This window comes from Neolamprologus multifasciatus, chromosome 7, assembly GCF_963576455.1.
Source record: "Neolamprologus multifasciatus chromosome 7, fNeoMul1.2, whole genome shotgun sequence".
Taxonomy (NCBI): domain Eukaryota; kingdom Metazoa; phylum Chordata; class Actinopteri; order Cichliformes; family Cichlidae; genus Neolamprologus; species Neolamprologus multifasciatus.
In genome coordinates this window covers 48,054,215-48,177,131 of record NC_140445.1, presented here as the reverse complement: position 1 = coordinate 48,177,131, position 122,917 = coordinate 48,054,215, and the positions used below count along the sequence as shown (strand labels likewise).

The 122,917-nt window shown below is 39.6% G+C and overlaps 8 protein-coding genes across 27 annotated transcripts; 5 read left to right on the top strand and 3 right to left on the bottom strand.

Moving 5' to 3' along the window:
- Positions 1-4,690: 4,690 nt before the first annotated feature.
- LOC146515178 (alanine and arginine rich domain containing protein) lies at positions 4,691-32,628 on the top strand. 14 transcript variants are annotated; one of them, XR_014875185.1, is made up of 47 exons: positions 4,691-4,808; positions 5,055-6,021; positions 6,326-6,440; positions 6,552-6,725; positions 6,867-6,973; positions 7,078-7,215; positions 7,477-7,634; positions 7,752-7,778; positions 8,305-8,341; positions 8,430-8,499; positions 8,578-8,629; positions 8,984-11,118; positions 11,338-11,518; positions 14,747-14,808; positions 14,892-14,976; positions 15,230-15,334; positions 15,773-15,840; positions 15,926-15,995; positions 16,083-16,127; positions 16,530-16,541; positions 16,763-17,029; positions 17,188-17,286; positions 17,370-17,440; positions 18,850-19,476; positions 20,464-20,639; positions 20,912-21,127; positions 21,755-21,785; positions 21,878-22,019; positions 22,185-22,398; positions 23,681-23,855; positions 24,345-24,491; positions 24,613-25,075; positions 25,358-25,863; positions 25,986-26,138; positions 26,264-26,439; positions 26,607-26,700; positions 26,808-26,834; positions 27,245-27,322; positions 27,483-27,617; positions 27,709-27,821; positions 28,293-28,434; positions 28,583-28,873; positions 29,163-29,398; positions 29,542-29,770; positions 30,166-30,223; positions 31,715-31,760; positions 31,865-31,950. XR_014875185.1 is itself a non-coding variant. In XM_085167183.1 (46 exons), the coding sequence occupies exons 2-46, from the start codon at positions 5,822-5,824 to the stop codon at positions 31,990-31,992; spliced, it is 8,820 nt and encodes a 2,939-aa protein (XP_085023309.1). In that variant the 5' UTR covers positions 4,691-4,808; positions 5,055-5,821; the 3' UTR covers positions 31,993-32,628. The 14 variants fall into 14 exon arrangements, 13 of the variants coding, with proteins under 13 accessions (XP_085023309.1, XP_085023310.1, XP_085023307.1 ...); XM_085167183.1 differs by lacking the exon at positions 30,166-30,223 and having other exon boundaries at positions 8,987-11,118; positions 31,865-32,628; XM_085167184.1 differs by lacking the exon at positions 30,166-30,223 and having other exon boundaries at positions 27,709-27,815; positions 31,865-32,628.
- Positions 32,629-33,173: 545 nt separating this feature from the next.
- On the bottom strand, positions 33,174-42,875 carry LOC146515177 (uncharacterized). 2 transcript variants are annotated; one of them, XM_085167195.1, is made up of 5 exons: positions 41,932-42,875; positions 41,545-41,643; positions 41,327-41,416; positions 40,835-41,071; positions 33,174-37,965 (listed from the first exon to the last, which is right to left on the bottom strand). In XM_085167195.1, the coding sequence occupies exons 1-5, from the start codon at positions 41,990-41,992 to the stop codon at positions 37,694-37,696; spliced, it is 759 nt and encodes a 252-aa protein (XP_085023321.1). In that variant the 5' UTR covers positions 41,993-42,875; the 3' UTR covers positions 33,174-37,693. The 2 variants fall into 2 exon arrangements, with proteins under 2 accessions (XP_085023321.1, XP_085023322.1); XM_085167196.1 differs by lacking the exon at positions 41,545-41,643 and having other exon boundaries at positions 41,932-42,873.
- A 960-nt stretch (positions 42,876-43,835) lies between these two features.
- LOC146515176 (forkhead box protein P2-like) lies at positions 43,836-58,246 on the bottom strand. Its single transcript, XM_085169224.1, has 15 exons — positions 55,411-58,246; positions 53,327-53,431; positions 52,115-52,195; positions 51,579-51,690; positions 51,170-51,347; positions 50,590-50,694; positions 49,797-49,884; positions 48,726-48,857; positions 47,804-47,987; positions 47,643-47,713; positions 46,295-46,396; positions 46,066-46,187; positions 45,409-45,478; positions 45,194-45,324; positions 43,836-45,103 (listed from the first exon to the last, which is right to left on the bottom strand). Exons 1-15 carry the CDS (start codon positions 55,573-55,575, stop codon positions 44,974-44,976), a joined length of 1,776 nt encoding a protein of 591 aa, XP_085025350.1. The 5' UTR covers positions 55,576-58,246; the 3' UTR covers positions 43,836-44,973.
- Positions 58,247-59,685: 1,439 nt separating this feature from the next.
- On the top strand, positions 59,686-65,717 carry ppp1r3ab (protein phosphatase 1, regulatory subunit 3Ab). The gene is made up of 4 exons (XM_085166647.1): positions 59,686-60,713; positions 61,255-61,319; positions 61,428-61,516; positions 62,353-65,717. The coding sequence occupies exons 1-4, from the start codon at positions 59,872-59,874 to the stop codon at positions 65,257-65,259; spliced, it is 3,903 nt and encodes a 1,300-aa protein (XP_085022773.1). The 5' UTR covers positions 59,686-59,871; the 3' UTR covers positions 65,260-65,717.
- Positions 65,718-68,941: 3,224 nt separating this feature from the next.
- Positions 68,942-76,960, top strand: samtor (S-adenosylmethionine sensor upstream of mTORC1). 3 transcript variants are annotated; one of them, XM_085166654.1, is made up of 5 exons: positions 68,942-69,215; positions 72,906-73,047; positions 73,171-73,299; positions 73,640-73,754; positions 74,061-76,960. In XM_085166654.1, exons 1-5 carry the CDS (start codon positions 69,056-69,058, stop codon positions 74,691-74,693), a joined length of 1,179 nt encoding a protein of 392 aa, XP_085022780.1. In that variant the 5' UTR covers positions 68,942-69,055; the 3' UTR covers positions 74,694-76,960. The 3 variants fall into 3 exon arrangements, with proteins under 3 accessions (XP_085022780.1, XP_085022781.1, XP_085022782.1); XM_085166655.1 differs by lacking the exon at positions 68,942-69,215 and adding an exon at positions 69,222-69,928; XM_085166656.1 differs by lacking the exon at positions 68,942-69,215 and adding an exon at positions 70,793-72,781.
- Positions 76,961-77,131: 171 nt separating this feature from the next.
- Positions 77,132-85,229, top strand: tmem168b (transmembrane protein 168b). The gene is made up of 5 exons (XM_085166648.1): positions 77,132-78,875; positions 78,968-80,072; positions 80,174-80,316; positions 80,464-80,738; positions 81,260-85,229. The coding sequence occupies exons 1-5, from the start codon at positions 78,835-78,837 to the stop codon at positions 81,805-81,807; spliced, it is 2,112 nt and encodes a 703-aa protein (XP_085022774.1). The 5' UTR covers positions 77,132-78,834; the 3' UTR covers positions 81,808-85,229.
- Positions 81,900-112,260, bottom strand: ptdss2 (phosphatidylserine synthase 2). 4 transcript variants are annotated; one of them, XM_085166653.1, is made up of 14 exons: positions 111,065-111,236; positions 110,224-110,561; positions 106,437-106,538; positions 103,274-103,356; positions 100,002-100,069; positions 99,213-99,347; positions 97,532-97,582; positions 97,170-97,283; positions 91,688-91,806; positions 91,478-91,592; positions 90,580-90,725; positions 89,441-89,626; positions 86,541-86,704; positions 81,900-85,795 (listed from the first exon to the last, which is right to left on the bottom strand). In XM_085166653.1, exons 2-13 carry the CDS (start codon positions 110,427-110,429, stop codon positions 86,551-86,553), a joined length of 1,479 nt encoding a protein of 492 aa, XP_085022779.1. In that variant the 5' UTR covers positions 110,430-110,561; positions 111,065-111,236; the 3' UTR covers positions 81,900-85,795; positions 86,541-86,550. The 4 variants fall into 4 exon arrangements, with proteins under 4 accessions (XP_085022779.1, XP_085022777.1, XP_085022778.1 ...); XM_085166651.1 differs by lacking the exon at positions 111,065-111,236 and adding an exon at positions 112,159-112,260 and having other exon boundaries at positions 81,900-86,704; XM_085166652.1 differs by lacking the exon at positions 111,065-111,236 and adding an exon at positions 111,413-111,553 and having other exon boundaries at positions 81,900-86,704.
- Positions 112,261-117,767: 5,507 nt separating this feature from the next.
- LOC146515171 (cyclin-dependent kinase inhibitor 1C-like) lies at positions 117,768-120,209 on the top strand. Its single transcript, XM_085166657.1, has 3 exons — positions 117,768-118,534; positions 118,695-118,812; positions 119,346-120,209. The coding sequence occupies exons 1-2, from the start codon at positions 118,021-118,023 to the stop codon at positions 118,808-118,810; spliced, it is 630 nt and encodes a 209-aa protein (XP_085022783.1). The 5' UTR covers positions 117,768-118,020; the 3' UTR covers positions 118,811-118,812; positions 119,346-120,209.
- Positions 120,210-122,917: the final 2,708 nt, after the last annotated feature.

The following is a 122,917-nucleotide window of genomic DNA, read 5'->3' as shown; positions in this document are numbered from 1 at the left end:
TTTTATTTTGTTTTATTTTGCGAGTTGGTTATTAGATGCTGCTCCAGCCAGCCAGTGAATCCCCCGCCACCCCGCCCTCTCCTTCCTGTGCGCAAATGGAGGGCACCCTTACTCCCAGCAAATGGGTGATAGAAAACCGATCGGTGCCTATGCCATTCCCAATATGCGCTGGCATGACGTCTGGGCAGCATGAGTACGAGCAATTTATTTATTTATTTATTTATTTATTTGCCGATGCCTGTGATGCCGCCCCCCACTACGATGCAGCCCCGGGCAACCGCCCGTGTCGCCAGTATCAAAAACCGCTACTGCACATGGGGAAATGTGAACTCATGTAAGTTTTTATAAATATCTTCAGTTTTGACAAAGAATTTTGGTTTCATTCATTTATTTGGGTAATTTTGCTTCCATGTTGGTTATTTGTATGTTGTTGTTTTCGTGACTTTCAGATCCTGTCCATCTGTTCACAACAATGACTCTGACTACAGGGAAGAGGTAAAGCATCTAGCCTTGTGGTGCGCTGACAATAACCCGGTCCTGAATACCAGAAAAACCAAGGAACTCATTGTTGACTTCAGGCGAGAGGAAAGAGACACCCATGTCCCCATCTACATAAATGGCACAGATGTTGAACGGGTTTCCAGATTCAAGTTCTTGGGGACCCACATCGCTGAGATTCTGTCCTGGTCAACTAACATCTTTTTTTTAATTAACTTTTTTTCCTGAGAACACTGAAGAAGAAACACCTGTCTGATGACATACTGGGTAACTTCTACCGCTGTGCGATAGAGAGCACCTTGACCAACTGTGTTACAGTCTGATATGGAATTACTCGGATGAGGTATTGATCAGCTCCTGGTGAGGAAAGAGAAAGTAAAAAGCAGGCCTTGGATTCAGTGTGGTTTTGTTTTGACTGGAAAACACGTGCTTGTTTGTGCTTGAACAGGATGCAACTGTTAATTTTGTGTGCTGTTTCTGTGTAAACACTGACAAATAATTGCAAGTTATTTTCAGTTCTTTCATGGCTGCTGCGTTTAAATTAAGACTTAGACTCACTTAAATGGGGAATTTAAATGAGGACAGATACTTCATTAGGTACACCTTTCTAGTTTTGGGTTGGACCCCTTTTTGCCTTCAGAACTGCCTTAATTATTTGTAGCATAGACTCAAGTTTCTGGAAAAATTCCTCTGAGATTTTGGTTCATATTGGTATGACATCATCACACAGTTGCTACAGATTTGCTAGCTGCACATCCTTGATTTCAATATCCTGTTCCACCACATGCTGGAGGTTCTCTATCAGTGACTGTGGAGGCTCTTTAAGCACAGTAAACTCACTGTTATGTTCAAGAATACAATTTGGGATGATTTGAAATTTGTGACATGGTGATTCTCCCTACTGGAAGCTGCCATGGGATGATGGGTAAACTGTGGTTATAAATGGATGGGCATGATCAGCAATGCCAATGTCAGGTATGCTGTGGTGTTTAAATGATGCTTGGTTGGTACTAAGCCCAAAGTGTGCCATGAAAATATACAATTACACCACCAACAACAGCCCAAAGCGTTGTTAAAAGGCAGGATGGATTCAAATTCTGACCCTGTCATATGAATGTTGCAGCAGAAATCAAGATTCACCAGAACATGCAGTATTTTTACATTCTTCAGTTGTCCAATTCTGGCAAGTCTGTCTAAACTGTAGCTGCAATTTCCTGTTATTAGCTGACAGAAGGAATGATAACCAGTGTGGTCTTCTGCTGCTGTAGCCTAGCTGCTTCAAGGTGTTCTTTTGCATACCAAATATGGTCTGGTGGGAAAATTCCAGCAGGTCAGCAGCCTGTCATTTCTAATATGCCTAAATCTTATTTTTTAATTTCGGATTTTCTAATTCTAATATCACCTATCCATCTAGTTAATACTTAACAGCCTTTGGACAGATTGACGTTAAATTTTGTCCACCAGTCTGTAGAACTGTATGTTTTCATCCTGACAGCAGTGAACAGGAATGAATTCTTCATCAGATATAGGTATATGGCAGGGACCTTTCTGCTTTTTGTGATTGAAATGCTGGTGTTATATATAAATCAAAAGAGCACCAAACTAAAACTTGTTTATATTAACAATTCCATTCATTTTAAATTGTCATTCACAATCAGAATGTTGTGGTTGTGGTTTGCTGCCACTGCAGGTATGACCAGCTATTAAATCCAAAGGCCAGTTGACAAAAAGCTCAAGACAGAGTGTATCTCACAGACACCTTTAATGAAGATAGACCAGAAGCAAAAGTACATCCGTGGGACTGGTGAAATAGCTTTGAAATAAGCACCTTTCTGTTTGAGAGAAACAGGCAGTGATTAAAGATGAGAAGGTAGGTGTGGAAGTGATGCTGGTGCACCTGCAGCAAGAAAAGGAAGTTTTCTTTTCAGGTGGAAGACAAAAGACTCAGAGATGTGAGAACTACGTAAGATGTGGTGGAGACAAAAAGCATGTCGGTGCATGCGTGTGTTCCATCAGGAATGATACCACCGAAGAGTAAGCATCTAGTTTTCATTCTTTCAAGAGATCCACCTGTCACAGTACAAGACGTGTAATTGGTCCAAGCACAGCGAGGAGCAAAAACCCAAGCGGGGTGTGATGCTAACAAAATACCTATTTTCCTAACTGTCATCTTTATTGCCACAAGAATTTGGAGACTCCAGCTCACAATTTAATCAAAACATATAATTTGAAGTGACGTGAAGATGTCAGAGCACAATAAAGCTTGTCGTCTTTTATCCACGCCTGGAAAATTATTGTGTTTATCAGTCCTTTTCTTTCAAATAGTGGCAGTAAAGCTGAGTGAATTGTATTCTGTTGCTTTAAATTTACTCCTCGAAGATAACTATTTAAGCCTAAATGCTATCAGTAGGAAAGGGACTTAAATCTCCATAAATCTGAAATAGCAGGATGACTTATGGACCTGGGTTTTAGTAGAGTATATCTAAGAATGTGAGGTTGTTTTCTCAGTCATAACTAATGGGCAAACATTTGATGTTGCTCTTGCAGAAAAGCAATATGATTTACAGACGGATTTTGGCGGGATTTACTGTAATGGAGAACCCACGCCTGTGACGTCTAAAACAACCTGTTATGACATTTACTAAAAGCTAATACTATAAAAAATAATTCAGCAACTTGTAGTTTTTGTTTGAATTTCAGGACAGTTCTAATAGTCTAAGGTCGCTACGTCTTTTAAAGACACCATAAAACGCACAACATACGATCAAAATAAGCAGTGAAGAACCTGACAGCATATCAGGCAAAACAACTTGTTGGTTTTTTATATGATATATTAATATGCATATGATACAAAATATTCTCTTCGGACATTAATATATAACAAATATATTAAATGCATTTACTTTTTTATTACAATAAATTTCCGATACCATTTGATCATGAAAGGTTCGTTCTTAAATGGAAAAAAAAAACTTAAAATAAGGTTCAGTTATAGATTTTCCCACAGTTTGCAAAGAAATTGTGTTGTCTTTAAAAAGGAAGACTAAAGCAAGAATATTATGTCAAACGACAGTATCCATTTATTTTTCTCTGAAAATGATAAATGACTGCCTTGCACTATAACGTGATGTGAGTGGAACTTTTTCTGATTTGAATAGTCATATTTTATCTGAAGTGTAACCTATAGCATTGCTTTGCTGCCTTGACAAAATAAACCACTGTTTTACATCACTGAGGCATAATGGTTTCCAAATGCTACACTTCCAGCAGTGGTGTCACGGCATCTTCTGCTGGATGTAATAATTTTGAGAAGCTGTGCTTCAGTGGAGGTGAAAGAACTAATGTAAAGATTTTTATGCAAGTGGCCTGTATCGTTTTTTTGTATCATAATTGTTATCCAGCTGTGATATTATCCAATGCCTGAAAAATGGCAGTCATCTGTGGTTCTTTCTAGATAGTCTGCTTTAAATATTGTAAACACATACACTGGTAATTTTATAACTTTATACAGGTGTTCTTGATATAGCACTTACTCACTACAGGATCTAAGAATGTTATTGTATCCTAAATCATAACTGAAAATGCAGAGGCAGTAATGACTTGGGATACATTAAGATCGCCTTACATCTCACAATGAAAGGCATCCTCCGCATGTTTAGGGGTAGGATTTTCTTCCTTCTGCTTTTGAAATTGCTTCCATTGTCTCTTTCAGTATGTTCTTTTAATTTCACAAAGGAGATCAAATTAGCTATGGCCTTCTACTTCTACTTCTAAAAGGATTTTTAGCTCCGAAACGTCTATCCCTCCTTACAACTCGTACTTTTTGGTTTCCCGACTGTTATGGGGGGAAAAAGCAAACTATATAAATGGACCTGCCATAACAGAGACAACGAGGGGGAGGTGTGTGTGTGATTGATTTTAAAACTGTGTCTGCATTTTAGAAATCAGATTGTTTGGTATATGTATTATATATGCTGATTTAGCATGTTGCTGTTTTTTTTGTAATGTAAGTCGTTTTGTTGAGATTAAACTGTGTGCAGCTGAGGTATTTTTGGAATAACTATATAACTTTAGGATTACAGTCAAATGTCTCCAGCAAGTGGTAAAACTCTGCTATTACACTATGTACTGTAATGACTCTCTTTGCTTTGTAAACCAACCTTGTGAACGAAGTTAAGAGGCCTATTGGCCCATTGTTGCACCCAGCTCATTTTTGATTGGTTACCTGAAAACCCCAACAACCAGCAAGGTTTTGTGAGCTGCTTCGCTTTCGTCTAGGTCTGTGATGGTTTGAGTCTGACAATCAACAGGTTAGTGTTTGACTTCGTGTGCTGTAGTTACACGCATGCTCGCATTAAGTAGGGTGTAATATCTTCAGATACATTATTCGTCTTCTTTGCTCTAGTTAACCAATTATCTACATCAGGTTTGATTTTCAGCGTCTTAGCTAATTAGCATTGTGTTAGCCGAGTTAAGGTTGAACCATAGTTTTTGAGTTGTATGCGTGCACAAGTGGGGTGTTTTTAAGCTGAAAATGGTCTTTATGTTTTTTTCAGACGTATAGCGACAATCCATGTTGTGCTCAACTCTACCACACATTCATTTTAAATGTGGCGGTTTGCATCAATGCTGAAGTGACGACGTGGGAGGCGCAGTAACGAGCCAGTTGAAGCTACATGCATATATATTTTTTACAATAACTTATTTTGAAGTGATAATACATGCAGTAATATAGCAGTATTACACAACTGCGCTACAAAAAAATAGGTTTAGGCAATTTTGAACAGTAGTAAATTGGAAAACCTCAGCTACGTATCAATTGTACAGTCAGTTACCATGGCAACAGCTCTTAATCTCAAACGCTAGCTAAACGCATGATAAAAAAAAATCCCGGCGACCTCAGCTAACGCTGTCTACTACAGGTTCTCTGCTTTATCGTAATCTCGTAAAAAGCAGCTTACTCACGATACCTTATCGTTAAAGGAATCCTCTGTGTAAGGTATGACTCAAAGAATGTCGTTAGCATGACAGCTAAGTTCTGCTGTCATCCAACACCGCGATGAAGTACTCGATGTTGCGTATTGCCTTCTGATATATGCACTCGATTATTATAGAGTAAACGTGCGAAAGCCACCTAATTCTGTATATCGGTGGTTGCATTATACCTTATAATAAGCGACGCTGTAGTGCTTAGTACTGTTTCAAGGGCTTCTAATCCGCTTTGAACGTCTTATTTTAGGGATGGGAGTGTCGGCTGTGGTTGACCTCCAGATGAGTGGCAGGTAGCGACAGGTGCTAAAGTAATGTTTTAGTGCCATATACAATGAAGAAGATATTCAGCTTCACTAAAAAGAAAAAACACCCGTCCGACACTCCAGACAGTGCAAGCAGGCTTTCTGTTGGCTATGAAGTGAAAGACAAGGACCTCGGGAAGGTTCACAAGGCTGCCTTAGCGGGTGATTTGGCAAAGCTGAAGCAGTTGGCTAAGAAGAATGATGTCAATCAACTTGACAAGGAGAACAGGTAAGTGGGGATGAAAACACTAATAAATATTTTTGCATTTTCTGGATTTTGGCACTCACTTAAATGTTAGCATAACGCTGCCATACATGACACTGCCTTTTTTTCTTTTCCACTTATGTGTCAAGGTAGGATCTAGTTACCATCTACAATTAGTAGGTGTCAGAAGGAAGTGAGTGAATTGAAAATGAATGTAGTTTGGCCTGAAGAAACAGCTAACCAAAGTTGTAAAACACCTATAATCTTGGTAAGGTCTGTTAGAACAACAGTGCTTGCATATGTAACACTCTTTTTATTACTGTTGCAGAACCGCACTGCATATTGTCTGTGCTAGTGGTCATGTCGAGGTGGTACACTTCCTCGTTGAGAGCAAAGCCAAGCTTAACCTATGTGACAATCAAAATAGATCTGCCTTAATGAAGGTAATCTTGGATGATGGTGCTTCAAGTTGGTGACTCTTAATAAATTGTAAAAATTCATTTTTCCTCACGTCTTGTTTTGGCCCGTTAATGTTAATTCTCATCTAATAACAGGCGGTTCAGGGCCAGCATGACAACTGTGTGAGCATACTGCTGGAAAATCATGCTGACCCTAATCTGATGGACATCAATGGCAATACGGCGCTACATTTAGCGGCAAACATCCCATCCGTCCCCACTGCTGTCCTGCTGCTGCAACATGGGGCTCAAATCAATTCCCAGAACAAGGTGGCTTTTTTTCTTTCTGTCCCCTACTTTGCAGTTTGTCTGCTTTAGGGTGAACATCAGGATACTCTTGAGTGCGTATGGAAAGCACTGTCCAGTGGGCAAGAATTTTAACTGTGATTTTAACTCTAATCTATATTTTAGGAGGGTTTCACGCCTTTGATAGTAGCAGTGCGAGAGAACCATATTGAGATGGCTCAGTTTCTCCTCAAGGAAACTGCTGATGTGAATTCTGTGGATCAAGATCAAAGGTTAAGCCATGACACCTTTGTGATTCACTTTGGATTATGTTAATGTGTGTTACTTATTATTTGGCATGGTTGAACATGTTGCTGCAATTGATTTTTACCTGCAGGTCCCCATTAATGATAGCTGCTGGAAATGGCGAAGTCTGTATGGTAAAGCTGCTCCTGCAGTTTGATGCAGATACCACACTAAAGGATACCAAAGGATGTTCAGCTGATAACTATGCAGGAATAAATGGGCATCACTCGTAAGCACACTTTTTCAAAAGAATATGTCTTTGTGCTTGTATATGGGTATTTCTTCTGTAATTTATACATTTATGTTGGATTTTAATGCAGAAATGAAAGAAACTAAATAGCCGAAGCCCACAAATGGGTTGTAATAAATTATTTTGGATGTTATTTTATTTTAATAATTTATTAATGTTTCTCCTTAACTCTTAGTTTGCTAAAGTTTCTCAGCAGTCATGACGTTATGACATTTTAGGTCTCTCCTCTCTTCTTGTCAGTTGTTCCCACCTAATCATAGAACATGATACCCAGCATTCGGACAGGGCCTCCCTATCACATCAAGACCTGAGCAAGAAGAAGAAAAAAATGCTGAGCGCTCCTTCCCAAGATCTTGAAGCAGGCTTCTCTTTGGGAGGACCAGCCACTGACAGAGATGGTATGCAATTTATTTTATCACATCAAAGCGACTGAAAATCATTATTATCATGTCTATTAATAATTGACTTTGGTCATTTTACTTATTCCTCATGCATTACCTCTTGACTGGCTCTAGAGCATGGAGCAGATGAAGCAGGGAAAGGTATTGCTTTCCTTAGCTAGACTTTGTTAGCAAAATCTGTCTGTTTTTTGTCCCCTTTTTAAAACCATTAACAGCTATGGGGATGATTATTAAATATAGGGAAATTTGTTTTGGAAATGCAATTTTTCCTGCTGCCTCTTAGGCTCGATTAAAAAAATAAAATAGCAATACAGTGACAGCAAATATTTTAATAAATACAGGGACACTAACACTAACTAGGTTAGCCCATAAATTTCACTTTCTCACATCGCAGTTTCATGACTTTTCATGTTAGCTAGTATCAATGAAGAACAAAAACTCACTGGGGCAAATTAGAGGGATAACTGAATGATAATACATCTGCTGACACTGTTATGTGGTGAATAAATATATATATAATTTGTGTGTGTGTGTGTGTGTGTGTGTGTGCCAACATTTAAATCTTCTAAAGATTTCACCATTAAAAAGTTGTTTTATTGAAATATTACTTCAATAATTTGTTTCAGATCAGGCTGAGCTGAAAATATGTTTTCCTGCTTTCTTGCAGATTTTGAAGATAATTCTCAGTCGGAGTCACTAAGTCGGTGAGCTAATTTCTTAATGCTGTCTACAGTTTATACTTACAGCCGACTTCCTTGCTATGACCATTTTCTTCCTCCTCCTCTTCTTTAGTGTTTCAAAAAGGGCTGCAGATGATTGGCCATCATCATCAGATGATGATGAATCTGTTTTAATTGAAAAGGTTGGAACTACTCATTCTTCTTTTATATTGTATTATTGTAATCTTGCCCTGACTTTTATTTAATTTTCTGACTTGCAGAAACCTCTGAAAGTTGACCTCAGCAAAATAATTGCATCTAAAAAGGGAGAAGGTACCAAGAATCTTTCAGCCTTTTTTAATCCATAGTTTGTAGTTTTAGGTAGTAACCTTCTATCCCTCTTTGTCCAGTAGCTTCGGCACGAGCTGACACATCGTTGAGTGGCTCAGACTCTGAGCCAGAAAGTGAAAATAGAGTTCAGAGAATCCCATCCCTCCCAAAGGCTTTGTCATCCAGCAAAAGTCTTCAGCATCCAGTAGATCCCACTCCTATTACCTTCCTTCCCAGTGCATCCCACATGACTTCCACTCCGCTTCCACACTACAGAAAGGTGAAAAATTTCTGTTGAAACTTTGTTACATGCTTGTGTCTGACAGATTTTTGTCTTTTTCCCTAAAATCTTAAAACAAGCTGGCTGTGCAGCTGAACAGGGGAAAAGAAAACACTCTGAACAACCTCTGGGTACTAAATCAAGACCATTGTCTCAAGAAAGAAGTTCAGATGCAGATGACTCTGAAGAGGAGGATGGCGAAGAAGAGGGAGAGGAAGACGATGAAGAGGATGAAGAAGAGGAGTCTAATGAAGAGGAAGAAAATGATGAAGAAAGTGATGAAGGGGAAGAGGAGGAGGACGAGGAAGAAGAAGAAATAGAAGAAGAAGAAGAAGAAGGCTCTGAAGAGGAGGATCAGGAGGATGATAGCAACTGCGTGGCTAGCACTACAGAATTTAAAGCCCCTCAGATCACACATGATACTGGCATCACTTTAAAGAGTGAAACATTTCCTGGAGTTGTACGTGAGAGTGCAGATACCTCAGAGAAAAATTCCAAAACAAAGACTTTAAGCACCAACCTCATGCACCCTGCTGGGACATCGAGCTTTGTTACTCCAGCCACATTACATATAGTGGAGGATTGCGTTGTGTCAGCCATAAGAGTAGAATCTAAGTTTTCAGATGAAGATGACAGCCTCGGAAAGAAATATTTGAGTTCATCGGATCAAAACGTAATTTCAGGCCAGGATTCAACACGATGTTGTCTAGAAACTCATTCATCAGGCGAGGATATGAAGGAATGTGAGAGAGACACAGAAAAGGATGATGAAGACTCATGGGGCAATAAACAGAATCGTGGTGATATGGAGTGGAATGACAGTGATAATGAGGAGGACAAACATTTGCTTGCTAATCAAACAAATGTATTACCTGAAGTTGGCATAAAAAACACAGACAGTACTTCTGATGGTAAAGATGATTGTGGATCGCACAACAAAGTTTCCACAGGAGTGAAACTTAGGTCCTCATGGGGATCTTCATTAGAGGACAGTAATATTGACATATCTGAGGTAAGCAATGAGGTTTTTGATCAGAAAAGCACTGTTCAAGCACCAGAAGCACCATTATTGCATTTAAAAAACACATTGCTCCAGTCAAATGAAGAACATCCAGATAGACCATGGGATCCTTCATCACCAGTTGCATCTCCAAAATGTTTTACACTTAAGGAGGTTATAGACAACCACAAGTCACTGTCTGGTCTAGGTCCACAAACCTCTTCTCAGTCCAGAAACCAAGCAGTTGTAGATGAATCAGAGTGGAATTCCTCTGAAAATAAAGACCAAAATGATTTTGGCACTAACTCTAATTGTGAAGTGGTGTCACCAGTTTCCAAAGCAAATGAGACCGGAGAGATGCAATTAGAGTCTAAGGAAGAAGAGGTCAGAGAAAGTATTGAGAAAGAGTCAGATGACCCCTCACCAGTACTTTCATCGGCACTGGAGGATGAAAACCAACTTTTGGGGAATGATGAAGTTGAAGAAGATGAAAGCTGTTGGGATGATGAAGATGAAAGCAATGGCTCAGAAAAGCAAGAGAAAATTGCGATGAATGACAGTGATGTTTTACACAGTGAGGATATTCTGAAGATACCCGGCTCAACCAAGCTGTTGTCTTCAAAATTGAAGTCCACAGCTACAGTACACAAGAATGTGGCAGAAGACACTAAAAGGGATAATCAGCATGATGAAGATGGTGAATTGGTTCCTCAGTCAGTTATCGGTGAAAATGATATGCTTGCAGAAAATGTTGAACTGGAAGAAGAAAAGCTGGAGGTTGTTAAGAAATACAGTGTCCACAAAGATGATGAGACGAGTGAAGACTCTGACAGCAAGATCCAGAAGCTGCAGTACGATTTTGTCAATGCTACAGTTAAAATGTCCACAGTAGGAGACGATTCTGATAAAACTGTTGATGGAGGCCTTTGTGAAGGTATCGATGCAGATGATGAGCATGAAGCTAGATTAACTGCATACGTTCCATTTAAAAACCAAACTAGAGTGTTGTCAGAGGAGATTAATGAAAAACCAATAAAGGAAAAGACATTTTCATGCCCACCCATCAAACATCAAACCACAGCTTGTCGGCACAGTGATTCAGATGTGAACACATTTTCAGATGAAGCACTACCTCAGACTGACATTGATGACGTTGATGTAGACTCACCTGATGAGGCAGAAAACATATACATGATATGCTCTGGCATTCAGGTAAAACGGGAATATTTTTACTTGTGTTTGTCTCATTTAGTTTGGCTATTAATAGTCTGTCCTCTATAGCTAGGCCAAGACCTTTAAGACAGTTATATTTACGTCCTTGTTCCTAGCTTAGCTTGTATGTATATAAAAGGTGACCTGTGGATGCATACTCACAGAAAATGGGATTTACCATGCACAGTTTTGAATATTTCCATTTTTTCCTGCACACAGAAGGACGATTCCACTGAGGATGAGGAAGAGGATGAGGGTGATGATGACAAAGAGGGGGAACAAGAGGAGGAGGAAGAAGGAGACGAATCAGCTGAGAATGATCAGCTTGAAGAAAGTGGAGAGTCTTGTGACGCCAATTCGCTTGCTCCTGAGGCCGAAGTTTCTAAAGAGAAGAAGAGGGGTAAGGAGGAGTTACTTTCTACAGAACCAGCAAATGCTCATACAGGAGTTAACAATACTAAAAACCATTGTGCAGAAGTGCTTATTGTAAGTGACTGTTGGATCGGTCGTAGGGTAGCACTGTAATTGCTATTAGTGTCTAATGTGAGTGTGGCTGTACTGTGCCTAGAACTCCGCCATGGCAATAAAACACCAGTCTACCAAAGATCAAAGACCTTATAGAAGCAAATCTGTAGTATAATCAGTCAGATCTGATTAAACTCCTCAAAACTGACACAATCTTTATTGTTGCAGGATTCTCCGATAGATTTCAATTCAGGATTCTTTTAGTGCCAGTCTCTCTCATGCCTGGGAAACTACTAGTGACTTCAAAGGCCATAGCATATGACTCACAAAATTTTCATACTTATTAGTATTACTGCTGAATTTGCACAATTTACAGAAATGTTACAAAGCAAGACTATATAGATATTATATATAAATACAGCTACGTTTTTAAAGAAAGATTAGGGAGTAAACTTTTTTCCTTTTCTTTTTTCTTTTCAATCCAACAAATACAATAAAAATAAGACAAAACACGATTTGATATTATATTATTGATAATTGTCCCCTCCCATGTGAGGGGACAATTTATAAATACTTCGTCATAGTTTAGATGCCATCATTCATAAACTTCGCTCTCTCTTTTTTAAAAGCTTTTCAAAGCATCATATTCTAGTGACCCATAGATATAGAGGGACCCCACGACGTAACGGTTCTACCATATCTCCTCACTAAATATATAAAGGCTAATTTACGCTATAGAGTCCTGCTCTTAAGAACTGACAGAGGTGTAACACTGCCTGTGAAGCTGAATTTATGAAATAAGTGCTTAAAATTAAAGTTTTTAAAACATGTTGTATTGTACATATTGTATCAGTTCAGAATGGTACATCACTGGGTTGTTTGGTTGGTTGTGGTCAATAGACATATTAGTTTGTGTTAGCTAACTAGTAACAGAACCAGTAACCCAGGGGAGTATAAGGAGACTAAAACTAAAAATCAGTTTAAGGGGATCACCTTTGTGCTGCCTCTGGCTCCAACAATGAGTTTTATGTTAAAGTCAAGGATACTGTTCACTTTCACTGTCTGCCTTTTTAAGCAGGAGGTGGTTCCTTGTTGCTTGGCTAGCTGCATTGAAACGGGATGATCCACCTCTTAACCTAATGATGCTTTGTATCAAGCAATAAAAATCCTTGAAGTTTTCACCGTAAAATCCCGTACAAAATAAAAATGAGAGACTTAATCCATGACCTCTACATGTCTTTGCTTTAAAGCACATTATTAACAACTATCTGGACATTACAAAGTTTGCTCAATGAAAATGTCACCTCTCACAAAATACCTAATGAATAGAAAAAAATAGACAGTGTTTATATTGGCAACCTATTTTAAATACTTCAATTAAAAAAATTTCATTTATTTAAAAATGCTTTGCATTTTAGCTGTAGTGCGGTACAATTGAATGTTGCAGTCCAGTAATGTAGCACTGTCCACCAGCTATAACTCAAAAGTGAGATGCAGAGCTGCAAAGCTGTCACTCTTGCCAGACATGGTGTGTAAGAGACAGGCACCCCAGGGGGTTTGCCACTTTGAGCACAAAGAGGATGTAACATAGGCCAGCAGGTGAGCACTAATCACTGTTAGCCTAGTTCACAAGCAGGCCTTCTATAATTACTGGACATTAGTAGACGGATGTAAGCTAAACAGGTAAAAGAGTTTTAAGTCATGACCTTTACTTATTTCTTTGTTTCTTTTTTAGACACTATTTTGGCATCTTTTTCAGTCTAAAGTATGTATGGTTAATGGGAACTGTAATAGGATTAGAAGGATTCAGTAGATGCAGTAGCTAACTTGTCAGTAATTTGTCACAATTATTAATTGATTTTATTAACAGACACACCTTTTATTGCACTTTCATGTAAATGTAACTCTGCTTTCACATCCTTGTGCTAAATTCCTGCTAATGTACAAATCTTTGCATCAAAATTCACTGTTTTTCTTAGAAGAAAAAAAAAATCTTAAAACAGTTAAATCAAACAGTTAAATCAACAGGGTTTCACTTTTACATTATGCTACATTCCTTTTAGTTACAACTTAATGAAATGAAGGTGTTGAAATAGCGTCTCCTAAATACCATCACTTAGAAGCCAATACAGACTTTTTCTCTAGTCACTGTAGAGCAAATGGCACACATGGCAAATGTGAATGAAACTTGTTACAAAGTACATGACAGGTGTGAGATTCATACAATACAGGTATTTTCAATTTGAAAAAATAACCCTGTGTAGGGACAACATCTTTTGTCCAGTAAGCTGAATATTTCCCAGAACCTTCATTACTCACTGTCTGTACTGGACAAATGTTTGGTGTTTGCGTTGGTGATTTTGGTGCGCCTTTGTGATCTGGACGAATATGCGGACGTGTTGCACAGGCTCACTTTGTTGACGACCTCTGAGTTGGTGTTGGGAGATTCACGTCAGCAGCCATTGCATTCTTTTCCTTGGCCTTCATGTATTAGTCATGCTAGAGTTAGTGGTGCGTGTTCAGGTGGCTGAATGAGTTAATTCTGTTGCTTTGCAGCACAGACACAAGTGAGCACTCTTTGCGTATGATTTCATCTTGGTTATAATCTTGTGCTAAATTCAATGTGTTTCTAAACAACAGGTGATGATCTTCAGCTTCTACTGTGGCAGACATTAGAAATTTGCAGTGTTTTAACATACTGTTCCTTGTTGAAGAAACCTCAGGCTGTGCGGCGCAGCAAAAAGCTGTAATTGACAAATGGTCAGGTGTTAATTTAAGGTGTACTTGATTTGCTTTACTTTGGTACAGCACGCATTTCCAGTATTGTCTGATGAGATTCATGTTATTATGAGAGGCTAAAAATCTTGTATCTCATTCCTGGCTGAATAAAGGATGCATGGAAAAACAAAAACCCTTCCACATTGCAGTTTTAAAGAACATTTTTGCCATCATTTAGTGAGTTATTTGTTTAGCAATGCTCCACTTCTTCATAAAGTTTACCTTAAATAATCAGCCTAGCAAATTTGTTTTGTATAATTTTGTGGACAAACAAAACAACACTTAAACTATAGCTGTAATTACTAGACCCAGGATATGAAATAAGCTGTACTTAAAAGACTTTTTTCGTCCTGTTGCTAACCATCACTCTTAATGTTCTAAACAGATTTCCTGTCTGAGCTGGGTCTAGAGGGGGGTGAGGATGACCAGAGTTCATGGAGCTCTGAGGTACAGTAAAGATAAAGTTTTAAATGACATGCAGGATCCAATGTTTGCCAACCTGATTCTCACAGACCAGCCTCATTTTTCAGTCCCACTCAGAAAACCTGAATGTTGACGAGCAGAAACGAGGATTAAATAGTCAGAATGAAGGAGAGAGAGAAGAGATTAAAAAGAGTAAGTCTACTTTGTAAATTCCTTTATTTGTTTTGGATTTTTTTTTTTCATATCATTCCAAGCACCATTTCATGCTGCAGAAACAGTGAGACTTTATTTGATCGTAAGTATAGAAAAGTGTGCTTTACTTTGTACATTTTCTTTGTCAGTTCTGGTTCAAGCTTTAATATGATGTGGAATGTGCAGTGCAAAATATAACTTGTGTCAATCAAAAAGCCTCCAACATTTTTTTTTTTTTACATTTCTTTTGTAGACTTGTTATATGTTCCCTCATTTGTAAGAGGGGATAGAGGCAATAAGATGGCAGTGCTAGAGCCTCGGAGGAGTGTAGGCAGGCCAAGAGTCAGCCAGGGAGGGGGTATGAATATCTTGATTTATAGGTCAGAGGATCAGCATGCAAACCATACCAGAGGCCTGAACTTCACCTCATGATCACAATAATAGAATGCATGCAGTATACTGTACTTCATCCTGCCTGCTGCCCATAAACCCTATTTTGCCAGAATAAGTGGCCCCCAGGGTTGCACTGAGCTTGCTTGTTTTCCACAAGATTTTGGCTTAAATGTTATTCATATTGGCTGATGCTGAACTTGTTACCCAATGAAACTGTGCTGGGAGTTGAAATGCTTTTCTAAAGGCTAAGCATGTATGTTCATACTAATTAACAATGAGCTCATTTGCATGGGAATGCTTTTTACAGAGTTCTGGCAAACTCATCCAGCTTCATCAATGTTGTTCGATTTTTCATAGATGTTGTGTTTTGGCAAATGTAAGTAAGTCATCTTGCCTCTTACAGTTGCCAGCAGCAGTAATGACGATCTTGAAGGTGAACCTGCCGATCAGTACAATAAAGTACAGAAAGAGGTAGGTTAAGCATTTTATTTTATAAAAAAATAATATTATCTGTAATTCAGTTAAGTAAAATAATAATATTTTCCCTTTGTACTAGACCGAGAGGGCAAAATGGGCACCACCTAAGGTTTTGAGGAAGCCTGAAGGCGATGTCAGCCGAAAGACAGGTGAATTTATTTAAAATCAAATGAAATAATTTGTTACTGTGAAAACCTTTTTGATTTTTAACACCATGCTTTGCTCCGCTTTTCTAGATGTAATGGAAGAGCTTGGTCTGGGTGATGTTGATGATCTGGAAGGTAGGCTGTAACAAGGCTTTTTAGATATACATTGTAGAGTTTGCTGAAAACAAAATAGTGTAATATGGAAAGCAAAGCTTCCATGGATTATAAAAGCAATAACTGGACTCAAGTTACAGTAACACATTTTCAGAACATTCTTGCATCAATTCCTAAGATTTTGCTTCCTTTTCTCACTCCAGGCTCTCTCCTTTTTCTCCCATCTCTATCTAAGAGAACCATATAACTCAAGCATAGCATCAAAAACCTTGTCCCACCAAATTTGTAACCATTTGCATCATTACATATATGCTGCCTGCAGTTGTGCTGCACACCATCAGAAACTTCTTTTTTTTTTTTTTTTAGGCTTGTGTTTAATACTGAGTTTTCTATCTTTTATTTTTCTCATTAAACCTTTTGAAGCTCAAAAAGCAGGTCAGTAAAGATAAATTAAGAAACTAAATAGCCATAAAAACAGTTTTGTAGCTGTGATTTCTTCCCTGAGACCCCAGTAGTAGTTTGGTAGTGCAACAGCCCACCGCTGATCTTTTCCATTGCTGTGCATCAGTGTTCTCCCAGTGTAAACTCTAGTCTTCAGCAACAGATTAGGCTCATTTGGTTGAACTGATATAAAGCTTCCTGCATTAATTTGACAGATGCATCGGACTGGGATTCAGCCAGTACTGCCAGTATGGGAGCCCTGTGTGGTCACAAGGTTGCGTCCCCTGTAGTTGAGAAAATTCCAGAGTGCTCCAGTTCATCTGATAAGGACCAGGACAAAGATGATGTTGCCACAGCAACACTGACGCATCAGAAGAGCATCAGCCCAGACAAGAGACTGCCCAGCACACCCTCTCAAGCTGTTCCTCAGCCCCAACCTCGTACGCGGAAGACGGTCCCTCAGAAACTAGAGAGTGAAGAAGGTAACGCATAGCAAGAACTTCTTAAACATTGACTTGTTGTTATTATTATGATGATTATTATTGTCATCTTTATTATTCACATGAATAATAATGATTAAAAAAAGATATATTCCTAACCTATTCTTGGCGGTTTGCCTCTTTTATTCGTTCTGATTCAGAATCTGATTGGGAAACCGAAAACATAACATCTCGCAAAACAGCTGAAAATGACAATCCACTACAAAATATGGCTGAGCCTCAAGCAACGGTTAAACCAAGTAAGGTTCTTTGGTCTTTTTAGCCTTGCCTTTTTATGAACTTGTGCCCTTTGCTTTGTCTGATGTCACTGTTTCTTTATTAGGGTCTGCTGACCCCTCACTGATGGAGAAAGACAGTGAAATTATCACAGAATTTGAGGAGCAGCAACAAAAGGTGAGAAATAGTGGTAAAATGGCCATCCCTACTAAGTATTTCTCTTGATTTATTTTTGTTTCAGACATGGAAAATAAAACGTACCAAGGCATTCCTAATCAAAGGAATAAACAGCACGAAATGATATGTTCTGGTAAATTTGTTCACACATATTTATGACATTGCTTCATCATTAGATCATTTGTAATTCTGGTAGACTAAATATGTTAACACCATTGGGCTGGCCTCAAATTAACCTCAAAATTACATCATGATATTTCAAGAAAAATCTAAATATTTTTTAAACCAAAATTAATGTTTTATTGATGTTTGCAGCATTTATAAGTGTAAGTCAATAAAGAGCATTTTCCATTCTTTTTATTTTATTTTATTTTTTATTTATTTTTTAACTGTGGATAACACTGTGGATCTGCTGAATGAAGTTGCCAGCCGTAACAGCATTATAGTGCATTAGCAGTGACACAGTATCATATCCAGTGACACAGCGTAAATGTAATGTACAAAAGTAGTCTAGGTAGTGTTTTCCCTGGACATGTTGGGTAAAAGTACAAAAAAACTTGTATTACCTTATAACTCATCAGGAGCTGCTCAGTATTGTCACATTTTGGGTCAAATTTTTTAAGCAGCTGCTTAAAGCCCTCAATTTCCTCCATGTAACCACATCTGGCATTTCAATCATTTTGCTTCTTGCCACATGGAGTGCATCTACTGAGTTCTCCATCAATACTTGGTGGAGTCTTTGTTTACACTCCATCAGCTGCTGGTATCTATTCCTTGTGGTGCGTTTTTGCCTCATGTTGAAAAACAAGTTGTTTCTACATTTAGCAGCAGCAGTTTAAAAAAGTATAAGTGCTATGTTTTGTCAGAGGTTGTTGAAGTATCTCCCACATGCAGCTGTTTCTCTATAGCTACACTAGGGAACATAAATGTATGATGCTATTGCAATGATTTGCAAAATGACATTTTTATATCTCATAAAAACATACTGGAATTATCATGGACAAATAAAATGACACAACCCCAACAATGGAATTTATCCTATACTCTAAAGAAAGACCACTGCCTCTTTCAGGCTTGCAGGTGGCACACACATTATTATGTCTGACATCCTGATTTGAGCTGCTGATTCTATTTGACTGCATATGGTTTCCTGACAGCTTTACTATGTTCACTACTGGCATGTTTACCATGCCAAAAATCACTTATTTCAGTTTTAGAGTCTAAAAAGAAAAGAGTCAGTCAAGATATCAAGTATGTTATTTAATAATCCTGTAAACATGAGTATTTTCTATAAAGAAGAATAAGAATGCACTGTTGCCTGAATATTTTCTCGAATATTTTATCAAGTCTCGGTTTTTGCATTTTTGTCTTGTCTGTTCTTTGTTTTATGTCCACTCATGCCATCAAAGGAGAAAGATGATGCAGTAGATAGAAGTGAGTTAGATCTAAATAAATCTGACAATAGAAAAAAGGATAACGAGTTTAGAGATCAGTGCAGTGCTGGAGAAAGCGGTGGCGTGCCATGGGAAAAACGTTATGAGAAGCTCTGGGTAGAGGTGGAGAAAAGAGAGGTAAAGTCCACCTTCAAGAGTGTCGCTGGTGAATTAAAAGAAAAGTTTGGAGAACTGTTTAAATCAAGACATGACATCAGAGAAGAACAGGCCACAGCTGGATCCGCCTCTGCAGAAGAAGATTCAAGTGATGAAGAAGATGGGGAAGTCATTGAGCGTCCTACTGCGAGAGCAAGAAGCACTGCCCTTATCACCATACCTGAGCAGAGAGAGTCTGGACCAGAGGACTCTGCAGCTGAATCGAATGTAAACTCCTTATGCGAGGACAGGATGAAGGAGCAACCAGCTTGTGATGGCACCGTCACAAGCCGTGCTGATTTACGTCAAACTGAGGAGAATACTGCAAGTTCAGAAGACGATCTCAACGAATTTGGTATAAGTCAGCCTCCCTTCAGACGTTCAGCACCTGTTCCCAGTGTTTCTGGTGAAAAGTTGGAAGAGGACATGGAAAAGTTTAAACTTGAGGTAGGGATGCTGAAGGTTGTCTTCCTCAATATGGAGAAAGAAAAAGCCCAACTTCAGAAAGAGGTAGAGGATGGCCGCCCCATCCATAATTCCTTTTGTCCGCCTCGCTTTCTCTTTTTCTCATGTCATTCATATACTTCATTTTCTTCTTTTACTCACCTGTTTCCAAGGGCTCAAAGTGGCCGTTCATCGTAGGTGTGTGTGCATATGTGTTTGGGGGGCCTGTAAGATTTTCCATGTCATATATGTTGTCTGTAGATCTCATTTCAAGTAGACGTGAGGTTGCATGTTTCTCAATGAATATTGGTGTCTTTAACACACCTTAAAAAAGGTAGAATTGAAGATTTGTTTGAAATTCATTTTCAGTACACCCACCCATCTGGTACCATTTTGTCGATTGTCCTTCTTGATTGCACTTTGACATTACACAAAGAGCAGTCTTGTGTTTTCTTTTGTTATGTCTAGCTTTCTGCTTTGCATGAGTTTTGCATGTTACATCGGTGTTGTATGAATTCTCTGTTTTTAGGTTTTGTATGAGGTTTGAATAAATAGAGGCCTTCTTGGCTCTAAAAAGAATCACCATAGTGATGATATAAATGTGTTGTTGTTTATTGTCTTTTTATGCATGCAATGCTTCAGTTTTTCTTTGTGCTTGTCTTTATTAAGAGGTATGAGGATTGTATTTTGGTCAGCCTTTTGAGTTATTTGCTGTTTTTCTGTGGAAACTGATACGAACTTTAACTCTTTATTTAAAGTTGATGACATTTTCTAATTTTAGTTTCCAAGCATTGCAGTGCATGGAAAATATGTCCTTGTAATTACATTAAAGGTGTTAGGTCTCCAAAGGGAAGGGTGGCACTAAATTATGTATGACAAAGTGAACAAGTACCAACTCCAAAATGCGTCTTAAAAGGCTGGACCAAACCTGTTACAGTTAGAGTAAATGTCTAAAGGCCAGCTATCAAATATTTACTGTTTTTTCCTCAGATTGGAGAAGGGAGAACAGAAATCGAGGTTGAGGTACAAAAATCAAGTACTTCCCAGGTTACTAGTGGAATAGCATTGGAGGAAACTGGTATGGGGAAACCTGAGACCAGCTTAGGATGCATGTCAAATCAAGCTGAAGCACTTGACCAGGACCAGCAGCCCGAGGCCGCCATGAGGTATGTGCAGTTTTGCTTTGTAGATTCACAGTTATCGTCAGTAGATGTTAACGATTGCTCCCTTTATTTCAAAGCAACACGTGCACAATCCTCTAATCAGATGTTGGGCTTTTGATTTTTTTTTTTCTTTTAACAGAGAGAGTCCAGTTTTATGTTTTTGTTTTGTGATGTCTCAAAGTTTTTTTTTTCTTTTCTTTTCCATTAAAAATTTATACGTTGTTGCATTTAAAAAGCCACATGTTGCTGATTATCAGATTTATTGCTCTCTGTAGCACCAACAGGGCTCCAGTGCAATTGCATCTCCCAGTCCAGCTAACCTGCATTAGCCACAAACAAGAGAAGCAAGCTGTAGTGGAGACTTTACAGTCAGAGTTGGTCCGAGGGGCCCGGGGCAGCAGAGCCCCTCAGACCAACACACATATTAATGGAGATCCTCTCTGTGTGTTTGACGATGGCACTTTAAGTGAAGTGTCGGATGATGAAGGAAGGTATATATACAGTATGCCCTCATATGTATCAGTTCTACCTCTCTGTCACTAACCCGTAAGGTATGTTCAGACTGAACGCAAAATAAATTATACACGCAGCACAAATCTGCCGTGTGCTGCGTTGAATAGGTGTGATATGTCAAATATTCAGTCTAGGTGCAGAAACTGAAGGTTTTTTGGATAGTTTTTGTAAAACTTGCACTACTTAATATAATAAACCTTGTATATTTGTACATTTTATACAAGAAACATCAAAATAAAAAGGAGGGGCACGTTATTATTGACACGTTATAAGATCATGTTTCAGCATTAATGATTTGTTAGAAATAAACCCAGATAATTTTGTATCACTGAAGCGGTAAAATTTGCTTGAATAAAAAAACCCATGTGACAAACATTTTGCCTTAAGTCTGAGCAAAGCTTTACAATGTTGGATCTTGCTGATGATTAGCATGCATTTGTTCTTTATTCTTTTCACTCTTTAAACTAACTGCTACCTTCCTATAACTGGATCGTGTACTGCATTATACCACATACACTTCCAATAACTTGTCTCAGAATTAAGGAACATCCACATTATTTTTCTGAATGACATGATTTTCTTCTTCTTTGCGTTTCTTCGCTCAGTTTGGCAGCCAGTGGACCAAAGAAAGATAAGGTAAGACACCAGTTCATACCTTGAAATGAAAGTTTGAACACAGTGAACAGAAAATGAGTAATGTTAATGTTACTTATTGTTTTGATATTCAGGACCGTGAAGAGGTGGAAATGGCAGAAGATTTTGATGAACTCACTCAGTCCTCAGACACAGCCACAGATGATGCTGATTCACCCGCTACAGGCTACAGTCACGCCTCCCTCCTCATTAAGAAACTGGACTCAGCAACTTTGGGTACTGATTCACCTTTTTCCACACATAAGTTAACTAATAAGTCTTGCTTTTTAGGAGTTTGTGACACAAGTTGTTTATATGTAACCTACCTTTGAAAGCAAGACCTTCTGTGTGCCGTGAACATAATGAAACTCCCATCCAGCCTCCATCTGCTGTGTGTCACAGACTCAACATGTGTAGTGAAGCTGCAGAACATTTTCCATGAATATGAGCGCTCCATCAAGAAGGGAAAGGATCGGCATAAGTACTTGACTGATAAAGTGGTCCTGCTGGAAACTGAGAGACGAGACTTGAAGAGCTCTTTGGAGGACATTAAAGATGCCAAGTCTGCCATGGAGCGGGTGCAGTTGGAATTACAGACTGAAGTTACAAATCTCAAGTAATAAATAAGTCCATTTATTTTATTTTATTTATTTTCAAAAAACTGGAGCACTCTGTAGCCATTGCTTTACAGCTTCCTATCTACTGTTTTGCCCCTTTTTTCAGAATAAATTTAGACTCAATTAATTGGTCAGTGCTAGGGGTGGGTTTTGATAATCGATTTTCTGATTTAAAATCGATTTTAGCTTAAATAACGCGATATCAATTCATTAAATCTGAATCTTTTTTAAATATAAATGTATTTTCCCTGACACTCAGACTCTCAGGTTAAACCTCACAAAACTATGTCAACAACCACCAAACAGCTGAAACAGTAAATGAGAGCAGGAATCTGCAAAAAGATGTAAATACAAAGCGCGCACCCAACGCATCAAAACCAGTGAGATGTCAGCTTTCTCACCTGACGGGACGCCCCGTACACATACATGCCGTTGGTGCTGGACGCCAACATCTGACAGATTCTGATGCTGCAGGTTTTGTCGCTCTCCGACTAAAATTCACTGAACCAGCAGCAAAAGAAGATCAAAACTACGCTTCACATTTCGCTTCACGTAAACATCATCGTCAATTACTTTTGCTGTTTTGGCACAACTCTTTCTCTCTCTGTGTAATTTAAGAACAGTTTACCATCTCAAATTTTTGTTTTCTGCATTATTCGCTTGCTTTTTGCCCACCAGTCTACTGTTGTTTACAGCGCTGTCAGCCGCAGTTTTTTTTTTTTTTAATTTATTTATTTAAATGACTTCTGATAAGACTGTCTGAGGCAAAGTTGAATCGAATCGTGGACTGAATCGGGACCTTGTGAATCAGAATCGAATCAATTCTAGAAATCAGTAACGATACCCAGTCCTAGTCAGTGCCATCTCAGCTCATGGGGTTGCTGACAGGGAAACAACCCCCCACACACACACACTTTTTTCCATCCAGATAATCACCTACAGAAAAATATAAATCACCTTCATTGGCATGTAAAGAAGCATTTTAATAAACTTTCATAAACGTCCAATGTAAAGTAAATAAAAACAAACAAACAAGCACAATAAGAAAACAAAAACAAAACTGGTGTTGAGGCAATATTGTACCACAATTGAATTGTATAAGGCACACAAGGCAGGCGAGGTTCAAAGTCAGGATCAGATTGTATACTACATGCTAAGGGTGAACTTCAGCAGGTAGTCTTGACCATAGAACAACATGAACAGCTTTGTCGATCTTTTTAATGTTCTTACTGTTTATTTTGATAATACTGACTTGAACTTTATGACTGACACATTGTGCAGATTTCAGCTGAAACAAGAACAAGAGAATCACCGCCACACCACCATGAAGTACAGTACCGCTGCCGATAAGATGAGGAGGATGGATGAGGAACATCAGAAAGAAATTCAGGAAATGCAGAAGGTGCACATGAACCTCGAGCTAGAGATTAAAAGACTCGTTAACAACATGAAACAGGTACATTTCTTAAATTCCGTTTTTTTGTGTGAAAGTGAAACTGTGAAAATGTGTTTTTTATTTTATTATAATTATTGTATTTACTACCGTTGTCATTGTATTAACTGTTTAAGCCATAATTCAATCATGTGAAAAAAAAAAAGTACACACTGTTTCAGGTTTGACATATCAGGATATAGCAAACATGAATTTGTCCTTACAAGGTTTTAAAATTAGTATTAAATATCTAATTAAAAAACAACACATGACATATTGCACCATATTATTATTTATTTAGGCAGTAAATTGTGAGCGGTAGTTCTTAGTATTTCTTTTGTTTTAGTTTTGTTTCAGATCTACTTTTATTTTCACATGATTATGTAATTGGCATGGTATTATTTTTAATACTAATTAATAACATTTTTTTAAATTAATGTTGATGTAATAATGACTTTCAGTATTTTACGTTATTGGTGCATTTATTTATTGTCTGACACGTCATCTGTCTAGCTTGAACAGGCCCACAATGAGACGCAGAGACTGCTGGCTCAGGAGCGCAGTGCACGCACCCTTCAGGAGAATCTTCTGAGCAGCCATCTGAGGAAGAACCAAGAGATAGAGGAGGAAAACAAAAGAAACATGATCAAAAGCAGTGAAGTAATCATCATTTTAGAACTTTTTTTTTGTTGCCTTTAGGTTTTGAAAATTTAGTTTAAATGTCTTAAGGATTTTAAAAAAATTCAATTTTTAATACATTTGGAAATCCTGACGTCCACAGGTCTTATCTCAGCTCACTGAAGCCAGTGACAGGGAGCGAGAGTTACTGCAGCAGACCGCTTCCTTACATGAGCAGCTCACCCTCCTGAAGACAGACTTTGAGCGTTTGCAGACTCAAAGCCGTCTGAACGAGAGCCACCTTACAGAGGCGAGGGAGATACTGAAAGAAGAGCTTGAAGAGGTACGACGGGAATCCCAGCTTAACAATGAAACCATGGCCCAAGTTGTGTTCAACTGCAAAAACCAGGTTACAACCCTTAAATCTGAACTGGCAATAACAACGTCCCGTCTGGAAAACGAACGTCAGATTCGCGAAAAACTGGAGGAGGAGGTTGAATTGAGTCGTGCTCGTCTGGCTGCAGCTGTAAAGGATGCCGAGCTTTGTCTCGCATCTAAGTCAGAAACTGAGAAGGCTCTGCTCCGGGAGAAAGAGGAACTTCAGCGTCTCAAAGACAGATTCACTGGTTAGTTGGACCATCAATATCACCAAGCAACAGAATTTTATGAATCAGATTTTTTTTTTTTAAAACACACACTTAGTCAACTAGGCAAGTATTTTATGCTTTCTGTCAGACTCATTCTGTTCCTGGAACCATGTGAACCACTCTTATGGCACACCCGTTTGCAATAGCAGAATATGAATATGTCAGGTTTTATTTAGAGACAGCTGTTTCAATTAATCTACACCAGTTAGAGGATTCGCTCACTAGATATTTTGAATTTGTCTCTTGCATTTATTCCTAAAGGTGAATCAGCCAGTCAGCGTGAGGAAGTCAGTAGCCTGTCCCAGAAGTTGGCCACAGCAGAGTCCCACGCAAACAGCATGGAAAATGAAGTTCATCGTAACACCATGCAGCTGACGGAGAAGGGCGTACTGCTGGAAGTGCTACAGCGGGAAAAGGACCAGGCAGTCGCTCGTGTCAAGGAGCTAGAAAAGGCTCTGCAGACTCACAGGGAGGAGGTCAGCTGTAACAAAGCACGTCAAGAGGCTACACAAGAGCGGCTAGTTCAAGCGCAGAGTGAAGCCATGTTACTAAGACAACAGCTAGAAGAGGCCCAAAACAAAGGTGCTGCAAAGGAGCGTGCTGTGACAGATGCCCAAGAGCGCTTCAGTGACATTTTGTCCAAGCTGCGCTCTGACTGTGAAGAGAGGGTACAGTTACTGGAGGACAGAAATAAGGAGCTCGCCAGTAAGGCGGTGGATCTCCGTGATCAGGTCTACAAGTTGGAGGAAGACAAGAATGAAAGAGAGGTAAGACTGAGAATAAGAAAGATTACCTTACTGCTTCTCCAGAACCACTTTTAGCCTTTCTTCCACATATCAATTAAAGCATCCCTTCAAAACCTCCCTTTCTCTGAATTCTGTGTGCACAGACTAGTCTGAGGCAGCTGCAGCAGGAACTCGCCGACTCACTCAAAAAGTTGTCAATGAGTGAAGCCTCTCTGGAGGTCAACACACGCTATCGCAATGACCTGGAGGAAGAGAAGACTCGGCTGCTCAAAGACCTGGACAGACTCAAAGGAAAGGTATTAGTGGGAAATGAGACCAACTCAACTTTGACTTAAATTAGATGGTTTATTATCTATATTTTTAGGGTATAGGGCAATGGTGTGGTGAAGCTGATGATGTGGATGCGGTTTCTGTCATGCAGCTAGAGGAAAGTGAGGATGAGTATGTACAGGCAGAGAGACGTATTAACAGCCTGAAGAGCAGTTTGGAAGAAAGGGAAAAGGAACTCTCCACTGCTGCTCAGAAACTCCAGGAGGCGCTGTCTACCTCAGCTGCTTCTGACACCACGATCAAACAGCTGGAGGATGCTGTGCAGAGGTACCTACCAACACATGTTATCCAGATATACATTTGAGTTTTTAGTAGATACCACATATACAAACATTAAATATAACATAGTTGGTATTATAGAACAAGCCAACCTTATCACACATAAATAAATATATATTATAATTTAATCAGCCATATCTTTTATGTCCTGTCAGGCTGGAGATTGAGAATGCCAGACTAGAAGCTGCTGCGAAGCAACAGTCCAACAAAATTGATGCACTGCAGAAAGGAGCTCAGGAAGCTGCCGCGGTGAGTAGTCAAAGTCCTGACACACACAGGGTGTTCATAATTTGCCATATCTACTAGTTTTTGCAGTGGATCATTATTGTATTTTAAGGTTTGCAATCTTTTTCCAGCTATCTGGCTGCTCACCTGGAGGAGGGGTTGGTATTGTGGATGTAGACTTAGCTTTTCCTGTGTGGGATTACATTTTATAGTTTCCAAAATAATATAAGTAATGAAATCAGACTGTATTTGGATGAAGTTTTTTGGTGCTTACTGAGGATTCCTGCTACACTAGGAATTCAAAAATAAGCAAATAGAGAAGAAATATCTTTGGTTTTGTTGAGTTCTTCTTGTTGTCTGAAAAACAAATGCTAATGCAAAATGTTCTCACTTTACTCTGATCTCGGTGTGTGGGGTTTTCCACTCTGTGTATTCTTGGGTTGCATGGTGCATGTTACTTCCTTTAGTTTTCTCCTTTCCAAAATAATGAAGAAAAGTGTAACAGCGTCACTAAAAAACCAAAATCCATCGTTAGTGTCCATTTAAGAAGCTTTTCTCATTTCTGTAGGTTCGAAGTCACTTGGAGGACATGGTTACGAACCTCCAAAGCAGTAAGATGACCTTGGAAGACCAACTGAATAGAGAGGTTGGTGGCATATTCTGTTTCCTCACTATTAAAACAGTTGCTTTCAATTTCTTACTCTATTCCCCTTTTAAAGCCTTTATGTACGTACGTACAGGAGCTCCCATCTAAAAATTTCCTGTTTAATAGATATATATATTTTTTGTCTTTTTTACTTCTTCAGGTCCAGAAGCAGAGCTTGCTCTCTCACACAGCCCAGGACTCTCGGGCCTTGTGGGAGGAGGAGCTAAAGGGCCGCTCTAAGTTGGGAGTACGATTGGCAGAACTTGAAAAGGAAAAAGGAGAACTGAACAGCCTGGTCAGCAAGCTTACACCTCTGTACACAGCCTAATGTTATGAAAACTGAGATCTAGGACTCGTGAGTTATCTGGCTGTTGTTTGTGTTGCAGATGGAGATCGAAAAGAAGAAAGCCAAGAAAATAGCAGAGCAGAAGAAAGCTGTTGATACTCGTCTGGATCAGGAGATAAAGAGAAACACGGAGCTTCAAAAAGAAATGTACAGGTGACCCCTAACTTTCTCCTCATGCCTTCCTTACCTTTGGCAGTGCCTTGTTGTGCTGTTTAGGTACACCTAGGATCCAGTAGATTGCAGCCTTTCCTTGCTTTTGTGACTGTGGTGCACCAGTGTCTGTATCCGGAGTAAGGATGTGCTTTTTTTTTTTAAATTCCCAGACAAAATTTTTGTTTATAACAAGACTTTCTCTTTAACTGATGATTTATGATTTGTATTTGAGTTTGTATTAAACATCTCTGTTTTTTGTGGGATACAGTTACCTTAACTTTGTTGTATGATAACTGGCCTAATTTTAAAAAGGAAAATCACAACTTAAATGACTTACTAATGAAGTTTATGCTTTAATTGATGTTTGTAGTCATTTTCAGTTTTAGGTCAGATCATTGGATTGGTTTGTTTTGATAAATGCTTTGTCTTTATTTCTCTATGTGAAATTGACTTTGTGTTTATGGATTTAAGGCTGCGAACCTTATTGAAGACTGCAAAAAAGAAAGTGCGAGATCAAGACGCTGGTGGTGCTGAGTTTGGCTCTCCTATGAGCAGCATGCGGATGGATCTGGGCAGACACACTGAGGGGCACTTTGGGCGAATGAAAGACAGGGTTTGTCCATCTGACACAGCAGATTTAAACCTTTCCAGTATTACCCAATATCTTACAGAATGTGCTATGGCTCTAGCGTCAGTCTCCTACATGTAGCTTTATACATCAGCTGTCAAACATTGGCCTCAAGCATTCCCTTTGTCCTCAGGTGGACGATTTGCAGGTGCAGTTGGAGAAGGAAGCATCTCTTCGCAGACAGCTAGAGAAGGTGAATGAGGAGCTCAAGGATCAGGTGACTTCCTTGAAGAGTATGAGCCACAGTAATGATTTGCTTGAGAGGAGTAAGAGGCAGTTGGAGGAAGAGGTACTGGACCTAAGACGCCGAATGGAGACTGCTCAGGTTGAGCAGAGCCACGTGGAGCAGTACCGGCGCGATGCAGAGGAAAGAGCTCGCCAAGAAGTACAACAGAAGCTGGAGCAGGTTAACCTGTTCCTCCAGGTACCAAGCTACAGCATGCACAACGGCAACACATATACAAAAAACCTAAAATAAATACATTTTAAAAATGAGCATAATACAATTAGAATGAGTGATAATGATAATGTAGCTGGTGTGTGAATGACATATGTACATGGTTTCTGTGATTACTATATGCCTGTCCATTGTAACCAGTTTCCATAAAAAGTGGAACTCTATGCAAAGATTTAATCATATATTTAATTAAAAATAGTAAAAAGACATGGCCTAGAGATCTGATTTATAATATTTGTTTATGTTTTTGTTCCAGTCCCAGGCTGCATCACAGGAAGCTCTCGATCAGATTAAAGCTGCCAATGAAGCTAGCCTGCGCTCTCAGCTGGAGCAGCAAATCCGGGAGCTGGAGGGGGAATTGGGCCGGGCCCGCACTTCCCAGCAGGAGAGCGTTAACCAACGCGAGTCCACACGCACAGAGCTTGAGAGATTCCGCCAACTATATACAGAAGAACTGCACCTACGCAAGTCTCTGGCTGCTAAATTAGAGAGGTCAGAACATCTTACCAGATGTTCCATGTGATACTTTCAAAATCAGTGCTTGTGTCTAAAGCTGAATATGTCATTAAATCAGTAGATGCAGTCAGCTGGTGTGATCAGGCAGGGAGTTTGAATTTGTTGTTTTCCATCCGCAGGGCCAACAGTCGGCTTGCAGAAGCCAATTCCAAGTTGCTCAATGAGCGCAGCAGGTCACTGATCACAAATGGCAGCCTTGGAGCGCCACTTGACTTTAGCTCTTTGGCTTCACCAGCCAACTATGGAGCCTCACTTGGGCCCCTCAACAGGAATCTTGGTCTGGGATTCTCTCTCCTCAACCCTGTGGCTGAGGGACAGAACAGCAGGGTGGAGGACTACTTAGCCAAGGTCGGCATTAATCATTAATCTGCGCGCTCACTCACTCATGACGATTGCAGGGAATTGTTTTTTTCTGTAGACTAGTTATCTATATTGAGCCAATTTATTTTCATAGTAATGGCATCCATGGTGTTATTTTGTAACTAGCGGCATTCAGAAATGTTGCTTTTTCCCATGTTAGTGTGTTGTTATGTTGTCATAACTGCAGAGAACATCTCTGGCTGTTTAGGTGTTTTATCTCAACTATTTTAGATTGAGAGAAAACATTCCTATAGATCTAAAGCTATTTTAATTTTATACTTTTCTCCTCCTTTCTGTCCTTTTCCTCCTCTTGCACAGTTTCTGTCTCTAGCTACTATGAAAGTACTTTACATCTGATCTTCTTTTATTTCTCACTGTTTTAGCTTCTAGCTCAAAAGTCTGTCTCTCACCTCTCCTCTCTTCAACCAGACTCATAATAAGGTGTGTAGATGTGTTTAGCTCAGTCCAGTTGGCTACTGTTTTCCTCTATCTTGCTCATGGGATTACTATGGTTCTTTTTCCCAGCAAACATTAATGTTTGGGATCAGCACAGGGGGAAATGGATTTTTTTTAAAAATCAAATCCGCTGAGATTTCTGTCTCTGTCCCTTACCCAGTTAAGGGTTATTTGGAAAGGTAAAGGAAAATTAAGGTATTTATAAATACCTTAATATAAAATATGTTATGTTGTGTCAAATGTAAGTAATTTTTATAGCATTAAAATAATAAAACAAAAAATATTACCAGGGTTAATGGTTAACTATAAAAATGTGTTGGGGTTTCAAAAATGTGAAGAAAAAAATTACTAAAAAAAAATCATAGAAATCGTTTAATTTGACCTATGAGCTGTGACTGTGTAGTAAGTCAGTATGCCAGCAGACATCTTAAACGTCTTTGCTTTCAGTGGACTTCTCTTTGCTCTTTATTTGTTTAGTAGATTAGAGATAATGTGGCTCTTTGTTTCATACTCGTATAATATTATATGAGTATATTTTGCTTTGAAACCCAAATGATCTGTATTTATCATACAGCGCCTTATTCCAAGCATGTGATAAAGGACAGAAACAGCCGATTAAGATACAAAGAATCATAAAGATCATGATCAAATGAATAATCAGTCACAATAGATGTGCCAATTTGTTGTCTGACACAACAACACACTAACTATTGTATTTGCATTCTGAGGAGGTAGGACAGGCATAAATATTACCAGCATATATCCAACCCTGGTCATTATAAAACAAAGATGTAGCTTCTGGGTCAGAAAAATTAAGCCAATTAAGAAGTGCCTTAAATTCTATCTAAAGGCTACAAGATGGCGATAGCGTGCCGTTTCTCAGTTCCCTCCCTCCTCTTCACATTCGTTTTTTTGCAAAAAGGATGTCAACAGAAACAATCATGTTGAGAATCCAGTGGTTGGCGTCACAGAAGCTACATCAGTCTTTTTTTTTTTTTTAATTATACGAAGTATGGATACGAGAACTTAAAGGTTTTATGTGCTTTTGGCTACAAAAAAGTAGCCAAAAAGCTTCATTTAATTTAAAAAAATTTGTTGTTTAAATTTATAATTCACTCTTTGTATCATTGATATCAATATTATTACACAGCACTGCACTTAAAGCACCAGTCACACAGGCACAGACAACAGTTAGTGGCCACCATGGGGGGAAAATGTTTGCTCTCCAACAGCTTTGAGATGTTAGAGGATCAGCTGTGTGACTGCGGCTGAAGGTGCAGCTTGCATGCTTGGCATGTTCTGCTGTGTTTCATTTACGTGCACTGACTTTCTTGCAGTGTTTTTCCACTATTCAATGTTTGTAATATTGAATCATTGTGCAAAATGTTATTCATGTGTCTGCTGTTTCTTAAAATGTCTTAATACTTAATGTTAAGACCATATTTATTTTCTAACTACAGCTTTCTCTTTTTTCAGATGCAGAGTGAGTTGGATAGAAGCATAACAAAGGAATTAAACAATGGTGAGCGCTGTGACACTAGAGAGATGACAAAAGCACAGTGGCATTGTCTCTTATGAACCAGAACCTGCATGTAGATGTAACTGTGATCTGTCTTTGGTCCTCAGCCACAGCAGAGCTGGATGTTGCCTCTGCCCGTATGTCACCTGTGGGATCTCCCAGAAGGGAGTTGGACCCAGTTAGCAGAGCAACGCAACAGTACTTGGAGGTACTGAAGAAGAACAGTATGATCTGACTGTCATCTCGTTTCAATCAGACACATTATTTCAGCCAATAAAAACACCTGAATGTTGTAAATCTCTTCTCAGTCCTCTTTTATAGAAACATAAATAATGCACATTGCACTTAACACCTCAGGATCAAAGGACGAGTCATATATGTGATAAGATTTATATATCTTGAAGCATGAAAAGTATTTGAAACACAGTTTAGTTTTTATTTTGTTTGTGCATATTTTGGCATTCATAAGTGTGTATTTGCAAATGTGCTTGTAAGCATGATTAAGATATTTGCCATGATATTACATTTTTGGTACATGCCATCAAATGGTGCAATATCTCTCTTATTTTAGTGCTGTGTTTATTTTATTTATTCTTTTTTCTTTTTTTAATGAACACGATATACTTGAACAAGACGAGCTGGAATACTCTCCGGTTATAGAAACAGGGTCACTACGCTTCAGCTTTTGTTGGCTTGTTTTCAAAAGTCACTAAGAGTAAGCTTTTTCCCGTTACTTGTATATGTTGTAACAAAGATGGAATAACTAATGTATAGAGATCATATTCTGGCTAAAGATGTTCACATAATATTTTGTAATTGGAGCAACTGTGTAGTATTTTTGTGAACTATTATTAAAAATCTTCCCAGTTTACAGTGTTATGAATCATTTCATTCAAATGCTGTCAGACCCTTAAGCAGTATTGCAAATCATTTTCTTTGCTTATGATTCTGAACTGGTAATATTTTAGCTTTTTGGGTAGATGCTGTTAGAGTATTTTTACAGTGTCTGCATTCAGTGAGTGTAAATATTTATAATTTCATTTTATAAATATGTTGTGCAGCTAGTTTTAATCCAGTGATGCAACAATTCACCTTTAGAAAATACGTGTATTCCAACGAATACACGTATTTTCAGTGGTGGTTTGTTTGGGTAAAACAGGAATGCAGTATGATTGTTGTCCACAACGTACGTATACATATATATATATATATATATATATATATTTTATTTTTTTTAAATTTATTTATATATTTATATTTTTTAAAAACCCTCAAAATCCATCAAATTGACCAGCAAAGACAAATAATATTCAAATATACTGATAAACTTACCTTTAATGTTAACATTTCATATAACAATATTACTTATCGCCAAAACCATAAAATAAGCCTAAATTTGGGTTTTTCTAAATATATATTTGTGTGTGTGTGTGTGTGTGTGTACTTAAACTGTGTATTTAATTGTTTTTTTATTTCTTCAAAATGTTTAAATTTCATGTATCTTACATCCAAAATAATAATACCGCTTGTCATCAATTCTTTATACCTATCTATTTTAAACCCAACCCTCATTAGCTATGTTTTGATTTAATTCACTGCTCTCCTGCCTCTCACACTCCGAGCGCATGGGAGTGATGGTATGCGCCGGTTTAGAAACCATTTCCCTCACTTATTAAAATGAGAAAATGTGTTTATGATTGCCCCCCTATGGCACGTCTCTCTTCCCTTTGATCTATCCTCTCTGTGTCAGCATCAAATGTTAGATATTCAAATCTCGTTACATTTATTTTTGTTTCCTTTACAGCAGACGGGCACATCTGACAGACTATTAAGTGTTATTATTTCCCCTTTTTTCACAATAGACTCCACAGCAAACGCTACACAGGAACCACAATGATTGAGGAGGTTACAACCATTGTCATGAAGCTTTGGAGGCAGGCGAGAGAATACAAACAGACAGATTCAGATTTTTTTTTTTTTTTATTTTAAAGTAAGTGTTGAAAGACTTGTTTTTGAATAGCGACTCAGGATTAAAACAAACTGCTCCACACTGGGTCATCTTCCATCTGTGATGCCCAGTCTTGTTATCTCAGGCTGCCAGTCCAACAACTGTTAAGAAAAACAAGGTGTCGGTTTGAAACCTCGAGCCTCCAGCACGTGACGAGGTTGTCAACTAAACAGGCCAATCTATTTATAAATCACACCGCTACGGTTCGAATGTGCGAATAACATCTCAGAAACTTTGATTGCGAAGCAAATGAAAACATGACACTCATAATGAATATGTTTGCTCCTCTAAGAAAAAAGTAAGGTCTCAAGTAAGTGTTATGTTGTTTAATTATTAATTTATGTTTTCTGTGGGGTTTTTTTTTAAGTATTTTCCACAATAAAGATTTTAAATTAAGCATGTCCAACTTTAAGAGTGGATGACAATTCATCCATCCATCCTTTTTTCTTCCACTTATCCGAGGCCAGGTCGTTAGATGCCTGAACCACCTCGACTGGCTCCTTTCGATGTGGAGGAGTAGCTTCCACATTGTAGATCTTCTTGAACTTTGTACCTTTTTTTTTTTCTTCTGTTAATTGACAATTTACAGTAACAGATAATTTGACCAGCGGTTCATGGCACTCTGCATAGATCCATTCTCAACACTTTGTTTCTGTGTGGCAGGAGCCCAACGTGTGCTGCAATCTGACAATATGAGCTGTTTCTTTGTGGAGGGAGGCATCAGCTGTGGGTAAAGGGTATAACAAATCAAGGGGGACAAGTGGAACAAGCCAGGGTGTTTATCTGATGCTGTGTACTCGCCATGCTTTAAATTAGACGTCACCACTGTTTCTTGTCACGAACAGAATCCAAATGTGCTGTGGGCAAAAGAGATGCTTAAATGCGATTTACTTGCTCTAACATGATTTAAATGAGCCTCTTGGCTCGCCCGGACAGATTGACAGCGTTGTCTTTATCGCCACTTTGTTTTATTTTTGGCTGTTTACTTTGCCTCTCTGCTGTCATCTCGTACTACCACTTTAAAAGAGCCTGCTTAGATCTTTAGAGATCTGGAGACAATAAGCATCCTTTTATGTTCTAAGTGCTTCATATGACAAATATGAAAAGGGAGCCAAGAAAGAGCTGACAATTTTTGCGTCGCCCCGTTCCTCAGCTGCACAGAGCTTTTCAGGGAGAAGTCAAGCCTGCAATCTTTTAACATTAGAAACCTTGCAAAGAGATAGACCCCTCTCATTCAGGGTCTTGCTGGGTCAACGTCATTAAATGGAACTTCATGTACAAACAAAAAGCATTTCTGTGGAATAAAGCCTGAATCTTGAATACTCTGTTTGCCACAGTGCTGTGTGAGTCTTTTTGTGCAGTTTGTGTTTATGAAAAAGAGACCATTTGTGTAGTATGTATCACATTATTAGATTATTGTGTTCCCCACTGTTTTCTGCTGACTAACTGAGGATAGGCCTTGAAGGTTTTTTGTAATAAATTCTAATGTTGTAATCTGTTGTGCACAAACCACTCTCAAGATAAATAACTAAGCTAGTCAGTTTTTTTTTTTTAAATCAGTAGGCTTGCAGTGAAGTGAGATGCATAGCAGTCGTTTAACATATTAACAAAGAGATGTACTATATTTAAGTGCTATTAACCTAGGGAGAAGTTGATTGGACTAGACCAGTGATGACACAAACAGTTTGACAGTGTGGGAAAGTGGAAGTGATAAGCTTAGATTAAGCTGACAGCACCTGAGAGCGGACAAATGCGAGGCCATAGATCTATCTATCTGAACTTGCGCATGAGTTTCATTAGTTTATTTGTTACTGGACACTTTATTAGCCACAGCTTCCGACTACCCGGCTGGACTAGTTGGACCCTTCTCCTTTGGCTTAATTCTTCAACATGCAGATTCAAGAAGGTGTTTGAAACATTCCTTAGAGATTTTGATCCATATTAACACTCATCAGACCAGGCAATACTTTTACATTGTCCACTCTCTTCTATTGTAGAATTTGATGAGCTCTTGTGATTTGCACCCTTAGTTTATTGCTCTTAGCTGACAGAAGCGGTTTTCTGCCGCTGATGTGATTAAGGTTCAACGTGTTATGTATTCAAAGATGCTCTTTTGCATACCTTTGTTTTAACAAGGAGTTAACAAGTTCCTGTTTCCTTCCCATCAACTTAAAGCTGTGTGGCCATTTTTCACATTTTTCACAAGGCACAAACAGCAAATGGAGATTTTCTCTTTTTCAGATAATTTTCTAAATTGCAGAAGTGGTTGCGTGGGAAAAATCACAGTAAATCAGCAGTAATACAAGATCTTCTGGCATTAAGAACCATGCCAAGTTCAAAGCCACTCAAATCACCTCTGTTCCTCACTCTGATACTAAGCTTGAACTTTGTGTTGACCGTGTCTACATGCAATGAATTGCTGCCATGCGTTTGGTTGAGGGTGTGTGTTGGATATGTCACAGATAGAGCAAAGATAGCAGTCCCTCTCCCAAGCTAAGCTAACTATTTCCTCATCTCTTTATATGTAATGAATAAAAACTTTGTCAAACAAAATATTTGAAGAAAAATTCACAGCATTGCAGACAATACTTTTACATTGTCCACCTACTTCTATTGTAGAATTTGGTGAGCCCTTGTGATTTGCGCTGCTATAACACTGTCGGACTAACACTGTACAATTTTTTTTAGAAAGAAGCGCCGTCTCTCGAAACGAATCAGGCATTCTGTCATTTTAATTTCATGACCTGTGCCGTCGACCAAGTTTGGTCAGAAATTATAATATGCTGTGCTAGTAGTAGCTAACAGGTCAGTAACTGCTTACTGTAATGACATTGCAGTTCTCACTAACAATATTAAACTATTATATTACAGTTAAAATTTTGTTGTTACTTGCATTACAAATGTCCTTCGGTTATCTGAACTAGTGCTACAGTCAATTTCATTTCGGGTCAGGGGGTCAAAATGGTGGAGTAGTCGACAACTTTGAGGAGTGGAGATATGAACATGGATTTTATTTTTATTTCAAGAAAGGATAAGAGCATTAGGGACATGCAAACTGAGTTCAGGAGAGAAACAGCAGCAAAAATATTGATACAAGAACTTCAGGTCTTTGCAACCTGCTGCTGACCGGATGTTAACACAAAGCTAGCAAAAAAAAAAAAAAAAAAACCCAGCAGGATGTTAAAGACTTCTTTCTACCTGCTCATGTTTCTAAAGCAGACTCGCTTCGGGGATCGCTCTGAGTTTTCAACTTTGCTTTCTTTTGTTGTATCTCGGTCCTCATTAGGATTGGTGTTGGTGTGTTTGTGTTAGTGTGCGGTTTATATTGTTAACTTGTCGTTATGTTGCAACATGCGTAATGTCATTTTACAAAGAATTAGGAAAGTAATGTAACGACTAGTGTAACACATTACTTCCTACAGCAAGGACTAGGCAACATTAATGCAGCTTTAGGGAAAGGTTATGTGTAATGTATTGCATTAGTTACAACCCCAACACTGGCAGTGGTAGTCTCCAAGATCTGTACAAAGTCGTTGAAGGAGTTCCCTTTTAAATGTGGCCAGCAGCCATGCTGGTGTCCCCTAAATTTCAGTCTTTATGCCAGCCTAAGCTAAAGGACTCTTGGGTCTTTTTCATTGATTCAACTTCTAATATATCATGAAGAAACCCATTTTTACTGTTGTTTTTTCCCAATTGCACAACTGTTGTTGTTGTTTTGTTTTTTTTATCTGGCATACCAAGAATATTTCATTCGCTTAAGACGAGCAGCTTCAAATCAGAGAAAAAATATTGACTCATCACAACTCACATTTACTCATATGTTTACATCACAGTTAATAAAATGATAGTTAATCAAAACCAACATCAGTATACTAATAAATCCCACATTAGTGTTACTTTCTCTTATTGGCCCACAGCCTTTAGTGTCCTAGCTGCGATGGCAGATCTCGCAACACTCCACACAAAACTCAAGACACTCTGTTGGCTCGCAGCAGGACTTGAACAAGACGGAGTGGCAGTGGGCGTGGCAGTTGAGCTCCTCCACGGGAACCTCCTGAACGGCTGAACAGCAGCGGGTGCACGCGTGGCAGCAGGAGGAGCAGAGGGCGTGAAGGCATGACGAGCAAGCCTCCAGGAGACCCAGGAGCAGCACGGAGCAGTGGCACCACAGGCACGCCAGCAGCAGGTGAAAGCACGTGTCTGCAAAGAACACACGCAAAATCAGACACCAAACAGATTCAGCAACGTTCATCACGTGAGGTCAAACATGTTGTGTTCTAAGAGCTTGCCGCATCCCATCACAAACTGGGATTAACGACTCTATTAACCCTAAATTAATCTCTCACATGTTTGTTTGCAGTGGCAGCTGAAAGTTGAAAGATAAACTATTGTGCTGCAATGATCAAGTGTGATTGTGTTTACTTAATCACAGAGCTTTGTTCAGTCCTCGGGGGAAAATAAAAAAGGCCGCAGAGGGCTTCCAGTGATGAACAACAACTAGGAAGATGCTGTCACATGATAATTGTGCCGCTTCCTAAATTAGGTGCAGATGAAATTGCATACATTAACCCCACCAGTGGGTTACAGGGCGTCTCTCGCGATCCCAACAGTTGTATTGTTACGAAGCTAATGTTTTCATCCTCACACGGACTGGATAGCATGTGATATCATGCAAATCAAGCTGTTTTATCCTGTTTACTGAAGGAAATAAATGAAAAGGAGGCGGCAGAATTCCCTGGGGAGTGGGGTTGAGCGTTTTCCTGCTTAGCCGCCCGAATTATACACCCCCCACCTATAACTCATGGTAATACTTGTGCATAGATGAAAACGGAGCATTATCTGTGGCTACTGTATTGATTTAATGAGTAACTTCATAGAGAAAACAACATGAACACAATGATAAACAAGGAGTGGCCCACTGCACACTTGGAGAAAACAAGAGAAAGTGCAGCTTTAAAGTCTTTCAGCAAAACTTGAAACAGCTAAATTTGTATAGAAAGAGTCACTTTTATCTTCTTTGGTAACTCATTTGAATGTAAGCTATATTGCCAAAAGTATTCACTCAGCTGCCTTCACACACATATGAACCTGACTGCCATCCCTTTCTTCAACCATAGGGTTTAATGTGATGTAGGCCCACCCTTTGCAGCTATAACAGCTTCAACTCCACTGGGAAGGCTGTCCACAAGGTTTAGGAGAGGGTTTATGGGAATTTTGGGCCATTCTTTCATTCTTCACTGTATTTGTGAGGTCAGACACTGATGCTGGATGAGAAGGCCTGGCTCCACTCTTAAATCATCCCAAACAAAGGTGCTTAAACATTAAGAGCTTCTTAGAGCGAGCCATTCTTTCACAAATGTTTGTAGAAGCAGTCTGCATACCTAGCTGCTTGACTTTATACACCTGTGACCAGAGACTGGGAGTCTGATTACTTTTTTCAAGTAATGAGCAAAGTATTACTATTACTATTGCAAAAAACGAATTAGATTACTCTTGCTTTCCTGTAAGCAAAAATGTTTTTGTCAAAAAAATGACAAAAACATTATCATCGGCTGTACACGTGGGAAGAAAACCTCTTTCTGCAGCAAAAAATTACACTCCAAATTTGAGCAAGCACCTAGCACGCTGAATGTGAAATTCATAGAGAAAGCCCCGGATCCTCCCACTGACATGACTGTTGTAGCACCTGGCAAACCTCCACTGGCCCCACTCCTGCTAAACAGGTGAAAATAGACTTAGTGTTGCTGAATCTTTGATTTTATTTATTTTTTGGTGTGTTTTACTTGCATCTATTTGAAAAAATGAGTGTAAACACAAAAAATTATTTTATTTTAGATGCTGGAATATACAGAAAATAGGTTTAAATGTTAAACGAGTCTCTTCCAGTCAAAGGATGTTTCATATAATTTAATTTTTGCTTGATGTAATGTGCATAAAGTTAAAAGATTAAAACTAATAGAACAAGTTTTAAAAACAGACTTTTTCATTTGATTACATTTTATATGATGGATTATGCAGAAAAGAATAGAACTGGACTGAAAGGTCTATTGCTTTATAAAGTATTCAGGTTGCGTATCATCTTTTTAAAAAGTAACTGAGTAATAAAGTAACTAATTACTTTAGAAAATAAGTAATCAGTAAAGTAAGGGGATCACTTTCTGGGAGAAGTAATCAGTAACTAATTACTATTTTCAAGTAACTTGACCAACACTTCCTGTGACCATGGAGGGTTACAGGTGAATTTAATCATTTGGAAGGGTGAGTGAATACTCACTTGGTAATAGTAAGTAGGTAAGTAAATAAAGTTTATATACAGGGTGGGCCATTTATATAGATACACCGTAATGACATGGGACTGGTTGGTGATATTAAAGTCCTGTTTGTGGCACATTAGTATATGTGAGGGGGCAAACTCCTCAAGATGGGTGGTGACCATGGTGGCCATTTAGAAGTCGGCCATCTTGGATACAACTTTTGTTTTTTCAATAGGAAGAGGGCCATGTGACACATCAAACGTATTGGTAATGTCACAAGAAAAACAATGGTGTGCTTGGTTGGCCAACTTCTAAATGGCCACCATGGTCACCACCCATCTTGAGGAGTTTGCCCCCTCACATATACTAATGTGCCACAAACAGGACTTTAATATCACCAACCATTCCCATGTTATTACGGTGTATCCATATAAATGGCCCACCCTGTATATTGTGTCTATCAATCTCCTCCTGACTTAACTGTATGTTCTCAGTTTATTAGCTTAATCAATTCCTCAGATTAAAAGTGAGAACAGACAGATGTCACAATATAACCATATAGAAGCAGTAATATAGAAAAATATGAATATTTTTACTGTGTAATAACTTTTGATATTGTGTATGTTAATATCACAGTTAAAATTGTCTTAGTCCAGAAATACAGAACTTGCCTTGTCTTGGAAAGGAACATTGATCTGCTAGCGTATTAAAATTGCTTACTGTGTGCATCAAAATAAACGTTACAGTTTGTACTTTCTGTTCACATCGTCATTGTTCTTTACATTATGTAAATCAAGTCATACTGTAGAACTTACCAGCAGGTGTAGCCGCAGTTTGGTGTGATCCAACTGCAGCACCTGTCTCCCTTCTCCTTTTACTGCTTCTACTGCCGCTGTGCACTGACAACCTGGAGCCCGGCAGTCTGTCATCTGGAGCTGTGAGGCCACACCGTGGACACACGGGCTTCTGCTGGTGGTCATATGTACATTTCTTAAACGCTGCTGCCTCCTGTGAGGCCTCTGCTGGTGGAGAAACAGCAGGCAGAGGCTGAGCTGGAAATGGAAGGATCAGCTCGTGAGATCATTGCAACTAAATGCTGGATGAAACAGTTTTCTGGCACATGTCGTTATATGTCTGTCTTCATCATTAGTTATAATTTGATTAAGTATTTCAATGATTAATTACAATGTGAATTAAACAGGAAATTTCTTAGTTTACACCTTCTAAATAACCTGATCAGTCAGAGTAACAATGAATTTTTGTTACTGTATTAATAATGCTTCGCAGGTCTCTTTGTTTCCACTTACAGCTGATAAGATCAGTGGTGATGGTATTTCCTCTGCTAACAGGGTCACCCACTGAAAGGATTTCCTGGGCTGATTTTAGAGACGTGCTACCTTGTGACACAAAAAGAAAGACAAGTTAGATGTTGAGTTGGTAAAAAGGCAAGAAGCTCTATCGTGAATGCACTCAGCTCTTATATATTTGCCAGAATATTGCGATATTTAACAAATATAAAGGAGACCTCTTAAGTCGCGAGCTCTTATTGCTGCCCCATGTTGCTTTATTCTGTCCAAAAAGCTTTTGACTCTTTGCCCATTTTCTTGTGGAGAAACACTAAAACCTTTAAATACGGAAAAAATAGAAATCCTTACAAATAGTGAACAGAGAAACCAAATGTTGGTCCTTATTTCTGTATTGGTTGAGAAAACCTATAAAACCTTGCACCTCCACCCTCACACCCACCCATTTCTCGTGATTTCTTAAAAATGACACCATTGTTTACATATGCTAATTAGGGAAAAGAGCGAGACTTTTGTCAATGTCCACCAAATAATCCGTCCTTAATCCTATTAACATAACTCTAAGTTAGTTGAATTATTTGTTTTTACATCACATCATCTGCACTTACCTTTAGTCTGGCTTGTTTTTTGCTCCTCCCCATCCACAGATAAGTGCTCTCCTGGTAACATGTCTGGTGTACATGACTGCTCAGGATCCTTCTTACGCTTTGTTCCCTCGATCTCCTCCTTCACCCTCTGGCTTCTGTCCACACCAAAGGGTCAGGAAACCTCCACCAACACCCAACATGCCGACATGAGTCACCGCTCAGGAGGCTTTTAGCTGTGCTCTTTGTGTGTGTGTGTTTTGTTGTGAGTTAATAACAATCCCCTTCCCAACAGAGCGGCTGTGCCAAACATTGCTGATCACAGAGCACAAAGAAGGCCGAGGCCTTGCTGAGTGACTTCAAGTTGCTTTCTCTGTTCTGCTTTTAGTCACCTAACACAATGGAGACACATACCCCATGAGTGTGTCAGCTGAATATTGTGTATGTTCTCTTCCCTCTTTCTCACACAAGCCAAACCGATAAAAGTTGTCTGCTGTCTAGCTTTTAGTATGCATAACATAGTAATATTTCCCATGTGAAATGAGAAGATACCACTAATTTCAAGAAAAGTCATATTTTTATGTGTGCCATAAAGCAGGATATTTTCCTGTTTTGTCCGTTACTCTGTTTGCCTTTCACAATTGTTCAAATACCTTAAAATGTAAAAAGAACAGAGCAAAAAGTCAACATTTGTCATTGACGAGCCAACATTCAGTCCTGAGCCTGACATGCTTGTTTTAATCCTAAGAGCTTCTGTGGAGAAACAGAGCGTTAAAGCTGCCAGCTTTGTTTTTCTTTTTTAATCTCCAATCATTCATTTCATCATCACCAGGGGTTTTAATAATTACCAATTAGGTGGTTACGCCAAGAAGCGGCTCAGAACGTTTTTATGACGTTAAGTTTCTTTTTAATGACTTTAGATGCAATCAGTGTGTAAAATCAGTGTGTAAATGTCTGGCATCATTTCTGAATTGTGATTTTTTTTCAGCTGTTTAACTTATTTGTTAAGAGATGGTTAATTAGATAGAAACATTTTGAGAATATCCTTTTACTTTTTCTTTTCACACCAAAATAAAACTTTTTAAAATTCAGACATTCCAAAGATTTTACATTTCTGGCTCACAAGATCAATTTAGACTAAAATAAAAATAAATTGCTTAAACTTGACTTGAAAATTGAGCTTGACAGTTTCTGGTATGTAAAGATTTGCCACATCATTGCATCGTTGGATTTAAAAGATGAAATCAGTAATAAGTAGTTTAAATACATTTAAATCTTTGTATGTGGAGATATTGTTTTTTCCGCAGAAGAGAACTTAGCGAACAGAACGAGCACATGTACGACAGCATCATCATTACCCACTGATGAGAAGATGAACAGAGACCGGCCTTTTTGGAGGGGCTGTTGATTAAGTGCTGTCAAAAGTGCTACATTAAAAAACATGCTGACTGGCCCGCCTCGCAGTGAGTATATGGCACATCAAAGCAACACATAAGTGAAGCTGTTGAAGTTGTCTAGCACCATGCTAACTTTCAGTCAGTACGCACACGGCACGGAGGCAATCAGAAGAAAATGTCATCTAATAGGCTGACAGCAAATCAAAGCAAGACCCGAGAAGGAACAGCAAACCTAAAGCTAACATGTTATCAGCAAAGACAATTACTGACAATATTCAAAACAGGGAGCTGAAAAACCTTTTGTTCTGTGTTTGGTTGTGAAGTCTACAGTCACAGCTTCACTTCAGGGTGTGTATCAGTTGATGACACAATGTTGGGAGTGTTTATTTTATTATTTTAATTTGTAATAATTTAACAGGGATTGTAGCTGAGACCTCTTATCGGTGATCTTTAGGAGACCATAAAGAAAAAAAGTAAAATATAATATAATATATTCATATAGTAATATAGAAAATACTTATTTTAGGGTATGGTAGCATGATGTAAGTGAATGCAGAAGTTATTTTACTGTGTTTATGGAAATTTAATTAGCTTTATCTAATTTTGAAACAGTTAGAAGTACTGTGAAATTTATGTAAAAATTAAAGTGTAATGTTAAAATGTTATGGTTGTACTGACAGGGGCTGCAGACGTTTTTTGAAACAATGGTTTGGAGAAACCTCAGAGTGTTTAGGTTACAAGTACATGCACCATGTCAAACAAATCCAAACATGACACTACAAATTTGCCTTTTTTTTTTTTACTTTGTATAAATCAGCATTAAAAATACCCGACGCATGGGTGTTACATTTTTAAGTATGCAAGTTGATAACTGAAGGAAAAAGCACAATGTTGCACAGCCTTATAAATACAACATTAAACTATTATATATATTTTTTTTATTGTTAAATGTTGGACACAAGCCTACAGACTGACACATCTTTACACACATTATACAGACCGTGTTCTCAATAACAAAAACAGAACTTTTATTTCAGTATACAGACCCTCATTTTTTTTAAAAAACTGACCTGTGAAAATCCCATATTTTCTATCAATAATCATAACAGAGAAAACAGAAGAAACAGTGCACAACGAATGCTTTTCAGTTATTTAAAAGTGTCTTTGAGACACAAACTATTAACAAACATTATCAACAAACATTTTCTATATCATCATAAATAATTAATACAAAAGCGTACGGGTTGTTTTTGGTGAAAAATCACAAATTGTTCTAAATTGTTGCCATTTTCTTGGCAAGATGTCCATTAGAAAGTCAAACAAAACAAACAAACAAACAAAAAATACTATTATCCTAAGAAATGCGACTAATCTCGGTCACCTTTAAATGCTAGTCAACTTGTTACATGTCTGTTTGATATTTGAATAATAACTGTTATTAAGATATACAGTGCAATATTTAAATATTTGATAAAAGTATTCCCAGCACAGAGACCACAAGTGGCACTATATTCTACTTTCTTTTGCTGTTTGGCTGAAATTGAGGAGAAATTGAGGCTGCTCTAATCTGTCTCAAAGCTGAATTTACTTTATTACATTTGCCGATGAATAGAAAATATTCTAAATGGTTTTAATGCTGATTTTACTGCTTTTATTAACAGTCAAAGAGTCATTCAAGGTCAAACAAATGCCCTCCATCATTTTCACTCATGTCTGGCTGCAAACTGACTGGTTTCACTGTCTGTATCAGACATCCTTGGTCATTCACCTTCAGCTGTTTGTCTTCAAGGAAAAGCGGCCTGTAAGAGGTTAAATAGAAAAGACATCAAACTTCAGAGTTATATTGCTGAATTTTTTTGGAGTGAATTTTATATCAAAGCTAAACTCACGTCTGGACACGAGGAGAGAAGTTTTGGATTCTGTGGCTGTCAGCCATGCTGCTCTTTTGTATTTGACTCTTTAAATTTCCTCTTACGTTGTCTTTCTTGAGTCCTGGCAGTGACGCCTCTGCCAGTGCGGTCTGAAAAGAAAAGTGAGCATAAATGAAAGAGTGGCCACGCCCCCAACCTGTTAGCACTCCTGCGTTGAGAATGCATTGGCTCACCTGCAAGCCAGAATTCATTAGGGTTCCATAACCTGCACTGGAGGAAATACTTTTCATCAGTGATGGATTTCTGCAGATAATAGAAAATAACAGATAACAGCAATGAAAATTCATAAAGTAAAGGGCCTCTACTGAATGGAATTTTTCCAACCACATTTATCTATATTTTAAAGATTTTTGAGAATTTTTTCTCAAAGTCAACATTACCATCGTCGGATTTGAGTGATGAAGGAGAGCGATCAGATTGGAATTTATGGATTGATTTCAACTTAAATTTCAAAGCCGTGATTCCTGGAAATGCTAAAAATCTATCTTTTGTCTCGATTAATATTGCACCTTATATTTCACAGCAATTTTCAGTGAGACTCAGTTTTAAATAAATCACCTGCAGAGATGTCTGTCTTTAAAATAAGGAAACTAAACCTTTCCTTTTGGTTTTTGTAATATAGATGATACTTAGCACTGTAGACCATAAGGTTGACTATAAATTTGTGAATTTACAAACAGCAGAAGTTTGTGGTGGCTCATGCTAAAGCTGTGTTTTGTGATTAAAATGTGATATTTTGATTATTGTGTAATTAATTATCATTATATTTATGAAATATGTACAGATACCCTGATGGCGGCACTGCGATAAACAAGGACGATCTACTGTACCCTGTGATCTTCTGGGATCGCCTCCTCTGGTATTCCACCTCATCCACAGTCCACACTGCACCTTTCACATTCTCCACGCGCACGAAACACTTGTGCAGGCTCAAGTTGTGTCGAACTGCATTCTGATCCAGATGAAATCAGAGTGAGGAAGATATTTCTGAATGCATGCTGCATGCATCGGGTATGACACACAGTGGGATACAGAGTTAATTATCTGCAGGTGAGATACCTTCCAAGTGGCGGCGTTGCGTCGGAAATAAGCAAATGTCCTTGTGAACCAGTTGTATATCTCGTTGAGGGTTAGTTGCATGTCTGATGCTTCCATGATAGCCTGTAGATGGAAAGGAAATAATACACTGTAGCACAATACAGGATCAAATTAAAGCCTTCACTAGTTTATCGAAGGCAAGGAACAAAGATACGGCTTTTGTGTTTGTTTTAATTTAAGGAATCACCAATTCTGCAAAAATAATGCAATAGTAGAAACAGATGCATGTTTTTGTATCATGATTCACACTTTAATGCTACGAAAATGTTGAAAAAAAAAAATCAATTACAGATATTTCACAACCCTGCAGGTGAGCATGTATCTGGACCAGAAGGAGACTCCTGACATTTATTGCTTCCAGATGTTTTTGAAGCACCCTGTGATCTATTAGATGTCTCACATGGTTACAAAGTATGAGCTGCTATGACTGCTCGGATTCTCTGGCATGAGTCTGCTAGTTGCTCCAAAGCGCAGGACGCAATGCCTTTGGTGAGGGAACTTTTATACTCCAAGCTCCAAACAGAAATGTAAAACCGACCTTTAATTGGACTCTTAATTGAAGTAGGCAACTACTTCCTTCTTTTTATTTACTTACTTTGTTGTATTTTTTATTGTGCTTAATAGTTTCTATCCAGTTTTTTTTACTCAGTTAATGATTCTTCTTCACACTTATTTTATCGACGTAGTTAAAGTATACTTGCACAGTTTTTACATTTTGTGCAACAGCAAAACAACATATAACACACATGAGACATCAAAAATGTAAATGAATTGGTTAACTACATACACATATATGAAATCTAATATACAAACATCAACCTAATACAATCTTTTACACACACACACAAACAGAACAAAATTTCTAAACTTGCATATACAAACCGAGGTTAAATATATAAAAGATATAAAAAGAAAAACACAAACAAGCGCATTTTTTGATGTCAGGTGGATAAAAATATTGAAAATTACGTTTTTTGTTCTGTTTTATAACATTATTCTGTCTTATAGTTAACTAGTGAGTCATGTGCAAACTATTTTTACTTATTAATCAGTTGTAAAAAGACCTTGTCAGTTTTTTCCATATTCACGCTCTAAAACCAGCTGACTGCTAAAACAACAGGAAAACATTCATATTTAACTTGATAAAAACTTCAAACACTGATTGAAAATTGTATCACTTCAATCAAGTTATTCAAATTAATATGCAACATAGAGATTCCATGAAAATGTTGTTTATCCATTAATACGGGACCAGCAAATACAAAATAAAAGAAGGTGAATAGAAAGTTTAAAAAAAAACCTGTCATACCTGTCGAATCAGTGTGGCATAGGTGAAAGGTGGTCTGAGATCAGTGTTTTTGTAAAGCTCATATTCATTTTCTGAAACAAGAAGAAAGCAGAATAAAGAAAAAGCAAAGTAAAAAATCTGGAACGAGCTGCTGTGTGTCAAGTGGCCAGGTTACACTTCACCTGAAGACAGCGAGTAGACCAGAGAGTGATTACGACGTCTCATAGGCCCAACGCCTGACGTGTGAGAGGGGAACTCTTTCTCACACCCCTGGGATGGAGTACCAACAGGATCTAGAGGTCGAGGGGACACCTGGGCTGGGTCTGATGGTCTCAGCGAGGGCAAGCTGTTGGTGACTGAAGTGAGCTGAGAGTGACAAAAGCATGAAGTTAACAAAGGATCGAGAGCAGCGAACACTCTGACAGGGAAACAAAACAGAGTGGGAGATTCATAACAGGGCGTAACGGAGCGATTGGATTCGCCTCTTCAGAGGTGATTCCTCTAATATCACAATAAGGAGGAAGCCAATTATTGTTAATTATAGGGTGAAATTGTTTGGTGGGTGTTGTGATTATGGCGCAATATTTGCAAGATTAACAAATGATTAGCTCCCACATTATCACAGCACGTCTGTGCCAACAGCTGGACACGGAGAGGAGAGGAAGCACTCTGTACATTTAGCGTCCTCGCTTTGAAAAAGCACCAAGGGCTCCGCAAAGTAAAAGAGCAAAGATCAAATTAGAGTCATAGTCAAAAGGTGCTTTGTAAACTTTTTCAAAAAATGAATTTGTGTTTCAATTTGAAAAAATATTTCTTACCAGGACCCTCATCCCACATAGCATTGCCTCAAAGCTGTGTTTTGGGGGTTTTTTTGTTCCTAAGGAAATGTCAGCTTGCTTTTGCAACTCATTCAACTGTAAAAGTTCAACAAGTCAACTACAGCCTGGCAGTATCTTCATCAGCGCTAGAAGAGATGAGGGTGAAGCCAGATGTGCTGTTTTCTCCACATATTTGGAGTTTCCCCCCCCCCCGTGACGCCGTAAATATCACGGCTCATTTACTCGACCTGTGTTGTTCGCGCAGCTATTACTGAACGCTGCCTACCTGCGGGCCACACGGGTCAGCAGCCGTGTCGGACTGTGGCGACTGTGCAGGCACCGAGAGCGATTGAGCTTCTAAAGATGGCAGATGCAGGTGAGCCATCATTGCCTGCAGACGCTGCCGTTCTTTGCAGAGCTGTAAGAGGAGATGAAGAAAGGAAGCGGAAATTGTAGTGGATGGTGTCACATTGTAATCACCAAACAGAGGTTATTGAAATGGAAGGCTGTGAACCTGACAGATCTCTGGAAGAAAGCGTTCGTTCTGTGTCAAACACCAGGAAAAGCACAGCAGGGGCTGAATGTTGCATGAGGATTTAGCATAAACAGAAAGGTTTCTAGATAGTCGAGCATTGGAGAAATTAATCAAGTGTTTCTTGTTTGAAGTGACTGCAGACAAGCCTTGCTCCAAATATAAACTTTTTTTTCTTGGTTGGGTTGGGCATATATAAAGTATATAGAAAAATCCTCTTATCTCATGCATAATATCAGGTATCACCCATGTTTTAAATTATGACTGTATCATCATCTCAGTTCATCATTCAGTCTTATAGAATATTACACATTTTGATGACGTAGCAACTAATCCCCCACATGATCCATAACAATTTAGAGGTTATTGTAACGTGCGAAGCACCGAAAGAACGCTCTGAAAGTCAAGTCAAAGTTTATTTCTAGAGCACATTTTAAAAAAACTCAGCTCACCAAAGTGCACAGGTTATACAAAATGTAACAGTCACCAAATACATACTAAAAATCATCAAATACAATCAATTAAGTATAAAAGCTAGGGTTCTCTGCTCAACTAGAACTGAAAGCAAGAATAAGTAGGTTTTCAATAGAGACGTGGGCAGCTGAAACACTGCTGAAAGGCTCTAGCTCCTCTGCTTTAAGCCTGGATTTATGAACACTCGTGCTTCTGGTTTGTAGACCTCAGTTGGAAATTGCACATAAAATGATAAAATCAATGTTGACCTTGAGAACATCTTAACACTGTGCAAGTTTCAATAAATCGTACATAATTCAAGCATCGCTGCTTCCTTTTCTGTCAGTGATACTTATAAGTTAGAGTCCCTACCTGAAGCTCAAGCTGCTGAACCACCTGCATCTGGACTCTGCACTGGGCTGTACTTCTGTCATCCAGAGTGTGTTCACTGTTTATGTGCCTGAAACATATAGAGCAAATATGTTAGGATTTGCATTTAAATTTTTTTAAATGTAGAAGTAGAGGAAGAATCTTTTATCTCTTATCAAATACTGTGGATAAAACAACATTTAGATCCACACTGATGATGAAGTGAATGTTATGGGCTATAACAACAACAGTAAGTATCTAAACAAAAATAAATCAAACTCAAATCAGCTGTGTGGTTATGAAGTAAAGGATTTTACAATATTTGCAGGAAGAAAAATTAAGTTTAAGTTTATTTATATTGTTATTCTCATGTCTCAATGTTCGTTTTGGTTTTGAGTGAACAGTAAACAAACAAACAAGCAACACAAACAATAAAATCGTGTTAATTTCTAATTTTAGTGTTAAATAACTAGATTTTTTTTCCCCACAAAGTAACATAACTAACATAATAATTAACATATTTAACTGTAAGCTGATCAAAATCATAATTTTAAAATTGTAAAGTTTGAAAGAAGTAATCAAAATGAAAAAAGCAAATCCATAACAGTGGAGCTATTATCTAATTATGTGTCTTTTCAAATGTAATCCATTTCATTAAAAAAAAAAATGTGATTACATAATTCACATATTATCCATTACTATCTGAAGATGAGGTTAAGAGATGTCAGTTATTCTGCTGCTTTGTTTTCACTGCTATATGTCAAAAATTAAAAGTGTGAAGATTGTTTAAACCTACTTGATAAACTGGCTGAAGTTTTCACAGACGGACTCACAACCGGGCCAATTACACACGCCGTGACCGAAGAGGGCGTGTTTGGCAGCGTGATCACCTTTAACAGTGCTGATCGAGAGAGAGAGAGAGAGAGAGAGAGAGAGAGAGAGAGAGAGAGAAGGGCCTGTCAAGATTAAAGAAACCACAGCAGGCAAACAACAAAACAGCAATAAAACAGATATAAGAGTGTTTTCTTTTCTTTTCAGGTAGCAGAAATGACAGGAGAGAGGTGGCAGGGAGCACTGACAAAAAAGCACAAAAAACAGGATAACTATTTACTTTTGATTCAGGACATGTACTGCAGTTACGTAAACTTTTTCTTTGCTGATCCACTTCAGGTGGCAGAACACAAAGCAAACAAACAATACAAAATACATCGTCCCCAAGGGGAATTAGAAGTGAAGTCTCAAAAGCAAACATCTCCTCACCCGCACCTTGAGAGAAAAAAAAATGTCTACAGATGACAAGTCTTTGATGTTAACAGAAAAAAGGCAGTGTCACCTGAGCACTCCTGCTGCTTACAGCGAGAACAGACGGCTCTTACCTTTCAGCTCTGTGAGGACAGGCAGACTGCAGGTCATCGGCTTGTCTCCTTGGGACTTTTGCTGACATTATTTTGCCAGCGGAAGATTCTCGATTCTCTTTTATTGTGGGTTTATCTTCAGTCATTCCAATTGTGAGCTCTTTCCATACTTGCTGCATCTCTGCAGGGCTGAGACAAGCTAAAAGATGATTGAAAACACAAAGTCTATCAATACTCCTGCAAATAGCAAAGTAGCTGTGGTGTATTTTTCTAGCGATGTAGCATTTGTTATTCAGTGTACATTAATTATCCAGAGCCCCTGCTCTTCCTTCAATCTCGAAATGATAACTTAAAACACATAGTATACACAAAATGAAAGAGTTGATTTTTTTAATGTATAACTTTGGAAATAGATGTAAAGAGGAGTGACCTGGAGAGAGGGTGGGAGAGGACAGCGCTGGTCTGTGCGCCCGGAGGAGCTTCTGCTGTTGCTGCTGCTGGAGTTGGATGAGCTGCTGGAAGATGAGCTGGGGAGAGGAGAGCTGGAGGATGGGGAAAGAAAGCATTTCTACTGAGGTAGTAAACACTGCCCTCATTCTCTTTTGCCATACCAGAGTGAGACCAGTCAGTCCATTAAGGGTCACATCTGGTAGATGTTTAGATATTGATTTTGGGCTTTTAAGTCAGGCGATATCACCATTTAATGATAACTTTTAATGACTTCATCAGATACTGAAATGATTTTAAAATAAAAGGCCAAATCCACATACTATTTCTGTTCAAGCTCAGATGTCAAAATTCTTTCAAAATAAAAGCCCAAATCCATTCATTATTTCACTTTAATCTCTACAACCAGAGAAAGGAAAAGAAATAAATATTTTTTTTTTAATATGTGTATCAATCTTCAACAATAGGATATCCTCCAAAAATATATGGGTGTGTAATATTCTAGCCTGAGACTCTTACCTCTTTGATTTTCTTACTGGACTGTTGCTGAAGCAGCTGAATCTGTTGTTGCTGCTTCTTGTAGAACTCTTTCAGGTGATGCTATCAAAAAATGTAGCATTATCACGATCATTTAGACACTTATAACTGCTACTGGTAGAAATGTTTGTTTGTTTTATTTATTTTAGGCTGCCTCACGTTTGCCAATCTTAGGTGTGTGGTACAATTTCAGTATTTGGTATATTACAGAAGGTGGAAAGAATGACAAAAAGGTTTTTACTGACGATAGAGATTTACAGACACACTAGCTGGGTATAGGCTGTCTGATATTAATCCTGTTCAAAGACTGAGTGCTTAAGCATTAAAACACTTTAACCCAGGCAAACTCTTTATAAAAATCATGATTCTTTGTTGTTTCCCTGCTACAAGAGGAGAATAAATAACAACAAGGTAACAACAACAGAAACCACAGCAGAAAGGGGTCATAGGCTAACATTGTCATTTTAAACACTGACATCTTGGTGATATGATGGTACTAAGCCAAAATTAATACATTCTATTTAATGAGATGGAGTTAAACCTTAGTGGAGAAAGTCTAGGTAAGTCAAAAGGTTGAGTTAAAATCCAGAAGTGCAAGCCCTTTTAATTATTTTTTAATAATTATATCTTTTGGTTCTCCTAGTATAAGTCATAATGTGCTAGCACTAGCACTTTTGCACTTTATCTAATGTTAAATATGTATTATGACATTTAGTAAGCTGCTGTGTTATTGGATTATTATTATTATTATTATTATTATTATTATTATTATTATTATTATTAGTTGATTGGTTGACTTTGGAACACCAGTTTGCTTTGGAATGACTAACTTACAAATTAGCTGATCTTGATAGCTTTAAGATCATGTCAATCATGGCCTCAGTCTAAATCATTTTGCAGTAACATTAACTCAAATATCTAACCTTATAACCACAATGTATTCTCATTGTCATAAGTTCCCATTGATAAGAATTTTGTAGTTTTTTAACGCTTGCTAGCTAAGTGACTTCTCTTAGCTAGTAAACTAGGCTAAATTAACAACAATCATAATAATAATTATATGTATATGCAAATATAAAATAAACAAATAAATAGTTGTTAAAGTAGCCAATTTACAAACTTTGCTGTGTTATGTAAGTCATGTTTATCAAACACCACCACCCTGACATGTATATATGTTAACTGTGCATATACCTGCTGAAGCAGAAGGGCTTGCTGCTTCTGGTGGATCAGAGCCTGCAGCTGGCTGGGAGCCAGAAACTGCTGAATCTGCTGAGGGGCCATCATAGCAAGAAAGACCTCAAAGAAGAAGAGGAAGGACAACATTTTAAAGGACAGTCGGGAGTGCAGTCAAAACAATAACTGAGACAGAGTGTCAGGTGATAAACAGTAATAACCATCAAATGGGAATCTTTCCAATTACACAACAGTGTTGTCAACCTTTTGTGAACATCATCATGCTGGATTGTGTCACTGACCCAAAATGAGACTGGAGATAGGCTGACCAGTTAATTAGCAACACAATTTCAAGCTTGTTGTGGCTCCTAATAGAAGTGTATGGGTATTAATAAAGGCAAACACTCCCAGAATAATAACTGATCTGCGCTGTCACTGATAGGGTGACAAATAACAGGGCGATTGTCTCCCTTTGTAGTCACACAGAGCCTACAGCAATTACCATGACTGCATTAGGAAACAACAACATGCATATTCCACATGTTGTATTACAAACAACACATAAAAAAGGTGCTACTAAATGATTGTTGGGGAAAATATAATTTATTTGAATTTTGCAATATGTGATCTCCTTATCTATATATAAAACATCAACCGTTATAACAGACTAAGGCTGTTCTTTGGGTTTGGTAAAGCTGTCATATTGAAGTAATATCTCAGCAGCCTGCAGGATGTAACGAAAGAATCACCAAGGACCTCAAGTTTGTAATTTTTCCACCCATCAGTCCATTGAGATATTGTCCCCTGTGTTCAACCAGACTGAGAAAGTTAAGAGCAATAGGCATTACATGAAGAACAAGGAAGGAAGGAGGTGCAGTGGTCTTATTTAGTGCTGAAACAGCTGGCCTTTTAATTTACTGGTTGATTGGCAGAAGTTAAATCAACCATCAAGATTATGTAGACATACTTTCTCAAAAACCAGGGGGAGGACAAAGACGCTTTACCAAAATTAGCAAAGAAAAAAAAAAAGCTTTAAAAAAGTTCAACTACCACTGTTAACAAAAGCAACACCCCCCAAAAAACACAAACCACACGGTGGTTATGCCACGTTTTTAAAAATATAAAAGTTTAAGACAAGACTGACAAATGTATGTGTCTTTTTTTGTTCTCCCTGAATGTTCTTTTGCATGTAGGTGCAGCTGGCTTCATTATCGCGCTTTACAAATCACCGTGCATCCATTTGCTGCGTGCAGCCTGGATACAGGTAAGAAAGAAATGCATTAAAGATGAAGGTCCCTGCTTTTTATTATCAAAGAAAAAAAAACAGTTTTCTACATGAATAGTCCTTATTTGTAATATTTTTAAGGTTTTCAGATTGAAAAAAAATATTCATATCACAAGTCATTATTAAATTCTGAAGACCAGAATCACACTCTGGCAGACAGACAACGTTGCAACAGGATAAAGTTATTATGTCAGCTGAAAATACCCCCCCATCTGCCCCCCCCCCCCCCAACCAAAAAATAGGATCTTTAAATATTAACACCATGCAGTTGGGTGCTGGCACAAGTTAAAGTCCAGATTTAGAAAGTGAATTAGGAGAATAGAACAGAACAAAAGTGACAAGATGACAGGACGGACTGGAGGAAGCGCTGTTGCTGGCCGCTAATTATCTCGGTTGTTTCATTGATCCCTTAGATTAAGATTACCAGGGATGGAATTGCAAGAGACAACCATAAAATTGTGTTGGGCCATGCTTATTTGCCGTTCACTTGCATCTGTTTGACCTAGGTCTGTGCACAATTATTCCTCCCTGGCTCTGACTCACAAACTAATAATGAAGGACAAACAAGAATTCTGTGTGTCAACTCCCCGCTCCCCTCAGATCTCATATGAAATCTTTGTCACTGTCAACAGAGCCGCGAGCTCTGGGTTTCGTCCTGCCAGAGGATATCCAATATGAGGCCATTGGGTATTTCTCTCTTGACATCTGTTTGAGGAAGAGTGTTCTGTTTTCCACTTATGAAGGAGAGGAAAGAGCTGAAGGATGAAGAAAAGGAGGATGAGGGGCATGATGAAGGAGTAGCAGGACACACACATACCTGTTTATGCTGAAGAGTCTGCCAGTCGTCGCCACTCAGAGCGCCAGCGTTCCCATTAGCGACTCTTTCCCCTTCACTACTGTCTGTGTGACTGAGGAGGCTGCTGGCTGAGTTTTGACGGGCTGTTGTGGGACTGAGAGGGGACTCTGGCATCTCAGCTAACATTATAAAAGAAGCTGGTTATCAAAGATGTAAGCTGCAAACTTCTACTGCTATTTGAAAAAAAGAAAATCTCAAAGACAGCATGTGACTAAATGAGGACAAAGAAACTCTAATTAAAAAATATTCTTACAACCAAAACAAAAATAAAATGTTTCAAGGAAGGCCTAAAATAGGCTGAAAGATGCTGCAGATAATATTTAGAGGACTGCTGACCAAAAAATATAGATACATTTTTGACTTTCAAGTAAAGATTTCAACTATTTTAATGAATGCCAATCATAAAAAACATTAGTGCATGCTTTTTTTGACCTGTTATTGACTTCCTAACATTTAAGCGATAATACCATCAAAAATCAGAATGATTAATTGTAACCGGATGTATCCAGAAAATTGATCTGTACATTATAACATGTACAGGCATTAAAGAAAATTAGTCAACATATCTTACCACTGCACAAAGGCAAAGTTAATAAAAAGCTCCCTAACAATAGTTTAAACACATATCCTGTTACATAAAACACGACTTTAAGTTTTCATATAAAGTCCTAAAATGCACAGGAAGTACAATCTAAGCTCTCCTACTGAAAACGAACAAAAGCTTCGTACCGTTAAGGGGAACAGCTGAATTCAGAGCAGCCAAGAAGAGTTGGTGTCTTCAACTAGGCAGTTTGGAGTGTGGATGAGAGATAACTGATGGAGTTGTGTGACTACCTCGAGGGGAGGAGTCACAGCACTGTGAGCAGGAAAAACAATATTATCAAATAAGCAATAAAAGGCAGGGACCTGCAATGTTAAAAAGCTCCTCTAAAAATTTGAATTGATTAATGTTATTTACATTGTAAGAACACACACATTTATAGAACATGTATTATTCACATTAGTGCATACAGCATGCACAGTGTTGTGCTTCCTAGCTACCTGTTTTTTTTTGTGTTTTTTTTTAAATCCTGACACTATTTTTCTTTGAGATATTCATAGATGTACACAGTGCAATAAGCAAAACACCCCCTAACACACATCATTTATTGTCTTAAATGAAAAACAAAGAGTCCTTTTTACATTTCTTAGAGAAGACAAGTATAGTTTTACTTTATTTAGATATTCAGTATCTAAGACGTCTGAAAAAAGGGCTCTCTAACCACACAACTGTCAAACTCTTATCAAAGAGCTATTTACAGTTGCGTCTGCACATTTGAAAAAAAAAAAAAAAAAAACACAGCAGTACATAAAAACAAATAGAAGTGTTTAATTTAGCCTGCTGATGAATGCAGTATACCCTAGAGTGCAGACACGCAGCTGACAAACTGACAAATAACACCCTGAATAACTTTCGACATGTCTGAGACAAAATAAACTTTGTGGAAGACAGTTCTGCACAATCATTATGGATTTATTTTAAAAAATGTTTACTTTCAGCATGCCACCTTTATCATATAAACGTCCTCGATGAGGGTGAGGACTGAAGGCCAGACAGCCACGTCCTTGTAATTTATCTCTTGTTGGTATGAGGGATTGCAAGGAAAGGCTCAGAAACCTTTAGTTTTCCCTCAAATAATCCAGACAAAGAATTAATGTGTTAGCTTAAAAAAATATTTATAGCAATAATGCACGATAAAACATGTTAAAAAGAAGCCTTTTACATCGTGTACATTTACAGAAGTAACAGCTGAGGTAAATGGACTTCTTCACAAAAAGTACAAGATTAGACTTCATAGCAGGTAGTGACTGACTTGTGTATATTGTTACCAAGGTAACTTTCTGCCACCTACTGGATTAATATTTATCTGCCTTCCAATTTGGATGAAAAGGGTAATAATGTGTTTTTTATATATAGGCACCTTTCAAGACACTCAAGGACACCTTACAAGCAATTAAGTATCAAAATCACAATATGGATATAATAACAGTTGTAAAAAACAATCGCATTAAAAGTCAATACATCATTAAATACTACTAGTGTTGTGTGTATTCACATCTTATATTTGTTCTGCCTGCAGCTTGTTCTGTTTCATTATAAAATTATTTAGGGATTTGAAACTAGTTCTTTTATTTGTTTTTGTTTTTCTAAACTCTTTTACTGTTTCACTCTTTCACAACTGGAGACTGGAAACCTAAAGGGTTACAGTGGTGGTGTCCTAGCCTTGATTGTGTGTGACTCTCTTTCAGTTCAGCAACCAACCCACTGTGATGCTCTAAGGCTAATAATGTGATGAGGTCCCATCATTTTATTCCTCTACGTGTCCTGCAGACGGCATTGTGGCTCCACCTGAGCCTAGGACTCAGTTCACAAACCAGTCGTTGTGCTCGTTGCTGTTCCTCCAAACAGTACCGGGGTTCCTGAGGTAGAGAAACCTCAGGTTGAGTTTCTGGGAGGGGGAAGACAGGATGACTTTGGCAATCAGAGCAACACCACAGAGTAAGAGCTTAGACAAGGTCTATGTGTGCTCAGAAGATTTAGGAAGAGTTAGTAAGGATGCTGGAAAAGGTTCTAACAGCATTTGTTGCAGTTATTACTGTCGCCAAGGAGGTTATACACCAAATAGAGCTCGAAAAGGTTTGAATGAATTTTGAGTGGGGTCATATTAATAACCCATTAAAATTTCACTTCCATCCACCAAGGTCTTTCAGGTCAACCTCATGGATTATTGATTTAAAATGCCAAAACAAAAAGCCTTATGAAATAGAAACTACCATTCTTATAAGTGTAATGTGTATTATCAGCATATAGAAAGTACCTTGTAAAGATGAAAATAAATAATAATAATAGATAATAAAAAAAATAAATTATGTGAGAAACTATGTTTTCTAAATATTCCCTATATGCCTATATTGACTACATATAAGCATATAGGGAATGATATATGGGAATTCTAAATATCACTTTACTGGGAACGTCTGGCCAATTCTTCAGAGTCAAATAAGGTCAAAGTTTCATAACTTTTATCTTTAAAACTGCACTTAAAATTCTACTGCCTTTGTATTGGTGACATTTAGGAAATGATACTGCTATATGAGGACTCTAAATATCACACTATAGTCTGCACTGAAATATCATGTGACACTTGACCTCTGACCTCATTACTTTTCTCATCTGCCTTTCTTTCAAGTTGACCTCAAAAAGATTTCTAGCTATTAATAAAAGTATGATCAAGAGAAAGAGCATGAGCTGCCTGGTTATTTTGAAATATAATGTAGTATAATATTATCTACATTCATTTACAAATCACTACCTATTATCCATTACCTACTGATACATAATGTTTACAGTAAACATCTGTCATGCTGCCCTTATCGGATGTTTACTGAGTTACAAATTCTTAGAGCATGTTTAAAAGGAACAAAGAAAAAGAAATGAATGCATACAAAATACAATACTTGTCTTAAAAGTAAATACTGCTTCGTGTTATGTTCTATAATGATGCTGCTCTCCTCTGTCTCAGGTACATGTTTAAAATCACTTCCTGCTTTTTTTTTTTCTTCTATATTGTAAAAAGTGTCAATAATATGTAGCATGACGCTTCCTTCCTCTGTATTCATGGTTTATTTTTACCCTACCTTCCACGATGGAGCACTGCAATAAAAGTATTCTGTCTGCATCACATCCTCTAACAGCCTGGACAAAAGCATTGTCTCATACGAATCAATCAAGTGCTTACCATTCATTCTTATTCATTGTTAAACCTGTTTTACTCACTAATACTAAGCGCTCACCACTTTTTTGGCAATTATGCAAATTTGTCACCTGTAAGATAAATACAGGAAATATTACACACTAGAGCCATAAACTGTATCATGGTATCTGCCAATGTGATAGGTGGATAATAGATAAATCTAGTGTGGAATGACTGTTTCTCACCTTGAGACTTTCACAGCTATTAAATTATCAGATATTTACAGATTGGAAATTATTTTAAACAGGATGCAAGTGCAATGGAGCCCGTTGTGGGCCAGAAGTAACAAAACATAAATAGTTACCATGGTAAATCCCATGTGCCTGTAAAAATAACATTAGAACTCCCTTGGGAGTCATGGATTCTACAGAAGATGTCCACAAAATATTTAGACTTTGGGGTGGTTTTGTAATAAGAAACTTAGATGATTATCAACTTATAGTTTAGATTAGGTCATACAAGCCCTCAAAAAAACAATATAACAAATACGGCACTGGGTCATACATTCTCTTCAGGAGAAGACTTAGACTACTGCACATAGTTTAAGTCCCTTCTGGCCTATTTATAGTGTTGGCCCTCGCAACAATGTCATCTGTAATTTGACTCCATCTGTTAAGTCAGAGCATGAATGTCAGTTGCCAGAAGCAGCGCAGTTCATTTTCACGCTGAGTCTCTCACAGAGAGCTTCATGGATTTTTGGGGACAGCCAAGAGGGTCTGGGGCCTGTAACTTCTTAGGAGTCCCAGTCCTCAGCTCCTGGGACGTGGACGATGATGAGAGCGAGGTGGTCATCGGCATCAGGCCTAAATCCTCTCCTCTCCCACGGAGAAAGAGCTCTGTGTCTGATGAGGACTCAGAGCCTGAGCCTCCCATGTGTGGCTCCAGGAGAGTTTCCTTCGCAGATGCCAAAGGCCTCAATTTGGTTCAAGTGAAGGAGTTCGACACGTGGGACGTGCCCAAACTGCCAGGATACGACACATCTGATGGGGAAGGCAATGATGAAGATGAATACATTCTTTCACCTCTTAATTTTTCTCTCCCGTTATTAGCCGAGGAGCTACTGACCAAGGTCCAGGAGCAGAAAGTAGAGCTGGAAAAAATTGAGTTACTTCCAGGGACCACAATAGCAAAAGGGGTGGTGCGCGTCCTCAACATCTCCTTCACTAAGGCGATATATGTTCGAACAACTTTGGACTGCTGGTCCAGCCACTTTGACCTCCTGGCTGAGTACATCCCTGGTTCCAGCGATGGGCTGACGGACTGTTTCTCATTCACGCTCACTTTGTGGCCTCCATTTTGGGACGAGGGGGCCAGAGTTGACTTTTGTCTGCGGTATGAAACACCTGTGGGGACGTTCTGGGCCAACAACGGCAACAAGAACTACGTGCTGTCATGTTTCCGCAGAACAAAGGAAAACAATCAGCCACAGAAGGAAAATGTGAACAAGAAAAGCTGCCTCAAGACAGCCAGGTGAGAATACAAAGTGATTTCATAAAACATTTTTAGGCACATTTTTTAGGTTTATTTAATTATAGGAATTGTGCATGGTCAGGGGAATGTCCATTATGCTTGTTATGGAAGATTGTAAAGGCCATTTCCTGCCTTGAATTAAATATTGACTATTCATTAAAAATGTCCTTTGCTAGTTAGTTTTGTAACTTAAGTTTATTTTGGTGACGACTATGTGAGGTCTATAATTTGAATAACTCATATAAATAGAAGAAATATGCTTCTTTTTTTTTCTTTTTTCTTTTTTTTTACATTATAACCAATCTAGACTTTGTGAAATGGACAACAGTCACAGTTAGAAAATACATAATTTCACATCTCACACATATAAATACTTATAAGTTTTTAACAATTTAACACTTTTTAATCAAAACAATTTGTGTATCTCAGCACTGTCACCTTACGTGGTTTGTTGATTGACGATAATCACCTAAAGCTACGTGAAAAAGAAAAGCGAATTAACCCTGACTGATCGCATTTTTAATTAATTAACTTATTACAGTTCGAACTCCAGCGTGGAAAACAGTTCAGGAAAGGAGTCGTCAACACAGGGAAATATTGCAGCAGGTGAAAATTGACCTTTTCTCCACTGTGAAATGAAGAAATGACCTGAAATTGAAGAAAACTGCTTTGATAGCCCAGCAGGATCATAGATAAAATGTTTCTTGTCTCCAGATGTGTCCAACAGTGGACTAGAGGGTGACACTTTGAAATCTAAGAATGATCAGTCAGGAATGTCAGAGGAACATGGACAGAAATTACTGGTGAGTGGAAAAAAAATGTTGCCGATATGACTGATGACGCAACAGTTTCAATTCTGTCCTGACATTGTAAATCCTCACATGCAAAATGTTGTAAAGCAGGGGTGTCAAACATAAGTCCCAGGGCCACAATCGGCCCAGCAAAGACTCCTATCCTTTTTTTGTCATTCTGAACATTCGTTACAACCCAAAGAGTAGTGCTGACAGATTCTTTTCATTTTACAGCAATGTTTCTTTATCATGTAGAAAAAAATAAGATGTATTATTAATATATATATATATATATATATATATATATATATATATATATATATATATATATATATTTATTTATTTATTTTTTTTTATTTATTTATTTTTTTTAAATAATATCTCAGGGATTAAACATGTAGTTCACTGGTCCGGCCCATGAAACACTGAAGTGGGCCATAATGTAAGATGAGTTGACATCCCTGTTGTAGACTGTGTTAGGTTTTCTACATATATGATGTAATATTAGCAGTGTAAGGGCATTTAAAGGATCGGTATGACTGTGAGGTGCAGGAGGAGCAGAGAGCTTAACATGACCCTGGTGCACTTTTTCAGAGAGGGTCACATAACTGGAGTTGGGTACCACCAGTATAACATAATGTGCTGCGCACCTAAAAAAAACAAAAATAAGAAGTGATACTTGCAGTTTGTGCTTTCTCACAGTTTCAATTACATTTAGTCAGACATGTTTTTTTTTTGTTTTTTTTAAATGTCTTCTTGTTGTGAGAAATGCAACTTTAAATTTTACCTCACTTGGTTTTCTTTAAGGGGCATGTTGTTGAAATGAATCTATCTGTGTTGGTGGACAGATTGAGAGCGGAGTAAATGACAGCCAAAGGAGTCGCAGAAAGGCTGCACGGATGGCCCGGGTGAGGGACTACTTTGCTCAAAGAAACGGAGACGCCAACAACGCAGATAGAGACGAATCGCCTCCAGGGGTAACACAGGCAGCTCGAGAAGAAACCCCAAAGGAAAGGCATACAGATGTGCAACTGTTTGCTGAGAGGAACCGCAAACCAGAAGGTTCCCAAGCAAAGTGCAGCAAACCCCTCCTCAGTGTTTCACATGTTATGTCACCAGCACTTGACCGAAAGTCTGAGAACAAGCCAGAGAAATCTGAGAGCATTGCTTTGGCTGCCTCAGTCACATTAGCAGAAGGTGAGAGTGCCACGGACATCCAAGATGACCTGTTTGATAATTTTGCTCAAGCAGAACAGCAACATACCAAATCTCAGGACAGCAGTCAGGAGGCAGACATGGGTCATGAATACATTAGCAGAACAGCTGTGAGAAATGAAAGCCTTGTTGGCCAGACTAACAGCTTCACATTTGGCACTGTGGTTGCTCCGCTGTATCACCAGGTGTTTGGTAGAGTGGGAAGTGAAAGTCAGAGAGGAGCTGGCTGGGAAAATCCTGCACGGGCTACACTGAATATCGGAGGCTTACATCCTCACACTGGCATGAGACAGATTAGTTGCACTGTTTCAACAGATATTAAAAGTAACAATAGTAAAGCACTTCGAAATGTGATTAATAACCAGAAATCAAACCAGGAATGCACAGACATAGTACCATGCAATAAACGTGTTGAAGAAGAAGAAGAAGCAAGTTTAAGTCTGACATTAAATGCAGAGACTCTGCAGGTTCTGGCTGGGACTGAAAATATAGACCGGAGATGCACAAGCACACTTAAGGGTTCACGAACTTGTTTAGAAGACACATTAAGCTGTCCTGAGACTGTAAACATTTTATCGCAAGCAGATTTGTTGAATCCACAAATACCGGCTGAGAGTTTACATCCCTGGGGAGAAGCACAGGAAGACAGTGTAACACATGACCCCCAAGGCCAAATTACAGCAGAAACAACACAGTGTCCACTCCCAGAGAATCCATGTACACATGATAAAACTAATCTGGATGAAACGCACGCAAAAAGCGATACACATGAAGTCAGGACCAGTCCGCAAACATCATTTGTAAAACTTGAAAGCTCTGGGGACCTGCTGGGACATGTTAATGAAGGACCTGACCAACAGAGCGGCGGCTTAGAAGAAAAACACCATGAATGTGAGTTAATCAAAGCTCTGTGTCCTGGTAACGCATCTTTTAGTGAGGTTGAACCATGTGAAGACTTGCATAAGTTGAATTTGCACCACAATGACAATTCAGTTACAAAAGCAACTGTTCCTGACTGCAAACTTGTGGAGAAATCAGATTTCACAACACCCGAGACACTTCTGGAAGCTCAAGGAGAAACTAACAACATGGGAGAAGGCAGTAAAATGACACACGGCTCACTCAAAGATGAATCAAAATCCTCTGGTGAAATTGAGGTAACAGGGGAGTTGGCTGAATGCGTGACTACAGAGATACAGGAAAAAACAGAGCATTGCAAAATCAAAGCTGAGGAGGAGGCTCTCTGTTTAGGAGAAATCACTGAAGTAAAGGACTGGGAAATGATGGTTAAAGAAGAAGAAAACAACATTTTAATACACGAAGAAGAAAGGGAGATAGTATATTTAAATCTGGGCGTCTGTGAAGTAAGAGAAAAAGAAATTGCAAATGAGGAATTTGTCAAGGGGAGGGCAGTGACAGGAGTAGAAGAGGACAGCGAAACAATCGGAGAGGCTGTCTCTGGAGAAGATGGTGCCAGTACTGAGGTGGAATGTGCTCAACTCATAAAAATGAACAAAACAGGTGGAAGGGAAGAATTAACTGAGGAGAACCAAGTACAAGAAACAGAGGGACCAGTAGAGACAGAGCTGCACACAAAAAAACACTTTGCAGGAAAAGAGGTCAGTATTGAATGGGCACACATCCAAGAAAATGAGGAGATAAAGGGAGATGGGAAAATAAACTTGAATAAGGAAGGTGAAGGCGGAGCAGAGCGGGAGAAAGAACCAAAGGAGGGAAACGGAGAGGAGCTGGATCCACGTTACAAATTCCTAAATTACAGAGCAGTAGAGGCAGAGCTTGTAGAATCACATTCATGTGTGGCGAAACAGGAACAAAAAGATCCAGAACTGTGTTTGGAAGAGAAGTTAGAAATTACAGGAAGCAAGGATGGAGAGGTTTTATCTGCTCTGGTGAACAGCGGGCAGGAGGGTGGTGACGAGAACGTACCAGTGAAAGAAAGTATAGGAGAAGAGCAAAGTGCACACATTCAAACTGAAAAACAATGTCTTCACACCACAAAAGCTCAGTCAGAAGATGGAAATGGTTGTGCCGCTGCAGAGGGGGGCGCTTTAACGGATGAACCTGAAAGTGATCAAACAAGCCAGGACAGCGCTTCAGCAGAGTCGGACTCGGGCGATGAGGTGGAGCTGTACATGCACTGCCTGAGGGCTGTCGGCACAGGAGGATGGTCCCATGAAGACAAGAGCACTGTGAGCAAAAGGCCCCGTCTAAGCAGAACCAAACTGCTGTCTGCCACTATGCCGCCCATCACTGAATATCAGGATGAAGAACAACACCTCAGTCACCTTCAGGAGAAGCTTGAAGACAGCAATGCCACTGTATCCCCGGCAGAGGAACACATGGGTCAGAGTGTTTTGTCCTGGACAGACACGTTTTCCTGTAGCAATATTGCAAAATCACTGCTATATGCAACCCTGCTGGTGGTGTTTTTAGTTGTGGCATACCATTATGACTTTTTTGCCTGTTTGGGGCTCTACTTGATATCTGTGGTTTGGCTCTGCTGCCGAGAAGAGAAGTAACCAGTTAAAAATGACAACACAATGGGCTGAATTAAAATGTAATAATAATTAAAAAAAACTATCTGTTTGATTTTAAAGGTTTTCAGAGTGTACATGGTACTGATGTGATACCCAATTCTTCTTTTCTATAACCATTGATGACTAATGGATGATTTAGACTAATTTTTGCAGGAGATCTATGCTGTTACTTATGCTGTAAACTCCTTTAACCCTGCACCATAACCTTCCGCGCAACCTGCTGCAAGCCCACCGAAATGTAACTACATGTCGGGGTGTCGCAGCATCGACTCGAACGGCGTGGATGGATGTGGCGTAGGGGGAAAAGGGGCTTCCAGTTACGTCACAAGTTAGGAAGTAGATTTCCAGCAGAAGTCCAAATTAAGCTCAAGAAGACACAGTTAGGTCAGATATCACACACGTCAGAATAAATGTTGTCTCTTCCCTGTGGGAGGATGTTACCTGTTTTCTGTCATAAGTCATTATTCTCAATGCTTCACTGTACATAAAACCTACATTACAATGGTTACATTGATCAGTTCTGCAGCTTTCTCAAGGTGAAATACACTACTCACTGTGCTCTGTGTGTGTGTGTGTGTGTGTGTGTGTGTGTGTGTGTGACTGCCACAAAAACTCATAGTGCTGATATTATGATACAATAATAGGTGGTGAAGCTAATGAGGATGTTTAATTTTAATTTTAATTTTTCGATCATGCCTTAAAAATTGAAATATTTTTTGTGTTATACTACATTTATTTTTTAGTGTAGATGTCATGTGCATGTTTTTTGTTTTTTTTAGGTGTAGCCTTAAAATCAGTATCCATGTGCAGATTCATCCAGGTCAGGGTAGTCTTGAGAGACTAAGGAAAGGAAGGAAATTGGACTTCTTTGGGTTTGTGATGATGTTTTTCTAATCATCCAAGAGGCTTCTTCGGTTCTAAAAAATGGTAGAGGGTCCAAGTATTTAGACTCCAGTAAAAGGCATGAGTCATTACTGTTACCAGGGATTAAAGGCTGAAACCACTATGAGACCTTTCCCCAATCCATCATGTGACCGACTGAGGTCACCTGAGGTGAGGTAAATCGTAAATGGTGCTTTTCTGCTCAAGCTATCAAAACACCGTATGCCACACCCATTCACACACACACACATGATACTGAGATACATCACTTTTGTCCTGCATCTAAGTGCTTTTCAACTAACATTTATAGTCCAGTGAACGCACCGGGAGCAACTCAGCGTTTAGTATCTTCTTTGGCCAGGTCACACTCACCCCAATGGTTTGAGTGGGGTCATTGAAGTTCCTGGGATGAATGAATAAACCCAGATAGAAATCAAGTCACTTGGACCCATAACTTTTGTTTTCAACTTTGACTTTTAGCTGTGCAAGCTGAACACAGCTGCTGTATGACTTCAGGGAAAAAAGGGATTAGCGTTCTCTTTTAAAAAGAAACACCATAACATTTATAAGCCGGACACACAAAAGGTATAAACAGGGGCTTCTTTTTGATTTCAAGTGTTTCTAAATAAAGACGGGATGTTTCCGAGGTATCATGTGAAACACGTTGTCTTTTGTCTGGAAGCTCACTGACTTTGTTTAGTTTGCAGCCATGAAAATACCCAGTTAGTTTACCTAAAAAGGTGTTTCTCTCAGAAGTAAACCCTTTAGAGCAATAGCAATGCAGTTTTATTAGCCCGGTTGGCATGTTGACTAAACCCTATACCTCTTGGATTGTTTAATAACTTTTACAAAGTGAAGTCAGGCAACTGCCGTCTTTGCCAGACTAACAGGTGCCTATCTGACCTCTTTTTAGATGTTTTTACTCGGATACAATGATAAATCAAATGTGCCGTGAGAATGGGGATAATGCATCTTTAAAAGTTCGTTTCATTATAAATACTAGCATGAAAAATTTATGATTTATATTGTGTATTGTGTGAGCCACACTTTATGAAGCATAGAATTGCTTTAGAAGCAAAGGGAAATCAAATTGATACAATAAAAATCATTTAAACCGAGATGAGATGCAATTTAATAAATTGTAACTCATAGGGCCATTTTTTTCTCCACCAAAATATTAGTACATGTCTCAGGTTCCACAGTACATCTAATAAGCATATCTCCAGCTAAATAAACAGTGCCTTAGCCACCATGTGATGTGTGATATTTTGGGAGAGAGAAATACTTCACTGTCAGAGGGTTTAAGAATTTATAACTACAACAAACGTTTAAATAAAGCTACAGCTGTCCTCACTTCACATGAAATCTGTGCTTAAACTGCAAATAAATAGACACCCTCTCCAAACACTTCATAAAGTACACTGTACTAAAATCAGGTTGGACTCCCCTTATCCCTTCAGAGCTGCCTCAATTCACAGATTCAACAAGGTGCTGGAAACACTGCTCAGATATTTTGGTCCCTATTAACATAGCATCACACAGTTAGTGTGGATTTGTTGGCTGCACATCTATGATGTGAATATTCTGTTGCACGCTCTATTGGACATAGATCTGGTAACTATGGACGCCATCTGAGGTCAGTGAACTGTAAGGCATTACCTCATATTCTGAAATGACTGAACATGCAGTTAATAATAGATGTTGTCCTGCAAACAGCATTGACATATATGGTATTTAACTTTTTCCCCTGTTGTTCAGACAGTGGCAGTTTGTTTTCATTAGCCAGAGTCAAATTACCATCTCAGACTATAATGCTCTCCATCAGGATTTTCCAAGCCAATTTCCAGAAACAATAACCATGGATTGGCATCACTTGTGGGTTTTCAAATTCTTAGCCTATTTTAGAAAACATTGCATCATCTTTTCAAAGGTTTAATATTTGTACAGCTTTAGAAATGCTCCTTCTCAGACTATCCCATTTAACAGGACAGAACATCCTCTCCAGTCACCCTGTCTTAAATCATGATGGGGGTTGGAGGCGGGGGACTAGATCCTATATATGGGTCTGTTATAATATAAAAATCATTTGGCTTCATGCAAAGAAGGGAAATTATATATAAGGATGGCACGTTGAACTGTGTTCACAGAGAGATATTTCTGGAAGTGCTCCTGAGCTCGTGCAGTGATTTACATGACAGTGCTGCCATAGGGCATCCACTTTTGATTTTCAGCCTCTTTCCTTGCACACAGAGATTTCTCCAGAGTCTCATCACCTGTTGGTGATACTGTGTATTGTGATGATGATGACGTTGATGTCATTTTGCATAATATACAGTGTCCCAACTTTTTCAGAACAAGGTTTGTATAACATAATGCTAACAACTTTATTTTACAGGAAGTGCTTCCAGTAGTTTCTTCAACACATGTCCAATATTTTAATTGGAGAACTAATAAAAGAAAGCAAACAACGACAAAAACACACAAAAAGTTATTCAGTTCAGTGGGATATTGTCTAAGAACATACATTTTTTGTAATTTACTATCTTTGAATAGTTTTAGGGTTTAAACGAATAAATCAGTTGGCTAAAAAGTTTAGTTTTCTTTTGTAGATAAAAACTTTTGCAAAACACAAAACTACACTGTCTGATGTGTTGTTTACGATTTTTCAGCAATTTACAGATTTCCAAATGGATCTGAACGCTTCGCAGCACGCACGCCAGCTCGAGAATGCTTCCACGCCTGTGATTGGACGACGCGCTGTCAGTTTATGACGCGTGTATGCTCCAGGTAGCCAATCGGCTTCCCTGTTGTTGGCTCGTGCGCCGGTTCGCCGGTCGGGTTGCAGCCTGAAAAAGGGGAAACGACTGGCGGAGGGTAACATCGGTGGTGCGGTGCTATGGACCCCAGGGACAATGTCGAGACCGGGGAGACGGAAAACCAGTCGGAGCCATTCTACGTGCCAATTCCAAGTGAAGCACCGTGCAAGAAGGAGCAGGAGAAACTGTCGGGAGTCGTCAAAAACGTCCACAGAAAACTGCGTAGGAAATACAGGGAGGGTAAGCAGCCTCAGTGGGCCCCTCTGTTTGTCTGTGGCCCTGCAGCCTATGGGCTGATACTGTTAGTTATCTCACAAATGTTGAAGTAACGTTAAAAAGTTAGCGGTTAATCCGGTAATCACGGATTTGTAAGGTTTTTTTTATTTTTACTTCTGGTTAGCTGTTGTGGTGGCAGACTTCAGTCGACAGCAGCGGGTTGCACCAAGCAAGCGAGGCCTTGATTAAAGCTCCTTAGAAATAAATTGTGGCAGCTTACACAAGGCTCTTCTGCAAATAACATCCTCCCTCTCTCTCTCTCTCTCTCTCTCTCTCTCTCTCTCTCTCTCTCTCTCTCTCTCTCTCTCTCTCTCTCTCAAACCTAGTCAACACACATCTTAATATGTGACTGGTGAAAGAAAAAGAGTAACTTCCGATTGGCTCCCGGGTGTCAATAAAAGATAACTCTGTAGACTGAGCAAACAGTTACCGCAACTTAGACAACCTAATTAGTGTTGTTTCTGAGATTTGCTACCGTTCAGAGCCAGACAGCGAAAATAATTTAATTAAAAGACACATTGTGATAGGCCAGAACTCCCCCCCCCCCTTCTAGTGGAGGTTTAACTGTGTCTTGAAGGATAAAAAAAGCCAAAGGAGATCTTCAACTGTGGAGCTGAGATTGGGGAAAAGAATTTCGTCTTACTTTTTGCCAGGAGAAAAACCACAAAGACGACACAGTAGGTTAAATTCTGTCTGTAGCTGTTGCTTCCTGCTGTTTCTTTGCACACACTCATGTAAAGAAGGAAGTTTGTGGAAGGTGAATCATTCACTTTCTTTAAATTATTGGGGCCACTGCATATGAGAGACAAACGTGAGTCTTCTCCTTTTTTATTTTTTGATAAATATTCTCATTTTGGTCACAAGGGAAAACACTGTCTCTAATGGAACTTTGTTTACCACTCTAATGAGTTTTATTTCAGGTAATTTGCAATTTGGGGATGATTCAAGTAGCAAGAAAGTGTCTGTTTAATAGGAGATTACTGTGATTTCTTTGATTTGTTAATTTGGTGGGTATTAATGTCTCTTTGTTTGGCAAGCCTTAAAACAACATACAAATAAAGTGACCAAATCATTATTGGCCCTTTTTATGCAAAACACAATGCAACCACATGCTCTGATGTTTGTGTTCAAGTAGATGAAATGGGAGGAGGTAATGGATCTTTTAGTTGCAATCACTGTATCAGTCCATAAGCATCCAACCATCTTGCTTCAATTAAAAAAAAGGGAAGTTTGGAAAACCCCGATCTCAGCTCATCAGCATGCATACTTGTAGCATCTGTTGTCTTATTTTACAGCCCAATCAGTGCGGTTAACTCCATGTTTGAGTTAGCAGTTGAAAGATATATAGAGATTGAAAATGTGACGTCATTCAAGGGTAAAACCGCAAAGAATTCTGGGAACTCGTGGCAAGAGGTACTAGCGCACGCAGGCTTACAATTGAAATCAGTTACACAGCGATAAAAAGAAACACAAAAAACTGTCAAGAAGCTGTTGTATTATTAACTGCAAAAGCCGGTCGCATGACAGCCACGGGAAGCCGACGGGTAAAGAGATCCTTTTTTTTTTTTTTTTTTTTATCGGATTACGTCGTTGAAGAGAAATTATTCGAGCCATGTTTCTGAAGTAAAAAGAGGCGACAGATGGCCTGGATTGCAGCCATTCAAAGACCAAATATAACGTCCCAGAACACTCCAGCTCACAGGTTAGTCTGCTCCAAGCATTTCCACAAAGGTCAGTGTTTTGTAGTAGTTAATACGTCATTTTTCATAACATAATTGGTGATATAGGTTACAAGCAAGTCTGGCGCTGAACAGAAATTGTGGCGCTATGCTATCACTAATTGCCCAGTACGATTACAGCATACAATATTATTGTCACTGCTACATTTCTGTAATGCGAACCAGAAATTATTTCCACTACTAATTAATTACCGTTGAGCTCAAAGGTCCTATTAATAAACGGTTAACGACTGTGTATTTATGAAGACGATTTGTGAGACTGGTAAACTTATGATACGTACGATGGTCCTGTACTCATCCGTCGGTAAACTGTTCCTGGGCTTGTTGCAGTGACCTGAAGTTACTGAACTTCATGAGTGTATGCACTCACTCCAAGAACCGTATAATTATAAATATGAGCGTGGTGAAAGTTGGGCAGCATGCTAACGTATTTTGTCCACTCTGTGTGCTCGTAAGGGTATAACCCTTTCACTCCTTTGAATTTTTCCTCGTATCTTTTCTTTGCCTTTTCATCAAGTCTGTCTTTGTACGGACCGGAATTGTTCTCCTTCGTTTTGTACATAACTTTTTTGGGGGGCAAAGAAAAAGCAAGAAGGTATTGGAACCGGAGAATGAACGTTTTGCGGTGCTGCAAATGCTTGCATTTGATGCGGTACTTGGATTGTTTTGCCACGAGTTACCGGCATGCAATGCGCGAAAGTCACGTGGTCTGTCAATCTATATTGATGAAAGATGTATTTTTTAACGTCCTCTGAATTTTAAATTTAGCTACAAATCCTACAGAAGGTAGGATTTGTTCTGGTGATGACGTTGTGCTGTGCATAGTGAGGGAGTCCATGTGGGAGGAGTGCACAAGAGGTAAATTTAAAATATCTAGAGGAAATAAATCTTTGGATGAGTCAATGGCCAGGACACAATGGTTTGCAAGATTTCTTTATTTTTTCTTCTTCCAGTATAAACTAAGATTATGAATTAATCTCCTGCTTGAATGCATGGCTAGTTTGTTCCATTTGAATGGCTCTGAATCAAAATTATACAGTTGGCCATTTCACTGCTCAGAAATATGAAAGAAATCCTGGAAAGTTTTTTTTTTTTTTTTGAATAGTTAAAATAGTGTCATAGTAAAATGCAGGCATATTAAAATGTCAAGTCTTGGTGTTATTTGTGTATGCGCTGCCCTACTTTACCACCATAAAACACTGCATAACCCTGGTAGTGTATTTAAAATGAGCTTGGATTAATTTGTGGTTTGAATAAGACCTCAGCACTGGAGAGAGTAGCTGCTTGTTTTGGAGCCTAGAAGGGCATAAAGAAGTCATCCTGCGAGCAGATCTCATGATTGGTTAATAAGTGAAGCATGATCTGGTAGGCTTGGCATGGAATCACAGTGGTCATGTTTTGAAAGCACTGCTGTTTACCACCAACTCCTCTTGTTGTCCTTTCATTTCTGCAAATCAGATATAGTTTTCTTTTCTCCCTTCTGGTCATGGGATTTTTCCCTTGTTGGCATGTTTGCTTGTGCTACGGGCTGTCAACGTCTGAGCAGCTGCGAATGGAAAATTTTGTGGACATAACTTTTATTGTGAAATGACTGTTTTGAGGGTGGGTTTGTTTTATTTTTATTTATTTATTTTTTTAGATGCACAGTTCTGCTTCTGTGCAAGCAGAAACAAGGGAGACATAGGCAATATTGAAGTACCAGCAGTGACCTGAGATTTTTCAGCAGTTTTTTCCCCCTTTTTTTTTCTAAGATCCGGTTTTGGTGATTTAGCGGATAACCAAAACTTGCAAGTAGGTTGTGAATGTTTTTCTGTCGTCATACAAGAGTAGGACTTGAAGTACTTGAAGCTGTTTTTTGCCATGTTTTGGATATTTCTGACCTTATTTTTAAGGGGGGTTTGATTTTCTCACTTAGTGGGCGACTTTGACAAGATCTGGCGTGAGCACTGCGAGGATGAGCAGACACTGAGTGAGTACGCCCTCGCCATGAAGAATCTTGCTGACAACCATTGGACCAAAAAGTTTGAAGGAGAGGGCCGGATTGAATGGTGTCGCAGGTATGAACGCCCCCAAAGGTCTTCGGTCATCTTTTAGGTTTTATAGAGCCTGGTGAAATCGGACTAATCTTAGCCTGTAAAATGAGCTTCTGTAAACGCAGTGTTTTGATGCCACTTCCACAGCGTCTGTCAAGAGTACTTTTTGGATGGTGGAATGAAAAGAGTGTTAGAGAAGGATCAGAAAAGTGCCACGCTTGCTATGGGTGTGGGTACAGCATCTACGAGTGCCCAGCCGTACAGCACCATCCCCAGGTAAGATGAAGTAAGAGTGTTATCTGTCATGAGTTAACAGTATATCATAAAGTCTATGTCCAAAAAACAAGAAAAATGAATTGGTACGACCTGTCCTCACTCTATAGTAATAATAATGTGCAATAAACATGCACTGATTCTTCTTTTTATTTCTTAAGTTACTGTGTTGTGTCGTGTCGTGTTGTACGTAGTGCCGATGTGGGACAGTTTTCCAATTTCATTGTACTATTGTACTATGATTGACTGTGCAATTACAAAGAGTTATCTTATAGTGCGTGTAATGCATATGATTTTGTGTATTATACTCATCAGGCATTGCATGTTGTTGTTTGTGCTACAGTTCGATCTCTCAGCTGGGGAAAATGCACCTTCTTGATGTGGGAAGCTGCTTTAACCCTTTCTTGAAGTTTGACGAGTTCCTCACAGTCGGTATTGATATAGTGCCTGCGGTTGAGGTACGAGTGCATATTAATTCTGTTTTACATTTTAATTGACCATGTGCTTTTATACCATTTGTTTATTCACATGAAATGGATACAGTTTCACACTTGGGTGTTTGCGTTATAAAGCAAAAACAACACCAGAAATGAGTCATGTCCTTTGCCAGTGCTGTGGTTAGACTACGTGAAGAAAGTCAGCAGAACACAGAAAAAATGACGCCCAACAGCTGCAAGTCATGAAAACAAACGAGCTGTGTAGAAATGTTTGCTGGCATAGATCAAGTTTGAACCCTGATTTGTGTTAAATTTGTGCTTTTTCAGAGTGTGTACAAGTGTGACTTCCTCAACCTCCAGCTTCAGCAGCCGCTCCAGCTGGCGGGTGATGCAGTCGAGGCTTTCCTCCGCCAGCTCCATAACCCCATCGATGCTCTGCCCGCTCAGCTTTTCCATGTGGTGGTCTTCTCCCTGCTTTTGTCCTACTTCCCCTCGCCATACCAGCGCTGGATCTGCTGCAAGAAGGCCCATGAGCTGCTGGAGCTGCATGGCCTGCTGCTCATCATCACGCCTGACTCTTCTCACCAAAACCGCCACGCCCTCATGATGCGCAGCTGGCGTGTCGCGGTAGAGTCGCTGGGCTTCAAGCGCTACAAATATGTCAAGTATTCTCACATGCATCTCATCGCCTTCCGAAAGGTGTCTCTGGCCACCACCAGTGACCTGGTGTCACGCAACTACCCTGAGATGCTTTACATCCCTCAGGACTTTAATTCCAATGAGGACGAAGATTGTGAAGACATCACAATGCAGGTGCGCTCCGAGTTTGAGGATGACCAGCTAGCTTGGGGCTTCACGGAGCTACCGGACACACCCTATGATTCCGATTCTGGGGAGAGCCAGAGCAGCTCCGTCCCCGGCTTTCATGAGTTAGAGGATCCCATCTTGCTCCAGAGCTAGGCTAAACCAGCAACCCTTCCCGCCCTTTTCTCCACCTAAGCCCCTTTCAGACATGGAAAGCATAACATCGCTGGCTTCAAAAGTCTGTAAAAGCGATGGAATTATATTTAGTTAATATTCCTAATGCTTTAAATCAAATATACCCCTGACAGTGAGAGAGAAGGCTACAGTACAAGCATGAGGTTTGCCACACAGTATTATCAGTGTCAGCTTTTAGAAGTGTAACCACGCTTTTGAAAGTTAAAGGAGGCTCTCCCACTCAAACTCTGAGAGAGAGAGAGAGAGAGAGAGACAGGGGAGGGCCTCCTTTTTAATGGGAATAGAAATGGGTCACGGAGGTTAGTACTCTCATATGAGACATATTTAAGTCCATGTTATTGCTGTTTAATGCATCCTCTGGTCAGCTGAGCAGCTCACAATGAAGCACGGGACACATGCAGACTTGTGCCGTGCCCGCGCTAATGTTTCAAGGCTTGACCTAGTAAGATTGGCATTGCCGAAGAGCGACCAGGATGCTGATTGAGACGTGAAGCCGACACATTTCGATGCTGCCAGGTTACTGTAAATGGAGAGCGTGTCTGAAAAGGGCTTAATTGTCGTCTCCCCTCCAACTGCTGCGCTGCCAAATTTAACCAGCTGCATTCTTACCCCACTTCTACTCCTTCTCAAAACAATGCAGTTTGCACAGTGTGAAAGAGAAAAGTTTACAGATTATTTTCTCATATCCACACTCCTTTCAGAGTGTGCATGCACGCACACACACAAACACACACACACACACTCACTAAGATGGATATATTTTGATAAATAGTTAGGTTTTTTAAGAGTTGGAAATCGAATGCCCGCAAGATCTCTGAACTCCCCGCTCCTCTTAATATCAAAAGTCAGCTTGTCTATATTCTGTACTCAGTCTCTGTTTGAAATAAGCTAGAGTTGCAGGCTGCTCTGTACAAAAAAGCCAAATACAGCAAACCTAAGCAGCGCGACGGGGGTTTGATTGCACTGGTGAGACAGAGTTGGAATAAGTAGACGGGCGTGTTTGCTTCTGGCACATACAGCTCAACTTCCTGAAAACTTTTTTTGATGTTCATTTTAGTTTTCCAAGACATAAAAAAAAATGTTTGGAAATAGATATCCATAGTCAAAGAGTCAAACATTGGTGTTGTAAATTGTGGCAATGCCTTGGTAACTTGGCATTCTATGAATGATTTTGTGTATCTTTTACCAAAAAAAAACCAACAAAAAAATGGTATTTGTAGCATTTGAAACATTTTCAGAACCATACAGTAGTATTAGTAGGTTTACTAATGTGAAACGTTAACTGTTTACTTATTGTGTTTAAAAAGGTACAAGTGCATAGTAGGTACAAGGTTTTTGTCTTGCTCTTCTCTTAAAGACTGACTTCATTCTGAATTATCTTTTTTCCTGCTGTTGCATTTAATCTTTTGTCTTAAGCAGCAGATTGGTACAACACTGCATGTCAGTGACTTTACACCAGTTTCCTTTGACACAGTTTTAAAACTTTGATGTGAAAATACAGCTCTCCACAAAAGCAGATGCAGAGTTCCTTAGAAAAATCACAGAGAGAAATTTACACTCTTGTAAAAAAGGTGAAATATTGTAAAATTTAGAAAGCGAGGTCAGATCTGAAAATGCTGTATGCTGCAGGGAGGTTTTAGCTAAGACACTACCAGGTGAAATGTTATTGTGTGTTCCTGCTGGTTCCTGAATAGACTAAATGTGTGGGTGTGGCTTAGACTGTGTGACTGAAGGAGTGAATTTCTAGTGTGTGGAATTTTTTTTTTTTGATTTTTTGTTTTTGTCAGTGGCACTTTATCATTGATCCCAAAGGGTGTCACAAAATGTTGTTTCTTTTCACAATTTTACAACCAATGTGATAGGCCCACAAAACGATACCAATAATAACTGTAAGGTGCCTTCTGTGTTTTTGTTTTGTCCATCATATTAGTGGATATATGTTTATGTAATGCAGTGTGTTTTTGCCATTTCCATATCATTTTCTGGTTAATGCATATCTCTGCTGTTTTGTTTTGTTTTATCTTTCTGTTTTTTAACAGGAGAAAAAAAATTCACAGTACATATTCAGACTTTAAAGGAGCGTGTTTTGTGATTTCTGTCTTCCAGTGTTTCTTTTGGCCTATTTGCATGATATGGATCATCTTCATTATCAGCATTTTCAACAGTGCAGAACAATGTGTGCTTACAGTACCATTGTATTTCTCTTTTATAAATGAATGTAAATATAAGGTGGTGTGTGTGTGTGTGTGTGTGTGTGTGTGTGTGTGTGTGTGTGTGTGTGTGTGTGTGTGTGTGTGTGTGTGTGTGTGTGTGTGTGTGTGTGTGTGTGTGTGTGTGTGTGTGTGTGTGTGTGTGTGTGTTCCTGTTCCTTCTTTTGTGCTAAGATTTTTAGATTAAAAAAAAAAAAATCAGTTGTTTACAACTTAGAACGTTATGAAGAGTCCGCGACTCTCTTTTACAAGTTGATCAGAAGTTCTTCATCTTCTTCTGATAGTACTATACAGAAATGTTTTTTTTTAAAACATTCAAACCCCATGGCCGCAGAGTTTTTAATTAATAATATTAAAAAAGGAGTGTTAGTATTTTTGTAAGGAAGGGATGTCATATTTATTTTACATTGTCGGCCCCGTACAGCCCACTTTGATGGGGCTAGACCGTCGAGTAGCCCAGAGCAGTGAAACTCCCCTTTCTGTCAGAGCAGACACATTTAACTAAACTTTTAATCCCTGAGATTATGATAATATAAGAAAAAAGTGCAATTTCATGATAGATGTCTAAAATAACAAAAGGTTCTTGTAGTTTATTACCCAGATTTATAAAATCTAAAATTATCAGGTTTATAAAATTTAACAACTTTATAAAGTCTCGTTTGGTTAATTCAGATTTTTTTTTCAGACCCACTTTAGAAAAACTAACATTTCTTCAGTAGATGGTGAAGAAATTGGTGACATGATGGAATTTTTGGTAATTTCATTGTTTAACTATTACATGCACCACACAAAGATAAACTCTTATGAACTCCTTCAAAGCCATCCAGTTATTGTCTTTGACAGGCTGGTTCTGACCCTCGCACCGTATGTTTGACACCCCTGTAAAGTGATGGGAGACCTCTATCTAAACACATATGCGGTCAAAAGAGTAGCTGGTGGGGTCTCACATTGAGCCCACACAGAAATCAGAACAACTTAAGTGTGCTTTAAACAATGCTCATCCAAAGTCTCTAAAGTTGTAGTGAAGAGAAGCAGAAATGTAATTGTTCATCTGGTGTTTTAATAGTAGTAGCAGAGTGCACTGACTGGCACGTTGGGCCAAAGTCTTCCATAAGCGTTCAACTAGGGTTAAAATTTTGAGAATATGAAGCTATGCAACTCACATAATTTTCATGCTCGTGAAACATTTAGCGACCCATCGTGCCCTGAGGATAGAAGTAAAATCATGGAAGAGACCATGTCCACAGGAAAAAGGCGATTACTAAAAGAAAAAAAAAAAAAGTTAATTAAAGTGTAAATATCTACAAGGGAAAATGTAGGCCTAAACCATGTCGGGGGAAAAACGGCAACAAACTGGATTTTCTAAATGCAGGGGTCAAATAATCGGATCTTCCTTGAATGTGTCACTTGTTAGTTCCTGCCAGCACACGGAGAAAGTTTACTGTTTTTGTCTTTGTTTTGTTTTTTGTTTTGGCGGCGGGGGGGTCTTATCTTAGTTTAACTGAGGGAACTCAGTAAACAAATAAATAAATAAAAAAACTGCATCAACAATACGGTTTGGACGTTTGAACTTTTCAACACCAGTTCTGACCCTTTATGCTTACCGTAGTCTTAGCACGATCATGGCGACTGTCATCTGACTGAAAAGTTTTGATGTGAAACTTTTTGAACTGATGTCTTTCACAGTCCCGCTGGCTGGCGTCAGAATAACCCAACTGCGATCGTTTATAATCGTGCCAAACGTCAGATGGAAGAATACAAACAAGTGACATTCAAGATGTGAGTGTTTTGACCGCTGACACTAACCGTCCTGAAGATGTGCCGCTGAGGAGCTAACGCCAGCTAAGCTAGCTACTTTCAACAAGTTAGCCCGCTGGCTAAACCGAGTTTGAATGTTGCGGGATTTCAGATGTCACAGTGGACAGCAGACCGGGTAATATCTGGCTTAAATGCCATTTTTTGGTTTCAGGTCGTTGGTATTTAATTTAAAAGGAAAATGTGTCGTTTTCTGCGTTATTGTGTCAGTCACTGCCTTCACGCAGCGATGACCCGGCTGGAGGAAGTCAACGGAGAGATGAGCATGTGGTCATCAGTCCGATGGCTAGGCTACTTGTCCGGGCTTAACCTGCTCGTGGCCCTGTGCATAGGTCTCTATGTCCGGTGGGAAACAAGCGCGGAGTCCGCTCTTCTTGTCATTTTTGTTTTGGCCCTGGTTGTCCTCGGAATAGCTATTGGCCTCTACTACTTCAGTATGGAGAAGATGAGCCTCAGCATCCTCCACCTGTGGTTCGGTTTTTTGCTGGGTCTCCTGTGTTTCCTCAACTCCCCCGCCCTGGACATCGACGTCAGGGAGCAGGTTACCAACTACCTGCTGCTGGCCAGCGTGGCTCTGAGGACACTGTGGGCGCTGCTGGAGAGACTGGTTGGATGTGCTAGGTATCGTCCTGCCTTCTTGACCTCCGCGGAGCGCCTGGAGCTAGCTGGCTTTGCGATCGCCAGCACCGCTCTGCTCATTCAGAAGTCCCTGAGCGTGATGGTGCTCGTGGTCGCTCTGGGCACGGTCATGGTTGCGCTGCGGATGAAGGCTCTCCTGGCGCTCGCCAACCTGGCGTGCTTCGCTATCATCACTGCCGTGCTGTTCTTTAAGTCTCTGAACATTACCACCAACCCGTTCGCCCTCTCCTGCTTCTTCAGCCAGCTCATCTGCGACCCTCTGCTCGATGTCTACTTCAGCGGTCTCTCTGTGACCGAGCGCTGGCAACCGTTTCTGGTGTGGAGGGGGCTGTGGCGCCGGGTCTCCCTCCTGCCCCTGCTGGCGGTGGAGGTGAGCTTCATCGTGCTTTCTGCTGGGAGACTCTCAGACCTGGAACAGTGGTACCGCACGATCCCAGCCTTCGTGGTGTGTGCGCTCTTCTGGGGTATTTGCCACATGGTGTTTGTCATCACTGTGTGGGGTTTTCACTCTAAGCTCAGCGAATGCCAGAGGCTGTGCTGGTCCCAGGGGTCGGAGGTCAGCGGCCTGGACAAGGTGATGGCCTCCAAAGGCATGCGACATTTCTGCCTCATCTCTGAACGCCTGGTGTTCTTTACTCTGGTGTCCACGGTAGCTGTGGGTGCTCTGTGCTGGCAGGTAGGTCTGTCTCAAAAATGCTTTACTGCTGCAGCAGACGGGTTATTCTGTTTCCTGTTTAATTTTTTCCTTTACGTGATTCTTGCAAATTTGCTCGGCAGGCCAAAAACAGTTTGTTTGTGAGCACTTTCCTGCTCATTCTGCCCCTGGAGTCTCTGTTCCATGGACTCTTCCATGAGCTCGGGAACACCTTGGGAGGAACATGCGTGGGCTATGCAGTGGTCATTCCCACCAACTACTGCAGGTAGAGGTCCAGCGTTGTATCTGAGAATTAGAAACATCTTCAATTTAGACCACATTCAGTTTCATGTTTGGATTTACGTCATTGATATTCTGTGCGCTCAAATGAAATGGAATTCTGAAAGTGGCATAATTCTCCTTCCTGTTACAGTCCTGACGGTCAGCCGATGCTGCTGCCTCCAGGCCAGGTGCACGAGTTGAACAGGCGCTCTACGGGTATGTTGAACAACGTGCAGCGCTTCTTTGCCCACCACCTGATTGAGACGTTTGGCTGTGACTATTCCACCAGCGGGGTAACCCTGGAGGCTCTGCAGTCCAAGATGAAATCCTTTCTGGACCTCCGCACCCCAGACGGCCCACGCCACGACACCTACGTAATCTTCTACAGTGGCCATACGCATCGCACTGGCGAGTGGGCGCTGGCAGGTGAGAGAGGCTTTAAGTTGAAGCAGTCATGATTAGGAATTGCTTTTTTCTAAACTTGCGTATGTATTTGAAGAAAAAAAAAGTTTGCCACTTTCCAAAAAGGAAACATGACCTGGGTTGTTGTAAAAACATATATTTTTAACCAAATATTGAATTGAAGTTTAATTTATTTGAGTACAAAATGCTGTTTTATTAAATAGCCAGAAATATTAGGAAAATGCATATTAATGCATACTACATCCTAAATGTACAATCAGTCATGCATATGTCTGTAGGTACTCCACCCAGAGGCCAATTTTGAACCAGCAAAAACCCTGGCAGTAGGATAATGCAAAAAAAAAAAGAAGAAAAGAAATAGAGGCCTCTCCCAGGCCTCTGGCAGAGGACCCGAGCTTGAAGGATTAACCGCCCACAGGGGCGAGCGGGGAATATATATATATTTTTTTTCCCAATTGAACTGAGAATGTGTGCCATTGTTTTGGAATCATCTGTAATCATCTGTTTCATGCGCATATCTTTAGGTGGAGACACTCTACATCTGGATTACATCTTGGAGTGGTGGAGGGAAAAGAACACCAACTTCTGTTCCCGCCTTGTTGTGGTGCTCGACTGTGACAACTCTCTGCCATGGGTGAAGGCGGTTACGAAGGTGGAAAACCTGTATGTTGCCGTCCAGGGAGCGACGCTCTCCAGAGCGGTGGACGTCGAGCTGCATGACCTGCCGCAGCTCGGAGACTTCACCTCCGAGTGGGTGGAGTACAACTGCAACTCAAACAGCAACATCCAGTGGTCAGAGAGGGGCAGGGCAGTTTCTGCTGCTTACGGCATCTCCAAACAATGGGGCGACTACACGCTGCACCTACCAACAGGAAGCGACGTCACCAATCACTGGAGCATGTACTTCCCCCGGGTGACCTATCCCGTGGTCCAGCTGGCGCTGTGGTGCGGCAGCCTGAACCTGCTGTGGACCTGCAGCGCCTGCCTGCGATGTCTCAAGAGACTCAAGCTCAACTGGTTTCCACCAGCAATACTGGACACGGGGCAGGGCTTCAAACTGGTCAGATCATAGAAATATGTGTGAACCTGTTTTTATTTGAAGAATATATTTCTAAAAATATTTTCTAAAGTTGATTTTTTTGTTGTTGTTGTTAGGTTTGGGGGTTTTGTTTGTTTTTGTTTTTATATTCTTTTTGTATCCCAAAGACGGGCAGCTGTTGGATGATAAGATTGTTAACCAGAATCTTTTCAAGTTACTTTAAAATAAGCCAGTTACTGATTGGGATGTTGACAAAGTTATTATTTAAAGTGTCTGAAAAGCAGTTCTGTTAATGTGTGACTGGATTCGAAGGTCTTATTCTTTCTTCCCCAGACATTAGACAAATACACAATCCAAGGTGAGACTGAACATGGACCCTATTTTGCACATTTTAGCACCGTATTGACTGTTAGATCTGAGCCACCTCGGTTTTCTGCACATTCACACAGGTGCCTTTTAGCTTCACCAAAACTCAAACTTGCTAGGCTGATTGTTTTTAACCTTAAACCAAAGAGTCGACGGTACGTTTTCAGAGGAGGATCTCAGGCATAAAAGCTGTTCTCTGCACTCTTCAGCTGCAGGTTTTGCTATTATTATTCTGTTATGATGAAATGATTCCTCGTACATTTTTCTGCACTCCTACAAATATTTTGTCACTCGTTGCTTACTGTATGCTTGAATGCACTGCTTTGTCTGTTCTAAACAATATTTTAGAATGCCTTTTACCAGGTGATCTTTAAATCCACTCCTGCTGCTTCAGGGAGTCCTCGAAGACTTTTAATTGTACCAATGCACTACAAGGCAGGTTCCGCAAGACTCTTGTAATGGACCACAGGAATTTTTCTTCCTTGGGGTTTATTACAGTTCACTGAACTATACAACTGTATGCCAATAGGCTCTGTGTGTGTATATAGAAAGGGATTCATGGGAAGAAAACCTGTTGGAGCTATGCAATAAAAAGTAAAATATCACTCCAGTGTATGAACTTGCTGATCTCCTTATATTATTTTTTACAAAGGGGTATAATTTCATCCATCTCCTTAGTCTCTTATCCAGTTCAAAGTTGCAGAGGTGCTGTTACTCAGTGCCATTGAGTCTGCTTGGATTCTGCTTATTTATCAGTTCTGATTACTGAGGTACCACTGTTCTTTCCGAAAAGGAACTGATAGTCGTCAGGATATTTTATTCTGGTGGATTGTAAAGTTTGGAACTGACAAATGTTGAAGACTTCTTTTTTGCAAGCCCACTATCTTGTGATAATTTGGCAGCAGCGCAATGGTGATACTATTTATTTGCAATGTTTATCTTATGTAAAATCCATAATCACAACTTTATAGAACACTAAGGAATCTGGAAAGCTGGCAACATTTCAAACTTCAGAAGAGAAAAAAAAAAGTGTGTATGCCACAGATGTGTGACAAAGCATTTTAGTAGTTACTTCCCAAGTTTTGTAGCAGTTTCCCCTTGTAGACGCACATGTCCAGCCCGTCTAACAAGTACATCAAGAGCAAAACAGATAAAGATTTGATGGAATTTGTTTCCATGGCGACACTGTATACAAACTTACCAAGCATAAACTTTCTGCCCTTACAACAAAAATAACAAAACTGAAACTCTGGAATAGATATTACAAAGGACACAATACTTACCTATAGTATTACTGATGGGTGGTCACTGTAACTGCATTGAAGCACCAACAGTTAATTCAATTTGAGGCAAACATCTGTCACCTGATTTATTCAGAAAAAAAAAGACTGCAAAGTTCAGTTTTTATTATTTTATTGAAAACATTATAAAAGTATGTGTTGCAGCAGCATATTCACTTTTTATGATCAACATCTTCACATTTACACAATCCAAGTTGAAAATGGCATTTACAGCAAGCAGTCAATGATCAATCTCCAGGAGACATGACTGGACAGGGTAGAGATAACGAGGCATCTACTGCCCCCATGAGGCTGCAAGTGAAACTAAACTGAACCGCAAACACTAAAGTTCCTGTTTTTGTTGTTTTGTTTTTTATTCCACTTTGATCCACACTGCTTCTACATGTTCAAGTTGTTTTTTTTTTTATAATTCAATTGTTTCTAATGCAGAGCTGATGTGCAAATTCATAACTTGGGTTTAAGTTTTCAGTTACTTCAAACAAAAAACAGTTTTGACCAATTCGAGGCACGAACACAGGTACACAGTGGATACCCAGCCCGTGTCTGAAAGTATTTGATAGAGAAAAGAAAAAAACCCTCAAGCAGCCGAATTAGCACAGCACAGGTTAAACAAGCACAAAATCTGAAATATCAGCTAAACATTAGTTTGAAATTCACACAGAAATCGCTGCAGTCAGAGCAAGAGCCACAACACTCAAACCACTGACAGGTGAAGTGATTAACATCGGTCACTTTACAAGGCAATTGTCTGCTGGGAAACCCTTGAGTCCATCCATAAGTAACTCCATCATGTACTTCCCAACTAAACATTTCCCCCATAAACAGGGGCCTCCCTCAGAAGGTCAAACTGGAGGACCCACTGCAAATAACCCACAAGACCCAAAGAAGACCTTATTAGCATCCCAGTGCCAGACACCAAAGAGCTCCCCTGGAGGCCCTTTGGCTGAGCCCTGTGTGGTCACAGCTACCCAGGCAGGCAGGTGGTTTAAATGTTGCAGCAGGAGGTGCAGCCTTGCAGAATCAATGTTCAGCTTAGTGTTTGTGACCCTCTAATCTGAACATTTGAATCTGCTGGATTACATTCACGAGAAAACGACTGCAGCCTCACTAAAACAGACCAGAATTTGGATCTCATTTCACAGATATCATTTACGTAGCACAGAGTCACCGGGACACGGCGAGGAACACAGATTTAACTGAACCCCAATAGTCACAGGACACGGACGCAATGTTTTGGTAACAGTGAGAGTTTGGAGTGAAACTGGAACATGCTGATATTTCCAGCTTTTTCAGTTTGACCACCTAAATAATTTTAATGTAAAGCTTATTTTTATTTTGAAACACTTTCATGTTTCACTAGAGCAGCAATTAACACTTGTGTTCATCGTCAGATTAATCTCCTGATCATTTTAAGAAAATGTGTAAGCAAGTAGTGATTGGATGTTTTCAGGATGAATTCATTATCAGCTGACTAATCGTGGCAGCTCTACATTTAGCAGATCCGACACAGATCAAAAGCAACTAAGACAATTCCTCATAATTAGGACTTTTTAGCTGTAATCGTGGCTGTACAGGTGAATTTGGTTTTAGCCGCCTGACCTCCAGGTGACCTTTTGTAACACTATAACTAGACGCAGACACTGACGACGCTGAAACTCAAAGAATCAAAACGAGCAGTTTGAGGTGCATGGTACCTCATGGTGGATGGTACTTATGGCTTCAGCAAGAACCAGATCTTAGGCTTTGGCTGATTGCATGTGCAATATGGTGACCCCCGCAAAGCTGAGAAGGGAAAAAATAATAATAATAATAATAATCATAAAACCCCCCAAAATGTAAAACTGGAAGAATGTTTGGCATAAAAGGAATCGAATATTAAATTCTAAAGTGACAAATGGTAAAAAGTGTAGAGGAACACCCACATCTCTGCCATTTATCCTTTTTTGTTGCAGTGAACAAACACGTCACAGTCTGAGGAAAACTGAGCACAGCTTCCCCTCAATGCGACTGTTGTGGATGTTAGTGCTGCAGGTTTCTCTGAACCTCATTTCACAAAAAAGGAATCTAGTGTTTAGCATTGATTTACCCTAAAGAAATAACAGTGATAAGAAAACAGCTACAAAAAAAACAAAAAAAAAAACACTCAAACTATATCCCAGACACCATGTATATTATTTTCACCAGTTAAATAACTAGAATGTAGTACATCTTGATTTTATTCTTGTCGTTCTTGTCAAGAACAAAGCTTGAGAGGAAAGAAAGGCTTTGACCAGTTTTCCTCTCTTGTGTGTGACTAAAGGAGGATCCTGAGCAAGAACCCTTAAGGCTCAGTGTTTCCAGGAATGAACGCTGAACTGTAAATGGAAAAAAAAAAGAAGCAGCTTAAATTGTCTTCCACATGTAAACAATACATCATGTACCTGGGACTAAACCTAGTGTAAGCTGTCAGAATGAATCAGGAATCAGCTGGTAAAGTAAGTGTCACTTAAACAAAACTGAACAACCATGTGTTGTTATCATTACTTGCGCCCAGGTTGATACTGAAGATTGCATAGTAGTGGATACTAAAACAGAATCCAGATCAGTCATTACACCTTCAGAAACTCCTCTAAATGCTCTCCTTTTTCTCATCTGCACCGATATGACTGCACAACACAGGGTTAAGCATATTTACAGTGGCAGATATGTTCCTCCTCCATTCCCATCCATTCTTCTTCTCTCGCTTTTTTGTTTTTAAAGACAAAGTGCAGTTGAGAAAATGGAAAAATTATTGGTCACATCTACTTTCCGATTCTGTACTGATTCACCTCATCACCAAACATTCAAAAAATATATATTACTAATGCAAAACTATCTTGTCTGTTAATCCACCAAATGTTCTTTGAAACAGAATGAGGTAAATACCGGAAGTAGGACAATAACTACACATACACCGAATGAAAATTGCCCCCTTCACCCCCTTGCCTGTGTTATACAACTACTTGGTTCATGTAGGCACAAGAACAGTATGTGTCCATCCTCTAAGTGTCTTCTTGTGTTACATTTCTCCTCAACTCCTCTCACTGTCCCCCTTCATTCGCTGCCGACAGCGTGACTGACCAGCTTCCTCTCAGGACTTCCGCTGCCTCAGCGTCTCGGAGCTGCCGTTCAGTTTGCTGCGACCGGAGGGGGCGGCTGTGCTGCCGTTGCCCAGCGGGCGGTCCCAGTCAGCGGGAGCTTCCTGTTTACGCCGGCGCGTCTCTTTGTAGCGGAGTGTGATGTCACTGTGAGAAGACAGAAGGAAAGAGCACACGCATTATTTATAGTGCGTCATCCCTGAGGGTCATGTCTTCCCAGATGGTTTCTGGTCCACTAACTTTTCTCACAGAATGTTTATTTGTTATAGTTCCTACGCCTACACTATACACTGGATTATATTAAAAGAAAAACAAACAAACAAAACAGCTGATTACTTTAACAAACATCACAAACAGAAGATAAAGCTCTGCTCTCAAAGTCTCACGTGAGCTGCATTTCTTACTTTTTGAAAATAAGAAAAATTCCTAGTTTCTCTTTGTTAAATAAATCCATCACTACAGGAATCGATTAGTCAGTCTGTATGAAATCCCTGCTTTTAGGAAGGTCAAGGGGAAAAATGAATAAAACAGAGAAGACCACCAACAGAGAAAACCAAATCAAACGACCCCTTTTAAACAAGCACTTGGTGACAGTGGGAAGGAACTGGAAGGTAGATCCAGGCTCAGGGATGGGCAGACATCTGCCACCACTGGTTTGGGGTGAGGGCAGGGACCTTTTGTGTATTTGACAACAAATGTCATTTGTGTGTCCCAAAATAAGCTGGATGCCATTCTAACAATAATAATATTTTTTTTTTCATTATATACGCTACTATTTGGCCACATTATACAGTGAAATAACATTTTGTTTCACTGCTATGTTGATAACCCACTGCTCCATTTCCCAGTAAGGTTCAACAAGTTTCATCAACCTTACAAACTATTTAACCAACATCAAGAAACAGATATGTGCATTTAAAAACATTATTATTATTAAAAATTTTAACTCCAATAAAACAAAAATTCTTAGATCTGGGTTGGACAGCCTGCATCCAAGTACCAACTTCATCAGTTTACCAAGTTGCCAGAAATCTGGGTGTGTTGTTTGATTTTAATCTCATTTTTTAGGAATAGTGCGAGGATACGATCAACACTTTCAGTGACATTCATTTTCAGTTTTACCTTCTCTCTGGTTATTGCAGCATTTCATCGCCTGACTCCAGAATATGTACTTCAACTGCTGCATAGCAACCGGGTCACGGTCTGAGATCCCCTGGCAGGAACCCGTTAACTGTGTCCATCTCATGCTTAAAGATGAAAGGCTCTTTATCTTGGTTTTCTTTTGATACTGAACTTATTTTAAATGATATATAAATACATTTTAACATTTCTTTTCGTGTACGTTTATTCTGTTTCTGGGAAGCACTTCACAAAAACATACAAAAAGTACTTATTATTGATACTATGTTTATTGTAAACATTAATATTATTTTGAATGCTCCTCATGAGGAGTTACCTCTGTAACACTAAATGGAAGAGCACCAAGCAGTTACACACCTCAAAACATAACATGCACTCAGCACTTGCCTCGGTCCACTCATACTAAATGAAGCATATTAGGTAACAGACTGGGAGTGTACAATAGGGTCAAACAGTGCTTGCAAATTCTTAAGGTTCTCGGTTAAAAAAAATAAAATAAATAAAAAAATCACTTTGATCAGAATAACTGGACAATGGCACCCTTTTGTCTTTAGTCAACCAGAAGAAGTGGTTGAGCTGATCTCATTGCTCTTGTCACGCGATGGTTAGTGTGTGGGTGTGTCTGTGTGCGTGGGGTATCAGTTCCTCTGGGTTTCACTGTCCTGACTCACTTAAACAGTGTCAGCACAAACTGAATGCCCTCTAGCGTCACTAAACTGACTGGAACTGAGAGTAAAAAATTATGTGAAGGGAAATGAAGATGATAAAATTCACCACAGAAAAGATTCCAATAAGTGCCATGCAGGAGATGGATCCATGAAGAGCATTAACTACGTTCTCTAGAGGATCCCATAGATCCTTCAATAATGATTATAGATCCAAATGGTGATGTGGTAGAAGAGTGGAAACAAACAAACAAACAAAGAAAATAAAAACCCTACACTTTTCCTATACCTAGGACATTACTGCATTATTGCTGAGCACGAGCAGGAAGTAGTAAGGAAGGGGAGGGAAAAGGCAAGGGGAGGGGGGGAGGAAAACAGACAACAAGCTTAACATGCCAGGGCAGGCTGCACCTAACAACACAGAAAAGATAAGGCAGCTCAAAAAAATTGAATTACATTTCAAAAAAGAAAAAAGAAAAGAAAAAGAACACACTCCATGAGCTCATGAGGAATAACTAAAATCAAATACAGGAGCACACTGGATGGAGTCTCACACGTGTGAAGAGATCTTTCTTAAACTGTATTTCCTCACCATGAACAGTGCATTTAAAGCAAAAGTGAAGTGCAAAACAGCAGCATGGAAACAGATTGTCATCTTTTCCTGCATGAGTGTATAAAGTTCATTTGGAAAACAGCTGCTTTTTGCCGATTCCCAACTTCCCTTTCTATAATTAGCATGTACAGATCCATAACTGGACTCTACATAAAACAGACCAGTGGAAAACCCACAGAAAGCTGACACACACAAAAACAATAACTTAAAAGAGAAGAGCGTCCCAAAGGCAGACTGGACCTGTCTCAAATAGACTGCACAATGTCCAGTGAACCAAAATAGAAAAACAGAGCGATACTTTGGACTTTGGTCCCAATGTAGTTATTGTGTTTACTAGACACAAGCTAGAAATGGTTAAGAAGCTGAACCCCCCCCCCCTCAAAAAAAAAAACACAACAAAAAAAACAAACAACCACCACAACAACAATTAAATAAATAAATAAAATAACCCATCCCACTACTTACCGGATGAAAAACCGCCACACGGTCCAGATAAGTATGAGGAGGATTCCTAAAAACCAGCACTGAATGATAAGAGAAGGAATGGGCAGCATGATGGTGTGGGGGTCATACTTGACCACTATTAGGAACTCCGTTACTGTGATTGCTGATACCAGCCACGCCTGCTGGCCAAGCTTCTTGTGGAACTTCCTGTTGGGAAAATGAAACAATGTTATTATGGAAAAATTATTCAATAGGGAGGATACATTTACTTTTTTAGGTTTATTTTTAATATTTACTGGTTACATGTATGCCTGTGATGTAACACCGTAATGCACAGCACTATATCACTACCCATGCATTGAATAGTCAACAGTTAAATGATTCTTCCATTTCTAGTCTATCAGAAATTTTACAGTCTAAGTAATTATACGAATTTTGTTAGTGGACAACACTGGTTAAACAGAACTAGTACAGTACTGCAGTACTTAGCTATAGCAAATGAATGGATGTATGTAGGCTGGTCTACAATGAACTGGAATGCAATCAGAGTAATTCCTAACAACATTCTGCACAGCAGCTGTGATGACGTTAACCTGCAAGTAAACTAATGCTAGTCATACTTGGCAAACTAATCTGACACTGTGCGTGAGCGCCACACATTTCCCTTCATTTGGTATTTAAACAGTTAAAAATGGCTTTTATATACATGTGGAATACATGGACATATTTAATTGAGTTTATTTTTAATGAGACTATAATCCCTCAGGTTTAATCAGTTAATCACTAGAAATATCTCCCACCACTGACCCAACACTGCAGAAAACGAAACATTTCTGTCTGTTTCTGTTACTAGTAACCATATTCTTATCAATGCACATGTTTGGCTGGCATGTATGAATGGTGTTCTTACTAAATATTTTGCTGTGTATAGTACACAGAAGACTCACATTTCTTCACTGCTGTGCTTATCTAGTTTTCTGATTTCAATTTGCACTACGATAACCAGTTTAAAACTCAAGAGCAAATACTTGACTAAACTGAATCAGTGCTGAATGTCAACAAGTTCTTTATTTGGTGTGTATAAAACACATACAGTCTTTTATTATACACTCGGTCAAACTGTCCAACTCCCAAAAGAAAAGCTGCACATTGCTACTCACGGGTCATCCATGAAGTCGTAGATCTCCCTCATGGCTACGCCCCCCACGTTGACAAAAAAGACAAGGCGAAGCAGCACCAAGTAGTGTTCAGGAGGCATCCACAACACAAATTTCAGGTAGAAGGTGTTCAGCTCTGCCAACAAAAACTGGCGAGATAGGAAATAAAATATCTTTATTTAGAAGTACCGAGAACACAAAAACAACACAGACAAGAGGAAAAAGTTACAACAATCAGTCCATGTTGGGCACGTCTTTCTTTTCCATTAGCTAACAAGAACTAGCCTTTTACATTTAGTGAACTAATTCAGGTGTCAGACAGGGAACCAAAAACAGAAATAGGGCCCCACATAACTACGCCCATATTTGATGAATTACAAATCTGATATTTTTTCCTCTCTCCTCGATTCATGAAACACATTTCCTATGCGTCTGTTATGTGCAGTTATTTGAGAGTCCTTTCTAAGACGACAGGACAGTGCTGTTTAAGCTTAATGCTGATCGATTGTCACAAGTTGTGGATTTGATGTTTATGCTCCACCCGCCTCTGCTCACATCGGGTGGTTGTCATGTTTTCAGCGTTACAATGTGTTGCTAACAGGGAGGTAGCAGAGTGGCATCTGGCGGACAAACTAAGCAACGGCAACATTCAAAACATGGTTGAAGGGTGTTACTATGATCTCTTCTTTTACTCTTTCCAGTTTATCAATAGTCACGAATCCAGATAGAGATATATCAGCAATATATTAATCAATATAATGGTTAGGCCAGTCCATGAACATATATTATCTATATATCAGAGTCTAAATACATTACGCTTTCTGTGCATTGTTATTGCATGGTGATGTCATCTTTTTTTGCAGTGAGACAAATGCTTTCCCTTCATGTTAGCATTTCTTACCATAAAGATGATGCCTAACACAGCAAGCCAGCGGCGAAGGTTTGAAGCAGGCTTCCACTCAAACTTGACCCAGCTGTAAGGTGTGAACTGGAATGCTATACGCTTTATCTTCCCCCTGTCAAGTACAGACAGAGATATCATTAAATATAAACAAATACAGAAGCCCAACATTAAAATGTTTGCAAAGAAATGTCTTTCATAAAGTCATACTTGTATGTAGGAATGTTCCAGAGGCCCTGCCACTGATACGGTTTCATTGACAACCAGGCCAGGGTCTTCATGCCACAGTAGATCCCCAAACCATTGCACACCAACACATCCATGATCCACTAGATGGAGAAACAATTCAAAAAAAGGGTAAGTGAGGTGCAGTAATCCTCCAAACCAACTATCACACACCTCTCCTCCACCTTGAATATAATTTACATTTACTATGACTAAGGTTTTTTTGTGTGTAACAAGTAGCAACAGCAACCGCAGTATAGTAGTTTGGTTCAAAGAAACTACTTTTTTTTTTGACACTTTTTAGTTATTTAGGAACATTTTTATGCAACAAGATAAAAGAAAAAACAAACAATATGAGGTCATGGGAAGATAACATACGCCCGTACATACATCTGCACATCCACATATACATACTTCAGCAAGTCTGCATTACTAATTCTACACATTAAAGGGTGCTGCCACAAGCTGTAAAGTCCAGCCATTTTCTCCATCGTCTCCTTCCCAATCTCCCTGCAGTCGCAGAGTGAAAGTCATACATTCCATCAATTTGACGTCTTCCACTATGGAGGTAAAAAGTGTTACAGTGGGAGGGTCTCTACAGAGCCAGCGTTTTGTTATGGCCTTCTTCGCAGAAGCCAAGAGAACTTTCAGAAGATAAACATCATCTGCAACTAAATCGTCTGTAAAATATCCCAGATACAATGAGGTAAATGTACAAGACACGTGGAATCCCAACACCTCTGTAATTATCTTTACAACTTCCGTCCAGAAGGGTTGTATGAGTGGGCAGGACCAGAATATATGACTGTAATCAGCCATGTCTTCCCCACAATTCCTCCAGCAAAACGCAGGTGTGGCACTGAATTTAGTCTTCTGTTTAGGCGTTATGAAATAGCGTATAATGTTCTTCCAGCAGAAGTCCCGCCACATGTTGGAGTTAGTTGTGGTAAACTGTGTCTCCCAGATCCGTGCCCACCCATCTTCTGTAATGACAATGTCCATTTCTTTTTCCCATTTCTGCTTTATGTAAATCGTTGAGTTCCCTTTGAGTTTAGTCATACATTTGTACAATTTACTTATCAAGGCTCTGTTACTCCCAGAGTCATAAGCATCAATGAAAATATTAACAATCGAGAAGTCTCCACGGACACAGCTCTTTAGTCTTTTGCCAATATAGTCACGGAGTTGCAAGTATCGAAAAAAGTCTTGTTTCTCAAGGTCGTAAGTCTTGCATAGGGTATCAAAAGCCATAATTTTAGATTTTACAATAACCAAACACCCAGCAGTGATTCCATGCCACACCCATTGTTTAAATCTACTATCGTGGGAAGCAGGTAAAAAAATTAGGGTCATACGCTGGCCACCTCAGAAGTTTTATCTCTTCCTGGAGTTGTGCCTGCCTGACCACTCCCCTCCATATTTTTAATGTAAAAGTGACCCAGTGGCTGGGCGTCAAGGTATCGTCCAAATCAGAAGCTGCGTGACCAAGTCTAGACTGGATTGGCGTGTCCGAGAGAGACATCTCAATCGTCTTCCACCTTGCACAAAAGGATGGGTTACACCAACACACCAAGGACCTCAGCTAAGCAGATAAGTAGTAATCCCTTAATGAAGGTAGAGCCAGGCCCCCTTTTTCTTTCGGCAACTGCAAAGTAGAGAACTTCACCCTTGGTCTTTTGTTAAGCCAAATGAATCTCGAAATCTGTTTATTCCATTCCCTGAATTGCTTCTCTGGAATTTGAATAGGTAAAACAAGAAAAAAAAAATAAAAAATGAGTAGTTTGGGAAGAATACTCATTTTAATTATCTGTATCCTGTTGCCAAGGTCGAGAGGGAGCAAGGCCCAAATGCTGAGATCGCTATATATTTCTCTATTAATACGACTAATTAATATCATACAGTTGTGTCAGATCTCTAGGCAGAAACTCTCCTAAATATTTGATAGCAGTTGCCTCCCAATTAAACTTGAATTTTGACAATAGTGTCTGGTCTGGAGAAAAATTAAATGTCAGAACCTGAGTTTTTTTGACATTAAGAACATACCCTGAATACAGGCCATATGTTTCCAACATCCCCATTAACACTGGTATACCTGAGCTGGGATCCGTGATTGTCACCAAGACATCATCTGTGTATAAACACACCTTGTACTCGTCCCCTCCTATTACAATCCCTTTCAACGATGTTTCCTGACGTATAGCCTGGGCTAGAGGTTCGATAAACAAGTTGAAGAGGTAGGGGCTTGCTGGACACCCCTGTCTACATCCTCGTTCTAAAAAAATAGTATCGGAGAGGCTACCGTTAATTTTTATTCTGGCAGTAGGGAGAGAATAAAGAGCTTGGAAACATTTTATAAACTCGCTACAGAAACCAAATCTTTTCATCACTAGGAAGAGGAAGTCCCAATTCACTGAATCATACGCTTTTTCAGCATTTAAGCTAAGAATAATTGAGCTTTTTTTCTTATTATTAATGTGTTCGATGATGTTCGCCTAATATTATCGTGGGTTTGTCTATTTTTCAAGAAACCCGTTTGGTCTTCATCAATCAAAGAAGGCATTACAGCATCCATTCTTCGCACCAAAATAGTTGTGTATAGTTTATAATCTGAGTTCAGGACACTTATAGGCCTATAAGATTTGCAGTTTAGTCTATCCTGTCCCCCCTTTGGCAAAAAAGATATGAAGGCCTCCTTCCAAGAGGGAGGTACCAGACCTCCTTTCAAAATATAATTAAAACTAGTTTCCAACAGGGGAAGAAGGCTTTCCCTCATGGTTTTGTACCATTCGGCAGGGAACCCGTCGGTACCTGGTGATTTATTGGATTTAAGGCTGGAAATAGCTTTAATTATTTCTTCCCGAGATATTAAGGACGTTAACTTACTATTTGCTTCTCGACCAATCGTAGGCAGGTCTAAGGAATTCAAAAAGTCAGTTATCTTATTTACATCACCCTGAGTAGATTGACTATATAACGATTGGTAATACATTTCAAACACTTTTTGAATTTTATCCAGGTCAGTTACAACATTGTTACCAACTGACTCTCTAATCTTATAAATATTATTTTCAGCTTGCTGTTTTCTAATCCGCCACGCAAACCGCTTCGCCGCCTTAGGCCCCGCCTCATAATACCTCTGTTTCATAAATCTTATGTTTTTCTCTACTTCTTCGCTCAATATTTTATCTATCTCCTGCTTAATCTGTCTGATCTGGTGGGTTACTGTAGTATTTTTATCCTTCAGACCTGACTGTTCCAAGGCCATTAATCTATCCTGCAGTTGTAACAATTCTTGTGACTTTTTCTTTTTAAGCATGGTTGACCACGCAATTATTTTTCCTCTGAGGACAGCTTTGGGTGCATCCCATACAATACTGTGATTTGTCTCTCCATTATCATTGTCCTGCAGGTACAAATTAAGATCGGCTGTCATTTGTTTCACAAAAGCGGGGTCATTTAACATACCGTCACTGTACTACTGTCTCCTTTTTCAATTTGGCAATTAATTTGCTTCTTTTAATAGGGTTATTCAGGCCATTTACATTTAGTGACAGCATTTTATAGAAATTATAAGCCATCAAGTGGATATGTGGAATACAACATAATCAACCCAGACCTCAGAACATCACAACCAGAACTCACTGAACAGCAAACACACCAAACATTAACAAGAGCTTCCAAAACAAAGGATATACGAGTGTCCTTTGACATTGAGGGGACTGGCCACAAGGTGGGACCCCTCATCCGACAAGAGGGGAGTGACCGACAAAAAAGCCAAAAAAGGGCAAAGAATAACTAAAAACAGTTTCTTATCGCTACTAAAAAAACTTGGTGGTTCTCTAACCATGTCCGTAGGCTCCAACCTAAAGAAAAATGAATTCTGAGGGATACGAAAGTCAGTGTTCTCGCGGTTAGATTATCAAAACTTTACCGCCAGCTATCTCACCGTTGTCCCGCCATCAGCTGCTCACTCGTTCGCTGGCACTTTTTCTTGCTCCCTCCGGAATGCTGGAACGTGCTGCTGGAAGCCGCCTCCGCAGTGTGCTGTCTGCGTTTCCCAAGGAAGTAGCTGCCTTATCGTGTCCTCTGTCATCCTGTTGGTTTGGTTCCCCAAGGTGATCGTACCCACGGCTATTCCCCGCTTTCTTAAATCCTCGGCAGCTTGGGTCGCGGTATTATATAGGACATTGCTTGACGCATAAAACACTCGCATCTTACTTAGTGGTGTCTGGAAGCGGATCCCGCTGTCCTTCAAAGCCTTCTTAACCGGGATATATTCCCGTCTCCTTTTCTGCACTTCCAGGGAGTAGTCATGATCGAAATACACCCGTTTGTTTTGGATATGTACCCCTTTGTTCCATGCCGTGCGGAGAATTTCTTCTTTAACGGAGAACCGGAGGAAGCGCACTATTATTGAGCGTGGTGGGGCGTTCGGGGGTGGTTTTGGTCCCAACGCGCGGTGTGCGCGCTCAATGCCGAGGGCACGGTCCGGGCCGAAATCTTCACCTAGGTGTTCTTTGATCAGATTTTCAACAAAGGTAGTCACCGACGAGCCCTCCGGGTTTTCCGGTACGCCGTAAATCCGGATGTTTTTGCGCCTAGCGCGGCCCTCCATATCGGACACCTTTTCCTGAAGCGCCCGTTGATTTTCCAACAGCTGCACAAGTGTATCCCTAACACCAATGTCCCAGCGTTCCGAGTCAGCCATGTTGTCTTCGACGTGCTTTAGCCGACCAGTCATCTCCTCTACCTGATCCGCCATCTCGTGTAATCTTTGATTCAATTCCTTAGAGTTCGGCCATTTGCTTCTTTATATCCTCCCGAAATTCCGTACCGAATGCTTTGAAGTCACTTTTCAATTAGGTTCGCAATGTAGCCATTTCGGCCACCAGTACGATACTCGCAGCATCCCGAAGCCAACCCAGACCTTCACCTCGGTCGCCATCTTGTCCCGATGCGAGGCTTGCCTCACTAGCCGCGGCGTCCTTCTCCATTTCACAGTCAAGAATGTTTCGTAGCCCGTATCCTCCCTTTTTAGATTTATCCCCACTCATTCTTGCGTCGAAAAATGGCAATGTAGCCCTAATACAGCTCTCGAGTCCGGGGAAACACACGGTTGGTGCCGGAGGTCACTCACTATGCGGCCATGCGGTGCTACGAGCCACCGGAAGTCGGTTCAAAGAAACTTCTTGTCTAATATGGACACATTTGAAAAGTATGTCCACATTGGGCAGGATTATATCTGCAGTAAACACTGTTACACTTTAAAGAGAAGACATCTTGATCTTATGTTCATTTCTCTTCAATGTGCCAAGCATTTTTTTTTTTTAGATATTGTTCATTCTTACCATTTGTGCCTTATTACAAAAGACTCACTCAGAAAACTTAGACAAAACAAACCAAAATAACCTCAAAGTGTGTCACACAGTTTTTTGTAATTAGAAGAAAACAGCACAAATGTACGTACATGGTCCCACCAGCACTCTGAGAAATTAGGCAACTGGTGCTCCAGGCTATACTCCAAGAACTCAAACATGACGCTGATTATCATACACATCCACCAATCCCGAATCATTAGAGTCTGGAGGGAAAATAGAGTGTGAGGAGGTCAGCAAGATAACAGACAATAAACAATAAAAAAGGTGCAACTTTATTTGTCAATAAATGATCACACTAGAATGGGAATGACCTCACTTGGCACTTAGTGACTAGGTGCTCTGTAATCATTGCAAAGTCAAACCATTTAAATCTGTGATGTGTACATAACAGCGAGGACAGCACGCTCAACTGCTTTTATGAAACATGTCAGACAGCTAATTCCAAACCTACCTTGATATACCATCCGAGAAAGTGAGCTGGCACGAAGCCATCCATCTTGTCCTGCAGAGACAAATGATGTTTAACAGCAAGCCCAACTACAATTTTGCCCCTAAATCTTAGGGAATGAATGAAAAGCCCTTTCATTAAACTGTTGATCGTGTTATTGCATTTCTAAAGTTGGGTGCCGACAAATACCCCCTCAGCCTTTTACGACTGAGGGGTAAAAATAACTCTTTTTTAGGGTCAACTGGAAAGAAAAACAGATGTGAAATGTAAAAGTGAGATCAGAAATCAAATGTGACATAATCGGATGCAAACTATAAAGTGACATTTAGAATATGCAAATATATCATTCCTAGTAAGCCTATATTTTGTCAATACAAACAATTATTCACTCCAAGCCTGTATATTGACTGCTCTCCATTTATCTACACATAAATACAATGCACTGTAAGAAACTGCACACAGCTGCTCCTTCAGTTTTTTATATCCCAGCAGCCACATGTAGGCACCAGAACTCTGATCTTGATAACCATGCAGCCACTGATTTGTGAAATTCCACATCTGAGTGCAGTGCCAACCATCCACCATATTTACTGCAAAGTAGCCCATTTAACAGGGAGATGTGTTGCATTACACTGGTAGCGGATTATGATAAGCATCCTATGGTTTCTAACTTTCCATTAAAACACAGATCTGTGCACAGATCTGTGCGCATTTCTTAACATTTCCAAACTGCATTTCAGTTCATTGAACACTGTTTTAAGCTTCACTGCTCCACTGATATAAACCAAAACAGCAAGTGTGCTTGGAGACACACACAGCCTGTGCTCTAAAAAGTCCTGCTGCTTTCTATTTGTGCTCGGACAGATAAAATAAGACCATCTGTGTTCAAATAAAGCATCGCATCTAGTTCACACTGGAAACAGGAAGAAATGAGCACAGAGAGTACTGGGTCAATGAACAGGACAAAGCCTCTTTGGGCATCACAAAGCACAAATAAAATGCAATTAAACACACAGCTCCACCCTTACTATTTGGATCATATAATTTCTGCTTAGTAACCCAGCACATTTTTATGTATTAATTTTTTAGCTTGACTTTTCACATGCAACTTCCTACAACTGAAGTAAAGTTTATTGATAAATATGTGGCTTTAATTTGACATTTTAAAAAGTCTATTCACAGAAATGGAGTTTTAGAGGCTAAAATCAGACTATTAGTGGAGGTGGGCTCTAGGTCATGGCAGCAGAGAGAGGAAGGCCTGGTTCTATTGATGGACTGTAATCTGCCCCAGACTCAAGCTGCTGCACACCTCCACAGTAACTGTATTCTTGTGTGTATTTGAGAATGAAAGAGAGATAAATCAGAAGAAAAAGAGATAAGAGAAGTTTTACTTTAACACAAAAGGCCAGATTCATCTAAGATTCAGATTCATCTAAGCTGCCATATTTCTTTTCTGTATCTGGGCCACTTCCTTATAGCAATAATTGAGCACAATATGCACAAAATTATAAATGCATGACTGGACAAGAAATTTTACTTTTAGGAAGGCGGCCTGTTTCTTACTCAGTTGTTTTCAACGACATAATACTATCAAAAAGTAGTAAAAGTCTTACAAACATTCCTACCTGCAAAGATACACAGGAGAGAAAAGTAACATAAAAATCAAAAAAATTCCCTCTCTCACCCAAATGTTGTGGAAAGGGTCTGTAGTGTTTCCAGGGTCATAAATGAGGCAGTTTCCCCCATAATCGCGCTCAGGGAGAGGAACCCCCAATTTGGGGTCAATGTACTTCATGAACTGTCGTCCATCGTGCACCGTCTGGATAAAAGAGGATAAGAATAAGAGCAAGTACCACCAGAACTTACATTTCTACACAGGCTACATCAGATGGTGTCCTCCTTCAGTTAACGGCAGATTTCTGTGGCATAAAAGTAACATTTTATTGCTTTTTACCTAGCAACAACTTAAAATTATCCTTGTACAAACAGGAAGTAGATGGTTAAATATACCCCCCCCCCCCCCCCCCCCTTTATTCTTCTTCTTTTACAGTGTCCAGGGCAGTCTGAAGGGCCTGGCTCAGTGACAATTTAATTAAATTGGGAGAGTGAAAAGAGGCTTCCAGGGATCACAGCAGAAAAAGCACCAGAGACTGGAACAGACATGTCATAGTGGGAGGGGGGAAAAAAGCCCGATATTTTGCCCAGGCTTGACTACACTTTTAAGAAGTACTTATGGACTCCATCTGGCCTTCTTTTTGGAGACCACGATTATAATTAAATGTCAAAGCAAACGTCCAGAAAACCCATGTCATCAAAATCACTGAGTAGAAAACTCAAAAAGAGAAGTTTGATGTGGGAGGGAAAATTGTCATGTGATTGTGTACAGAGTTCCCATGAGCTAAGAATTTGCATTGCACGTGTTGATCTGACGTGTTTTAGCCTTTCCAGGCAGCAAAATTCTCACCACACCAACCTGAAACAGGATGAAGATGAGGAACAGTTCATAGACGACAGTGACGCAGAGCCAGAAACGCCAGTAAGCTAGAGCGAGAGAGAGAGAAATCAGTTACACTGAATACAAACTAAATTAGTACTGTGTTTTTTCAAGACAATGAAAAAAGAAATAATAACAACATTACATGACAATTTCCTATTTGTGCTGAACATTCCACGTTCCAAATCTAACTACTTCTATTCCCTGCAGTTATGAACATTTGACACTCAGTCCAGACTAATATTTTACTGCCCGGTTACATAACTCCAACGTTGCTGCCCCAAGTTTGACATTTAGTTCCCACTAGTTTTCCAACAAAAACACCATAAATAAACGTATAATGTGGGTTTTGGTTAAAGACATTTAAAAAGAGCACCTGACAACATACACAGAAATGAGCTGCTAGGGGTCCTGGTTAGGGATGGGTATTGATAAGATTTTCACGATTCCGATTCTATTTTCAATTCTGTTTAACGATTCGATTCTCTTATCGATTCTTTTTAAAAAAGGAGAACACTAAGGTCGATTAGCTTAAAACTTTGTTTTATATCTTCTCTTTGAACAAGATAGAAATTTAGGAGTAACATGGCCTTACAAACCCAACAGTGAGATCTTAAGAGATCCACAGCCTATGGCTCTTCAATTGGGTGTCACAGGGTCCCCAGAAAAAAAAAATTGTAAATGTAAAATAATAAAATAAATATTCTCCTGTAGCAATAACAAAGTATAACATAAATTATTCAGTAGCAATTACACAAGAATATCCACTAATGTCCCTGCCTACAATTAAACACATTCACTTACTGAAAATCGGGGGCATCTGCTGTGGCAAATGGGTCCAAATCTTTGACCACAAACTTAGTCACTGCTCGGTGACATTCGTCTATCCTGGCCTGAAAGGAGACGCTACCGGTAGACTGCAGCGACAACTGCCAGCATCTGAGCCAGACTCTGTCTCTCTCATCATGGTCACCTAAATGCACAGTAATGGCAGGTTTTGTAATAAGGCAGATCGCGCTAACATAATATGCACTGTTAGTTGATTATTTACCTGCCGCATTAACGGGAGAGGACGTGCAAACGTTACCGCTGCTGCTGGGTTGAGATTCACGAGTCCGGAGCGGAATTAAACACACGACATTCATTTAAGGTTATCGCGTGTTTTGTGAGCAAATGCTTTTGCATATTCATAGTGTTTCCTCCCTTAAATGAAATATCTACTTTGCAATTATTGCAAGTTGACCTGTTGTCATCCGTTCTCGTAAAGTATAACCAAACTTTTGAGCGTTTGAGCCGCCATGTTTCCTGCCAGGTAAATGATGCTCCGCAACGTGGTGACGTCATTCGGGGCGACTGGAATCGATAAGGGAATCGTTTGCAAAAATGGCAACAATTCCAAGGAATTGAAACAGTGGGAATCGCTTCTCAACAAGAACCGGTTTTTGATACCCATCCCTAGTCCTGGTATTTGGTTCAACCCCAAATCATTAGCTCATTTCCACTAATAAACATCTGCCTGAATTACCTCAGTATACACATAATGTCATAATGTGTTTCTGAAGATTTAAGACAGAGATCCTGATTTTCATTAAGAAATAAAACATCAAGTAAAAGGACTGATATATAGTGTGGTAAACACCAATCTTAGTCCTAAAGTCCCACATGAGGAGTGCTTTTATTTCAACTGCTATTGAGCTGAATTATTGTGGTGATTCACATTCACAAGTTCAGTTTCCTTTGACACACCCAGCCCGTGATTCAGCAGGAGCTACAGGTTTTAAATCTGAAGGAGGAAAAAAAAACCCTACTGGGTCTTTTTCCCATGATGGTAGTCTATGGAGAGCCAACTGTAAGGTGGGAATGTGAATAACACCAGAACCTACCCTGCTGGATTAACAAGCAAAAGACTGAAGCAACTGCATACACACACACAACTACATCCCTCGATCAGCCAACAAAGGTGCGAGTAATGCAGTCAAATACTCGCTCGACCACTTCACGCCTACCTACAACCGACAGTATTGAGCATGTCGCTGCATCTGCCTTCCACGCCCTGTTTTCCCTCCTTCCTTCCTCTCTCCCTTTCCCTCTGGAGTTAGCTGTTGTGTGTGTGTTGTGCGGGAGATGTTAAGTGTTTTCTGCATGAAAGCTCTGTTTAAAAAGCTGTGAGTGCTCTTATTTAAATAGTAGCACCTTTTACAAACTGCATCAGATTTAAAGAAGGAAAAGATTCTGTTAGGATGCAAGTTTACAAAAGCATTAGAGCAGAAATCCAACTGCCACAGCTTACGTGCTGCAGTCAGGCACGTAGATTTTTCTACCTGAGCAACAGGTTTTAGTACAAGCATAATCAACACTTGCTTTTCACATGTCCTACAACAGCTCTGCATTTCAGTGTCATATAATGCAGACAAGTAACAGATTACTCTTTCTCTCCCTTTTCCCATGCATATGCCCTGAAAACCCTGCATGTGTATTGTAATGAAATGTCATCTCTTTCCATCCTCTCCCGCTTGGATGACAAGATCAAAGATGTTTCATATAAATTCATTTGCATGGCACAAGCAAAAGCCTCTTTGTGGAGACCTTACCAACAGTTTGATTACATTAAAAGGTAAAAAACTGTATCAGATGCGAGCTTGTCACAAACTGACATTTTCAGTGGTCACTGACTAATGCCACTGCAATGCCTAAAGCACTGTTTATTTACTAGAACCATACAGTCCATTATAAATTAGTCACTGAGCTTTAAAGCCTCATAAAAATGAATGATTTGGGATTGTCTGTACTGTCTGCAAACTCATTTAAATTGATGACCGTCTTCAATCAGCTGCTGATTCTAACCAGGATGTGTATTTTCCATTAGGATGATGAGAATGTTATTACTACCGACTGAACTGCTGACGCAACTGTCAGCTGCTTTTAATGCAAACATATTTTTTATATATTCAGTTTTCACAATCCCCTTTCAACCTTTGTTTTAAAGCATTTCAATCATTTCACTTAACTGGAAGCTTTAAGAGACCAAACAAATGTCAAACTGGCATATCCTGGATGTTGCCCAGTATTTAATGAAAGGTAATAAAACAGACCAGGGTTCAATAAAAAGAGCACTACATGGCTTTAATATGAACCTAAACTTGCATTTCCAAGTGCCAACTTGGAAGTGTTAACTTATGCTATATTCTCAATATAAAAAGAGAGATCTGACATGAATTACTTTAACCTGGTGATAAATGTGCTTTTCATACCTGGATGCGGTCTGGTGAAAGGTCCATCTTTGGCCTGTGTCACTCCAAAACAGAGGAACACCAGGATGCTGGCCACAATACCCCTAGAGGACACACATTTGGGAATTCATTGGAATCACAAAGACTTCTGTATTGATTCCTCATATAATGTGTTCTTACTGAACCACCAACAAACAAACGGCCTATTTTCATGTCTTTACACTAGGACAAAAGTGAACCTCTATGCTAACTACTTCTCCAAAAACCTGGAATCCAGCGTTCAAATTACAGATATGAGACTGAAATGTGGGTAAACAGAAAAAACTGTTTGTCCCGTGTAACAAAAAGGGTCCAGCTCTGTGTTTGAAGGAAAAACAAAAGGACAGTACAATAACATTTAACAGTTTGGAAAGTGTTGATCCAAAACAAATTAGTATGTGAGAAAAATTAAATCTTGTCCTTAACCCAATTGAGATGTCAGGCAATGCCTTAAACAGGCTTTTTAAAGCAATCAGAAATATTGATGAATTCACAGCATTGTAGGAAGAATGGCCTACAATTCCACCACATCACTGTTCAAGTCTCAGAAGTAGCTACAGGACACATCTAAGGGCGAGGGCTCAACATGTTCACCCAGCGTGTTCAATAAAGACATGAAGTTCACCTGTTTGTGTTTATTAGCTCAGTCAAATTGTGTTTGTCCATTACTGTAACTTCAATTAAAATCAACATGCATTTCAAAGGGGCCGGAAGGCTTTTATTACAGCTACACATACAAGTCTCAGCATTTCAACCCCGTAAACCTTTAAGATCTGTGATGTCGTATCAATGAGACAAGGCATGAATGGGAGCATAATGGCTTGGAGAATTAATAATTAAATAACTTGAATCTGGAGGTCTGGTCTACTGCTTCTATTTCAATATTACAACTTCATTTGTGTTTATTAAGAACCAGGCCAGCTAAGTTGAGCTTAAGTTGCTGTTGATTTAAGCTCTGAAAACCGGATGACCAGACGAGGACACTGTCCTGACCTTACAAGTAAACAGAGCAGGCTTAAAAGACTGAGCATACAATGGGATTACAGTGCGTGCTAGCCAACAAGCGTAGGAGCATGAGCATGTGAGATTTAGGGATCAATTTCTTCGCTGTGTGAGTCTGGAATCAAATGAATGTGTGTTCAAAGAATACAACACACAAAGTGAAGTTGTGTGTGAACTAGTGAGAGTGGTCCCGGATTGCAGGGTTGACTGGGAGTCGAGGAGTAACCAAGCAGTGCCTGAGAGTGAGCTCCACTTCCAGGGTGAAGCTCTTAGGGTATTTATCCCAAGGAGCCGGACTACGCTGATGGCAGCAAATCCGGTTAAGGAGCATCCACACAAACGCAACCTACAAATCACCCAATCTGTCGCAAACACACATCATTGATAAAGTCTGTTTTGTGCCTGACCTTCTCAATACACCTCCTAAGTACAAAGTAAAAACAACTAACTATAACCCTGCTTTGTTTCACAGATTTTTAGCTGTAACACACGTAAATGGAAGTTTTAAGCCACATGCAAACTTGCCTTGACTAAATCTCACTGTTCGAAATACAAGAAGCTATAACAAACACTATCAGGGACAGGTCTGATCATTTCCATATTTATTCAGCAGCATGGCAACAGCTCCAAAAAAACTTTAGCCACAAGAAAAACAAGTTCTGCAACAGCTTATGTATTCCCATAGGAACACTGCTTTGGTGCAACCAGCCTGCAGAGCACTTTGAAACTCAACTGCACCTCCTACTTACTGCCTTTTCCTACCAGGATGCACAAAGTAGCTGGTACAACTTCCAGCAGTCGCTCTGCATATTTCTGTAGTTTGCAGTAATAAAAGTAACTGAAATAATTTGGCATTTATCCAAGTCTCTGTGGTTCTACTTGCTAAATGCTCAACTTGTATTTATAGTGTTCTTTTCATGGCCAAGACGGTTTTATACATGGCCTTGTAAGCTCAAGGTGAGTGTGACTGTAAAGGCTAGTGACTCATCTCAAATGGTGACTTTTGCTCCTTGCCCATGTTTATAGGAAATAAGTGGTTTATTCCAAATGTTGTTTAAAAAAAAAAAATCAGAGTAGCTACTGGTTGGTTGGTTGCATTGCGGCGTTACCCCCACATTTAGATTTGATCTATTCTCCAAGTGTGTCGTGACAAAAAAAACTGAGCAATAAAATGTGCTGTCCCTAACGAAGCAGATGAACTCAAACCTCAGCAGTCTGCAACTGCTGCTGTTCCAGTTAGACTGTCTGACTCGTAGCCCATCTCCAGAGCAAAAGAAGAGCTGCTGCTGCCAGTTGCAGTCTATAACGATGGAGATAAAAGTATGTAAGAGATGCCCTCTGCAGAAGCAGCAGAATGACATGGAGGATGACCACAATAGCAACTTAGTTCAAAACCCAGCCAGAAGGGAAAACACAAGGTAGGAAGGGCTGTAGCTAGCTGGTTAGCTGGAACTGTATTTCCAAGACTTTCAGCCAGTAAAGCTTAAATGAGTTGATAAATATACATGGGCCGACACAATGGTAAAGTTCCATATAATATCCCGTATTATATGGAACTTCACTTTGGAGATGGTACTAGGTCCAAATAATCCTGAGACTTGGTTTTGCAGAACATCACCTTGACATTGCCTTGTGGCACGGCCCTATCCAGATCAGTCAATTGTGCCATGAAGACACCAACAGACCGCTGTAGCACGATCCATTATTGGCATCTGATTAGCAGCATCCGGCGTTCCAGAAACTCAAAACAAGATTCAGTAGCAGAATAAGCTGTCTGGGATTGGCAGAGAAGATTGGCATGTTTTTTTTACCATGGTCACAACCCGCATATTTAACTCAGCTGCTCAACCCACAAATGCTTGTTGCTTCAAATTGTGGCACCATTTAAGGGGAAACAAACAGTATGAGATGCATTGTCAACAAACATTGTTACAACAAAATGACCAAACACAAATTTCCTAATGCTAGTTACCAATAAAATAATCTCTCTCTCTTCCTCTCTCTACATAAACTGGTGCAAAAATGATATCATGAAGCTTCAGTTTAAAAGCCTCCTGGGGTTAAAGTAGATTTTTGGGTGCCTGAGTTTTGGAGTGTTTTGGCTTTGGTGACACTGAGGAAAGGAGAAATGCAACCTACTGACCTTTTAGTGTTGTAGGCCGTGTCCTGAGGAGTCTCCTCCAACAGCGTGACGTAGACCAGAGCGCAGGTCAGAATGAACAGCACTGTGACAGTATGGGCTCGCCTGCAGGGAAAGTGGGGGAAAGGACAGAGAGAAGGACGATAGTACCTTAGATAGAAAGTCAAATACCAGTCAGCACAGGACAAAAAAACAACAACCAAAAAAACCCCTAGATTGGCTGATGTTGTCTGACATCACCATGGGGCAACGTTGAGCAACACTGAGATAACACTACAACATTGGAACGGTCTAAACAAATCAGAACGTAAATCTGCTCGTTGCTAAAAACATCTTTGTTGCCTCCAAATATCAAAAGGCATATATAGGGGTAAATCAAGGACAAAATAGGAGATGAAATCTGTTGGGAAACTGTGTTGCTACAGCTAAAAATAGTTACAAAGTGTGTGATAAGCTTCAGTTCAAACCTTTCTTTAACTTGAAGTCAAAAATAGCTTTTGCATCAAATGTCTCGTGCCTGACAGTGGATGGAAAAGCTTTATATCAGGTCTGTTTAAACAACAGAATTTGTATGCTCTGGCAGACAAGGTGAGCTGGAGTTTGATAGCCATGTTGTTGGCTACAGGCCGAAGCTGTATCTTCCATCACTCCATGTCAGCAAACATACTTTGGCCTCTGTGGTGTGACATTCTAGCTGTTTAGATATACGTCCACGCAACCTGAGGTATTTACCTCAGCTGACAGGGCAAAGTTTTACGATAATGTCAGGGTCAAGAGAATGCACGCTATATAATGGGAGATTTCTCGATTAGAAATAGACAAAAGGACCTGAATGGTATTTGGAATGCTGACAAGTGCATAACAGTTGATAAGTTCTAGAAAGACAAATTGGGTGACTGCTGAGAACAGTGGCAGAGTCACCGAGTTTCCTTATCACTCCTGGAATGTTGACGCTGATCAGGCTGCAGGTGGACTGAGCCAGTATTCATTAGGGAGGAGGGATTTCTGGGAATAAACCTAATCCAGATATTTTTAAAACTCATTTTGTCTGTTGGTTAAAACCCCAAAGTAATGGGTTATATACCCTGACACCAAGTAGCATCCAAACATGCAACAAGTAGGTGAACTGTTAAGCTTAAGTAAATAGAAAACAATCAACACTGGTGTCGACCTGTTTACATGACAGTGTGTACCAATGACTGATCCTAGTGTTACTTGTACTAGTTACAAAGCACTTACAGGAAACATTTATACAATACCTTTTTTGTTACTTAACCATTATGTGAATACCTAAATATCTGTAATAAGCTAAGACAAAACCGTGTGACAACCAAATGTCAACCATAACACATCTTACATGACAGATGCCATCACGCCTCAAGTTTTAAATCTGTGGAGAACAATTATAGCAAGTGCATTTTATTCCTGCCAGCCCTCTCATTAATGAAAGGGTCAGCAGCTGCAGTAGCCTTAATATTTTGGGGTAAACAGCCAAGCGACATATACTTTATAAATCTATCTAATCTAAAACTACAGAGGCAATGTGCTGCTCTGAGAATTTAGATTAAAAGAAAAAATAATTAAAGGGCACCTGAAAGTGAGGTATAGCGATTCTGTAAGAAGCTTTTTTTTTAAATAATAAAGTGTCAACTTTGAATGACATTCCTTTTGGCTTCAAGCTTGATGTGCAAGACAGCACACCAGGTATTGTCAGCCTTTTTCCTGTTCCACCTCCTTATCCAACCTGTTTGGCTGGAGCCACAGGGGGAGGACATGGTTTCTCTCTTCGCTGACAACGATACACCACCACCAAGAGTGGAAAGGTGCAGCGGAAATACTGGTTTTGTGCAACAGAGCAACCAGCTAAGCTTAGAAACAAAGTGCACCTCTAAGCTTGAAGTTAAGATTAAAAAAAAAAAAAAAAAAAAAAACAGAAGAAAAGATTCTGCTTCATGCCAGCCTCATGACTAATCAGAGTCTAGATTTAAGGATGAAATTGGATTAAAATAGCCTTCGACTTTAATGACAAGCAGAGACAAACTAACAATTTAATACAATGTGTCTCCTTGTCAGTTTCATCTAATTAAACATTTGCCGAAACCAGTGTGAACAAAACTGCCATCATTTTGAAATCCCTCAGCACTAAATCAGTTTAAGGGAAAATAAAAGTGGAACGCCAGCACAATCACATTTAATAAGTCCGAGTTCTTTATAAGGCATATTAAAACTTTACCAAAAAAAAAAAGAAAAAAAAAAAAAAAGAGTTTGGCGTTGTCAGTTCCTTCCTGTGCCAGTGATGCAGGCTGAATATCATGTGCATACCATTTTTAACCAAAAGCTGCTGCCATACAGCTTTCTACTATGAACTCTGAACCCTTGGGAGACACACAGAGTCCATGTGGTGCCCTACCACCTACACACTTGGAAATACACCAACAACTGCCATCTTTTTCCTAACCTGCTTCATACATGCAGGTTTATCATCTGCAGTCAGCACTTGAAAATGTTCTCCAAAAAAGGTTCAATCATACAAATAACTGCAGAATGTAAATTCAAATGACTCACAGGAAGAACCACTTTCCGTTCTTGTCTTTTAATGCGTTCATGTATGTAATACTAGACGGCAAAAATTCACAATGCAATCAACAACACCCACAGACTGTTGTTATGTTGACCCCTAAAGCAAACAGCTAAAAAGCCCTAGAAGCCAGCTCTAAACTTTACAATGCTATGTTGTAAGACTGCATCTGGATGACTGCCGACACATTTAATTGCCACATAAGTGGGTAAAACCTGGTTTAGGTTCAGTCTAATACAGCAACCCTGCCCTCATGTATTTGTCAATATTGTTCTGGACAAGTGACCCTGATTATTAATCCACATAAAACAAGATTCTCGTATTTTCATAACTGCAACAGACAAAGGTATTTTAGCTCCTGATAACACCTCACTACAGAAATCTGATACCAAGGCTGTACCACAGTAATGAGAAATTCTCATTAAGGTTCCCACTGGGAGGACTAGTCTCCTCTGCTGTCAATGATATTGGATAGCTTAGCAGTTTCTTATTCAATCCATATTTTTTTTTGTACACAAAGCAGAAATGAAAACCGCACACACACACTCAGAGAAGCTTAAATATTCCTCGAGTGACAGGCTGGAAAGCTAAAGTAGCTATAAATTAAAAAGGGCTGCAGAAGAGAATGCCACTTTTCCAAACTAGCTGCATAGCATATCATAACGAAACCTGTGTCCTGCAACATGCGTGTGGTTTTCCCATTGTGCATGCTTTTTTCTTTTTTAGTTGGCTCATACATACTTTTGTTTACGTAGTGAGAAATAAAACATGTGGTGTTAGGAAGTAGATAGGCAAATGAAGTATGTGCTCATTTCTACACTTTGCAGGACAGGTATTATACCTGGCACACCTTCAGATCTGTCGTGAATGTCAAAGAATCTCTCAAGTGTCATATCTGAGCACTGAGCTTGGATGTGCAATGTGAGCATCCATGACAACACTGCAAACCCCACAAGACCTTCAGAAGTGACATTTAGTGGATCATGTTTATAGTTGCACCAGGATGGAAAAACAACAACAAACATTTCAGTTTGACCTGGCATTTACAGCAAGGTCACATTATCTGCTGTCATTAATGGAGGTCGCGCTGGGCCTGTCTTTCAGTTCACCTTGAAACACATATTACACCCTGCTGTCAACTAACAAATGCTTCCTCCCCTTCTGTCTCTGCAGGAGCCGTGAACTTGCACTGACACCGACACAAACACTCACCAGAAAAAGGTGTTGGTTCCGTCGTCGTAGACTTCGCACTCTGTGTTTCTCCGGTGCAGATTTTCCCTGGAGGTCTGCTTCATCACCTTGGCTTTGATCGCTGTGCTCTGATCCGGACATGCTGGATCCACGGAGCCGTTGTTAACCTGCTCGCCGACGCTCTTGCCCGCAGCCACGCCGCTTTTCTTCGACTCCGGCTTGGTCATGGTTCTCACCGACCAGCCGCCCTGCGCTGCTTTAAAAAAAAAAAACTGATCCCGTACGCTTTGGTTTATCCCTGAGCTTTCCTCTCGTCTACTGTCATCCGCGTCAGCCCCACCCAAGTGGCTGTCAGCATCCTGTGGTGGTCGGGGGAAATGAACGTTACCAGGGCGACACTTGAAGGGTGGGTAGAATAACCTGAAAATCACGCCCTGCTGCTGAGCTGACCTGCCCGGCACGGGCAGCCGCACTCACATGCAGATGAGAAATGCAACTGAGTCAGGTTTGACACCGCCTACTTATTTTAAAGCATTTCTAAATAACCTTCAGAGTAACACTTCTATGTGTCAGCAATGGCGACCACTTTCCCACATGCCCACTGGGGAGAGGAGGGGTTGGGGGGTTTTACACGGTAAACAAAATCACTGTGCCTGCACTTCGATGGGTGCGTAGCGTTGATATAAGGCAGCCTGGTGAACTGCGTTAGCTATTTGTAGCAGTTTGACCTTGCCAGCGAGACTGCGTTGACTGACAAGCTCCTTATCAATTAACCAATCAAGCCAAAACCGTAATTACTTATGCCATTATTGATTAGCTGCCTATTCCTTGCCGGGAAAATAATCAAGCTAACATTACTTACCAGCTGAATTTATGGGCTTACTGACCGGAGTCCGAATGTATTTTGCAATTAGAAAAAGCTACATTTGTATAAAAGTAAAAGAACCCGAGGAACAAATGAAGTATACTGGTGTATTACTGTAGTCCGTAGCCCGTCTTTATTGATACTACTAATAGATTAACCGCATCAGCTACCTTACCGTCTACGCGCGTCACGTGGGCATAGCGAAAGAGCCGGTGTGTGGTTGAGCAATCAAGCCGCTTCCGGTTTATTCGTTTCACAACAAAGTTCTCTACGATGCGTTACATTGACGCACCTTTATTTTGAAATACAGATATTTCATTCGGAAGTTGAACTCTCACTACTTACCGTAAATTTAACACATTGATAGCCTGACCTATTTGGCGGGTTTAGTTAAGGATCATCCGTTTACATGTAATATGGATAAGTAAATGGTAAGTTTTAGAAATTTCGCAGTAACAGTAAGTTTTAATGCAAGTAACTGCAAAAAACGGCACTGTTAACTTGGTTAGACTATAAAACTCTATTATTAAAACCGCGTTGTTTTGGCTAGTGCTATATATGGGTATTTAGTATGTGTCGTCATTTCCGCCTAGTTTAAAAGTCTGACGTTATTTGCATACAGAAATGGTTAAATAATAGTTAAATATAAATAAACAAAATGGTATTTGTACTTATTATTTAAAGCAAACTTTTTTTGAGTTTTGTTTTTCATATGACAAAAGGATATGCGTAATTGTTTCAGAGAGCATACAAAAGCATTGCCAGGTTATTCAGTAAAACTCAACTGCGCTGACTTTCTGATGACGTGAAGCATTACATTCATAAGGTCAGTGAAAAACATAAATATAGCATAAAATCCAAACAACTTTCCACAATTTCCACAAATAGTGTTTATAATACTCACCTTTGACGTTAATAGTCAGTTACTTATTAAACAATATGTTTCCTTTTTTTGGCCTTCTTGAAATTGCAGGTTTACTATCCGATATCTCATACTTTTATTGATTATTATTACTTATTGTTTCCCAATTGACCTTTAGCTCCTGATACACAAGATCTTGTCTCTACTAATCAATGTGGTGTAAACTTACCCAATGTTCCTAGATGGAACAATCTGCCAAGATGTTAACATGTGCCCGTACTGTCTGTTCTCTGACAGCTGTTACAGAAACTTTTAAAAGTTTGCCACAGTGAGGTTGGTATAATATTTGCTAAAACGTCCCCACCGAGTTTATTTAGTTCACGATCTTAACAGAAGCTCCTCCTTAAGACGTCCCTCTGAACATACCTGACTGCACATGGCAGCTATTATTATGTGTTGTGTAACTACAGATCTTGCCAAAGGTGAAAAAGCAAGGTGGGAAAGCTGTTCTGAACTTTATGTTTTTAAACATACTTTAATACGTTTGTGAAGCTGTAAAAATCACATAAGGGTAGCATGAAAAATACTTACAGTGGTTACACAAACATTATGCAGGGGTTAGTAATGGGTAAAAGGTACTGACTTGTAAATAAGAGGACCTGAATAATTTAGCTTATTATATAATATTATACAACAGGATATTTCAAACTAACTAGGCAGCTCATTCTTTGTTTTGACGACACTTTCTTTAACGATATAAAACATTGTGGGTTCAACTTGAAAGAAAGTTAGATGTGAGATGTAAACATGAGGTCAGAGGTCAAATATGATATGATATTTGGATTCAAAATATAAAGTGATATTTAGAATACCCATATATCATTGCCTATAATCCTATATGTTCTCAGTACAAACAATGGCAGTAATAAATCTGTATAACATTATACAAAGCTAGTTAAAACTTGCTTATTTTGACATTCAGCTCAGTCTATTGGCTTTGAAGGAGAGGTCAGAGGACAAATATGACATATTTTAAATATTTGTATGATACTTTGTATTTGTTGATAAATTGACAACACACACTACACTTGTAAGAATCATAGTTTCTAATTTATAAGGCTTTTTGTCAATATAGGGCATTAAACCATTAAGTTGACTTTGAAGACCTTGGTAGATGTAAGACAAATTTTAATGGGTTGTTAACACGAACTCACTCTACACGTCTACAAAGTTTCATTGGAATTCATTCAAACCTTTTTGAGCTATACAACTACCAGTTGTATGTTTATAGTTTTCAGTGTAAGGTTTAGTGTGGCATCACTGTTTCTAAAGACCTCACTGCCCAAAGTAGCCATCATATGAGTGCAGTGACTCATATGAGTGAAGCATGTGTTTGGCTTTTGTTTTCATAACGGGAATAAATGGTGTAGCCCGAAGCTTTAAGCATTTCTTGGAAACAGTTTGATTGGCTGGCTTTTAAAAACAGTAGCATTAAAGTATATATATTGCTTTAAATAGAGCATTCCTCTGCCTCTCTATGATTAAGAACATAGCATGTTGCACTTTAACCATAGTTATAATAAAACTTTTAAAATTATAAAGCACAACATAAATCAAGGAAGTAAAGCCCCTTGCAGCTAAAGTAATTGAGAGGCAGGGTTCAAAAGACGTTCAGGGGTCATGTAGATGAACTATAAAGTCTTTTGCCTGAAGAGAAATAGAACAAGTCAGCCGCAAACCGCAGCCCATTTTAGATATTTACTCATGCATAAGTGCTATAAAAACACTGAAAGCACTATTTTAACTTCTGAACAAACAGCTCGGCACAGAATGTTTTAAATGACTGGACACAGGCTTATATAATTACAGCTCACAATTTGGCAGAAATGTACCATCCAGTTGGATGGTAGCTGGTGGATTAACTAAGCAAATGAAGCATGTACTCCTTCAATTTTCTGTCAGAAAAAGAAGTTGATTTTGTGACATAACATTTTCATTTTCAAGTTTGTTTTCTTTTGCTGACATGTAATAAGGCAATAGTCAGTAATGGGTAGTATTTTCAAGGTCCTGACAGCAATGCACAACTTTAAAAATAACATATGCAGATGTTTGCTTATGTCGTGCTGTTGCGAATGATTGCATCAGTAGCACAGAAGTTTGAAGTGTCTCTATATTTGCATTTCTCTTTGTAATGTATAATATGCATTTCTTGTAAAAGGTCTGATGATCTTAAATGTCGTTTGACAGAGTGGCTCATCACTCATGGAGTGGGTCGTCATGGGTGTGTCACATGTTTGCCAGCTTCAGTCTTCAGAGAAAGCATGCAGACAAAACAGTTTTATAGCTGTCATGTGGAACAGCGGGCCTCGATGACCGTATATTCATCTGCTAAAACTCCCAGCGGTGATGCCTGCAGACACTCTGCAGGATCAAAAGGATCCGTTTGTTCAGGTGAGGGGTCTGCGTGTGTGTGCTTTTTAGTTACTCAAGAGCCGCGACAATAAAAACAGAGCACAAACAATGTGTTTGCACAGTCAACCTGAAAAACACACAAGTCCCTAGTGAAATACATCAATTGGGATTAATGCACTCATTATAAATCAGTAGACAGCTGTTTTCTTCCTATTGTGTTTACATTCTTTCTTCTTCAGTTAACTTAAAAAAAAAAAGACCATAGCTGTTGGCCTCTTTTTTTTCATATACTACATATATGCACATTTGGTTCACTGCTTTAACGTGACCAGTGGAAAGGAAACACGTTAAAACAAATAAAATCCAATCCAAAAACCTACTGCTCATATGCACTTTTTAATTGTTTAAATGTTTTATTTGAGTTCAGTTTAATTTCACATTCTGTTCTATTTGCCTCCCTTTGATTAATCAAGTGTTTGACAATAGCTTAAACACAGTTAGAGCTCAACCCTCTTTGTCTGTTCCATCAATCAACATGTTGCCCACAGTCTAGTGAGCCTCCGGGGTCTTTTTTTTTTTTCTTTTTACTTGGATTGGGCCCTCTAGATATTTCCATTCAAGTCAAGGAGCAAGTTAAGTCATCTGTAGCGTGTGTGTGTGTGTGTGTGTGTGTGTGTGTGTGTGTGTGTGTGTGTGTGTGTGTGTGTGTGTGTGTGTGTGTAAAGATGAAAGAATCATACTCCTGCATGTGTCAGCTAAATGAGTCAGGCTACATAGCTGACTGACCACTCCTGATGAAAGAGATTATTTTCCCCTTTGAAAAACTAATGAATCCAGACTTGCTCTTTGCACTTTAATTGACTTGAAACCATCAGGTGATAGTATCAGCTGGTGGAGTACGCTCGAGGAGCAGAAGAGTTATTCCCACAATCAAAGAATTGTGAAGCAAATCTGTAACCAGCTTGGGACTGAGCAAAGTGATGAGATAAGTTTTGGTTAGCACTGAGTTATATGTAAATAATCAGCAGCAGAGGCACTGATCAACCTTATCTGTGATCTGCTTAGGAGGAGTGCAGTTAATTGGTTACCATCAGTATAAGCAAAATAAAACTGATTATTGTGTTTATTAATTTACATTGACTTTACATGGCTTCAAATTAGGTTCACCAGCTGGGTCAAATTTTAGTAAACGTGTATTACCAGCAGGGGGCGGCAAAAGACAACAGTGAGATGTCTGCCTGCTTACGTTCATTTTCACTTTTACCCTCAAGTGACCATGCTGTTTTTGTGAGTGGACTGATTTGTGGTTTACACACACACACACACACACACACACACACACACACACACACACACACACACACACAAACAATCTTAGGTCTGTGAGCTATGACTGCAAACAATACAGTGTAGTGAAGAGAAACTGAAAATTCCACTAAACATTGAACAAATACCTGTAAAATTTTCAGGAGTAGACTGACAAATTTGTGCTATGCAGCATGTTTATTAAACAAAATCACTAAATCACATTTCATCTAACCAGGATGGCCACTTCAAGGTTAAAATATTCAAAAACAAATCTTTTTGTTGTTGTTGAAGAGCATTGTTCAAGCATGTGCTTTAAATGCTTCTTCTTAATAGACAATTAATTGTTATTGTAAAAAGAAAGCTAATTATTTTCAAAATCATTAAAAAAAAAACCTCTAATGAACATTACACCCTTATAATATCGTTTCAGTCCTCATGGATTCAGTTTACAGTCCCGAATCAGGAAAAATGTGTCACATATTACTGTCGCATGAGACCACCTGACCTTTACTGGAAGTGTTTTAGGAAGCCTGCACACATGGCCAGACCCTGTGTCCCTCTGTCTTCTTCATGCTGCTTTGATGACGCTCACATGTAAACCTCTTGACCTTATGTGACATCACGTTGTTACAGAGCTTGCATTCATCGTCCTTTTCGGGATGAATGTGGATAAAATTATTTTATAGAGATTTTCCCCTGAATATGTTGCCAGTGTCACTTAAAAAATATATATGTGCACATGTGTAAACTAGGAGGTGATACACTGTAAGTCTTACTCCTTTATTTTCTTCTGGGGATGATGGTTGCGTTTAGTTTGAGGTTTGAGCTGCAGTATCAGACTGGAACCTCTACGGGACGCCATGCACCCATCATTGCTTTCAAAAAGGCGTTGCCCGTCTCCCGTGACTGTTTCCCTGCTTGTTAAGACAGCCGGTACCCTGAAGTCAAACTTATGGAAGTTGTGCTTCCAGTGCCTGACTGTCAGCACGACTATGCACGAGAAAAATAAAATAAAATAAAAAATAAATAAATACAGCGGAATTTGGGGAAACTCATTTGTGTGGTGAAACACTGGCAGCTGAAGCACTCAGTACATTTTGGTGTGGTTCCGGATCATTTTCTTCAAAATTGCCAAATAGTGCATTGTCTTCGGCGGAGAATGAGCTCCCCGAGTCTCCCATTATAATAAAGCTTGCTATGATATTTAAAACGTAAATCCTGTATTGTAGTAAATGCTACTGTACATATTTTGAAGTTATTCATAAGTAACAATGACTATTTACCAGTAACAATCCCCAGAGCCACACGCACACATTAGTGGTAACAGGCGGATTGTGACCTGCGTGATTTATGCCTTTGTGAGTGGATAGACGTACATTTTTAATTGCCAAAAATAACACGGCGTGGTGCTTAAATTCTCGATTTGCTATATTATATATTAAGGTAAAAAAAAAATGCAACAAAACGCATTTAGAAAAGAAAAAATGATTTCGAAAAGTTGCCTTGCTTTATTAAGTAAATGAGAAAAGACATTTAAGAAACTGCTTAAATTGTGGTTTATTGAGGTCTCACTAATGTTTACGTTGCTTCTGTACTGCAGACAGAGTTGCTCACTGTGGGGCAAATCCCCGCAGACTGGAATCGCTGTTATTGCGATCGGCGACAAAAAAATAAATAAACGAAAACGTGAAGAAATCGAAAAGTGGGTGGATTTATGTGCCGGGTGACATGGCAGGGTCAAACATCAGTTAAGTGGTTAGATCGGGTTTCAGCATTTGTTTTTCTTTCCTTACATATTAAAGAATAACACACTGAAGCTGTTCAACTGCTGAACACTAAATGTGAAGTATGAAAATAATGCGATGGTGCGTTTTTACGCAGGCATTTACAACTAAACACGGAAGACAAAACCAAAAACCAAGGTGTCCGAAAATAGAATCAGATACACAAATGCGAAGTAAAACACATTCCTGCTGACACGAGAAAAAAAAACTGCTCCGTTTTCCCGAGGGTTGACACTCAGAGAGAGAAAAAATCAAAACGCTGCGCTCTGGTCGGCACGAAGCCAATAGGTACGACGGGAAATGGGAAATCAGGGTGGGGGTTTTGGAGAGGGCTGGACTTCCAGGCAACCAATGAGAAGGGCGATCAAGGTGCCCGTTAGGAGGTTATATACTCCAAAGACTTACTATGAAAGCTGTACATTTAAACGGAACGGTGCGGCGTGCATAGGCACGAGCTTAAGAATTAGGATACACATACAAACGCACTTCGGGCTGAACAACAACAACATTTATCAACATACAACCTCAGCAGGGATCAGTCTATCACTTTGGATTCTTTTTTTTCCAGGGGAAATTTGTTTTTGGAGATGTCCCACGTCCAATTATCAACCACGCTAGAGAGGCTGGTGGCCAGGAAGACCTTCCCTCTCCAGAGGCGCACCGGAGTCTGTCGAAACCTCTTCGGACCGGTGGATCACGACGAGCTGAACCGGGAGATGAAAGAAAAATTGCGAGAGATCTCCGAACGGGACCAGCAGAGATGGAACTTTAATTTCGAGGCCAACACCCCGTTGGAAGGGGATTACGAGTGGGAGGCGGTGACTGCGGATAAGACCCCGGTGTTTTACCAGGACTCTGTGCAGGACGGCAAAATCCGAGTGCCCGTGCAGTCACCCTCGGATTCTGCTCTCCCGGATAGCCCTCGTGCGGACGCATTGGATCGCCTGGCCGTGCCAGAGAGCAGCAGCTCTCCTTGCGCGGGGGAGATCAACCAGGAGAACCGCATAGACAAGATCAACTCAGGGAAAGCGACCACCAGGCAGCTCCCGTGTGTCAGGCGCAAGAGAACGGCCGCTCCTGACAACAACACACACATCACAGGTAAATTCAGCGGCTTTCGTATTTTGAAAATCGATTCTGCTATTGGCTCCTAGACCAGCATCCACACCATCCTCCTATCCTCCCGCTGTGCGCAGCGCATCATTTTACAACGGCTCATAAATCCAAATTCATTTTTCACTATTGTTGTTTCTTTTGTCAGACTTCTACGTGAAACGAAAGAGGCCTGCTGATATAAAACCGAGTGACATGACCGCCTGTCTCCTCTCCAAGTCTCCAATCCAGGTGGAACAAACTCCGCGGAAGAGGATCCGTTGAAGGTATTTTCTAAACGAATCAAAATTGTTTTCTTTTACACACTCGGAGGAGACAATGAAGCTTTATTTTAAAGAGAGTAACAGATTCTCATGTTCAGCATCCTCGGGTTTTGTTTTGTTTTTTCGGGGGGGGGGGGGTCTTTGTGTGTTTGTTATGGTTTTTACGCTTTAATTATTGCAGCGGATTACGTGAGCCAAAAGGCACAGACAGCCTTATCTCTGTGTGTGTGTGTGTGTGTGTGTGTGTCGGTGGGTGGGGGGGGGGGGGGGTGATGGGGCGAGACTGCGGTGGTGAAATCGCAGTAGTAGTGATAGTAGTTGATGTAGTAACACCAGCGGTTGGGGGAGGGGAGGGAGGGGTGTTCGTGCGTCACGATGTGGCGGGAAAAAGGGCACTGGCAAGGGGTGACGCCTTCTGCTGAATGCGAGTCTCAGGTTTCCTCAGAAAGCTGACTCGCCGTCTTTCTTAGGAATGGCAGGGTTTTTTCCTCTTCTTCTTTTCTCAGAAAACTTATTGCGTTTTGTTTCTTCCTCAGGTGTTTTTTGTTCGTTTTGCACTATTTTCCTGCGCATTTTGAGGATCACGGGAGACTGTTTCTCCACCACCCCGTCAACCGACCCATCCACTCAAGCAACTGAAACGCAGGAGAGAGAGAAGAGGACGGTGTTGGGGGGGACAAAGAAGTCCGAACGGTCGGCTGTGGCTCGATGAGCCCCGGCGGAGCGCAATCCGAGCTCCTGACCAGGCTCAGGACTCTGAACGGTTTGGGGGTGGGGTGGGAGGGGGGGCAGGAGAAAAGGAAAGAGAGAGGAGATTTCTCCGAATGACTTCTATCCAGTACAAATGTAGCATTTCATTGTTGCTTTTGCATACAGCCACTCGACAGTGTTAAATGTTTTAACATCTGTGCAATTATAAAAAAAAATTCTTTAAAAGAATCGTCTACACTGGCCAAAAGTGTACAGCTTTATAGAGACAATACCTTATAAATGTTTATTTCTGTTCTCGTTTGTGTATGCGTGCGTGTTTATTATTATTTGTTTTCCCTTTGTTCGGTAAAATGTATATTTTTTTAAGTCTATTCTAACTTATAATTTATTTATGTTCGTTCATATTTGATAAATGCCTTGTTGATTTAGCCAAAGGGCATATTTTGTAATTTTAATTTTATTATTTACATTTTTCTTTTGAAATTTTGTGGGTTGTTTCTTTTTTTGGTTTGTTGTTCTTAACTTTCGCAATCATGTAGCTTCCTCATATTAGTCCCACACTTGAAAAAGTAGTTTTCTTTGTATCTCTGAGCCGGTTTCATTTTGTGTGTAATTTTTCTATACAAGTGACCTAATTATGTCTTGCGAATGACGTGAATAAAAATTTCTTTCTTCCACTTTAATTTAAACACATTTGTTTGTGTGTTTTGTTATGAGAGTAACAAGAAAAGGGAAATTGAAACAGAGATAGGAGGCAGATGACGTCTTTGTGTGGTTGCCACAAAGCTGCCATCATCAGGGGCCGGGTTACTTGTGAAACTGCGTCGTGCTCCTAGATCACTCTGAGATTGGGTCACTCAGTTGCAAAGTTACACAAGAAACCCTGCGAAGAACACACATGCTGTTGTGACAGACATGTCTACCTGATTTCACCTTCCCCCCGGTGGAAGTGTGTCCTCTTCACGCAGACTCTTGCGGGAGGAAAACGCATTGAGTCGCAGCCGTATGCTGCTTGGCAGCTGCGGGATATAAGGCGAGGATTTAAAGGCCCTTTCGCTCCCTAAAAGAAGCAGCAGCTGCCTTTGGATCCCGCTTTGTCTGCCACGAAGACACCCCCACATCCACCCGCACTCGACAAGCCCCTCTAAAGACCCACTCTCTCTCACACACACACACGCACACACACTGTTTACCCCGGCGTAGATACACCGGGCGTGGAGGCCACCTGCCAGAGCTGGAAAAAGAAAACTACTAGTCTTTGTAATTGTCCTCGTCTATTGAAACAAACCATTCAGCAGGTCATACTTGCAAGTTTACCCTTAATTGAAAGAAGCCAAATGCTGCGTCTGTGTGAATGCGCTCCGGGCCCTTTGGGCTGTTTTCACAAGTAAATAAAGCCACATTTCATAATTTTCCACAAGTTTCTCCATTCGTTTGAGCAGCTTTGACTGCGTGACACGAGTGTTTCTGACAAAAAAAAAAAAAGGAGACTTTTGATGGCCAGAGTGACTTTGTCATTTCCATGCAGCCATAAGCTGCTCTGACGGAGCTTGTTCTGATTTCCAACACAAAGCGCTCTCCGGCTCCATTCTTTCTTTTTTGTTGCCATATGGCAAATCCATGTAGACATAGCCAAGACCTATTCAGTCAGCCACAGAATGTCCTGCATCACGGAACAAAAGACACTTTGTCTGCCTGGTCTATTGATACGAATGGGCGAAAAAATATTATAATTAATCTATGGCTATATCCAGCTAATTAACGCCCATATGCCCACGGGGAGCTGCGGGGGCCATTCAGCCGCAGTTTTAAATTCTCAATAGTTTACATGTTAAAGACAACAGCTGTTTATGTGTTACTTTAATGAAGTCCCAATGTTGGAGACTGGACACATTCTGGGGGCTCCAATACCCCACCGTGCTAAAAAGGCTCATCTTCCTTTATTTGTCTCTGCAGCTGTGTAACTATATAAAATTTGTCGCAGTAAATAGAACTTAAATTCGTATTCGTCTTTTTAAACAGCTATTGAACTGGATCCATTATGGGAGAGGTCACGGGTTAAAGCCTGAAAATCAACTGGTAGACTTCCGTTTAAGCAGAAATAATTATTAAAGTAATAATTAGTTGTATTTGGAGTATATATAAAGAACATCAAAATAATTTTATCCGACTACACATAAATAATAAGCTGTATTATATCACCTTTCATTCATCAGCTTCAAGGTCAACGCCTAAAACTGTGTTAGTGGATATTTTAAGGTTTGAGCTTCAAAGAAATCGCTGTTTGGCAGTTATGACTTCATTCAATTGAGCCCAGATATGATGGACATAAAGGAAAGAGATGACAGCGAACATACAGACCCCATTAACATGAATATTATTAAACAGCCAGCTGCTGATGGAGAGAATCAGCCTCAAGGGCCCTACACTCTCCCGTCTGACCTTTAACTCACATCAGATACATTTGCCTCAGTCACGAGCAAAACAGTGCGCATGTGCTTCTTTAGGCCCCACAATACACGGATAAAAATGTAGCTTTCTTTTTACATTAGCTATGAGCTACGTGATTATGTGATATAGCAGACTTTCGATCATTACACAAAAAAATAAAAAATAAAAATACTATAGCCATTTCTTGCGATGTTGTTATATGTTGAGCATTACAATTTATATTACGACTTATCATCATTTTCTCAAATCTTTAAAGAAATAAAAGTAGATCTTACTGTCATTTACCATATTACAATTACGATTCAAAAAAACACCTCTCCCCAACAAACGAAAAATGAATACATTTTATTCGTCCTTTAATGTGACACTAGACAATATAAATATGTAAGTTGGCAAAAAGAAAGTTATAAATCTGACTCTTATTTGATGTTTTTTATTAATTAAGATAAGTCAAGTTTTATAAAATTGAAGGTTTGGTGGGCATACGGGTTAGAATTTCGCATTCGTGACTTTGTTATGAACTATATGTTATAAAATGCGTCGGTGTTTTGTTTAAAACGCCCTGCCCTATTGTTTTCTATCTATGCGCTTCTTTAGCAGGCCTATATCTTATTGGTTTCGAGCAATGTAGCAACCAAAAATATAATTCCAGAGAGCACATTTTCCACTCAAAACACACAATTAACGGGGCAGTCTACAAAGACTGCAATTAAATATAGAAAGGAGGAAAATCAGTCAGGGGGAATTAGCATTTTCCATGACCATCTGGCATCGGCGCAGGCGACAGAGAACAAAGGCAAGCTGGATGGAGAGGAGAGGCGAGTGTGCCATCGCATTGACCTGCAAATGAGGCTTTGTCACCGAGTTAAAGCTCCCTGACCCCCTTTACCCCCCTCCCGTACAAAACACTTTAAAAAAAAACTATAGTGTGACGAATGGGGCCCTA

Excerpts from the sequence above, each read along its gene's own strand:
- ptdss2 (XM_085166651.1), bottom strand. The coding sequence starts at position 110,429 with ATGACCAAGCCGGAGTCGAAGAAAAGCGGCGTGGCTGCGGGCAAGAGC. Across the intron at positions 97,284-97,531 it reads TTCTCGGATGGTATATCAAG|ACTCTAATGATTCGGGATTG; the intron begins GTAGGTTTGGAA and ends TTTTCCCTCCAG. Across the intron at positions 91,593-91,687 it reads TGGAACATTCCTACATACAA|GGGGAAGATAAAGCGTATAG; the intron begins GTATGACTTTAT and ends TGTACTTGACAG.
- LOC146515177 (XM_085167195.1), bottom strand. The coding sequence starts at position 41,992 with ATGTTACCAGGAGAGCACTTATCTGTGGATGGGGAGGAGCAAAAAACA. Across the intron at positions 41,644-41,931 it reads AAAAACAAGCCAGACTAAAG|GTTTTAGTGTTTCTCCACAA; the intron begins GTAAGTGCAGAT and ends CCGTATTTAAAG. Across the intron at positions 41,072-41,326 it reads CACCACTGATCTTATCAGCT|CTCAGCCTCTGCCTGCTGTT; the intron begins GTAAGTGGAAAC and ends TTCCATTTCCAG.
- tmem168b (XM_085166648.1), top strand. The coding sequence starts at position 78,835 with ATGTTGCGGGATTTCAGATGTCACAGTGGACAGCAGACCGG. Across the intron at positions 80,073-80,173 it reads TGGGTGCTCTGTGCTGGCAG|GCCAAAAACAGTTTGTTTGT; the intron begins GTAGGTCTGTCT and ends TTTGCTCGGCAG. Across the intron at positions 80,739-81,259 it reads TGGCGAGTGGGCGCTGGCAG|GTGGAGACACTCTACATCTG; the intron begins GTGAGAGAGGCT and ends GCATATCTTTAG.
- LOC146515178 (XM_085167181.1), top strand. The coding sequence starts at position 5,822 with ATGAAGAAGATATTCAGCTTCACTAAAAAGAAAAAACACCCGTCCGAC. Across the intron at positions 15,841-15,925 it reads ACAATAAAGTACAGAAAGAG|ACCGAGAGGGCAAAATGGGC; the intron begins GTAGGTTAAGCA and ends CCTTTGTACTAG. Across the intron at positions 29,771-31,714 it reads TGGAGGACTACTTAGCCAAG|ATGCAGAGTGAGTTGGATAG; the intron begins GTCGGCATTAAT and ends CTCTTTTTTCAG.
- LOC146515176 (XM_085169224.1), bottom strand. The coding sequence starts at position 55,575 with ATGTTAGCTGAGATGCCAGAGTCCCCTCTCAGTCCCACAACAGCCCGT. Across the intron at positions 46,397-47,642 it reads ATGCCACACTGATTCGACAG|GCTATCATGGAAGCATCAGA; the intron begins GTATGACAGGTT and ends TTCCATCTACAG. Across the intron at positions 45,104-45,193 it reads TTCTCTCCTCGTGTCCAGAC|GCCGCTTTTCCTTGAAGACA; the intron begins GTGAGTTTAGCT and ends AACCTCTTACAG.
- ppp1r3ab (XM_085166647.1), top strand. The coding sequence starts at position 59,872 with ATGTCAGTTGCCAGAAGCAGCGCAGTTCATTTTCACGCTGAGTCTCTC. Across the intron at positions 61,320-61,427 it reads ACAGGGAAATATTGCAGCAG|ATGTGTCCAACAGTGGACTA; the intron begins GTGAAAATTGAC and ends TCTTGTCTCCAG. Across the intron at positions 61,517-62,352 it reads AACATGGACAGAAATTACTG|ATTGAGAGCGGAGTAAATGA; the intron begins GTGAGTGGAAAA and ends GTTGGTGGACAG.
- LOC146515171 (XM_085166657.1), top strand. The coding sequence starts at position 118,021 with ATGTCCCACGTCCAATTATCAACCACGCTAGAGAGGCTGGTGGCCAGG. Across the intron at positions 118,535-118,694 it reads CAACAACACACACATCACAG|ACTTCTACGTGAAACGAAAG; the intron begins GTAAATTCAGCG and ends TTCTTTTGTCAG.
- samtor (XM_085166654.1), top strand. The coding sequence starts at position 69,056 with ATGGACCCCAGGGACAATGTCGAGACCGGGGAGACGGAAAACCAGTCG. Across the intron at positions 73,048-73,170 it reads CGGATTGAATGGTGTCGCAG|CGTCTGTCAAGAGTACTTTT; the intron begins GTATGAACGCCC and ends CCACTTCCACAG. Across the intron at positions 73,300-73,639 it reads CCGTACAGCACCATCCCCAG|TTCGATCTCTCAGCTGGGGA; the intron begins GTAAGATGAAGT and ends TTTGTGCTACAG.